Raw genomic sequence first — 144,179 nt, 5'->3', positions numbered from 1 at the left:
TTATTAGTTGTTGTAGAATGGGGTATACATTATCAGTCAGGTAACAGGAGAGATCCCTTTGTATTTCAATGCCCAGATACCGAAACTTAGTGACCGTTTGCAGGGGTATATGGTGGGGGGGGAGTAGGGGCGGTTGGGAGATCGGGAAAAGTATGGATTTGTTCCAATTTATGCGTATACCTGAGAAGGAACCAAATAAGTCTATGATTCTTAGGGTCTCCTCGAGGGAGTGGGAAGCATCTGGGAGATATAGAAGAGCATCATCCGCGTAGAGGGAGATCTGTTCCCGTAAAGGGCCCACCTCCATCCCCCCTGCCGCCACGGAGGACCTAATAAGGATAGCAAGAGGTTCAATAGCTAGGGCAAACAGACCCGGGGATAACGGACATCCCTGTCTAGTACCCCTTTGTAATTTGAAGGGGGGTGAGAGGGACCCATTGGTTTTGACTCTGGCGGTGGGGTTAGCATACATCTGTTTTATCCAAGAGATAAACCTAGGCCCAATATTGAATTTTTCCAAGACATGCCAAAGATATTCCCATTCGACTGAGTCGAACGCCTTTTCGGCGTCTAGGGAGGCTACCACTCCGGGGGTACCTCTGGCAAGGGCATGGGATATATTTGTATACAATCGTCGCAAATTGATGTCGGTTCCCTTTCCTGGCATGAAACCCGTCTGGTCACCATGAACCAGAGAAAGGATAACAGTATTAAGCCGATTCGCTAGAATTTTTGTGATGATCTTAGCGTCGACGTTTAATAGCGAAATGGGCCGGTATGACTCACATAGCTCGGGGTCCTTGCGGGGCTTAGGTATTACAACAATCACCGCCTCTGACATTGATGGAGGAAGGTTTTGACCCTCCAGTATGGACAGAAGAAGTTCGTGAAACTGAGGGGCCAGTGACTCACTATTAGTTTTATAAAACTCGGTCGGTAAACCGTCTGGGCCTGGGGACTTTGCAGATTGTAGTGAAGAGATTGCCGTCTGTACTTCTTTGAGGGTAATAGGTGCATCTAATTTAGTTTTATTTTCCTCCGAGAGGACTGGAAACTCTATTTGACCTAGGAAGTGTTGCAAGGTATCTAGGGTGTAGTCAGTTTTGGATGTGTATAAGTGTTCATAAAATTGTGCGAATCTGGCGTTAATCTTAGCGGGATCCGCCAAGAGGTTCCCCATGTCATCTTTAATATTGGCAATGTGTGCTATGGTGGAGCGCTCCCTAGCCAGCCACGCCAGCAGCCTCCCCGATCTCTCACCTTGTTCGAATATTCTCTGGGACTGTGAGAGCAGTAGCTTGCGGGTTGCAGTTGCTCGCAACAACGCAATCTCGCGGTGGAGAGCCTGAAGAGCGGTGTAAGTTCCCGTGTCTTTGGTGGTCACATAGCTGGATTCCAAATTCTGAGCCCGCCCCTCAGCCTCCTCCAGTGCGAGCCTATTAAGTTTCCTAACTTTATTTATAACCATGCGGTATTGACCTCGTGTATATGCCTTAAAGGCATCCCACACCATGGCAGGGGAGGCCGTTGCTTTATTTTCTAGCCAAAATGTGTTCATCTCTCCCTCCACCTCAGGGGCAACCCTCTCATCCGTTATCCAAAAACCCGAGACCCGCCATAGGCCGGAGCCCGTTGGCGAGTCCGTGTTTAGTTGCAATAGGAGGGGAGCGTGGTCAGAAATGCCACGCGGCAGAATCTTAACCTCCTGGACACGGGAGAGAATGGGTCCCCCGGCATAGAACAGATCTATTCTTGAAAAGGAGGCATACGTGGCAGAGTGACAAGTATATTGCCTATCCCTGGGGTGACGCCATCTCCATACATCACTAAGGCCATATCCCTCCGCCCATCTCTTCAGTGGGGAATCAGAAGCTCCATCGTCACCCAGCCTGTCCACACTGGGGTCCGGTGGCATATTAAAGTCTCCAGCCAGAAGAATGGCTGCAGCCGGGTATTGAGCCAATATAGGGGTCAATTTGTGTAAAATCGCCACGGAGGCTGGGGGTGGAATATATAAACCCACTATTACCATCTCAATCCTGTCGCACATGGCATGTACGAGCACATATCTCCCCTCGGGATCTAGATGGAGATCAAGCAGTGTAAAGGGCAGTGATTTATGGACCAGAACGCTGACTCCTCTGGAATAGGTAGAATATGAAGAGTGATAATATGAACCCACCCAGGGCTTTTTTAGAGCCAGCGTCCTGCTCCCGGTTAAATGGGTCTCCTGGAAAATGCAAATATGGGGGTTGTATTTTTTTACGTAGGTAAAAACCAAGGAGCGTTTTATCTTGGAATTTAGGCCCCGTACATTCCAGGACATAACATTAAGGAGATTCATTCTGGTGCCCTGATACATGTGCCACAGGATTGGTACAGCCTACGCTCCATACAGAGCTCCCATAACAATACAATACTCTTAGTGAGATGCACATTTTTGATAATACAGTGAACCGAATAACCCTCCCTCTCTAGTATTAACAGATTGATACTGCATGTCCTGCCTTGAGTAGAGCACTGTTTGTACAATCTGGAGCAGATAAATGCCAAATGTATAATAAGTAAACATAAAATAACATAACATAAAACTGATCTGGGGTGAGAACCCCGGCACCAACCTTCCCCACCCTCCCCCCCACCCTGCACCGCCCCCCAAACTTCGGGATGCTCGTTCCCCAAAACCAACTGTGGCAACTACCCATGGGGCTCGTGAACAGTGAGCCATTGGAGCGACTTAGTCTGTGTTCATAGAGAGCCGACAACAAGACCCAGAATTCCCGGATAACCGATCCCAGCATATTAAACTGTCTCCCAAAAGTCCGGGGGTACTATTCTTAAACTAGAACACGTTGCAAACTGAGGACTCCGATCCCCTCATCATATATTTAAACATGATCACAAACAGTTCTTCATCTCTTTTTGCATAAATGTTCTATGACTAGTGGGCATATATACTCACAGAACCGGATCTTAAGAAGAATATAGAGGTGACTTATTCTGATCTAATTGGACAGGTCGAGGTAAAGGGTTCAGGCTGGTAGTGTAGTCAGCAGATGAAGGTGATCCTTGTTGCAGCAAAACACATGCTATAAGGGGATTTGGTAAGAACGGTCGGGTCAGCCTCGTGGTACTGTTTCAAGCCACCTGGATGCCTCTTCTGGGGATGTAAAAAACCGCACTGACTCTCCATCCTGCACTCTCAGAAGGGCGGGAAATAGCATACTATATTTGATCTTGCGATTGCGGAGATCCAATTTGATCTGATCAAATGATCTTCTTGCCTTTTGTGTATCGATGGAAAAATCTGGGAAGATCATGAGCCTCGCTCCCTCATGGCGAAGCACCTCGATCTTTCTCGCCTCCCGCAAAACCAGATCCCGATCCCGAAAATTGAGGAGTTTTAGAATAAATGTGCGTGGAGGAGCTCCCGGGGGCCCCCGGGTAGCAGGCATTCTATGTGCCCTCTCCACCACAAAGACATCAGAGAACTTGGCATCTGGAAGAAGGGTGCACAGCAGGCGCTCAGTAAACGTCGTAGGATCTTTACCTTCTGCGCCCTCTGGCAATCCCACTATCCGGAGATTGTTCCTTCGATTTCTGTTTTCTGCGTCCTCCGCACGGGCCTCCAGGACTTTTATTTTGGTCTGCAGCGTGCGGAGTGAGACTCCCTGGTCGTGTATTATATCTTCTGCCTCCCCCACTCTTCTTTCAACTTCGGTGAGCCTGGAGCGGAAACAGTCCATGTCTCTGCGGATGAGGCTGATGTCTAGCTGCATGCACTCTATTTTCCCCGTCAGGGTAGTTTGGCAGGTAGTGATAGCCTGCATGAGGGCTTCAAAGTTAGTTTGTTCCCGTAGAGTTGTCTCTCCTTCCTCTGTCTGTGACGCCATGCTAGTCGCCGCGACGGGAGATAAGCGCACCTCAGAGGCCTGCTTCTTCGGAGTATTCCGGGGCTTGCGAGATGCCTGGGAGTGTCTCCCTCCGGTCATACCGGTCCTGGGAGTCTCCGGTGTCGTTTATATTTCACTTTCAGGTCAAATATTGCAGGGTGCAGAGCCCAGGGAGCAAGGAAATTATACTGGTGGGAAGGCTGAGAGCACCAATATGGCCGCCGGGACCAGGCCAGGTCCTCGATTCGGGTTTGAGACTGTCGCTGTGTGGGGGGGCACTATGGGATACAGTCCTCTCTCAGGGTCCCATGCAGGGGGGTCAGCTGGTGGCTGGGAAGCTAGTTGTCTCAGGGGCCAGATCACAGCACCCTCGGATAGGCCTGGAGGAGCAAGATGGCCGCCGGAGCTCCGGACTAGGCCGAAGCCGCGGCCTAAATTTTGGGATTACCGCCGTGCGGTCCCGTACCGCTCCGCCCGAGACTCCTTCAGAAGCCCTCAGGGTAGGGTCCGTGAGCGGGAGGAAGGTCAGGTGCCCGGGAGGCCTAGGAGGGTAGGATGGCCTCCGGATTTCAGTAGGCCCGAAGCCGCGGCCTATAGTTGCGGCCGCCGCCGCGGAGGAGCTCCGTATCGGTTCGGACGTCCGTCCGATCAAAGACCCTGCAGGATCCGGACAGTGTGCTTACAGGGGACTCAGGAGGTACCTTGGCTGGCTGAAAAATATTGCTGGGAAGCAGGATGGGGATGGATTGAAGAGTCTCGGACGGAGCTCCGGTCCCACACGTCCTACTCCATGCTGCAGCAGGCCACGCCCCCATATATATATATATTAACATCTAATAGGCATCTAATAGACATCTAATATTACCAAGATGTCAAGAGAAAATAGAAGCTATTCACGATGCATCAACCGTGAAAGCCCATCAGAAAGCGAGAGATACCCATATCCATATGGTAAGTCATGTGATCCATTTCAATATTATCATTTTCGCTTATCATAAATGTACTTTTAATTCATTTTCTAATAGTAGTTTTTAGATTTGATGACTCCCAAAATGAAAATATTTATTCTCATGAAAGAGAAAGTCAGTAATGAGTTTTCAATCAGATCTAATTTATAGGAAATAGGAGTGTAAATCTGTAAAACTAGTGGGAAGAATGGATTTCTTCAGAGGCTCATTTTGTTCGCTTTTAACACAAGCAGAAAGCGATCTATTTTTAGACATGTAACGGTTTTTATTTTCAAATCTCACTGGATGACTCAGCAGAAAATAACTGCCAATCCTTGGAAAACATCCTGGTGTGTTAGCTTTGTGAATAGAGCCTATGGCTAATGGAGCCACATATTATGGATGTAATCTTTCATATAAGATATGCATATCCTTATTACAGAGCAATCACATAGGTGAAATAATTATTTCATATTTTAAATTGACAATTCTCAACATTTTTACCCCATAGGAAGCCTTAAAATAACCTTTAGGTCTCAAGGAACCTCTGCTAACAATACAGATAAACACATCTTCCTAACATACCTCTCATATAGATAGAGCTTCATATGTATACATATTACTGGATCGTATTTATGATGGAAATCTGGTTAGAATTATAGAAGATTGGCACATCTGTGTCCTGTATTAGGTATTCTGCAGGAGAGTCCCTACACTAGAGCTCCTCCCTTCACACTTCTATGGCAGCAGTTACAGAGGGGTGTTTATTGGGGGGGGGTTATTCTCTGTTTTGGATATTAAATACATTGGGGGACATTTATCAAATAAATTATTAACACAATTAGTCACAAATCAGGCTACATCTCTTTCAGCAAAGTCTCTGCGACTGGTTTATTGACTTGTGTGACTATATTCCTGGGCAGCCAAGTGCAACAGTTTGCAAAGTTCACGGATAGATTTATTACTGAAGACAGGTTTTCACTAAAAACAGACATAGAATTAAGAAGTCATCAGGGTCAGGATTACTGCAGTCGCAAGTGCAGCCAAAGAAGGAGTTTAGGACTAATGCCGTGTACACACGGGTGGACTTTTCGACCGGACTAGTCTGACAGGACGAATCCATTGGACAATCCGACCATGTGTGGGCTTCATCGGACCTGCAGCAGACTTTTTCAGTCGAAAATCAGACGGACTTTAGATTTGGAACATGTTTCAAATCTTTCCGATGGACTCGAGTCCGGTCGAAAAATCCGCTCGTCTGTATGCTAGTCCGACGGACGAAAACCGACGCTAGGGCAACTATTGGCTACTGGCTATCAATTCCTTATTTTAGTCCGGTTGTACGTCATCATGTACGAATCCGTCCGACCTTGGTGTGATCGTGTGTAGGCAAGTCCGTTCGTTCGAAAGTCCACTGGAAGTCCTTCAAAAGTCTGTCGAAAGTCCGTTGGAAAGACCGTCGGACCTTTGAAAAGTCCGCCCATGTGTACAGGGCATTAGGCTGTAACCTTGTAATAAATCTCTTTCATGATTCATCTCATTGCTCCTGTTTAGCACTGCTTTACCTTGCAACAGGATTGAAAAAAAGAAGTTTAAAGAATATTATTTGGAATTTGTCTTTTAATTATTATTATCTTATTTGTTGTTATTGCAGGGCAATATTCTCCAATACCTCAAAGGAGAAGATCAAGATCCCCACTGCGGGACAGAGAGACTGAAAATCAGTTTCATCAGAGATGTCACAATCGCATCACCCAGAGATGCAGAACTCAGTCATCGAACATGACTGAAGATCAGCTGCGCCAGAGACATCAGGACCCTGACGTTCCAATGGAATTCACGCCTCCTGAGGTTGATAGGAACCAGCCAGATCCGGGGAGCATCCAGAGCCCCCATCTTCATGATCAGCAGAGGGAGGAGCATCCTACTTGCAGAATCTGCCAACAGCAATTGGAAGAGGGAGCAGAAATCCACAGACTATCCTGTTCCCACCAGTTTCATGCCCTTTGTGTCTTCAGATGGGCACAAGAGAGGGATTCCACCTGTCCCATCTGCCAGGAAAGGTTCCCTTGGTATATGACAGTAAGTGTCTTACATCTGTTTTTTTTTCTCCCACATTTTAAAGGTGATTGTTTTTATTAGCTGGATAAAATGATATAAACTTATTTAGTTGATTCAGAATTTTACCTTTGGGAAACTCTTAATAAATGTAATTTCTCTCTTTTCACATACAGCGTACAATTGTCATAGAGGATTATGGAACCCTGAAGTTAATGATCCCTGGCTCACTCTGGGCCAGCCGGGCCTCATTTTCCATCGGCTTTGACAACAGAGAGCCAACTATACAAGGACTGCCAGGTAAAATATTAATACAATTTTTGTTGAGTTAGCGGGAAAAAAAGCCTTCTGCTGTGTGAAGGAAGCTTGGGTTGGTTACAAAGTGAAGAACAGCTTTGTAATCATTCAGTAGGAATCGACCGACATTCGGTCAGTGTGTACAGCAGTCTGTCCTACAGATCATTAGACTGGCTTTTGTCAAAGGGACATTCTGGAAAACCAGCATCCAATAGCCCTCACAGCCAATCAGTGTATTCTGCCAGTGGGGGAGGTGGAGTCCTCATGTCAGAATACAATAGCACAGTGGGGGAGTGTCAGGACTAATACTCACCGAGGCCAAGATGCCAAGAGCGGCTCGCCCTTACGACCACGCGCACTCAGGCCCCCTGGAAATGATACAGGGAGCAGGGGGCACGCGGAGGCATGGGCCTCCAGCAGATGGGAGATCCGAAGGTAGGACTTGAAGGTCTGGTAGAAGTCTTCAGATGCTGACTGGAGGTGCAAGGGAAGGTGCCGTTGCAGGGTCAGGGGACTGAGTAGCAGGAAGTTCGTAAAACAAGCCAAGGATCAGAACCGGGTAGTCAGGCAGAGCAAGTCCGTTTAACAAGCCAGGGATCAGAACCGGGTAATCAGGCAGAGCAAGTCCGTTTAACAAGCTAGGGATCAGAACCGGGTAATCAGGCAGAGCAAGTCCGTTTAACAAGCAGAGGTCAGTGGGTATCAGGCAGGGAGCGGTATCCTTTATAACTAGCCAGGGGTCAGCACAGGTTTAAACAGGAGACAAGGAGCACAGAGGAGCAGGGAACCAGGAACAGCTGACGACAAACCAGCAACCCGACTGGGTGCTGGAGTCATCAGAAGTAGCCCCCACGGCGCGCGCGTCAGCGTGACGCACTACCAAGCACCCGCACGGGCGACGGCGCGCACACGGAGACCATTGTGCACCCGCCGCACCATTGGGCTGCGAACGGGTGTGCGGCGAAGCACCAGTCCACCGCGCATGCGTCCCGGAGCCCGGCGGACGGAGGCGACCAAAGTCCCCCTGACAGTGCCCCCCTCCTAAGGGCGGACACTGGACGCCCAGACTGGACATCAATTCCGAGTGGTCTCGATGGAAGGCTTGAATTAAGCGTGGTGCATGCAGATTCTTAGCAGGCTCCCAAGAATTGTCCTCAGGTGGTTATCCCTTCCACTGGATCAGGTATTGCAGCTGCCTGCCCTCCTTTCTAAAGTTTAGGATGGACTCCACTTTGAACTCATTCTCCCCATCCACCCTGATTGGCGGGGGAGGAGGTTCTCCTCTTCCAGGAAAAGGGCTGGGCACAACAGGCTTCATCAAGGATACATGGAAAACAGGATGGATTCTGTACGTTTTTGGTAGTGCTAGCTCAAAAGCCACAGGGTTAATTATTCTCTTGATTTGAAAGGTCCCATGAACCTGGGTCCAAATTTTTGTGATGGCAGAGGTAATTTAAAGTTAGTAGTGGATAACCAGATCTCCTCTCCTACATCAAAAATTGGATTCTCCCTCCTGCCCCGATCATACTGCTTTTTGTAATCCTCTTGTGCTTTATGTAGCATGTCTTGGATCTTCCGAAAGTTGGATTGCAAAGAGGTTATCCTGTCTTGAAATGCGGGAACTGCCATTTCGGGGATGTCATTAGATAGGAACGTAGGATGGAACCCGCAATTTGCCCAGAAGGGTGTTTGGTTGGTAGTGGCATGAACAGAATTGTTATAGGCAAATTTAGCGTACGGGAGCAGACTTGCCCAATCGTCCTGGGAGCCTAAGCAGAAACAACGGAGGTATTGCTCCAGGGTCTGGTTTTTTCTCTCCGTTTGGCCGTTGCTCTGAGGGTGATACGCTGAAGAGAGGCAGACTTTGATATCCAGGGTTTTGCAGAGTTCCCTCCAGAATTTAGACGTAAATTGCACACCCCTATCTGACGGGATGGGCAAAGGTTTGAGCAAACCCCAGGACTTGGTGTTTTGCCCCTTGTTCCGCTGGCACAGAGGACAGGAGGCCACATACTCCTTACAATCCCGTCTCCACTCAGGCCACCAGAAGGAGCGAGAGATCAGCTCAGACGTCTTCTTCGTCCCAAAATGACCTGCCAATTTATGGTCATGACACATTTTAAGGGTTAGAGGCCGTGTCTCCCGAGGTACAAAAATTTTTCCCCGAACCCAAAAGAGATCCTCACATTTCTTCAAGGAATGTACCTCCGGTTCAGCACACAAATTGGATGAGGACCTGATGGATGATATTAAGTCCGCCTGAGTCAGACCAAGGAAGTTTTGTGGAGAGAGAATAGTGCTCGGTTCAGTCGTTCGTGGATCTGCAGAAAACATCCGAGAGAGTGCGTCTGCCTTTCCATTTTTTGCACCAGGTCTGTAGGATATATGGAAATTAAAACGAGAAAAGAAGAGGGCCCAACGTGCTTGTCTGGGTTTTAGCCGTTTTGCTGTTCGGAGGTATTCCAGATTTTTGTGATTCGTAAAGATCATCACCGGGTGTAATGCGCCTTCCAGTAAATACCTCCATTCCTCTAGAGCAAACTTTATGGCCAGCAGCTCCCTGTCACCCACATCGTAATTAAGTTCTGGTGGGCTGAGTCTCCGGGATGCAAAGGCTACAGGATGTAGAATGGCTTTAGGTCCATGTCTTTGGGAAAGGATAGCTCCTGTTGCAATTTCTGATGCATCCACCTCTAGTACAAATGGCTGAGTTGGGTCAGGGTGACGGAGAATCGGGGCGGAACTGAACAAGGTCTTCAGTTTCAGAAAGGCTTCTTGTGTGGCTTGGGACCACTGAAAGGAACTGACGGGTTGCTGACGGGTTAACTGAGTGATAGGCGCCACAATAGCGGAGAATCCGACAATAAATTTTCTGTAAAAGTTGGCAAACCCTATAAACCGCTGTACCCCTCTTTTATCAGATGGGGCCGGCCATTCCTGAATTGCTTGTATCTTTTGTGGATCCACTGTGACCCCATTAGTTGAAATGATGAATCCTAGAAATTGTACGACTGATTTTTCAAATTCACATTTTTTCGGCTTTCAGGTATAGCTTGTGTTGTTTCAGTATGGTGAGAACCTTTTTTACATGCCCCCTGTGCAGTTCAATAGTGGAGGAGAAAATAAGAATGTCATCCAGGTAAGCAACAAGGAAATCATCAAGATATTCTTGGAATATATCATTCACCAGGTGTTGAAAGGTGGCCGGAGCATTACAGAGCCCGAATGGCATCACCAGGTATTCGAAATGTCCAAACCTGGACCTGAAAGCCGTTTTCCACTCGTCCCCAGCCATGATCCTGACAAGATTATAGGCACCTCGGAGGTCAAGTTTGGAAAAAACTTTGGCTGATCGGAACCGTTGAAACAACTCAGGGATGAGCGGCAGTGGATTCCTGTTTTTTATGGTGATATTATTAAGCTGCCGGTAGTCAACACATGGCCTAAGGGATCCATCCTTTTTCCCTACAAAAAATATGCCAGCTCTGGCAGGTGAGGACGAGGGACGAATGAAAGCCTTCTTGAGATTCTCATCAATATATTGTTTGAGAGCTTCCAGCTCAGTTTCTGAGAGTGGAAATATACGGCCGAACGGAACTTCCGATCCGGGCAGGAGATTGATCGGACAGTCGTAAGGCCGATGAGGTGGCAGGCAGTCAGCCATTTGTTTGTTAAAGACTTCTTGAAACTCAAGGTATTCGGAGGGAACATGTTGGAGACTGTCTGATGGAACTGTAATCGCTGAACAAACTTTCGGAGCCGTGGGAAGACAATGTTGAGAGCAGTACTGAGAGGAGAAAGATACCGCCTTAGTACTCCATTTGATCTGTGGGTCATGTGCCTGTAACCAGGGCAGGCCAAGTATCACAGGGAAAATAGGAGAGTGAATGAGGTCCAGCCGTAGAAATTCCTGATGACCGGAATCTGTGGTCACAAGGATAGGTTGGGTTTCCTGGGTGATGGGACCTGAACAGGGAAGTGACCCGTCGGCCAGATGTATTCGTAGACCTTGAGCTTTGGTTTGCAGAGGGATATGCAGGCTGTGGGCCAAGGCAGCATCTAAGAAGCAACTGCAAGCTCTGGAATCAATGATGGCCGGTAAGCGGGTCTCCCCTTCCCGTAGCTGTAGGGAAACAAACAACATCACGTAAGTTTTAGGAGCAGTGTTGGTTTGACAGTTCATCAGATTTGGCCGAAAGAACTTACTAGGTCTTATTGGGCAGTTGCGCAAGAAGTGTCTGGCACCCCCGCAATATAGGCACAAGTTAGATTGCCGTCTGTGTTGTCTCTCTTCAGAGGTCAGCGGAGCACGGACCAGGCCGAGCTGCATAGGCTCAGCCTCAGGGACTGGTGTTGCAGTAGCAGCCGTTGGAGATGGTGACTGAGCAGGCAGGGGTCTGGATGACGTCCAGGCAGGGCGCGGACTTTGAAAGCGCTCTGAGCGTCGCTCACGATTGAAAAAAAGAAGTTTAAAGAATATTATTTGGAATTTGTCTTTTAATTGTTATTATCTTATTTATTGTTATTGCAGGGCAATATTCTCCAATACCTCAAAGGAGAAGATCAAGATCCCCACTGCGGAACAGAGAGACTGAAAATCAGTTTCACCAGAGATGTCACAATCGCATCACCCAGAGATGCAGAACTCAGTCATCGAACATGACTGAAGATCAGCTGCGCCAGAGACATCAGGACCCTGACGTTCCAATGGAATTCACGCCTCCTGAGGTTGATAGGAACCAGCCAGATCCGGGGAGCATCCAGAGCCCCCATCTTCATGATCAGCAGAGGGAGGAGCATCCTACTTGCAGAATCTGCCAACAGCAATTGGAAGAGGGAGCAGAAATCCACAGACTATCCTGTTCCCATCAGTTTCATGCCCTTTGCGTCTTCAGATGGGCACAAGAGAGGGATTCCACCTGTCCCATCTGCCAGGAAAGGTTCCCTTGGTATATGACAGTAAGTGTCTTACATCTGTTTTTTTTTCTCCCACATTTTAAAGGTGATTGTTTTTATTAGCTGGATAAAATGATATAAACTTATTTAGTTGATTCAGAATTTTATCTTTGGGAAACTCTTAATAAATATAATTTCTCTCTTTTCACATACAGCGTACAATTGTCATAGAGGATTATGGAACCCTGAAGTTAATGATCCCTGGCTCACTCTGGGCCAGCCGGGCCTCATTTTCCATTGGCTTTGACAACAGAGAGCCAACTATACAAGGACTGCCAAATAAAATATTAATACAATTTTTGTTGGGTTAGCGGGAAAAAAAGCCTTCTGCTGTGTGAAGAAAGCTTGGGTTGGTTACAAAGTGAAGAACAGCTTTGTAATCATTCAGTAGGAATCGACCAACATTCGGTCAGTGTGTACAGCAGTCTGTCCTACAGATCATTAGACTGGCTTTTGTCAAAGGGACATTCTGGAAAACCAGCATCCAATAGCCCTCACAGCCAATCAGCTGATCAGTGTATTCTGCCAGTGGGGGAGGTGGAGTCCTCATGTCAGAATACAATAGCACAGTGGGGGAGTGTCACGACTAATACTCACCGAGGCCAAGATGCCAAGAGCGGCTCGTCCTTACGACCACGCGCACCCAGGCCCCCTGGAAATGATACAGGGAGCAGGGGGCACGCGGAGGCACGGGCCTCCAGCAGATGGGAGATCCAAAGGTAGGACTTGAAGGTCTGGTAGAAGTCTTCAGATGCTGACTGGAGGTGCAAGGGAAGGTGCCGTTGCAGGGTCAGGGGACTGAGTAGCAGGAAGTTCGTAAAACAAGCCAAGGATCAGAACCGGGTAATCAGGCAGAGCAAGTCCGTTTAACAAGCAGAGGTCAATGGGTATCAGGTATGGTCTTTATTGAAAAATAAATGGTATACAATGCAGAGTGAATCAGAACAGTAAAGTGGCCACATAATAATACACGCATGACATACAGAAGGATCGAGTACATATACTGTATAGTGCATATCATAAGTAGATTAACTGGTTTGTGTAATCAATAAAAAGGAGGAGGAGAAGGTGGGAAGGAGGGGGGGGGGGAGGGAAGCAGGAGGGTGGGGTGGAGGAGAGGGTTAAGGATCAATTAGGAAGAGAGGGGGAAGAGGAGGGGGGGAGCCAGCAATAACACCATACAATGCATATCCAAGAAAATGTTAACACCTATATAATGGAGACCTCATCCAGGGTCCTTCCAAGGCTGCCACACTCTCGTGAACTTCTGAGGGCATCCTCTATTTATATAGGTCAGTTTGTACATAGGTAAGACAGCATTAACTGAATTTTCCCACGCCCCTACCGTAGGAGATCTATGAGAATTCCATTTTAATAAAATCTCCTTCTTGGCATAAAAGAGCAGCAGTGAAACTAACGGCTTGGTATATCTAGGTCTCTGGTCATCATCATGTATGCCTAACAGAGCTAATTCTGGGGTCATAGGTATCTCAAGTTGTAGACGAGCGTTAATGCCTTCCATTATGGCAGACCAATAGAAGGATAGTCTGGGGCAAGACCAGAACATATGGAAATATCAGCTATCCGGAGACATACATCGGGGGCAATCCGGGGACCTCTCTGGGTATATTCTGTGCAGTCTCTGAGGCGTGAGATATGTCCTATGGAAGAACTTGGCCTGTATCAATTTGTCCCTAGAGGATATCACCAATTTAAAACTTTCTTCAAAACTTTCCTCACAAGACTCCCTAATCAGTGTAGGGATATCCGCCCCCCACCTAGACCAGAGTACATCCATCTTTGGAGAATCTTTCCTAATGAGAGTTAAGTACAGCGCAGACAGAGGCTTGGGTAGGGTCTCCTGGGCCAACAATTCCTCAACCGCATCAGATGTGAGATCGGGTGGAGTTGGGAATTGTGCACGGAAGGCGTGTCTCAATTGAAGGTACCGGAACAACATCCACCGAGGAAGACCATTCACCCTAACCAATTCTTGGAAAGATCGGAGAGATCCCGCTACTACAACATCTTTTAGTAATTTGATATTATACCGGGCCCAGAGCTTCGGGTCAGGGATTGTCCGGAAGTGTGGGAAGGACGGGTTTCCCCACACAGGGCAGAAGGGCGACCACCTACCCGGAGAAATAAACCTCTTCCTGGCCAGGCCCCACACCTTAAGAGTAGTTTTGGTAGGGATCGGTAAAGAAGGGTATGCTGAGGCTCCACGATAGATCAGGTTACCCAACTCCCAGAGAGAACCCACAACAGTCGCCTCAAGGCAGACTGCAGCGTTGGCTTTAGACTGTTCCAACCACCATCTGACCGTGACCAATATGGCCGCCCAATAGTAAATCAGCAGGTTGGGTAGCGCCAACCCACCACAGTCCACCGGGAGCTGTAGAGTTGATCTAGCCAATCGAGGGGAAGAGCCCCGCCACAAAAAGGAACCAATGCAGCTATCCAGCTCCCTAAAAAAGGAATCAGCACCGGGCAATTCCTGAACAGATAAATACATTTGGGAAGGTAAATCAGCTTTAGGACATTAATACGTCCTAGCAAGTTAAGGGGTAGATTAGCCCACCGAGAGCAGTGTTCCTTAAGGTGTGATACTACAGGTTGAATATTAAGGCGTTGAAAGGACTGGGGATCTCGTGCGACCCTAATTCCCAGATATACAAATTCACCTACCCATCTCAATGCTGACTGAGCCGCGGAATGTCTGGCCTGCGCATCAATAGGGAACAAAACAGATTTTTCCCAGCTGATTCGGATTCCACAAAATCTTCCGAATTCGTCAAAGGCCGCTAGCGCAGCTTGTAGGGAAGGACCCGCATCTTGCAGGTACAGCAAGGTGTCGTCTGCATATAACGATATTTTCTCCTCCAGAGGGCCAACCCTGAGCCCCTTAATATTATCAGATTCCCTGACTAGAACTGCCAGGGGTTCCAAGGCCAGCGTGAAGAGGCTTGGGGATAAAGGACAACCCTGGCGGGTCCCCCTCTGGAGGAGAAAGAAATCTGAAAGGGTATTATTAACCCTAATCCTTGCCCTAGGGGCTCTATATAGCAACTCTAACCAGTGTAGAAACCTAGGTCCCACTCCAAATCTCCTCAACACTTCCCATATGTACTCCCATTCTACGGAGTCAAAAGCCTTCTCCGCGTCAAGAGAGGCTATGACTCTTGTACCTTCATTATGATGGGGTGTAGTCAGATTTAGAAACAGACGCTGGATATTGATATCCGTGCCTTTACCCGGCATGAACCCGGTTTGATCTACATGAACAAGATCCTCTATCACCCTACCGAGCCTGAGTGCTAGAATCTTTGCTAACAGCTTGGCATCAGCGTTAATCAGGGAAATAGGTTGGTAGGAGGCACATTCTTCCGGGTCCTTACCAGGTTTGGGCACCAATACCACTATCTCCTCGGACCATGACTCCGGAAGGGAGTCCAGGCCAAGGGACTGGTGTAGTAATTAAGTGAATTTGGGGGCCAAAAATTCTTGGTATGTTGAATAGAATTCAATGGGAATTCCATCGGGCCCTGGTGATTTGCCAGACTGCATACATCCTAATGCTTCCTGTACTTCCTCAAGTGAGATATCTTTGTCCAAGTCCTCTCTTTTTACTGTTTCCAGGGAAGGGAGCGGGATCAGGTCAAGATATTCCACAAGTTCAGAGGTGTGGAAGGTTGCCCTAGAAGAGTATAATGTCTGGTAGAATTGCAGGAACCTAGCATTGATATCCTCTGAATCTGTCAAGGTGCGACCATCTAGATCCCTCACCCTGCCAATATGGGTCATGGCATGTTGTCCCTTAGCCAACCACGCCAACAGCCTCCCATTTTTGTCCCCAAATTCAAACACCCGCTGGGCGCTATCAAGCATAGCTTTTTTAGTGAGCTCTACTGAGTAGGGACAGTGAGTAGGGACAGTTCCCTCAAGGTATCCTGCCAGGGGACATAGGTTCCCTGATTAGGAGATCTTACATATTCGGCCTCCCTTAACCGTGCCTGTTCCTCCAGATGCCTCAGAGACTGCGCAGACCGCCTCCTCTTGGCAGCAATACGTGCCATATATGCTCCCCTAAGCCATGACTTGAGAGTGTCCCAAACCACTAAAGGTCCAGCTGAGCCTGCATTCCCATTCCAAAAGTTACACAGCTCCTCAGGCATCTCCTGTATATCTGGATCCATAATCCAATACTTGGACAGTCTCCAAGTTCTGACACCCACCTCCTCAGAGAGCCTAAATGTAACAGATACCGGAGCATGATCCGAGATTCCGCGTGAGAGGATCTCCGCGGAGACCACTCTACGCAGTAAAGCCGCTGAGGCAAAAATTAGGTCAATGCGGGACAATGTCAGGTATGTGGTGGATAGACACGTGTATTCCCTGTCAGAGGGGTGAAAATGACGCCAAACGTCTGTCATGTGGAATGTGGAGGCCCAGCAGGACAACCCCTGCTGCAGAGGGCCAGAAGCATGGAGTCTGTCCATAGCTGGAGAGGGAGCCATATTCACCAGTAAATGGTACATTCTCGACATTATAAAGTGTAACCTGCTGCATCAGCACATGAAGCACATCTATATCAGCTGGGGGGGGGGGGGCAGGTACAGACCCACAATCACCATGGGAACTTCCGAAATCAGGGTGTGAAGGATCACATACCTACCCCCCCCGAGTCGATTTTAACATCCAGGAGCTGAAAAGGCAGGGATCTGTGCACTAATACACTAACGCCTCTGGCGTAATTAGAGTAAGGTGCGTGGTAGTGTGCACCAACCCAGGCTCGTTTTGAGCTCAGAATGCGGGACCCCATCAGATGTGTCTCCAGGAGAACACACACCTGGGGGCGGAGCTTCTTCAGATAATTGAGTACCAGAGAGCGCTTTATAGCAGAGTTAAGACCCCGCACGTTCCACGTCACCACTAAGCATGTAGCCATGATGAGAGGAATGTAAATATCTGCAACAGGGCTGCGAACAGAGGCGACAAGCCGGATCGGCCAGGACAGGTCGCCCGAGATCGCAGCCATCTCACAGGCCTGCGACCGGCCATTTAGATGAGCAAAGCCATAAGGGCCGAAACCACATTTAACCCTCCTTAACAATGAAAGACCAACACTAAAGATGTAACTGAAATAGAACCATAACACCCAACAAATGTTAGCGAGTGCCAACTTCCCCCTCCCCCTACCCCGTGCACCTCGGAACAGTGAGGAACACTTAATTCCCAAAAAACGCATAGTCAAGGGACTATAGCTAACAAAATAGGGTCGTACAACAGATGTTACTCCATTACCGATAGCAGGAAGTCCAGGCGTGAGTATACGTAGGGAGACTCATGCCTGAGCAATGGAGTAGTATAATTGAAAAAAGAAAAAACTGATATTCTCCTGCCGGAGCAGGGGCTCACACTTATTGAGCTGCTGCAATGTACAACATAAATATGGAGGAGTATCAGCGCGTATACTTCCAGGAAGGGCAAAACAGGGGTAAATAGGGATCTCAACCACAGAGCCATAAAGCGGATTTGTAGCTCGGTGACAGTAACACTCCATATAAGTTTATGGGTATATGTATAAAGCAGTTCCGAGCCAGAGTGAATGAAGCTCACCCCATGCATCCCCTCAATGGCGATCCTCCACAACGGTGTCCGGGTATATAGTACAAAAATAGGATATATATGTATAAAGAACGTACATAGGCCACATACCCATCAGCAGCAGCACAAAAAAAAGGAAAAGGGGAAAAAACACGGCCAATCTCAGCGAGATAATATATAGACGACAAAAAGTCCTCCCAGCACCCTATGTCGGCAAGGTCTCCAACCAGGCAGCCGCATCTTTAGGATTGGTGAAGAAGCGGATCGTCTCGCCGTCAACCACCCGGAGCTTTGCAGGAAACAGGATACTATACTTCACTCCTCTCCTCCTCAGGCCAGCCTTGACTGTATCAAAGGAGCGGCACTGCCGCTGGGTCTCCATGGTGTAGTCCGGGAACAGGAAAAGTTTAACATTCCGGTAAGGTAATTCACCCGCAGCCTGCGAGGCCCTCAACAGCTCATCTCTATCAAGGAAGTTCAATAACCGGAGAATGAGAGTGCGGGGGGGCTCCTTCTGGTCCGGGTCTAGGCGGGACACGGTGCGCTCTCTCAACCGCAAAGTAGGAGGAGAGCTGAGCAGATGGTAGCAGGGTACGCAGCAAGTCCTCCGTGATAAGGGCCGGTGATCTCCCCTCCACACCCTCTGGGAGACCCACTGTACGTTGGTTATTCCGCCTGCTGCGGTTCTCAGCGTCCTCCACTCGGTATTCAAGAGCCTTAACCTTCGTTTGAAGGGTGCGGATAGAAGCTGCATAGTCTGTTACCATGTCCTCCACTGTTCCCACACGTCTCTCTGCCTCTGACACTCTGGATCTGATTTTATCAAAGTCCTGCCTCAGTAAGCCCACATCCAGCTGAACATCCTCTATTTTGGAGGCCAAAGCAGATTGGCAAGTGGTGACAGCCGCCTGACATGAAGTTATAGCTGCCATGATCTCTGGTATACCCGGGTTAGCAGCGAGGAGATCCGTCTCATGGTCTGTTTGCGTCGCCATATTAGAATGGCGCGCAGGGGAGCCCGGGGAGCAGGAGAGCGGGCTGCTGTCCTCAGGAATATTCGGGGGAAATTTAAGTTTCTTACCCCGCTTTTGTATGCCGGGAGTTCTGGAAGGCATCCAGACACCAGGGGACTCTCCAGTGAGCACAGTTTTTCAGTGTACGGATGAAAGTGTGAGCTATACTCCAGGAGCTCTCAGGGAACACGTCCACTCAGTCCATGCCGGCCACGCCCCCCGCTGATGAACATATTTATTATGAAAATTAGGTTAGAATTGCAGATAACTGTCCTGTGTTTGTCCTGCCCTGGAGTTCCTTGCTCTAAACATCTGTAGCAGCAGTTACAGAGGGGGGGTATATTCTCCATATTGGATACGAAATATATTTAATAACATACAGAAAATAATAGAAGGACATTCTGCCTGGACATTCTCCTGCTACTGAGGCCAATGTCCTAAGGTCACCGCTGTGACTTTACACAAATTAAAAAAAAAGGTTAAAAGTAAAGAAATAACATTTGGAATGTGTCTTTAGCATTAGACAGGAGGGAAGCATCTCCAGTTTACTAAACACCATTGTTTTTGCAGGCCAAGATTCTCCCATACATCATATCAGAGAATCCAAAAATTTAATATGGGCCCATTGGCCTGAAGAACAACTGCTCCAGAGTTCCAGAAGAGACCAGAACACTGACAGAAACGGCTCTACAGTGGACCAGAACCAGGCAGAACCGGGGAGTGCCTAGACTTCACCTCCTTGTAACCAGCACAGCGATGAGCTGCCTGAATGCAGCGTCTGTTTGTTGGAAATAGAAGAGGAAGACGAATCCTTTAAACTACCCTGTTCCCACCAATTCCACAACGACTGCATCACCAGGTGGATGGAACAGAGCAGAACATGTCCACTCTGCCGGGAAGGGGTCAATCATCATATATGGGCAAGTGTCCTACATCTGTTAATCTTTTCTATCACTTTTTCTATTTCTGAGTACAAGTGATTGTTTTTTAATATCTGGCAAAAACATTTAGAAATTATTTTGTTCATTAAGAACATTTTCTTTAAGAAACCCTTTGATAAATCTAACTTTTCTTCTCTCACCTACAGTCTGCGTTTGATCTACCAAATTATGGAAGGATGGCCGTTATCATCCCTGGACTATTATCATCTCTACAGCCACCAGTTAGGATGGACTTTGATCATGAAGCACTAACTTTACGAATCCATACACCCACCAGAGATGAATAAGGGAACAATTTCAGCAGCAGCGGGTAAGCCATGCCTGATAGGAGGATAGATTTCCCCCATTACAATAGTTTTCTTTCCAACTAACAAAATGATCACTTATTGGAAAATAGGGATCCTTATGCTCCTGATGCTTTTGTGATAGCTTTGTGAATAGAGCCTATTGACACCGAATCCCGTTATAGTGAATGTAATCTATGAGGTTTGCTATAATGCAGATCCTTGTTACAGAGCGATTAGATGGATAAAATCTATCAATAAATTAGTGAATCAGATAAATAAAGCCTTCTACTCTGTGAAGGAAGTTTGGGTAGTTACAAAATGAACATTAGCTTTGTATTTGCTCAGAATCATGTCCACCAACTGATTTGGATTGTCTGCTTAGCTGCCAAAGGCTATAAAGCTCTTACAGGGCTAATTCACTTAAATTTGATACCTCATTTGTTAGTAAATGGTGGAGGTACGAGTGAAGCTCCTGGTGTCACTGAGAAGGACATGTGTAGAACCCATTCGTTTCCCAGGAAGCAATAAAACCTAACAGAGCTTTCCCTGCTCTATGGAAAACAAAAAAAGAAAATATTTTATTGGATGATTCATTAGCTGCTGTGGCTGAATCAGAATATGAATGCAAGAGACGAGAACCTGTCCACTGGGACGGCAGAGGGTTACTTGGCTAATTCCGATTTGTGTCTTTTCTCCCAAAACAGCCTCCTTGACCATTGCTGGGGAGCAGTGATTGTTTTGTTAGCTGGTAGAATTATTTAGAACATTTCTTTTGCTGGTTATTTATACTTCTTTTATGAAATCCTTAATACATGTTTCTTCTCTCCCCACAGATACAACTGCTGAATTGTGGACAGATAATCATTATCACTGCGGACCAAGCCATTCGTTTTCATAAATAGATCGCTAGATAGATAGATAGTGTGTTTGTTGTGTGTGTGTTTGCGGTGTGTTTGCGGTGTGTGTGGTTTGCGGTGTGTGTGTTTGCGGTGTGTGTGTGGTTTGCGGTGTGTGTGTGGTTTGCGGTGTGTGTGTGTTTGCGGTGTGTGTGTGTGTGTGTGGTTTGCAGTGTGTGTGTGTTTGGTACTTATTAAATACGGGCAGCACAGTGGCATAGTGGTTAGCACTAATGCCATGCAGCACTGGGTCCTTGGTTTCCTATTCCAACCAGGATATTACCTGCATGGAATTTGCATGTTCTCCCTGTGCTTGAGGGGGTTTTTTGCCGGGCACACCGGTTTCCTCCTACACCCAAAGACATGTTTTAAATCGTATGGTGAATAATTAGATTAGAGTAGGGAATGGCCAGAGAGGGATTACTTTGACACAGTTGGCCAGCTTAAACATACATTGCAATGTGTGTGTGAACTAAAAATCCCTGTTTTTATGCAAAGTGTTAGAAAGGGTGTATAGCAGTGTGCAGAGTGTTCATTCAGAATTTTCAGTGTTAACATGTGGTTACACCCCTGTATCACCTAATATAAAAAAATATATATATATATATATATATATATATATATATATATATATATATTAGTGGAACCTTGGATTACGAGCATAATCCATTCCAGGAGTATGCTCGTAATCCAATGTACTCGAAGCGAGTTTTCCCATTGAAGTCAATGGAAACTAAAATAATTCGTTCCGCATTGTCTTTAATGGGATGCAATACCGCATGCGGCCAGAGGCGGGGGGCACCGGAGAGCCTTGGAAACGGTCGAAAAGGCCCGAGGGACACTTTGGCGGACCTCGGCAAACCTCGGAAAGACTCCATTCACTAGCCTTTCCGAGGCTTGCCGAGGTCAGCCGAACTGTCCTCGGGCCTTTCTGTGCATTTCCGAACAGCGCCGATTGTCAACTTTCGGCTCTGCTCGGCTCTGGCGCCCCCCACCTCAGGCCAAAAGCGGTACTGCACACCGCTTTTGGCCTGAATCCTGCTCATTTTGCGAGACAACACTTGCACACCGAGTTAGGAATTTTAGAAATACAGTGCTCGGTTTGCGAAATGCTCGTTAACCCCGTTACTCGCAAACCGAGGTTCCACTGTTTATAGTATCTCACAAAAGTGAGTACACCACTCACATTTTTGTAAATATTTTATTCTATCTTTTCATGTGACAACACTGAAGAGATGAGAATTTAATACAATGTAAGATAGTGAGTGTACAGATTGTATAACAGTGTAAATTTACTGTCCCCTCAAAATAACTCAACACACAGCCATTAATGTCTAATCCGCAGGCAACAAAAGTGAGTACATCCCTAAGTGAAAATGTCCATATTGTGCCCAAAGTGTCAATATTTTGTGTGGCCACCATTATTTTCCAGCACTGCCTTAACCCCCTTGGGCATGGAGTTCACCAGAGCTTGAAAAATATTTATTGGGTTTTATAGCATACAAAAGTATAAAAACTTAGTGTAACAAAAGTTACAGAGTATTAATTGTTACAATCTGTAGAGTTCAATGACTTCTCATAGTGGTTGAAATACAAGCTTGTCATATCAGTTAGAACAAGAGAGAAGTAACAGAAAACATAAAAAGAAAAAGAAAAATTAGGGGAAGGGGAAGACGGGGGAGTTCATGTTTGCCATCTTATCAACACTATGGAGCGTAACTTTGCTCGGCATATGAAATCTTAACATCTAGATACCTTCAGGAGTGGAGGCAGCGTCTGAATAAATGTGGGGGGGTGGATGCTAAGGGGCACAATGGATTTGTGGATATCCTACGGTGGGTTAAAAGTAAAGGAATCTGAGGTGGGGGGTATTTTGAGTCGGCCTAAGGAGGGTTGGTGAGATCTTTTGTCAAGTACCATTTTGTGTAGCGGAATGGGTGCATTATCTCCATCAGTGCCTGCGGAGCGAATGTAGCTTCAATGTATTTCCTCCATCTTTTGAAAAAACGGGAAGTCGATCGGAAATTAAGGGTAATGGTATCCAATCTCTCTAGATGGAAAAGTGATGCCAAGGCTTTTTTAAACATTGTTAGGGTAGGAGGAGTAGCTGATATCCAGTGAGACATAATAGTCCTGCGAGCCACTAGAAGACACAGGTGAGCCCAATGTGGAATATTTTGTGAGACCCTCGTTGGCGATGAGGGTGAAGGGGGTATGCCAAACAGGCATAATAGACGGTCCTTAGTGCACTGAATTTTGTGGACCTCGTTGATGTAGGTGATCACCTTAGTCCAGTAAGCATCAATCTTGTTACAGTCCCAGAGCCTATGTAGCAAAGTGGGGCGAGGTAGGTTACACCAGGAACATTGCGCTTGGGTGGGGTCCTTCTTGTTGAAGCGGAAAGGGAAATAAGCTCTATGAATGATCTTGAATTGTGTTTCCCTCCAAGATTCAGAAGCAGTAAGGTTGCGGACTGTCTTGTACCCCTCAAGGATTTTTTCTGGCAGAGATTCGTCTTCTAATACGTGCAACCACTTTCGAAAGGGTTTGAGGGCATACTTCCGTGTTTGATGTTGTATGAGACAGGAGTAAATATTGGAGATGGAGTAGTTATTGCTTTTGATGAGAGTATCAATGCAGGATGTTTCAAGTGGATTGGTATTGGGGCCAGAGCATGATTTGAGGTAGTTGATGAGTTGGTGATGGAAGAAAACATGAGTTGGTGGTAGGGAGTACTCCCGCATCAGGGTTTGAAATGGTTTGAATTTGCCCGGCTTGTTGAGATAGAAAGACGAGACATCCGTGAGGCCTTTAAGTTTCCATTGGCCAAAAGCTTTATGGATGATAGATGAAAGGAACATAGGGTTGCCTTGTATTTTGAGGTATTTGGAGATGCTGGATGGCACTTTGAGCAATTTTCTTACTTCTCTCCATGCAATGACCGTATCTTTAATTATTACACTTGTTTTGAGGTGGGGGGGTAATGTATTGGGATTAGAATGGAGGATGGCCGAGAGGTCATATGGGTGTACCATAGCCTCCTCTAAGGATAGGTTAGAATATTTAGAACCACCAGTTAGCCAGTCTAAGCCCTGTCTAAGTAAACATGCCAGGTTGTAAAAACGCATATTGGGCAGTCCCGCCCCGCCCTCGCCCTTCGGGAGACATAGTTTCTGCAGCGCTATGCGAGGTTTCTTGTGAGACCATATGAAGGCAGTTAGGGCCTTCTGGAATTTTTTGGATGTCTGAATGTTTAATTAGGAGAGGTATGGTCTGCATTGGGTAAAGCAAGCGTGCGAAAGACACCATTTTGAAAAGGTGGCATCTCCCAAAGAGCGAGAGAGGTAGGGTCCCCCAAGCCTCCAACTCCTTCACAATTTTGGTTATCAAAGGGGGGTAATTCAAAGAGTACAGAGAGGATGGTTCACGTCCTATTTTAATGCCCAGGTATGAAATATGTTGGTTGGCTATGGCCAGGGGAGATAGGTGTTTCCATTTACTGGAGAGATGGGGGTGCAATGGTAGGATCTCACTCTTATCAAAATTGATTCTGAATCCCGAGCAAAGTCTGAAGTCTGAAAAAAGTTGTTTGAGTCTGTCAAAGTCTGTTATAGGGTCAGTGGAGAACAATAGTATGTTGTCTGCAAATAGCGCCGAACGAAGAGTGTGGTTCTCTAGAGTGATGCCACTGATTCCATCAGCTGAATTTAGAATTCTGGACAGGGGTTCGATTGCTAGATTGAACAGGAGTGGAGACAGGGGGCAGCCCTGTCTCGTTCCTTTTGTTAATGGAATCGTGTCTGAGATAAAGTCAGGGGTGACAAGACGTGCGGTAGGGGATGCGTACATTTGTAGAAGGAATCGCATAATCGGTCCTGAGAATCCAAATTGTGTCATCACTCTAAAGAGCCAGGAGAAACTGATGTTGTCAAAGGACTTTTCCGCGTCTAAGGACATGATGGCAATGTCTTGGTTAGGGTGGGTTTTGGCATATTCCAGAGCCATTAACACTTTGCGGATGTTTAGGGTAGCCGATCTGCCCGAAACAAAGCCTGATTGGGCTGGGTGTAATAATGATGGCATCACTCTAAAGAGCCAGGAGAAACTGATGTTGTCAAAGGACTTTTCCGCGTCTAAGGACATGATGGCAATGTCTTGGTTAGGGTGGGTTTTGGCATATTCCAGAGCCATTAACACTTTGCGGATGTTTAGGGTAGCCGATCTGCCCGAAACAAAGCCTGATTGGGCTGGGTGTAATAATGATGGCAGTAGGGGAGCCAGTCGCGACGCAATTATTTTGGATAGGATATTGACATCGACATTGATTGATATCGGTCGGTATGAGCCCGGTAATAGGGGATCTTTCCCTTTCTTAGAGATTAGTTTGATGTGGGCCTGTGTTCCCGTAGGAAGATAGGGCCCTCCATCCCACATGGCTGCGTATACATGTTTTAAGGTGTCCGGAATAAATTCCCTGGTCATTTTATAGAATTCGGCGGTGTATCCTTCGGGTCCCGGCGCTTTGGCCGAGGCCATGTCTTTGATCGTAAATTGAATATCATCAACAGTAATGGGGGCATTAATCGTCTCCAATTGTGTGTGATGGAGTTTGGGTAGACGTATTTTGTCAAGCAGAAAGTCAGTAGTGGGCAAGTCCGTCGGGTCAGCTTTGTATAGATTAGTGTAGTATTCCACGAGTAGGTTGCTAATTTCAGCTGGGGAGGTGACCAGAGAACCTGTCTTAGCTCTAAGAGCAGAGATACGGGTAGGACGTCTAGGGCCTGAGCACATCTTGGCCAGGAGCCTGCCAGCCTTGTTGCCAAATCTATGAAAATGTAGCTGGGAGTATGACGTTTTGGCCGCTTCATGCTGTTCTGCCCAGAGGTCAAAGGTGCTTTTAGCCTGTCTCCATTTTTGTATGTTCTATATGGTGCAGTTTAATGTGAGCTGTTCATGTGCCAAGCGTAGGGCTTCGCTTGACTTACTATATTGTTGCTTGGCTCTTTTTTTAAACTGGGTTGTGTATGAAATTATTTTACCCCGTAAGAAGGCCTTGCCTGCTTCCCAGAATAGGTTAGGGTCTGTAATGTGAGCTCCATTAGTGGAGATGTATTCCTCCCAGGCGCAGTATAGTGTATGTTGAAAGTCCTCATTGTCAACTAAATAGGAGGGGAAGCGCCAAGTAGGGGAGGGAGATGAGTGAGCCGTTTGGGTTAGATGAACCACAATTGGGCTGTGATCTGAGATCACTGCGTCTTGTATGTCTGGTGCGCTGATTACGGAGTTTAGGGCCGGGGAGGCAAAAAAATAGTCTATACGTGAGAACGTATTGTGCGGTGGCGAAAAAAAGTGTATTCCCGATCCGTTGGGTGCATTAAGCGCCAGACATCCACAAATTGCATGGAGGCGACGGCTTGTGACAGTAGGGTGGATGCAGATGATAAGGGGGTACGGGTGTGTGTTCTATGTGTAGGGGGGCCTGTGCGATCAGCTAGGGAGGAAATGACTGAATTAAAATCCCCACCCAGTAGGTGTAACGTCTCTGGTGTAGTTAGCACCCATTTCACTAAATCTTGAAAGAAGGAGGTGTCAGGAGAATTGGGAGCATAGATGTTAGTAAGTGCTACAGATTTGTCATCTATAGTCAGATGTAGAGTCATTTTCCTTCCATCCGAGTCAACCTTGACGTCCCTAACAGTGTGCTGTAGATTCTTGTGCAGAAGGATAGCAACACCCGCTTTACGGCCTACTGCTGGTGAACCGTAAACAGAGCCCACCCACAATCTACGAAGATGTTGCAAGTCGTCTGCAGCCAGATGTATCTCCTGAAGTAGAGCCACATCAGCCCGGAGACGTCGCAGGTGTCTGAGGATGGACATGCGTTTGTTTGGGGAACGCAGCCCCTTAACATTCCACGAGACAAACCTTAGGTGATTCCCATCTGTGGACTGTGACATAATTGATAGTTAAAAGTGGTTTGGTTTAGGGGTTTGTATAAGAACCCCTTTGTAGATGTGCTATCTATCTTTTGGGAGCCACCAAAGCGCCTCAGAGCCCCTGAAGACATATGAACTAGATTGGCAAACATGAACTTAAACTTCTCTAAGCAACAATAAGTTATAAACATTAATAAGGCAGTATATCGTATAAGGAAATACATAACGTGACTTGTGGACTTCTCTTTTTTCCACATGAGGTCCCACCTATCTAGTTAGCATAGCTCCCATTGATTGCCAGCTCCTCACATAGGGGCAGGGTGGTAGCAACGGGGGGTGAGGCTAGGGATGGTAGGAGAAAGGAAGGGGAGATGGGGGGGGTACAGGATAGGAAGGGAGGGTAGTCTAGGGGGGGATCCCCTGAGGGGGCAGTGCAGGTTTAAATTAATCGATGGCGAGGTAGGCTAAACACAGGGGAGGGCCCCCCACTTTAAACTAGGCTTAAACAAACCAGAAAATAGAAAATACAAGTAATCACAACATTGTAAGTGTCCCTGAAAGGGAAGGTTTCCCAGGTAGTGGGGGGCTATCTCTGTTATTGAGTTACATAACCATAACATTATAACTGCATAACTTTTAGTTGCGTAGCTTTTAGCTACAGGTTGGTAGGGGTAGTGCTCCATAAAGAGCATGTACGGTAGTTTATAAAGGTATCAAAAGCATCCTCATCTTAAGGATAAAAAATGTAAGAAAAAAAAAAAAGCATAAGATGGGTTGATACTACCCGTTAGAAGATGGCGATGTGAAAAAGGTGGTGATGTAGAGTCCTTCAACGATTCCCAGAGCGATCTTCCTGGTTGGTGAAGTGGCTGCGCTTGTATGGAGGTTTGGTCGGGCTTCGGGGGTGTTTAGGGGGTCCATACGCATGCTGTGAAGATGACGATGGTGATCCCTCTGCCGCGGCGCTGTGTTCCATTTCGGAGCTTCTGTTGGTTAGGTAGGTTTCCGCCTCTTCAGGTGTATGGAAGGTGAGTTGCTCCCCTTCAGGTGTTTGAACGCGGAGGACAGCTGGATAAGCTAGGGAGAATCGGATTTGATTGTGGTGCAGAGTGGAGCATACCGAGGAGAATGCCTTACGTTGTTTCATTACCTCTATGGAATAGTCCGCGAAGAGCAGCAGTTTTGCGCCATCTACTACCAGTGAGCGCGTGCGACGAAATTTTTGCATTATGGCGTTTTTGTCGGCGTAGTTTAAATATTTCACTATCACATGCCGAGGTTTAGCGCGTGTGTCAGAATGTTGACCCATACGGTGCGCTCGTTCAACAGTGCAGGGTATGCGGAGGCCAAGTTGATCTGGGATGGTTTTCGCACATATGTTTGTAAGGTGGGAGGCTGGGATCGACTCTGGCAAGCCAATGATGCGCAGGTTGTTCCTTCTTGAGCGATTTTCTAAATCGTCCAGCTTGTCCCATATGTCTCTATGTGAAGCATTGATGCGTGCAAGTGCTGCAGATGAGGCTGTGCAGTCATCTTCAAGTATAGAAATTCTTTCCTCCACCTGAGTGATGCGCTGGGTCTGGGCCTGGAGCTCTATGTGCAGCTGTTCCAGCCCTCTGTGCACCGCTGCGTCCACAGTGGCTGTTAGGGATGGCCCCAGAAGTTGTACTACAGCCTGGGCAATGTTAGCAGGGGATGTGGGGTCAGTTTCTGCCATAACAGGGGCAGGGAGAGGTTGTGGCTGCTGCTGAGGCCGCTCTGCTATGTCCGGAGCGGCCGCCATCTTGGCTGTGTCGGCCACTATGTCTCCCGCCGGCGGAGCTGTGGAGGGGGCGATGACAGCGCCCGAGCGTATGATCGCTCCACGAAACGATCCATTCCTGCCTGGGATGGAGCAGAGGCAGTAGGGGTTCCCCCCGGCGCTGTGGCTGGTTTAGATGCCGGTTTTGTGAGGAGCTGTGCGGGAGCTGGAGCTGCTCACCTCCTCCTCATGTGGCGCCGGAACCGGAAGTTACACACTTGTCTTTGTACTCCTCACCTGGTTGCCGCCACACATGCTTGATACTATCTGAACCAAATAAGTTTATCTTGTTCTCATCAGACCACAGGACATGGTTCCAGTAATCCATGTCCTTAGTCTGCTTGTCTTCAGCAAACTGTTTGCAGACTTTCTTGTGCATCATCTTTGGAAGAGGCTTCCTTCTGGGACGATAGCCGTGCAGACCAATTTGATGCAGTGTGCAGCGTATGGTCTGAGCACTGACAGGCTGACCCCCCACCCCTTCAACCTCTGCAGCAATGCTGGCAGCACTCATACATCTATTTCCTAAAGACAACCTCTGGATATGATGCTGAGCACGGGCACTCAACTTCTTTGGTCGACCATGGCGAATCCTGTTCTGAATGGAACCTGTCCTGTTATGCCTCTGTATGGTCTTGGCCACCGTGCTGCAGCTCAGTTTCAGGGTCTTGGCAGTCTTCTTATAGCCTAGGTCATCTTTATGTAGAGCAACAATTCTTTTTTTTTCAGATCCTCAGAGAGTTCTTTGCCATGAGGTGCCATGTTGAACTTCCAGTGACCAGTATGAGAGAGTGAGAGCGATAACACCAAATTTAACACACCTGATCCCCATTCACACCTGTGACCTTGTAACACTAACGAGTCACATGACACCGGGGAGGGAAAATGGCTATTTGGGCCCAATTTGTACATTTTCACTTAGGGGTGTACTCACTTTTGTTGCCAGCAGTTTAGACATTAATTACTGTGTGTTGAATTATTTTGAGGGGACAGCAAATTTACACTGTTATACAAGCTGGTATAACCTGATATACAGGTGTATCTTATTTCCATTGAATAGTGCAGGCCAGTGACCAGACCTGAACCTGTAAGCTCTCCTACATCCAGGGCCAGCGCCAGCATAAGGCTTCTTAGGCAGCCACCTCAGGGTGCAATGGTAGGAAAAGGGGGGGCAGTACATTTTTCTGGGAATTCAGATTTTTAACTGTGCTGCAGACATGTGTTTTTTAACACACTCCCGGTCGGAAGTGTGTGTACTTTTGTAAAGCCAACTGTCAGCTTTCAAGTGATACAAGCGACTTTGAAGCTGCCGATCACTTTCACAACTGTCAATCTGCCGCTCCCCCATCATGTGGGAAAGGAAAGCAAGCAGGGACTTTATATGAGGCACGCCATGTCAAAATAGGATCAATACATGAATAAAATTACAATGCAAGATTTATTGTTGCATATACAAGTTCATACCGCATTCTAAAGAGAAACTTTATATCAAGTATATAGATAGTCACATGACTTACACTAAAAAATACTGCTCATAACATACAATACAATTGGCGAATAGGTATAAACAATATACATGAAAAAATATTAATATGAATAATATAACCAAATGTCGTTTGACATCTGGTAGCACTCAACGCGTTTATTGGCATTTCAGCCATTCATCAGGAGTGTAATGATGTAATATACTATAAAGAAAAATAGATATTGATAGTTAAAGATGTCCTCTGGAAAAAGAAGATTTCAGCAATATATATTTCAATGAAATAGGGACAATAGAATAAGTTAATAACTTACTGCACAGTCTCAAGGCTGGACCCGATATCTGCACAGGAGAGTGGGGATACTGGGTGGGATATCTCCTCCGGGGCTGAGACGGGGAACCCCCCCAAGGACCAGGAAAAGCAGACAAGGGACCACAAGGTGGTCATAGCGTGATCCAATGTGGTGTGTGTGCAGGTAACGTGCATCGTGATCTGTGAGAAATAAGTGGGAGAATATCAATGATAAGGTGTTGGTTAGTGAAGGTGTGGAAGTATAATGCCCCTTACACACGGTCGGATTTTCTGGTGGAAAATATTCAATGGGAGCTTGTTGTCGGAAATTACGACCGTGTGTAGGCTCCATTGGACATTTTCCATCGGAATTTCTGTCACACAAAATTTGAGATCTGGATCTCAAATTTTCCGACAACAAAATCCGTTCTCGTAAATTCCGATCGTGTGTACACAATTCCGACGAACAAAGTTCCACGCATGCTCGGAATCAAGCAGAAGAGCCGCACTGGCTATTGAACTTCATTTTTCTTGGCTTGTCATAAGTGTTGTACGTCACCGCGTTCTTGACGTTCAGAATTTCCGACAACATTTGTGTGACCGTGTGTATGCAAGACAAGTTTGAGCCAACATCCGTCGGAAAAAAAACATGGATTTTGTTGTCGGAATGTGCGATCGTGTGTACAGGGCATAAGAGTGTAAAAATGTCTCTATGTATTCCCACAGGGGGATAACGTGAGAGTGAATGTGTGATGAAACCGAAATAAAACGTGCCAAAAAACAGAACTCACAGTAGAATGTACATGGAGGAAGAAATAGTCCCACTGTGGTTCACATGTTATGTGTAAGCCAGCTCAGGTCTACATGTGCTGTCTTGTGAATGAAGTAAGCAAAGGAACCACCAAACATCCCAGGTCACCTTGTACTCCCCGTCCGAGAAGGGGCCCCATCAACGTCATGCCTGATTGGCCATACAGCACGAGGGAGGCGGAAAGAGAGAACCCCACTGCGCACGGCGGAGCTGCCATATAGCGTGCTGTCACCTGTTCCGCCCGCAGCCACAGATGGTAGTAGAGCGTTGGAGACGTCAGTGACACCTCGTGCGTGGCGTCGATGCATGACGTCGATGCGCAGGAGGCCGGACCCCGCCCCCACGTCAAGTGAGGGGGAGGAACGGACTGCCGCACATTGCAGCCCCAGAGATGGAGAAACACCCAGCCCCCATCAGACCACGTCATCTTTACTGCGTTCCGCTGTTCCACCTGCAGGCACCGGGCAGGATCCCCCCTCCTGTGCCCAGACCAGGAAGTGACATGTATTACATTCCTGGATCGGCGCTGTCTAGACATGTGCAAAAAATTAAACAAAAAATTTGTTTAATTTCGTTTCGATCCGTTATTTAACTAAATTAATTTAGTTAAATTTGTTACATTCGTTTAGTTTCGTATTAGAATTCGAAAAAATTCACCTGCATTCGAAAAACTATCAAATTCAAAAAAATTCTACCACATTCGAAAAAAATTTAACCGAATTTGAAAAAGAAAATTATATAAAACCATTTTGCGCATTTCGAAATTCGTATAGAATGAAATTCAATTCCAATAGAAAAGATTAGAATAGAATAGGAAATATAAAAGAATAGCATAGAAAAACAATAGAACAGAATAGAAAAAAATATAATATATTCTATTCTAATCTTTTCTATTCGAATTCGAATTCATTCTGTACCAAATTCCAATACCGGAAGATGGTTATATATATATTATATTTTTTTATATTCTGTTCCTTGTTTTTCTATGCTATTCTTTTCTACTCTATTCTAATCTTTATATATAAAACCATCTTCTGAAATTCGAATTTCATATAAAATTAATTCTAATTTGAATAGAAAAGATTAGAATAGAGTAGAAAAGAATAGACTAGAAAAACAATAGTACAGAATGGAATAAAATATAATATATATATTATATTTTATTCTGTTCTGTTCTATTGTTTTTCTAGTTTATTCTTTTCTATTATCTTCTATTCTAATCTTTTCTATTCAAATTCAAATTCATTCTATACGAAATTCGAATTTCAGAAGCCATCTTCCGAAATTCTAATTTTGTATAGAATGAATTCAAATTCGAATAGAAAAGTTTAGAATAGAATAGCATAGAAAAACAATGGAACAGATTCGAAAAAAATAATAAATATAAATATATATATATATATATATATATATATATATATATATATATATATATATCTCATCTTCCGAAATTCGAATTTCATATAGACTGAAATCAAATTTGAATAGAAAAGATTAGAATAGAATATAATAGAATAGAAAAGAATAGCATAGAAAAACAATAGAACAGAATAGAAAAAAATATAATATATATATTATATTTTATTCTATTCTGTTCTATTGTTTTTCTAGTCTATTCTTTTCTATTACTTTCTATTCTAATCTTTTTTATTCAAATTCCAATTCATTCTATATGAAATTCGAATTTCAGAAGCCATCTTCCGAAAAATCAAATATCGTATAGAATGAATTCAAATTAAAAATAGAAAAATTGGCTTCTGAAATTTGAATTTCGTATAGAATGAATTTGAATTTAAATAGAAAAGATTTTGGCAATGGCCGGGTAAGGACGTGTGCTGAAAGAGATCCCGGTCCGACCCGATCTCTACTGGCCGAACAAACAACTTCTACTACAGGCAGGCACGGCATGAGCACCGCTAAACGTTACAGAACAAGAGCGGCAACAAGAGGATCACGAACCCCGACTACACAGCTTGGTATCCAGCGGTATCTCAGAGGCAGGCAGGATCTGCAGCAGGGCGCCATTGTCTCAGCGCAGCGTGCGCCTCGCACGGAGAGAGGATCTATAATGTCACAGGCATCCCCCCCTACACTCCCTACGGATTCAGCTACACACATGAGGACCCTTGCTGCGTTCCGATGTGGGTCAGCGGGCCCCTCACAGAGCCAAACCCGTCTGGATGACGACCTCCGCACTATGCTGCAGGCCCTCCCCACGAGAGCAGACATTGAAGCCTTAATCCAGTAGGTGGAGGAAGCACACAGAAGGAACATGCAGGAGGTCAAAACAGAGCTGCACACGATCACTCACCGTGTCACTGCCAGTGAGAATCAGACCTCTGCCCTGGAGTCCCGGGTACAATCACTGGAGCAGGCACATGAAACTCACAACATGGAAATTCAAGAGATGCAGCTCCACCTAGAAGAAATGGAAGACCGTAGCCGCCGCAACAATCTGCGGCTGCGAGGGATCCCAGAGGCCACGGGATCTGAGGATCTGGCGGAGACGGTTACAGCTATATTTCATAGACTTCTAGAGACCCCACCGCCCACCCTGGAAATTGACAGGGTGCATCGTACTTTAGGCCCAAAGCCTACAGACCCTGCAAGACCTCGCGATGTATTATGTCGCCTGCACCGATATGCCCAAAAAGAGATCATCTTACGCAGTGCCTGGGAGAATGGCGACATTGAATTCGACGGAGCACACATACAGATACTCCCAGATATCTCGAGAGTCACATTGCAGCGCCGCGCTATGTTGAAACCGGCATTGGAAGCAGCTAGACGACAGGGCTGCACATACAGATGGGGGTACCCTCTGGCGGTAATATTCCGCTCCAATCAATCCTCATTCACACTGCGTACACCAGCGGACCTTCCTGCCTTTTTCACCTTTTTGGGATCAGACCCGATTCAAGTACCAAACTGGCTAACAAAGATACCGAGACCGACGGGACGTCCAGGCCCGCTTATGAACAGACCCAACCAGCCTGCCCTCTCAGAGAAATAGGGGACACTCTCGGGCCCCTACTGTTAACAGGTCACGTGAGCCATAACCATTTTACTTTTCAAGTTACTGGACATTGAACTGCAGGCATTGATATTATGTTACTTCCAGTGTTAACCCCCACAGACTGTTACCCTCCTGCTGTCTTTCAGTCCCGGAATGTCCACCTACTCCTCACATAGTCCAATGCCAGGATTCAGCGGCAGATGAGTGACCACATACTTTGTCCTGGCACGGAACACCCCGCCACCAAACCACAGTCTCCTAAGTCATCGTCCAGAAACCTTGGATACAGAGGGGCCTTGTTACGGTTCTTATCCGGTTAAGCAATGTTTTTTGTTGTTCAGTTGTCCTGTGCTGCATCCCGTGGAGAGACGTAGTTGGGAATGAGATGATGACTATATTCCTCCCACCCAGCGGGACATGGATGGCAGCGTCTCGGAGGCTCTCTCACCCCAGACACAGTGCCTACACATAACCCTGGAAGCTTGCTGATACCGCACCATAAGCTGCATGTCTGTATAGTCTTACCTAGCGATCACTGATGTGCCGGAAAAGGCCACCATATGACGCACAACAGACAGCTATAGAATGGGAACTTACATTTTATCCTCCCACAACCAGACTACTATTACAAGCATGGTCTGGGCAACAATCAGTTAGTTGGTAAGGATGCGGGGTCTTTGATACCACCGGATGAACACAGTCATGTGATTCCTATCATAAACACGTTCAAGTGTTATGTTTGACTGGGATATACAGTAGTATATTGAGAGGGGGGAACCTTGAACTTTTAACTTTTCAATAGGCAAGGTGAGGCCTCATCCCTAGGGGAGTCCCTGGCTGTGCGACCGCACGGTGTCTCCGAGGGGTGGGGGCGTGGAGGGGGAAGTTGGCCAGTAGGGACGCGGGCTGGGGATTGGGGGGTGGGGGGGGACGCAGGGGGCACATTCTTGGTGTTGGGTCCCTCCTCCCGCCGCCGGTCCCTGACCCGCAGATTGACCTTCGCCTTCTACTGAGGAGTAGTAGAGGAGAAATGCCTCTGGAGAGGTATTACTGGAAGCGGTAATTTATATGGGGGATGTTTCAGTTGATGTTCAACCTGCATACATACTATGTTGACTATAATGTCTGTGTTAGATAAGTAGTAAACTGTTATATAAGAACGTTGATTACCAGGGTTCCCTCACCTTCTCAAATTTTACCATCTGTATCATTAACAAACTATCACCTGCCTGATTTTCTATACATAGATGAGCCGGGGGAGACACGGGCGGTGTCCGGGGGTCTTCCGCGACCCTTGCTGAACACACTCCCACATAGGCCTACGCTCATTAATCAGGTCGCCCTGAAGAGCGTATAAGCAATATTTTGCTCATAATTTAGAATCTACACAACTAGAGGGCTACACACCCTCTTCTTTCTCTTTCTTCTACTCCCTTTTTCTTTCTCCCCTCTACCGTTCCTTTACCTACCCCCCCCCCCCCAACCACTCTCCTCCCCTCCCTCCGTTCCCCGCGATCATGGATGAGCTTCAAATTGTAACCTTTAATGCTAAAGGACTGAACGTCCCTGAAAAGCGACGAATGTTACAAAATGACATGAAACGCATGAAAGCAGACATCGTTCTGCTACAAGAGACACACTTTCGGAAGAATTCTTTTCCTATATTAAAAAATAGATATTAGCCGACAGTATACCATTCTACATATTCAGAGGCCAAATCTAGAGGTTTCTCTATCCAGATATCAGCTAAACTTCCATGGTCCCTGATTGCTCTAAAAACAGACCCGATGGGAAGGTATCTCTTCCTCAAGGGAATGATAGGAGACGTGAAGGTGACTATAGCCAACCTCTATGCCCCGAACTGCCATCAGGATGTTTTCATCAGAAAACATCTGAAACTACTCCAAGCCTTCTCAGAGGGCCAACTCATTGTGGGTGGTGACCTTAATATTCCCCTCATCCCTACAGAAGACACCTCAGAAGGAACCTCATCCACACCCGAGGAACGCGCAAAATAATTCATTCAACTCTGTATACCGCATAGTTGATAGATGTCTGGCGTCTCTTTCATCCCGGTGAAAGGGATTATACATTTTATTCCCGCCCACATGTTTCGTACTCACGCATAGATTACCTCCTGATACCACATGGACAGCTGCAGGCAGTCAGGAGCATCACAATAGGTTCCATTACATGGTCAGACCATGCCCCAGTCCAGATGCGTTATGCTCTGTCTGACTTTCACAGGGGACAAAGGAAACCTTGCAGACTCAACGAGAGCCTATTGCAGGACCCGGAGATACTGGCCGATGTAGCAAGGGAAATAACACATTATTTCCAAGTCAATCACACCCCAGAGAGTGATATGGGTCTAGTATGGGAGGCCCACAAGGCAGTGATACGGGGTACTCTCATAAAACATGAGGCAAGACTTAAAAGAATACAGACTGAACAAATTGTTTCACTGATCAACAAATTACAGACGCTAGAATCTACACACAAACAGACCCCGACAAGACAACTGGGAGTTGAGCTTGACATGGTCCGTACACAGATTACGGAACTACTTCACTTTAAGGCTAAAGCGGCACTGCAGGTCTCCTGGAAAAAAGTGTACAAATCTGGAAATAAATGTGGTAGACTTCTAGCACAATCCTTGCAAGCTCAAAAGTCAGCATCCTATATACCACATATAATCTTCCCTACAAGCCAAAAACTGACTCTACCCCAACAAATTACAAATGAATTTAAATTTTATTACGAGAAACTATATAACATTCCCACGACACAACCGACAGCAGAGCTTATGACAGAATACTTGACTAATTCCTTTATGCCCACCCTATCCACTGAGACACGTGACCTTTTAGAAGAACCTATAACATTGCCTGAAGTGCAAATGGCAATAGGCAACACCAAATCAGGGAAGGCCCCAGGCGCGGACGGCCTTAAAATTCAATACTAAAAAAAACTACTGCCATCCCTGGGAAGTCACCTGTTGAAGCTGTTTAACAGCCACACGGAGGGGGGTATGTTCCATAGCTCCACATTACAGGCCCAGATATCGGTCATTCCAAAAGAAGGGAAAGATCTGACCCAATGCGGAAGCTACCGCCCAATCTCCCTGCTCAATACGGATCTCAAATTGTTCACCAAAATAATAGCCTCCAGACTGCAATTACACCTCCCCCATTTAATACATTTGGATCAGGTAGGCTTCGTGACAACCAGGGAAGCAAGGGACAACACCATTAAGGTCCTGAACCTGCTTCACGCGGCCAACCTCACCAAAACACCGTGTGTCTTTTTTTTAGTACTGACGCGGAAAAGGCGTTCGACCGCGTAAACTGGTCGTTTATGTTTGAAACGCTTCGACACGTAGGAATAGGTAACAACATGCTAAGATGGATAATGGCAGTCTATACTACACCGACTGCTAGAGTCAGGGCAAACGGAGTGACCTCAGACCTGTTCCCAATCACTAATGGAACGAGGCAGGGGTGCCCTCTCTCACCCCTCCTCTTTGAACTTTCTCTCGAACCCTTTTTGTGTCACATTAGACTGAACCCCAACATCTCAGGAGTTGCGATAAACCAAACCCAATACAAGGTGTCGGCGTACGCAGACGACCTTATGTTCTCAATTACGAACCCAACAATATCCCTCCCGAACCTACTCAAAGAGTTTGATCTCTATGGTACCCTCTCCAATTTGAAGATTAACTTCACCAAATCAGAGGCCATGGGGGTGGGAATCCCAAACTCACAGCTACTACATCTCCAATCCAGCTTTAATTTGAAATGGACAAATACGGCTCTGAAGTACCTAGGTACACGAATTCCTCAAACACTATCACGGCTCTATGAATTAAATTTTCCACCACTACTAAAAACGGTCCAATCACTTCTAAACAACTCGGGCACGGGACTACACTCCTGGTTAGGACGTCGTAACATACTAAAAATGTCCATACTCCCAAAATTCCTCTACCCTATGCAGGCTTTGCCTGTAAACATACCGGCAACCTATTTTAGGAAAGTGCAGTCGACATTCACGGAATTCATATGGGCCAAACAGAGACCGCGACTCACAAACAAACTACTAGCCCTATCTGGTGGCCTGGCACTTCCAGATGTCCGAGCCTATTACCATGCAGTGCATCTGGGGAGATTAATAGACTGGTGCCGACATCAGGACACCAAACTGTGGACCCATCTAGAACAGAATCAAAGTACAGTTCCTCTTCAGAGGGCTCCATGGTGCTACTCGGCAATCCCGATAGAGATTAAACGACATCCACTAATAGGAAACACTATACAAATCTGTGCTCGGCTTCTATCTCGGGCAACCCTGTCCTCACCAAACTCTCCTCTATATCCCATATTGGGAAAACCACGGTTTACACCAGGCTTGCGGGATGTGGTCTTTGGGAATCTGCTTAAGTCGGGTCTTTACCAAGCCTCCCACTTTAGCACTGGAGGACGATGGAAAACAACCACAGAACTTACTGACCCCATAGACCCGTTCAGACTGGACTTCCTGAGGGCGCTTCAGTTGAGCCATTTCTTTAAAACCATCCAACCTCCCACGAATGTACAAATTCTTACCACATTTGAGGACCTATGTACGACCCCGGGGATACTACCACACACGCTCTCTCTGACTTATAGCCTCCTGAATACACCCCCACCAGATTTTGTCCCACCGGGCATACTTAAATGGGAAAAAGTACTAAATTGTAGTTTTAATATAACTAAGAAACAACAAATACTTAGATTTACACACAAATCCTCTATATGTGCCAAGACTCAGGAGACGAATTACAAAATTCTATCACACTGGTACAGAACCCCAGCACTGCTGCACAAATTCTTCCCGACGACATCTGACCTCTGTTGGCGATGCCAAACAGAAAAAGGGACACTATTACATGTTTTCTGGTCGTGCCCTAGACTAACGACTTTTTGGCAAACAATACGGAGGACAATACAGAAATTCACAGACTATAACATTAATGATGACCCAGCATTCTTCCTCTTACATACATCGAATATTCCCACAAGAACATACAAAAAGTCTGTGATCCGACATCTCCTGGACGCAGCTAAAGCCTGCATCCCATTACATTGGAAGTCCCCAATTCCACCAACCATAGATTTATGGATCAAAAAAGTAGAAGAAATTAAAAAAATGAAGACTTCATTCATACTGCACAAAACAGACAGGAAATATTCTCCAAAACATGGGGCCAGGCTCTACGTGAAACCTCATCAGCTCATTGAACATCCACATGGCAAATTCAATTCCTGAATTCTGCTTACAGGATAGACAGAATCACAGTTGTGCCTTAACACCTACTCTATTTACTCCATGATCGCGGGGAACATTCCCCTCACCCCCTTCCCCTTCATCCCACTATCCTCCTCCTTTCACTCTTTCTCTCTTCCTAATCTTAGGACACTCCTACAACTCTTGGAAAAAAGGAAAAAGAAGGGAGGGAGCCCATGGGACCGTACTAACTTAACTCACCAAGAATCAGGAAACACATGGGTCTTCCACCAAAGTAGAAAGCTGCAGGCCATTAGCATGCACACATTCCGATGGTTACCTCAGTAATGTTGCACAGTAAATAAGAATGTTCTTTGACAACTATATAATTGTGCATACCAACATGTACACGTTTACCTTTCAATAACTATGCTCATTGTAACATATAAGTGTGTTATGTAACTCTGTTTGATGAAGATCTACTGTATACTGTATTGTTTCGGTCCGTGTGGGCCCCCTTGCCTGTTATAAATGAAAAATTTAAATAGAAAAGATTAGAATAGAAAATAATAGAAAAGAATAGACTAGAAAAACAATAGAACAGAACAGAATAAAATATAATATATATATTATATTTTATTCTATTCTGTTCTATTGTTTTTCTAGTCTATTCTTTTCTATTATTTTCTATTCTAATCTTTTCTATTTAAATTTTTCATTTATAACAGGCACGGGGGCCCACACGGACCGAAACAATACAGTATACAGTAGATCTTCAGCAAACAGAGTTACATAACACACTTATATGTTACAATGAGCATAGTTATTCTTTTCTACTCTATTCTAATCTTTTCTATTCAAATTCAAATTCATTATATACGAAATTCGAATTTCGGAAGATGGTTTTATATTTATATATATATATATATATATATATATATATATATATATATATATATATATATATATTATTTTATATATATATATATATATAAAATATTTTTTCTATGCTGGTCTATTGTTTTTCTATGCTGTTCTTTTCTATTTTATTCTAATCTTTTCAATTTGAATGTGAAATCATCCTATACGAAATTCGAATTTCGGACAATGGTTGCATAGGAATAGAATGAAATAGAATGAAATCGAATTCTAATAGAAAAGACTAGAATAGAATAGAATAGAAAAAAATCTTCCAAAATTGGAATTTGATACAGAAAGAATTTGAATAGAAAGATTAGAATAGAATATATTATATTTTTTTCTATTCAGTTCTATTGTTTTTCTATGCTGTTCTTTTATATTATTTTCTATTCTATTCTATTTTTTTCTATTCGAATTTGAATTAATTCTGTACCAAATTCCAATTTCAGAAGATGGTTTTATATATATATATATATATATATATATATATATATATATATATATATATATATATATTCTATTCTGTTCTATTGTTTTTCTGTTCTAGTCTTTTCTATTAGAATTCGATTTCATTCTATTTCTGTATAACCATTTTCCGACATTCGAATTTCATATAGAATGATTTCGCATTCAAATAGAAAAGATTAGAATAGAATAGAAAATAATAGAAAAACAATAGAACAGAATAGAAAAAAATATAATATATACAGGGTTTTTTTTCTCAAACAATAGGTACTGGAACTTAACCACGGCCCCACAAAACCCCTCCCCCTACACACACCTTCCATATCACATCAAACAGTGGGTGTGTTCAGTCAAATTTCATGAAAACAGTAGGAGGGTCTTAAAGGGGCATTAAATACCAAGATTGCATTACATACAGTGTGCAGAGCTGTCACTTGTGAACACAGAAACCGGACTTCTGTGTTTACAAGTGATTGTGGTGAGCAGGCACCAAAGGGTCTGAGCCAGAGGTGGTGGAACTGAGTTCCACCAAGTTCCCCCTGAAAAAAACCCCTGAATATATATATATATATATATATATATATATATATATATATATATATATAAAACCATCTTCCGAAATTCGAATTTCGTATAAAATGAATTTGAATTTGAATAGAAAAGATTAGAATAGAGTAGAAAAGAATAGGCTAGAAAAACAATAGAACAGAATAGAGTAAAATATATATATTATATTATATTTTATTCTGTTCTGTTCTATTGTTTGTCTAGTCTATTCTTTTTTATTCTAATCTTTTCTATTCAAATTCATTCTATACGAAATACGAACTTCAGAAGCCATGTTCCGAAATTTGAATTTCGTATAGAATGAATTCGAATTTGAATAGAAAAGATTATTATAGAATAGAAAATAATAGAAAAGAAAAGCATAGAAAAATAGAACATAATAATAAAAAAAAAATTATATATATATATATATATATTCTATTGCTTTATTGTTTTATATTCTATTTTATTGTATTTTTAGAAAATCGTTTTCGGGTGTAAAAAACTGATGTAAAAAAGCATTGATTAGCAAGATTGGGAGCCTGATCCCCAGTCAGGCGACCAAGAAAGTCGGGGCGTATTGGACTATTGCGGTACGATACACATGACAAGATAAAGAATATACCAATAATATAAAAATAAAAAAGTATAATCGATTTTATTGATGCACAAGACAATTCATGGTAATACATTACAGCGAAGTAAAAAATGAATAAAAATCAAGAACATTGGGGTCATGATTTTACAGTAAGACAGATCATCTCAGATATCGAATTCCTCGACTAGTTTCGCGGACATAACCGCTTCGTCAGGAGGGGATCTGAAGATGGTAAATTCTGACTAAACAGTCTAAACCTAACAATTGGGAAAGAGTACAATAAGATTTAACAGAAAAAAATATAAAATAATGATAAAACTGTGTTACAGCATCAAGGTTAAACCATATAATAAGGATTGCTGGGGGAAGGGACAAATCTGCTTACCCATGTCCCAACAGACCCCAAGCGCAGGGGCTCCTCCACCAAGGGTAATCTCCCACGGCGACCCGGGGGAGCTGCAAAGATGACGAGGATGGTATGGATAAATATATTTGTCCAATTGGTAGGGTATGTTAAGTTGCCAAAAGGGGCCAGTGATAGGTAGGGAAGAAATGATGAAAGAGTGTAAGTGTAAAGAGTGATGGGATGAATGCATGGTGCACAAATAGGGTGAAAGTAGTGCATAGGAATGGTAAGAAAATAACCAAAGAATTGGGTGGGAAAGTGTAATAGTGTACAATAAGTGAGAGACGGTGAGTGAAAGCAAAAGATCAATTAAAAAAGAAAAGGTGGTGTGTGTGAGAAGGGAATAGAACCAAGGAAAGGGTAGAAGAAGGGAGGGAGGAAGAGGGGGGAAAAGGAAAAGAGGGGGGGAAGGGGAAGGGGGGGGGGAAGGGGGGAGGGGAGAGGAGGGAAAAGAAAAGGAAAAGGGGAAAGAATCAAGAGGGATAAAGGTGAAGGGGAAGGAAAGCAGAAAATAAAATGTGGGGTGTGAAGTAATTGGGGCAATAATACCTGGTGCTAGTATAGCCATATGGAGGTGCCAGGAAAAGCACCCTAAAACAAGCCGGTAACGTGCTGGGCCAGAAAAGAGGTAGTATACATAGCAGGTAGCGGGCGGAGGCATGATGCAGCGTATTCGCCCCTGCCTGGAGTATCTAGAGGGGAGAAGGCAAGGTTAGGGTAGAACCAATGCAGGTGCCCAGGGGTACGGGACTAGGTAAACAATTAAGATAAGCAAACCCCTCTTACTTACGATGAGCTGGCGATAGTGCACGGACCCCGGGACCAGGAACCGATCGTCAACTAACAGGCAGAGCCTGCTATATGTAGCTCCCAACCTAGTGACGCTGACCACACGCCGGACGGACGCCAACGCGTGACGTCACAAGGTCAGAGGTCCCACACAACGCGCGCGCGAGAAGATCGCGCGCACGCGCATGCGCACCTACCCTTAAGCGGCCGGGGGACGGAGTCCCTACCAGGACAGGTGCAAGCGGGGGGGGGCAGCCCTGTGTCGGAAACCAACCCCTCCGCCAGGGATCTCACCGGGTCGCCGCAGAGAAGCACAGGGGGAGGGGGCCGCGCACCGGCCTCCCGCTTGGGAACACAAAGGGGAAGCAGAAAGTCCCAGTAAAACAACACTTGTAAATAGTTGATAAAAACAAATAGTAATAAGGCATAATGAAATGAATAGGAATATAGTAATAAATGACATAATAAAACGTAAAGGGGTAAATTAGGGACTAGTTAAATACCCTAAGGCACTGATGCGGTCACCAACATGGCATAGACCCATTTAGACCTAACTACATAATACAATGTATATAAGTAACGGAGGGCCAAGACAACAACCACATGATTGGGTAAACCATGTGGAAAAATGGGGCGGGTAGCCAATAATTGGTGTCTAGCCGACCTTATGGGTGTCTGTCATGGAGGATTGCATCAGGGATAATTGTAAAAAGATAGTGATATAACGCAAGTAATAATATATACTGAAAGAGGCCCCCCCAAAAAGACATATAGTCAATGGGGGTGAATTAAAAATGAAGGGTGGGGTAATTGGGGCCAAAGAAGTGGAGGGCAAACCATTAGCCATATCCACTCCAATAGCTCACCAATCACTCCCACTCGACATAAGTGCCGGGTGTGTTATCCACCCAATGTATACAGATAAATGTATGGCCTCTGTGGTAAAATACTGAGGTAAACAAAAATACATGTACCATCATCCAAGAATCAATAATTAGCAAGATTGGGAGCCTGATCCCCAGTCAGGCGACCAAGAAAGTCGGGGCGTATTGGACTATTGCGGTACGATACACATGACAAGATAAAGAATATACCAATAATATAAAAATAAAAAAGTATAATCGATTTTATTGATGCACAAGACAATTCATGGTAATACATTACAGCGAAGTAAAAAATGAATAAAAATCAAGAACATTGGGGTCATGATTTTACAGTAAGACAGATCATCTCAGATATCGAATTCCTCGACTAGTTTCGCGGACATAACCGCTTCGTCAGGAGGGGATCTGAAGATGGTAAATTCTGACTAAACAGTCTAAACCTAACAATTGGGAAAGAGTACAATAAGATTTAACAGAAAAAAATATAGAAATAATGATAAAACTGTGTTACAGCATCAAGGTTAAACCATATAATAAGGATTGCTGGGGAAGGGACAAATCTGCTTACCCATGTCCCAACAGACCCCAAGCGCAGGGCTCCTCCACCAAGGGTAATCTCCATGACAGACACCCATAAGGTCGGCTAGACACCAATTATTGGCTACCCGCCCCATTTTTCCACATGGTTTACCCAATCATGTGGTTGTTTTCTTGGCCCTCCGTTACTTATATACATTGTATTATGTAGTTAGGTCTAAATGGGTCTATGCCATGTTGGTGACCGCATCAGTGCCTTAGGGTATTTAACTAGTCCCTAATTTACCCCTTTACGTTTTATTATGTCATTTATTACTATATTCCTATTCATTTCATTATGCCTTATTACTATTTGTTTTTATCAACTATTTACAAGTGTTGTTTTACTGGGACTTTCTGCTTCCCCTTTGTGTTCCCAAGCGGGAGGCCGGTGCGCGGCCCCCTCCCCCTGTGCTTCTCTGCGGCGACCCGGTGAGATCCCTGGCGGGGGGGTTGGTTTCCGACACAGGGCTGCCCCCCCCCGCTTGCACCTGTCCTGGTAGGGACTCCGTCCCCGGCCGCTTAAGGGTAGGTGCGCATGCGCGTGCGCGCGATCTTCTCGCGCGCGCGCGCGTTGTGTGGGACCTCTGACCTTGTGACGTCACGCGTTGGCGTCCGTCCGGCGTGTGGTCAGCGTCACTAGGTTGGGAGCTACATATAGCAGGCTCTGCCTGTTAGTTGACGATCGGTTCCTGGTCCCGGGGTCCGTGCACTATCGCCAGCTCATCGTAAGTAAGAGGGGTTTGCTTATCTTAATTGTTTACCTAGTCCCGTACCCCTGGGCACCTGCATTGGTTCTACCCTAACCTTGCCTTCTCCCCTCTAGATACTCCAGGCAGGGGCGAATACGCTGCATCATGCCTCCGCCCGCTACCTGCTATGTATACTACCTCTTTTCTGGCCCAGCACGTTACCGGCTTGTTTTAGGGTGCTTTTCCTGGCACCTCCATATGGCTATACTAGCACCAGGTATTATTGCCCCAATTACTTCACACCCCACATTTTATTTTCTGCTTTCCTTCCCCTTCACCTTTATCCCTCTTGATTCTTTCCCCTTTTCCTTTTCTTCCCTCCTCCCCTCCCCCCCTTCCCCCCCCCCTTCCCCCTTCCCCCCCTCTTTTCCTTTTCCCCCCTCTTCCTCCCTCCCTTCTTCTACCCTTTCCTTGGTTCTATTCCCTTCTCACACACCACCTTTTCTTTTTTAATTGATCTTTTGCTTTCACTCACCGTCTCTCACTTATTGTACACTATTACACTTTCCCACCCAATTCTTTGGTTATTTTCTTACCATTCCTATGCACTACTTTCACCCTATTTGTGCACCATGCATTCATCCCATCACTCTTTACACTTACACTCTTTCATCATTTCTTCCCTACCTATCACTGGCCCCTTTTGGCAACTTAACATACCCTACCAATTGACAAATATATTTATCCATACCATCCTCGTCATCTTTGCAGCTCCCCCGGGTCGCCGTGGGAGATTACCCTTGGTGGAGGAGCCCTGCGCTTGGGGTCTGTTGGGACATGGGTAAGCAGATTTGTCCCTTCCCCCAGCAATCCTTATTATATGGTTTAACCTTGATGCTGTAACACAGTTTTATCATTATTTCTATATTTTTTTCTGTTAAATCTTATTGTACTCTTTCCCAATTGTTAGGTTTAGACTGTTTAGTCAGAATTTACCATCTTCAGATCCCCTCCTGACGAAGCGGTTATGTCCGCGAAACTAGTCGAGGAATTCGATATCTGAGATGATCTGTCTTACTGTAAAATCATGACCCCAATGTTCTTGATTTTTATTCATTTTTTACTTCGCTGTAATGTATTACCATGAATTGTCTTGTGCATCAATAAAATCGATTATACTTTTTTATTTTTATATTATTGGTATATTCTTTATCTTGTCATGTGTATCGTACCGCAATAGTCCAATACGCCCCGACTTTCTTGGTCGCCTGACTGGGGATCAGGCTCCCAATCTTGCTAATTATTGATTCTTGGATGATGGTACATGTATTTTTGTTTACCTCAGTATTTTACCACAGAGGCCATACATTTATCTAAAAAAGCATTGAGATGAACTTTTGATATTGACAAAATACTTATTTTCCACCATAATTTCAAATAAATTCTTTCAAAAATCAGACAATGTGATTGTCTGGATTTGTTTCCACAATTTGTCTCTCATAGTTGAGGTATACCTATGATGACAATTACAGGCCTCTCTCATCTGTTTAAGTGGGAGAACTTGCACAATTGGTGGCTGACTAAATACTTTTTTGCCCCACTGTATATATTCTTCTACATATTTTAGGTTAAAAAAAATCGCAATAGGCATATATTGATTGACTTGCGCAAAAATTATCGCGTCTACAAACTATAGGATAGATTTAGGGACTTTTTTTTATTGTTTTTACTAGTAATGGCTGCGACCTGCGATTTTTAGCGGGGCATTGACATTGCGGCAGACAAATCTGACCCCAAATGACACTTTTTGGGGACCAGTGACAATATTACGTGGACCAGTGCTATAAAACTGCACTGACCACTGTAAAAATTACACTGGCAGGGAAGGAGTTAACACTAGGAGGCGATCAAGGAGTTAAGTGTGTTTCCTCAGCATCTTCTAACTGTAGGGGGGATGGGCTACCAGGAACATGGCAGAGATCACTGTTCTCGAACACTGGGAACAGTAAAACTGTCATGTTATCTGGCAGAACGGGGATCCACCTGTTTACACTGGCAGATCCCTATTCTGCCTCTGTACTAGGCGTTTGCGGGTCGTCGGCAGACATCGAGTCCGCCCGACCTATGGGCACGCTCGTGCAGCAGGAGCGAGAGCGTGCCGCCAGTGGCGCGCGCCCGCAACTACGTCTGCGTGAGCGGCCGCAGAGGTACAGTGATTTGTGCAGGAGAGCCGACCTGCCGCCGTATAACGACAGCGGCTGCTCAGCAAGTGGTTAAACTCTGTAATCCAGGCTTTTCTCCAGAAAACATATCCTGACAAAAGAAACCAGTGTTGATTTGCTGCAATACATTACTCTGCTACTACAGGTTAGATCTTGTGCCAACACCATCCCATCCCCTTCCATCAGCTTCCAAGAGTTCTTTTTTTGACAAAGCTTAATTGAACAAGCTGAAGTTAGAAGCTGATTGTCTACCATGCACACCTGCACCAGATTTTGCACTCTTCAGTTTTATGACGCGTACACACACGAGCGGACTTTTCGACCCGACTGGTCCGACGGACCGAGTCCGGCAGACAATTCGTGTGTGGGCTTCATCGGACCTGCAGCGGACTTTTTCGGTCGAAAATCTGACGGACTTTAGATTTAGAACACGTTTCAAATCTTTACGTCGGAACTCCGCCGGACCCAGTTCCTATCGAAAAGTCCGCTCGTCTGTATGCTAGTCCGACGGACAAAAAACAACGCTAGGGCAGCTATTGGCTACTGGCTATCAACTTCCTTATTTTAGTCCGGTCGTACGTCATCACGTACGAATCCGTCGGACTTTGGTGTGATCTTGTATAGCCAAGTCCGTTCGTTGGGAAAGTCCGTTGGAAGTCCGCCGAAAGTCCGTCGGATAGTCCGTCGAAAAGTCCGCTCGTGTGTACGTGGCATTAGTAAATCAACCCTAGCGTGTCCTTGCTTCTACAGCCTCTTTGGATATTCCACCTTCATCAGGGGAACAGATATCTCCTGATCACCTTCATCAGGGGTATATACATCCCCGACCACCTCCTTCATCAGGGGTTCAGACATCCCCGACCACCATGTTCATCAGGGTTATAGACATTCCCGACCACCCTTTTCATCAGGGGTATAGACATCCCCGACCACCATCTTCATCAGGGGCACAGATATCCCTGATCACCTCCTTCATCAGGGGTATAGACATCCCTGACCACCTCCTTCATCAGAGCTGTAGACATCCTCGACCACCATCTTAACCAGGGGTATAGACATTCCCAACCACCCCTTTCATCAGGGATATAGACATCTCCGACCACCTACTTCATCAGGGGCACAGATAACATGTCAAATTGCATCAATGTGAACCTAGGCTGAGTGTCTCAGTTCCACATCATGCTTTGCCCACCTCTGATTTAAAACTCTTTAGCCATGCGCCTGTCCGTGTGGCTGAACAGAATCTGGGGATGGAGGGAGCACCGTAAGGTTACGTCTCCATCAAGGGGAGTGCAAGTACCATCACTTTTGGTGTTGCACCCCAACAGCATTCTAAAGGGTGTCGTAGACACCCTTTATGAATTCCCCAGCATACAGCGTCTCACAAAAGTGTGTACACCCCTTACATTTTTGTAAATATTTATTATTTCTTTTCATGTGACAACACTGAAGAAATTACACTTTGCTACAATGTAAAGTAGTGAGTGTACAGCTCAGGTGTGAATGGGGAGCAGGTGTGTTACATTTGGTGTTATCGCTCTCACTTTCTCATACTGGTCACTGGAAGTTCAACATGGCACCTCATGGCAAGATGGCCTAGGCTATAAGAAGATTGCCAAGACCCTGAAACTGAGCTGCAGCACGGTGGCCAAGACCATACAGCGGTTTAACAGAACAGGCCTCGCCATGGTCGACCAAAGAAGTCGAGTGCACATGCTCAGCGTCATATCCAGAGGTTGTCTTTGGAAAATAGACATATGAGTGCTGCCAGCATTGCTGCAGAGGTTAAAGGGGTGGGGGTTAACCTATCAGTGCTCAGACCATACGCCCCACACTGCATCAAATTGGTCTGCATGGCTGTCATCCCAGAAGGAAGCCTCTTCTAAAGATGATGCACAAGAAAGCCAGCAAACAGTTTGCTGAAGATAAGTAGACTAAGGACATGGATTACTGGAACCATTTCCTGCGGTCTGATGAGACCAAGATAAATGTATTTGGTTCAGATGGTGTCAAGTGTGTGTGGAGGCAACCAGGTGGGGAGTACAAAGACAAGTGTGTCTTGCCTACAGTCAAGAATGGTGGTGGGAGTGTCATGGTCTGGCTCTGCATGAGTGCTGCCGACACTGGGGAGCTACAGTTCATTGAGGGAACCATGAATGCCAAAGTGTACTTTGACATACTGAACCAGAACATGTTCCCCTCTCTTTGGAGACTGGGCCGCAGGGCAGTATTCCAACATAACGACCCCAAACACACCTCCAAGACGACCACTGCCTTGCTAAAGAAGCTGAGGGTAAAGGTGATGGACTGGCCAAGCATGTCTCCAGACCTAAACCCTATTGAGCATCTGTAGGGCATCCTCAAATGGAAGATGGAGGAGTGCAAGGTCTCTAACATCACCAGCTCCGTGATGTTGTCATGGAGGAGTGGAAGAGGACTCCAGTGGCAATCTATGAAGTTCTGGTGAACTCCATGTCCAAGAGGGTTAAGGCAGTGCTGGAAAATAATGGTGGCCAAACAAAATATTGACAATTTGGGCCCAATTTGGACACTTTTACTTAGAGATGTACTCACTTTGTTGCCAGCGGTTTAGACATTAATGGCGGTGTGTTGAGTTATTTTGAGGGGACAGCAAATGTGCACTGTTATACAAGCTGTACACTAACTACTTTACATTGTAGCAAAGTGTAATTTCTTCAGTGTTGTCACATGAAAAGATATAATAAAATATTTACAAAAATGTGAGGGGTGTACTCACTTTTGTGAGATACTGTATATTTCAACTATTGCAAAAAGAAACTGTCAAGAAGCATTCAAACTGATTTAAAAGGGTTGAGATGAAAATATGGACAACACCATGAGGTTATCTATCTTTTTTTTATTTTGAGCTTCCTTCAGTGGTACCAAGAAGACAGCAGCTAGTAATTTGCGGCAGAGATAGTCAGTTTCCTGCACAGCTGCTACAGGGGATGTAGCTTGCTTAGATGCTGCATGAGGCGTGGGTGAGATGGAATAATATTAGTCTTCACACCAGGAATCAACAAGGCTTTTCACAGCTGTGCTCACAACAGGAATCAACATCAAATACATTGCAGGGATAAAATGTAGGGCTTAGCTGTACAGATGGAAGTGCAGTGAGCTTTTCATGCCTGCAGTCATAATTATATAAACAGAAGGGGTTAAAAATCCCAGAGACACCAAGCACCCACATTATTTAAGCTAAGCCCTGGCTTTTCCTCTTCGGTCCCTTGTGGTTAAAGGTAGCTTGGGCTGAGATTTTACAAAAGGTTAGAAAAACAAGTGATTTCCACGTTAAAAGTTATTCTTTTCACCCTTAAATTATAAGGCTACATTCACACATCCGAACAGGGGCAGCCGGGGACAGTATTTTCATGGCAATGGGCTTTTCAGATCTTGGGTTGGAAATCAAGGACCTTACTGCCTGACCGTAACCAATTAAACAGCAATTTGCCAACCTGTGCCCTACAGTTAAGGGGAACTCAGATTATTATGCATGTGCACAAATGTGCATTTTAGTTGGTAGAATTTTGGCATACCTCCATTCTCCATTTTCAGCAGCCCTGGGAGAGGCTATTTTTTAAAACATTTCAATGATGCATGAGAACATACACCGATCAGCCAGGGACGGCCCTACCATGGGTCCCGGTGGGTCCATTGTTCCCAGGCGGTACTTTAAGAAGGGTGGCAAATTGGCGCCCACATTTTTTTTTTCAGCAGGTTTGTGTGCTGGGGCGCTGCTACCAGCACACATCAGTCAGGGGCGCCAGAGGTGCTCCCTCCTCATTGGCCAACTGTGCGGGTTAGGGGCAGCCTGAGAAGGAAAGGGGACTTCCGGACGCGAGCGGCTCCGCGTCTCCCCCCGTCCAAGTGGGCAGATGGTGCATCCCAGCAGTGAGCAGGGCTGCATGTGGGACACAAAGAAGCAGAGTTGTCCCTGGCGGCCGCCCACTCAGCCTCTTTGCAGCCGCCTATTCAGCTCACGGAATGGCCGGGGGCGGAGACTAGAAGTCAGCTGACTCGTGAGGCCTGAAGTGGGAGGGGCTGGAGGAGACTCCATCTCCTGATCCTCGGCATATGTGTCACTGCTGCCGCAGACACCATGGAACCAGAGACAAAGTGAGTACCACTACCTGTGATCCTATCCTCCCTGCACTGCCACTGACCCCCCCTGCACTGCCACTGATCCCCATCCCTCCCCAGCACTGCCACTGATCCCCATCCCCCACCAGCACTGCCACTGATCCCATCCCTCCCCAGCACTGCCACTGATACCACTGTCATATAGTACCCTAGCCTGCCCCTGTACTATCCTAGCCCATCCATGTACTACCCTAGCCTTTCCCTATACTACCCTAGCCCGTCCCTTGGAATTGAACATAATGGTATGTCATAACATTTTGCATATAGACAAAATGCTGTTTCCTGTAAATCTGACTTCCTAATAAATTTGATTTTAGTTTTAATTATCATGGTTTAAAAAAATGGATGTGGAGGCCTTTTGATGGGCATGATTTTTTTTTTTTGGTGGGGGCAGCATTTTATTCTTGGACCCAGGCAGCACAATGTCTTGGGCCAGCCCTGCAATCAGCCATGTCAAAAAAACAACTAATAAAAATTCCCAGCTCACTTACCAGCCAGCCTGCAACAAACCAAATTGTCTTAACAGTTCACATTGAAACAAGGGGGTTTAGTTTGCACATATTTGCAAATACAGTGGGGACGGAAAGTATTCAGACCCCCTTAAATTTTTCACTCTTTGTTATATTGCAGCCATTTGCTAAAATCATTTAAGTTAATTTTTTCCTCATTAATGTACACACAGCACCCCATATTGGCAGAAAAACACAGAATTGTTGACATTTTTTGCAGATTTATTAAAAAAGAAAAACTGAAATATCACATAGTCCTAAGTATTCAGACCCTTTGCTGTGACACTCATATATTTAACTCAGGTGCTGTCCATTTCTTCTGAACATCCTTGAGATGGTTCTACACCTTCATTTGAGTCCAGCTGTGTTTGATTATACTGATTGGACTTGATTAGGAAAGCCACACATCTGTCTATATAAGATCTTACAGCTCACAGTGCATGTCAGAGCAAATGAGAATCATGAGGTCAAAAGGAACTGCCTGAAGAGCTCAGAGACAGAATTGTGACAAGGCATAGATCTGGCCAAGGTTACAAAAAATTTCTGCTGCACTTAAGGTTCCTAAGAGCACAGTGGCCTCCATAATCCTTAAATGGAAGACGTTTGGGACGACCAGAACCCTTCCTAGAGCTGGCTGTCCAGCCAAACTGAGCTATCGGGGGAGAAGAGTCTTGGTGAGAGAGGTAAAGAAGAACCTAAAGATCACTGTGGCTGAGCTCCAGAGATGCAGTCGGGAGATGGGAGAAAGTTGTAGAAAGTCAACCATCACTGCAGCCCTCCACCAGCCGGGGCTTTATGGCAGAGTGGCCCGACGGAAGCCTCTCCTCAGTGCAAGACACATGAAAGCCCGCAAGGGGTTTGCTAAACAAACACCTGAAGGACTCCAAGATGGTGAGAAATAAGATTCTTTGGTCTGATGAGACCAAGATAGAACTTTTTGGCCTTAATTCTAAGCGGTATGTGTGGAGAAAACCAGGCACTGCTCTTCACCTGTCCAATACAGTCCCAACAGTGAAGCATGGTGGTGGCAGCATTATGCTGTGGGGGTGTTTTTCAGCTGCAGGGATTGGACCATTGGTTGCAATCGAGGGAAAGATAAATGCAGCCAACTACAGGGATATCCTGTACGAAAACCTTCTCTAGAGTGCTCAGGACCTCAGACTGGGCTGAAGGTTTACCTTCCAACAAGACAATGACCCTAAGCACACAGCTAAAATAACGAAGGAGTGGCTTCACAACAACTCCGTGACTGTTCTTGAATGGCCCAGCCAGAGCCCTGACTTAAACCCAATTGAGCATCTCTGGAGAGACCTAAAAATGGCTGTCCACCAACGTTTACCATCCAACCTGACAGAACTGGAGAGGATCTGCAAGGAGAAATGGCAGAGGATCCCCAAATCCAGGTGTGAAAAACTTGTTGCATCTTTCCCAAAAAGACTCATGGCTGTATTAGATCAAAAGGGTGCTTCTACCAAATACTGAACAAAGGGTCTGAATACTTAGGACCATGTGATATTTCAGTTTTTCTTTTTTTAATAAATCTGCAAAAATGTCAACAATTCTGTGTTTTTCTGTCAATATGGGGTGCTGTGTGTACATTAATAAGGAAAAAAAATGAACTTAAATGATTTTAGCAAATGGCTGCAATATAACAGAGTGAAAAATTTAAGGGGGTCTGAATACTTTCCGTAGCCACAGACCAATCAGGGTGCCCACAGCCAAAAGCACCTTCAATGGGCACGTGAGCATCAGAACTGGACCATGGCGCAATTAAATACAGTGGCCTGGTCTGATGAATTAAAGAATGGTTTGAGAAACACAAGTTTAAGGTGTTGACTAGGCCTCCAAATTCTCTAGATCTCAAATCAATCAAGTATCTGTGGGATGTGCTGGAAAAACAAGTTCACCATGGAGGCCCCATGTCGCAACTTATAGGACTCAAAGGATCTGCTACTGACGGCTTGCTGCCAGATACCACAGCATACCTTCAGAGGTCTAGTCTAGTGAATGCCTTGATTGGTTATAGTCGGTAGTAGTGTTGCCAACCGTCAGTATTTTTACTGACAGTCAGTAAAAAAAGGGCACTTTTCTCCTGCTAGTAAATGCCAGTGACGGGAAAGGTTGCCAGTAAAAAATAGTGGAGTTCTGAGCACCCCCCCCCCACCAAAAAAATCCAAAGTCAGCAGCTACAAATATTGTAGCTGCTGTCTTTTAATATTAGGACACTTACCTGTCCATCGATCCCACAATGTCGGCACCCCAGTCGATTTTCCGATCGCCTCTCGGGTGCTGCCGCCGCCATTCGTGGTAAGGGAAACCGGCAATGAAGTCTTTCAGCTTCACAGCCGATTCCCTACTGTGCATGCACGAAGCACGCTGCACCAACTGGCCTGGCGGCGGAGGAAGGAGGGCCAAGGTTACCGCAGTGCAGTCTCCCAAAAGTGGGTGACAGGTACCTGTCAAAAACAGGTATCTGCTCCCCCCAAAAGATGCCAAATGTGGCACCGGAGGGGGGGAAGAGGCAGATAAGCGGAACTTCCACTTTTGGGTGGAACTCCTCTTTAATATCTACCTTAAATCACAAAATTTTGGGTGTCGTGTCAGTAAATTATTTCTGTTAGGTTGGCAACACTGGTGGGTAGTTATACTTTTAAGGCTGATCAGTGCATGAGTCCCACTGAGATACCTTATATATGTAGCAATAACTCTCTGTGGAGTTGCTGGTTTAAATCAGGCTTGTTACCTTCACTCTCCCTCCCTCTGTTTCACCGGCACCTGATCTAGGGTTCCGTTAAGTTTACCTCCGGACAATACAAGCACCAACACTTGAGTACGTTTTCAATGCTTTATTGAACAATTAATAAAGGAAGTAGCAGGAAAGAGGCAGAAGGGAAACTGCAGGGAAAGCTCAAATACCTTTCTGTAGGATTCTTGACAAATGTCCTTCAGAGTTGAATATTACAATAGAATGCGCTCCCCTCGTGGGACACTCTTTGCTCGCCTGGATAGGCCTCTCTCACTTACCTAGCAGTCAGTACATAGCACAAACAAAAGTCTCTGCCACAGACTTGTTTGGGATGAACCCGTACGATCCTCTGCCACAGGATGTATTGGTTTTGTGGTGAATGTCAGTCACAGTGCTTGAACCTTTAAGCCAAACCCGGCAACACTATGCTGTGAAGTTATTTTAGGATACGTCCTCCAACCGAGTCACCAGGCCCCTCTCCAGACCAGCACTCTGCGTGATCCTTCCACGACGGGTCCTCCCCTGGGATCTCCTCGGTTGTCCAGCTTCCTCATTCTGGATAGACAGCTCAGGACCATGCCTCGGCTGCTGTGGTAGGCCCCAGACAAGCTTCTGGGCCTACCCATGCGCCGCAGCGACGCGGGCCTCCGGAACAGAGGACCACGAGGTAGCACTCTAACGCATACCTGTCGGCCAGGAGGGCCAGCAGCTGGCTGTAAAACGAACCCCAAAATATGGTGTCTATCCCATAAATACCCTCTCCCAGAATGCAACTCGGAGGACCACCTGCACCGAGTCATCTCCGGGACAGAGGAGCATCCATACGCTTTGACACGTTGCCTTTCCAACACTAGCCAGTGGTAACAGCGACACCCACCGGCTCAGTATGGAAACACACACAATGTCAGCCAAGCTGGAACAGAGGCAAATCTAACTTCCCTAACGAACAAGTTACTAAATTTACCTATCAGATGGTAGATCGCAAATCTACCAGCACTACATATAATTAAAAGTATTTTACATTTAGAGTGGTGTCAAAAGAAGATGTAATCGCCAAGTTTGCCAGGTACCAAAAATAAGCTAAAAAGCTTTTTCTTTAACTAGTAAAACCAGTAATTAGGGACTGAGTCATTTAGCAATATATACTTCTAATGGCAGGAATTTAGATAGAAATGAAGGCTTAATGATTACGAACATACTCAACGAAGGTAAGAAAAAAAGTCATGTTTAAAATAGCTTCCTAAAATTCAGGAATCAAAAAAGGGACAGCAGAAAACATATTCTTCTCTACAAAGATGTGCATGTTACATGGTACAGTATAAAATAACAAGACAGAATAAGGTAACGTCTGCACTTACACTATTATTACTTGTAATTATGCTTGTCTGTCATTGCAGCCAATTGCACGTGTGGGAAAACATTTCCTAGTGTTCTGAAGTGATTGCCTAAAAATGAATGAGAGCAAAATTTATAGTGTGATTAACATAATGGAGTATTTTACTACAGATGTGCATTTTAGATGAGGTGGTCTGCAATAAGAGCAGAATGCCAGAGTACTGACTTAGCAGCCCCCATATTGATCAGTTGTGTAAACCTCTGCACTGCAGCAACAATGCAGTTCTATATTCAGTTGAAGAATATACTGTATGCTGTACATCAGTCAAAGTTCCTGATGTGCTTGCAAATTGGTACTCTGAAGAATTACACTTTGATGTGGTCATAATTTGTGATGGGCAAGCATCTGGATTATACTCCAAAGACATGCTGGTAGGTTAATTGGATCCTGTCTAAATTGGCCCTAGTATGTATGAATGTGAGTTAGGGACCTTAGATTGTAAGCTCCTTGAGGGTAGGGACTGATGTGAATGTAAAATGTATATGTAAAGCGCTGCGTAAATTGACGGCGATATATAAGTACCTTAAATAAATAAATAAAAATGAATAAATACCCATGCATGTGTGTACTGACAGTTTGTGCAGGATTCATCAGGATTTTTTTCCCCCCAATATCCATGTAGCTCACACAAGCAAAACACCCCAGGTTCTCACTGGGGACTGAAATCGTGCGAGTTCAGCTGAACTCGTACGATTTAATTCCCGCATGTCAGTTCAACTTCGGGGGCGATTTCAGAGACACCTGTGTGGGATCCTGCACAGATGTCTTAAAATCGCACCCGAAGTCACCCAAAGGCCCCTTATGCCGTCACAGTCCCGGGGCATGCTGGGACTGTGCCGTCATAAGGGTGTGTGTTCAACATCACCCAATGACCACGCCCCCTTATGACGGCACAGTCCCAGCATGCCCAGGGACTGTGACCTCATAAGGGGGCGGGGTCACCGCCTATATAAGTCCTTTGCGGAGCGCTCAGAGAGCATTCCAGCTGGAGAGAGCGTTGTGTCAACATCGGAGGAAGATCAGAGGGGACAAGACAGTGCAGAAGACCAGGCCCCCACTAGCAAAAGAGCGGGAGAAGATAGCGGAGGGGCTCGGCAGAAGAACTGGACACCGGGAGAAGAGGCCCGGAGAGAGCGGAGAAGTCGGAAGAAGACCCCCGGAGCTGCCTAAAAAATTACTTTTAAAACCTGTGTAGTGTGTTTTTTTATTGACACTTTTTTTCCCTAGGTGAATGGGTACCATGTACCCCATACTCATTCACATAGGGTAGGGGGCCGGGATCTGGGGGCCCCCTTATTAAAGGGGGCTCCAGGATTCCAATAAGCCCTCCGCCCACAGACCCCAACAACCAACGGCCAGGGTTGTCGGGAAGAGGCCCTTGTCCTCATCAACATGGGGACAAGGCCCCAAAGCACCCACCCCCCATGCTGAGGGCATGCGGCCTGGTACGGTTCAGGAGGGGGGGGGCCTTGCTCGTCCCCACCCCCCTTTCCTGACCGTCCGGGCTGCGTGCTCGGATAAGGGTCTGGTATGGATTTTGGGGGGACCCCCACGCCGATTTTTCGGCGTAGGGGGTTCCCCTTAAAATCCATACCAGACCTAAGGGCCTGGTATACCCCTGAGGGGGAACCCACACCGGTTTCTTATTTAAAATTTGGCGCGGAGTTCCCCCTCATGATTCATACCAGACAGCTGTCAGCACTGCCTGTTGCTCATCGCGAAAGGAAAAAAAAAAGTTTTCCTTTCCCGATCAGCGAGCCAGGTGTCAAATCTCGCCGATAACAGCAGCGAGATTGACACAATATCGCGGTCACCTACTGTATGTTTTCATTTGTTAATGCCAAAGTTGTGGCAAAGTCGTACAAAGTAGTACTGCTCCCAAATCGCAGTGAAATCGCGGTAAAGTCGCGCGACTTTGAAGTCGTATAAGTGTGAAAGGGGCCTAAGTAGTATAGAAACTACTTTTAGTAATCGGTGTGGCGCCGCAAAGTTGGCATTGCACCAATTCGGACGGTGACATGTCAAATCACATCAATGTGAACCTAGGCTCAATGTAATTGTAAACCTCAGACATGAAATATGAACAAAGCATATCCCTCTATTGTGTGTACTTGTCTCAATTAAAATCACTAAAGGCTAGTTTACACTTGCTTCAAAACAAGGCTTCAGGCTTTGTTAAAGCTCTCTGAACACCAGTCAAAGCTCCTGTCACTAAATAAAATGGTTAGCTTACAGTCCTGTTTACACCTCGCTTTTGCTTGGTGCTTCGATGAGGCTTTGGTAGGGCTTCAGTGAAGCTTCAAGCGAGCTTTTCCATAGACTTCTATGAAGGCTTTAAAGACACTTTGAAGCAGCACTAAAGCTGTATGGGGTATAATTTTTGAAGCAAAGCAATAGCAAGGTGTAAACAGGACTGTAAGCTAACTATTTTATTTAGTGACGGGGCTTTTACTGGCGTTCAGAGAGCTTTAACAAAGCCTGTACAAAGCCTTGTTTTGAAACAAGTGTAAACTAGCCGTTGTGTTTGAAGCCGAAGCAAGTGTAAGTGAACCCAAAGTGTCACTTTTGTCTGCTGCTTTGTTCCTCTGCTGTCACTTGCCATCACCTCAGTATGAATCACTTCGAACAAATTTTCCTGACACCAAGAGAAAAATGGTGGCAGGGGAGGGATCTCCAGTTGATTGACAGCCTCAGCTTTGTTTCTGTGTGAAGGAGGGGTGTGTCCCTTCCCTCCAATCAGCCCTCAGAGATCTCACTGAGCTCTGCAGAGTGCAACTTCAGCTATCTGCCCCCTTTCTGCACTCTCAGACAAACTTTATAAATCAGCACTTTGAACAGATTTAGAGAAGAGAGGGCTGCTGATAAACAGGTATAGCTTATGTAGGAGGATTTGTTTAATCTCTGTGTATCACCTGAGGCCAGTCACTTCACTGGGTATATGTGAGGGTTTACAACCATTTTAAAGTAGACTCCTTAGCTTTGCTTGCTACTGCAGCCTTCATGCAGCCCCAGGTGCTGTTAACAAAAGGCTAGAAGTCACAAATGAGCACAGAACATACCTCCAGATATGACAGGCAATATACAAGCGGGCAACTTTGTTCTTATAACGCACCTACCATCTTTAGGTTACAACATCCAGAACCCTACTATATGCTGTGGAGTCTGACCAGTGCTAGTAATCTGGCCGGAACATGTTCCAAAATAAACACAATAAGAGGTGTATTTAAAAAATAAATAAAATGCATCCATCAAAACTGCATGCAAGTTCGTTCAGTGCAAATGGGGCAAAGTCCCCGTCTGAGGTTTACAATTACTTTTAGCCTGTTCTCAGGCTACTATATAATTCTCTGCAGTTTGAGTGTGTGAAGTAACACATTATGGCCACTAGATGGATCTGAAAAGCATTACTATATCCTATATGACAGTCAGCGCAAAACCTAGTGGCCAGAATCAGGTTTTTTCCCGAATCACACACACTATCAATCAGCAGAAAAAATAGCCTGAGAAAATTGGATTTTTCCTCATTCGCACAGAATAAAATTACACGCAGTTTTGATGGACAAACAGCTATAAATTTTTTCTTTTATAAATACACCACTAACATTTATAAGTTCTCCGTAAATCCTAAGGTATTTTGAGACTGTAACCTTAAAACAAAAATATGTCATGCTGTCATAACCAGCTACTGATCAATACGTTTTCCAGGATGTCCTTTCAACAGAAGTCAATCAAGCTAATCGATTTCTGCCAACAGAGACTGCCACACGATCAAAATTTGGCTGGTCTCTCCTGAACCAGATTAGGCACTGTGTGGAGTGTCTTTTTTTACTCCATACCTGGAAATACTGGGTCTTTGACGAGCTGCGGAAGTATACTGCGTCAGCAGAGTAAAACACTTAAAAATTTTTTTGTGGTGTCTGCCATCTAGCAAACCTGTTACTTCGTCAAGTGCAAGCCGATTATAGGTTTACAGGTATACATCTCTGATAGCCATTACAAGAAACCCTACAGGATATTTTATATTTTGCTGAATGCAAGAGAAATGCAAACGTCCAATGGTGGGAATACGAACAAACTGGATGACAGAGAAAAGTCATCAATGGAGTCCCTGGGAAGTATAACCACAGACCACAAACGTACCCATACGTCCCTGGACTGCAAGTGGTTATACCGGGGTGATGTCTGCAGCTGTACTTTTTTTTTTTTTTTTTTTTTTAAAGAGACGGTGGTCAGCTGTCTGGACCAGAATGACCGGCTGGTGCTTCTGCCAGCTGATCAAAAAAGAGGTGAACAAAGCTTGGATCAGCTCTCGGCTATGGTAACCCGAAAGTGATGACCTGACATCACTTTTGGTTTACCCAGATGTCAACGGTGCCATTTTAAAAAATCAAAAGCATTTACAAACACAGATCTTGAATGCTTTTAAGGGCAGAGGAGGGATTTGGGGTCCTAAAGAACCCAGATCTTGCCATAAAGAGTACCTATCACATGCCTATTTCTGTCACAAGGATGTCTACATTCCTTGTGACAGCAATAAAAGTGATTCTTATTTTTTTTTTTAAAGCAACAATAATGTAAAGTGCCCTCGTCCCCCTGTGCTCGCATGCAAAGGCAAACGTGTGCGTCGGTCCAGCACGCAAACAGCGATCGTGCCACACAAGTGGGGTATCACTGCGAACGTCAGAACATGGGCAGTAATTCTAGCATTAGACCTCCTCTGTAAATCTAAAGTGGTAACCTATAAAGGTTTCTAAAGTGTTGCCAATGGATAGTACAATTTATATCGTTTGTGGCCGTTACACAAAAGCGAGTGTGTGCAATTTTAAAGCATGTCATGTTTGGGATCTATTTACTCAGCGTTACATCATCTTTTACACAGTACAAAAAATTGGATTACGTATTGTGTTTTTTTGCAATAAAACTCAAAAGAAAAAAAAGTTGTTGTTTTTTTTTTAAAATTGCGTTTGAAAAATCGATGTGCAAATACCATGTGACATAAAAAATGTATTCCGAAAGAATGAGCACGGCAGACAGTAGCATTGTTAGTCTGGGGGGAGGGTTAGTGTTAAATGCTTAAATTACTAGCAAATGTACAGTAAATACACTAACAAACTGAAGCCAAACTCCAGCTCACGCTTAATATTTGCTATAATCAGTTACAGCAAACATTACTATTCCTTTTGGGATAAAGGCTTTACATAAATAAAAGCTGATTATAAGCACCCCTGTCAGTAGTAAATGGTTTGTCATATCCCTGTAACTGATGCATCTGGAAGAGAGCTTGTTCTTTTGAAAAACAACACTTATTGGCTGGATCCCCAGATGAAAATAGAAGAAAGAATGCCTAAAAATGAAAAACTAATGCAGCCATCACATTGTGTGGGTAGCACTTCCTACCTGACAGTGTGTGTACAGCAAAGCAGAGATCAAGAGTCAGCATAGTGCTGGATAGAAGGCGGCGCTGGGAGCCGCAGGAGTTAAAGGGGTTGTAAAACCTTGTGTTTTTTTTTCATCTTAATGCATGCTATGCATTAAGGTGAAAAAACTTCTGGCAGTGACCGGCCCCCCAGCCCCCCCGTTTTACTTAGCTGAGCCCCATAATTCCCTCTGCGGAGACGTGCTCTCCCTCTCTGCACGGGGTCCTGGCTCTTGATTGGATAGATTGATAGCAGTGCAGACATTGGCTCCCTGCTGCTGTCAATCAAAATGCTGGACTCGGGAGCGCGCCTGCACGGTAACCCCCCTGGGAGAGCGCTTCTCCTAGGGGGTTATCTGATGCGAGGAGGAGCCGCGAGAGCCGCTGAGGGACCCCAGAAGAGGAAGATCGGGGCCACTCTGTGCAAAACGAGCTGCACAGTGGAGGTAAGTATGACGTTTGTTATTTAAAAAAAATAAAATAAAAAAAAAAAAACCCAGGAAGGTTTACAATCACTTTAACTTTTCATAATAAGAAGCTGCCAATTGGTTGCTAGGACCACCTAGCAACCAATCACCTGCTGGATAACTCAAATGTTAACTGAGACAGCTCCCGCTCTGCCCTCCATCCAGCACTATGCTGTCTCCTGCTCTCCGCTCTGCAGCGAACATGAGAACACCAGAGGCTGGGGGGAGGCAGAGCCGTGTTTGCGATCTACCGGTTGACTGCAGGTAGATAGCGATCGATGGCTTGCCGACCCCTGCTTTAGATGTACTGTACCTTTCAACATTAGATTAAAGTATAAATAAAGTTTACACCTTTTCTTTCATTTTGGATAGACTGTAGAGGGATCAGAACACCTGTCAGTGCCCCTATTAGGGAGATTCACCCTCTGTATTTGTCCCGTTTACCATTATCATTGAAAGTGAAAGTAAAAGAAAATCCCACATTTTCGGTTGTTCCCAAAAACATAATAGGAGGGCAAATCTTCCAATGGGGACACTAGTTCTGATGGCCTGTGGGTCCCCAAGGGATTCCCTTAATTTTCGGGGATTTCCCTTCACTTCCTGTTTTGGCTATAGGACAAGAAGTGAAGGCAAATCTCCCAAATGGGGCACAGATGGCAAAAAATAAACCAACAGGGATTATAACCCTCCCTTACTCTATCCACAATGAAAAAAAAAATAAAGTTTTGCCCGTGCTTACTACTTCTACATTAATTTGTGTTAATAAATTTTGTTTTGCGTGCAAGTAGGTATATAATGCTGAAAATGTAGAAAAAAAGCAATATGACTTGTATTAAAACTCTAAAAATCAGCTTATAAACCCTGTGCATATCTTTACACTCACAACTAAAGTTGTATCTATCCTAGTTTTATACTGTTACTCCATGCCGATAGTATAAATCACACTTCAATGGCTGATATAAAAAGGTGACCAAAATAATTTATTATAAAACAATCTTCTGGTGTAACAAAATAGACATTAACAATGTAATACAATATATGCATTCAAAAATAAATTACAGTGAAATATTACAAGTGGTAGTGTTTCAGAGGATAACACTTAGTAAATAGGTTTATGTTACAAGACAGAGCGATATTTACATGCAAACATAATCCATACAGCACACGCCGATTCTGGGTATGTGAAAATTCGCGCTCGAACTGCAGTTCGCATCTGATCCCCACGACAGCTAATTATTTCTTCACAAAATGGAGAACTGCAAGCAAATATACAAGATTAGTTCAGAGACAAAAGACAGTGCTAGAGAGTTAGTAGCAGCTAGCAGCAGAAGGTCAATATACAAAACCGCTAAAACAATAGTATAAACAGTGTGCAGCGCCAAAGAAGAAAAATTAATGTGCAGACACTTAGTACAATGACAAAACAAACAGAAATAGTAAAAAGATGATTTCTCAAATCCAATGTAAAGAGTCCACTTAACAAGAACACGTCCAATTTCTATCTTCCACCAATGTGAAAAATTGCATGTGAATAAACCACAAAAAAATACACTTTAAGTCAGAAGTTGTGTCCTGTTTTTTTTTCTTCCTCCATCATAAGTTATGTAGCATCATGTGTCCTCAACCTTCCCCACTATACACTCTCCAGTTCCCAAGCTGCATAAAAGAAGCAGCAGTCGACACGTGTGTGAGGATAAACACTCAAATTCCACCACTCCGCAAATGTCTCCAGGCCACGGCACTTCTCATCACCAAGGGGCAATCAATCTAGCCACCATGGACATTCACCAAGTCTACAATCTCTTCCACCCACAATTATTTCTTGATGTAATAAAAGTCCAGAGTAAAATCTGGAGAAGCAGTTGATACAACTTCTTTTTGATTGCTGATGTTTGTTGTTGCAAAATTAAAAAATAAATAAAAAATACACCCACACCAAAGGCCTCCCTTACTATTCAGTTGCTAAATGCGCTAGGGTATGTAAAGCTTTATGCTGGAGGGATGCTACTCCACCTTCAATGTCATTGTGGTTTTCAAAAATGTATATATGTTAGGTACATGGAAGACCTCACAGCCACCTTGTGAAACAAGAAAGAAGTCTTCCCACAGACCTGGCGGCCTTGGCAATACTTCATATGCACTGATGCCTATCTCAATGAGTTCCCTGCTTCTGAGTAATGTTCCCTGGTTCGTAGGTGCCCCTTCCCAGCAGACCTCTCTTCCATTTTCTCCCCCCCTTCTTTTATTTCCGCCTCCCCCCTCATAATGTATCCTTCAAGCCAGATGTGCAATCTCCAGCCCACTACCAAGAACAGGGTGCTTGGATTCCTTTTGCGACGATTGGACTCAGGTTCTAGTTGTTATTATATCACGATTCATATCCTCTGTTGGGGGGGGGGGGGGGCAGGGGGAAGTACTACGAGATTGTCTCTCCCATTTACTGCTAGCTCATGTTGGCGTTACCCCTTTTTCATATATAATCTTAATAGCAGCTTTGCACTAATATATTGGCATTTCTGTAAGCCGACAAACTCAATTGGTATGCTTTGTTGTTTTCTTCAATATCCTATATATGACGCATATTGTATCTTGGCTCGTTTTATATCTACTGCCTTATGCTTTGTATATTTCTTTTTTTGTCTGCCAAACAAGGGAATAAAAAAAAAAATAAAAACATTTTTTATACTTACCCGCAATATTGCACAGAGCAGCCCCTTACCTCCTCTTTTGGAGTCCCCCCCTCCCCAAAACCCTGCCAGGACAGGAGGGGAGAAAAATCCCTCATCCCCCATCCCTCCCAGTTGTGATTGGCTTCACTTCCGTCGTGGCGGATGGCCACTTCTGGCGACGTCATTGCGCAACTCTGGCATCACCATTGGCCCTCCCCTGCTCCTCCTGAATGAGGAGATTTAGGCCAAAGCCACAGAAACATCGTTGACCGCCCAACAGTAAACAGCCTGCCCACTTCACTGAAGCAACAACTTCATATGAGTCCCCCGGGACAAATTGCTCGAGGGGCCTCTTGGCGTCAGGCATGGACCACACCAACCCCAGGATAATGGCAACATTCACCTAGAGACTGACAAAGCATTACCATCTTAAATAAATATCAAATGCATTATTAGATACCTATAGAGAATAATTAATAAAATAAGCATACAATAACAAAAGACTGCATATAAATACGAGTGCAAACAATGGCAGCGAAAAGAGAAAATATATAGACTTTTTACTGTAAATTTCATTTTACCTGACACAAAGTTTTCCAAAAAAAGTAGTAAAGCTAGTCATCTCATTTAAACCTGGGGGAATAGTGGCGGAGAGTTTATGGATCCATTTTAATTCACATTGCAATATCCTCTTTTTCTAAACACTCCCACGTGTGTCTTGGTGGATCCTATCCAAAGCAACAAATTTTACTTTCCGAATAATCTACTTATGTATCTCTGCAACATGTCTGCCAATGGAGGAATAGATATCCCCATTTTCCATTGCACATACCTGACCATAAATACGCCTCCACCACTCTCTTTTTGCTTTACCTACATAAAATGCTTTACAGGGGCATTGGAGTAGATACAGTATATAACTCCCTATGTGTCACAATTAAAGAAGTGTTTTGGGGATATACTGATGACCATTAGGTAAAATCAAGTCTCTGTGTATCTACAATTGCCACATCTGTAGGTTTCTTGTTCTACATCTCCTCTTGTTTCCCCCTTATATACACACACATATACACTTTGTGACAATTTATCTCTTAAAGATGGAGCTTTTCTGAAGGTGATTTGTGGAGAATCCGCAACAAATTTACCTACTCTGGGATCAGCTGTGAGGAGGTGCCAGTGCTTTGACAAAATATTACAGATCTTAATGTGTTTATCCGTATATCTCGTAATAACCCTAGTAGTTTGTCTGACATCATCACGTCTTTTTATATGGTATGATAATTCTAAGCATTTGTGAAAGACAGCCCTATAATATGCCATTCTAGGGCACAAACTGCTATAGCCCCCCTGTAAGAGACATGCTCTTAAGGCTGCAGGCTCAGTTTTAAATCTATAATCATTGAACACTTATGTTTCACACAGAGGTATTGACTATACGGGATTGAAGTGATCAGTGACCAGGAAACCATCTGCTCTCAAAATTGTATTGCCAACAATAGGCTTGCGATAATGGGTAAGCTCTAGTAACCCAGATGGTGCAACCATTACCTCTACAAATCTTTATGAAGTTTAACTTGTAAGTATTCTGGTTCATACATCTAAGAAATTCCTGCAGTAATGTTCCTGATGCATCCCAAATTGCAAATACGTCATCTATAAATCTATACCATATTAGAACATGACACGCATATCTCGAAAAACTCATCACCCAAAAGTAGGTTTCGCTTCCACTTTCCCAGGTACAGATTGGCATAGAATGGGCGCGACATGTCCCCATCGCTACGCCCTGCACCTGGAGGTAGTGGGAGCCATTAAAAAAAAACAAACACAGTATTGTAAGAATAATTCCTAAAAGCTCTATGCCATCTGACTCTAGGCTCACATCTCAGGTAAAAAGGATCATTAAGTTAGTGGGCTATGAGGTCATTATATGGGGTTACCTTTGATCACACTTTAACCAATGCTTTTTAATACTTTACATTAAAACACCAGCTTGCAGTGTAAAAAGATTCCCCCCCCCCCTCCAGCTTTTTAATCCTCCCTTGGAGTGAGCCCATACTAAAGTGCGACTTTTGTCCAGGTAGTATGGCCAGTTGGCTGTAATTGAAGTCATATCTGTTATTCTTTAGCAGGGGTCTCCAAACTTTCTAAACAAAAGGCCAGTTTACTGTCCTTCAGACTTTAGGGCAGGGTGGATATACAGTGGGGACGGAAAGTATTCAGATCCCCTTACATTTTTCAGTCTGTTATATTGCAGCCATTTGCTAAAATCATTTAAGTTCATTTTTTTTCCTCATTATTGTACACACAGCACCCCATATTGACAGAAAAACACAGAATTGTTTACATTTTTGCAGATTTATTAAAAAAGAAAAACTGAAATATCACATGGTCCTAAGTATTCAGACCCTTTGCTCAGTATTTAGTAGAAGCACCCTTTTGATCTAATACAGCCATGAGTCTTTTTGGGAAAGATGCAACAAGTTTTTCACACCTGGATTTGGGGTCCTCTGCCATTCCTGCTTGCAGATCCTCTCCAGTTCTGTCAGGTTGGATGGTAAAAGTTGGTGGACAGCCAGTTTTAGGTCTCTCCAGAGAAGCTCAATTGGGTTTAAGTCAGGGCTCTGGGTGGGCCATTCAAGAACAGTCACGGAGTTGTTGTGAAGCCACTCCTTCGTTATTTTAGCTGTGTGCTTAGGGTCATTGTCTTGTTGGAAGGTAAACCTTCGACCCAGTCTGAGGTCCTGAGCACTCTGGAGAAGGTTTTTGTCCAGGATATCCCTGTACTTGGCTGAATTCATCTTTCCCTCGATTGCAGCCAGTCGTCCTGTCCCTGCAGCTGAAAAACACCTCCACAGCATAATGCTGCCACCACCATGCTTCACTGTTGGGACTGTATTGGACAGGTTATGAGCAGTGCCTGGCTTTCTCCACACATATCGCTTAGAATTAAAGCCAAAAAGTTCTATCTTGGTCTCATCAGACCAGAGAATCTTATTTCTCATCATATTGGAGTCCTTTAGGTGTTTCATGTGTCTTGCACTGAGGAGAGGCTTTCATCTGGCCACTCTGCCATAAAGCCCCAACTGGTGGAGGGCTGCAGTGATGGCTGACTTTCTACAACTTTCTCCCATCTCCCGACTGCATCTCTGGAACTCAGTCTCAGTGATCTTTGGGTTCTTCTTTACCTCTCTTACCAAGGCTCTTCTCCCCCAACAGCTCAGTTTGGCCGGACGGCCAGCTCTTGGAAGGGTTCTGGTCGTCCCAAACATCTTCCATTTAAGGATTATGGAAGCCACTGTGCTCTTAGGAATCTTAAGTGCAGCAGAATTTTTTTGTAACCTTGGCCACATCTGTGCCTTGCCACAATTCTGTCTGTGAGCTCTTCAGGCAGTTCCTTTGACCTCATGATTCTCATTTGCTCTGACATGCACTGTGAGCCGTAAGGTCTTATATAGACAGGTGTGTGGCTTTCCTAATCAAGTCCAATCAGTATAATCAAATACAGCTGGACTCAAATGAAGGTGTAGAACCATCTCAAGGATGATCAGAAGAAATGGACAGCACCTGAGTTAAATATAGGAGTGTCACAGCAAAGGGTCTGAATACTTAGGACCATGTAATATTTCAGTTTTTCTTTTTTAATAAATCTGTAAAAATGTCAACAATTCTGTATTTTTCTGTCAATATGGGGTGCTGTGTGTACATTAATGAGGAAAAAAATGAACTTAAATGATTTTAGCAAATGGCTGCAATAGAGTGAAAAATTTAAGGGGGTCTGAATACTTTCCGTCCCCACTGTAAATCAATGATAAAAAAAAGATTTTTTTTGGATTTAAAATCGGTTTATTTAATTTTTATCAAATTTTAACAAAATGTTTTTGGAGTAAAAATATACCTAAAGAGAGTTTTCTATACATTAATAATTTAGTTTATTCAGCATGAAATGGAGCTTAGTTGTAGCAGGAGACTGTATATTCTGCATTATTTGCATTTTTTGGTAAACACATTCAATGAATCCAAGCTCTGCAAGTTGAGATGACATGCACTGCATTGATGCATTCACACAATTTCACTGTAACCATGAGATAAAACAAAATTCAGGAATATTCCTTTATCCCACTGTTTTGCAAATCTATGTACACTTCAAACTGTATGATTGAATCTGTTCTGATATTGCTGTTTTACTAACTTGACAGCTTATTAGTCTAAATAGGAAACCTTAATTTTTTTTGCAACTATTAAAGATTCTAACTACCAGCAAGAATAAGGCCTTACATTTAAAGAGCACCTGTCATTTCAGATCAATCATGTCAGTGCTTGCTAGCGGGCATCCACTCACCTGCTGCCGACACATCCCTCACCTTGTTGTGTCACTGCCACATCACCAAACACCCCATTAAAGTGAATGGGACGGTCAGTGAGTCAACAGCGGGTCAGAGGAGGAGTCGCTGCAGGACAGAGATGACAGTTGTTATGATTTAAATTGAGTTGATTTAAATCAAGCCTTTTTACTGCTGATTTAAATCAAATCCACCCTGCTTTAAGGGGGCCGGACTGTGGCCAGGGGGAATAGAACATTTTCAGTGGGAGTAAACAGTGCCCCATTTTTGGTACTAGGGGGAAAAATATTGCCCCATTGTTGATGTCAGTGGCAGGAATTATGCTCTATTTCTGGCATCAGAGGGCAGAATAGTGAGTCATATCAGTGGGAAGTATAGGGCCCCAAGGACCGGATAAAGGCAAGCAAAGGGCCACAGTTTGGAGATCCCTTTTCTATAGGAATAAAGTGTAGATGTACCATCTGACTATGCCCTACAGCAGGGATATGCAATTAGCGGACCTCCAGCTGTTGCAGAACTACAAGTCCCATGATGCATAGCAAAACTCTGACAGCCACAAGCATGACACCCAGAGGCAGAGGCATGATGGGACTTGTAGTTTTGCAACAGCTGGAGGTCCGCTAATTGCATATCCCTGCCCTACAGTGACTTATGGGACTCTCTAGACATCGCTTTGCATGTACCCCCACTGCTTTGGACAAAGGTGGCTTCCACAGAAGAGATTGATATGGCATTAAATGTTTTATACATATAAGGCTGACCAAACTTGAAACCGCATGTTTCCTATGTACGTGTTTTTCTTATTAGAGATTGATTTATACAAATGTATTATATTCAGAATAAATTGGGTGTAACATTTTTTTTGTTCTTTTTGTCTATATATTTAGTTAGAAAAGTGCTTGCAAGACAATATCCTCAAAGAAAAGCCTTGTTTGTCCCGAAAAAATAATATGTGAATTTCTTTTTCTGACATAAATAAAGTTATTGCTGCATAATCCACTCAGTTTAATTTCTATCCCCCTGCTTCCTGAAAGCAGCCCACCAATCTCATGTGCCCTTTGGAACGCCCGCTCCATCTGTAACAAGCTAACATCTGTACATGACCTCTTCATCTCTCATGGCTTGAACATACTCGTCATAACAGAAACCTGGCTTCAAAATTTTGACTCAGCTTCTCCCGCTGCCCTCTCCCATGGTGGTCTCCATTGGACTCACTCCTCCAGACCCAACAGACAGAAAGGAGGTGGAGTTGGCTTCCTTCTGTCCCCACAAAGCACCTTCCAAGTCCTTCCTGTCCCTCCCTCTCTATCCCTCTCTTCTTTCGAGATGCACTGCATTCGTCTGTTTTCTCCCATTTCTCTGAGAATTGCAGCAATTTATAGGCCTCCAGGACCGGTATCGCGCTTTCTTGATGTCTTTGCTGCCTGGCTACCCTACTTTCTCTCCTCTGAAATACCCACCATTATTCTTGGTGACTTTAACATTCCTGTCAATGTTAACAGCCCAACTACAGCTAAACTTCTCGACTTAACCTCATCTTTTGACCTAACCCAATGGACACATACTTCCACTCACTCCAATGGTAATACCCTTGACCTTGTATTCTCCCATCTCTGCAACCCTGGCAACCTCACCAACACCCCCTTTCCTCTATCTGATCACAACCTCATTACTTTCACTGTATCCTTGCCTCCAACCACCCATCCCTCCAAGCAGCAAACAATTACTTGTAGAAACCTTCGCCACTTTAACCCTTCTCTTCTCTATTCTGCTACTGACCACCTATATGACATAATCTCTCCCCTGTCCTGTCCTGACCTGGCCACCTCTGTCTACAACAGTTCACTCTCATCATCACTAGATGCACTTGCTCCTCTAACCACACGCAGAATCAGGCCCAGACCGTTACAACCCTGGCAAACTGACAACGCTAGAAATCCAAAGAGACATTGCCGTGCTCTTGAACGACTGTGGCGTAAAACCAAATGCCTGCAAGACTTCACCCTATATAAATCTGCCCTTCTAAAATACAATTCATGCCTCCATGTTGCCAAACAAGCCTACTTTGTCTCTCTTATTAATTCCTTGTCATCCAGTCCCCTTCGGCTCTTCTCAACCTTTAACTCTCTGCTTCGTCCACCACCCCCTCTACCCACTAACTCACTCACTGCCCAAGAGATTGCCAATCACTTCAAAGACAAGATCAATGCAATTCGTGAGGACATCTCCACTGTGCGTACGTCTTCCCCACCCAACATACCTTGCCTAGCAGCACAATCAACACTCTCCTCTTTTGAATTGGCTACTACGGAAGAGGTTACAAAAATTTTCTCGGATGCCGACCTAACCAATTGTCCCTTGGATCCTGTTCCCTCACAACTACTACGGTCACCCTCTTCTTCTATCCTATGCTCCCTCACCCACATCTTCAATCTCTCCCTCTCTAGTGGCATTTTCCCCTCCCCTCTAAAACATGCGCAGATCACTCCCATTCTTAAAAAGCCCTCACTGGACCCTACCGACCTGAACAACTTAAGACCCATCTCATTGCTCCCATTCACCTCTAAACTTCTAGAACGCTTAGTCTACAACCGTCTTAGCTCCTACCTCAATGAAAATAACCTTCTTGACCCCTTACAGTCTGGCTTTCGTTCGCAGCACTCCACGGAAACTGCCTTACTAAAACTCACTAATGATTTACTAACTGCTAAAACCAACAGCCAGTACTCCATACTCCTACTACTTGACCTCTCTGCGGCCTTTGATACTGTTGACCACCCGCTCCTTCTCAATAAACTACATTCCCTTCGCCTCTGAGATTCTGCTCTATCCTGGTTCTCTGACTATTTATCACAGCGCTCCTTCAGTGTCACCTACAACTCTGTCTCCTCCTCTCCATTGCCCCTTTCTGTGGGGGTCCCCCAAGGCTCGGTTCTTGGACCCCTTCTCTTCTCTATCTACACCTCCTCCCTTGGTCACTTAATAACTGCCCACGGCTTCCAATACCACTTATACGCTGATGACACCCAAATCTATCTGTCTACTCCTCACCTCACTCCTTCAGTCTCCTCTCGCATTACTAACTTACTGACATATCAGCATGGATGTCGCACCACTTCCTTAAACTAAATCTCTCTAAAACTGAGCTATTAATATTCCCCCCCGCCCGTGCCCCCCTCCATGACTTTTCCATCAAAATCAACAATGCAACCATCAGTCCCTCCCCTCATGCCAGGGTACTAGGTGTAATCCTAGACTCTGACTTGTCATTTCAGCCTCAAATCTAATCGTTGTCAAAACTTTGTAGAATTCACCTCCGCAACATCTCTAAAATTCGCCCTTTTTTAACAAATGAAACTACCAAGCTCCTCATTCACTCCCTTGTTATCTCTCGCCTTGACTATTGCAACTCCCTTCTCATTGGCTTACCTCTCCATAGGCTATCCCCTCTTCAGTCTATCATGAATGCTGCTGCCAGACTTATCCACCTTACCAACCGCTCAGTGTCTGCCAACCCTCTCCTCCAATCCCTACACTGGCTCCCTATCACCCAGCGAATTAAATTCAAAATTCTAACCACAACATACAAAGCCATTCACAACTCTGCTCCAAGCTACATCACTAATCTTGTCTCCAAATATCACCCAAATCGACCTCTCCGCTCTTCTCAAGACCTCCTGCTTTCAAGTTCTCTCATCTCCTCCTCCCATGCTCGTCTCCAGGATTTCTCCAGAGCCTCCCCCATCCTCTGGAACTCGCTACCTCCATCTATCCGGCTATCCCCTACTCTTGCTACCTTCAGGCAATCCCTGAAAACTCATCTCTTCAGGAAAGCCTATCACGTCTCCAACTAATCTCCTACCACTTCCACCAGCTCATTCCCCACAGTTACAACCTTTTGTACCACCTGCCCCACCCTATTAGATTGTAAGCTCTTCTGAGCAGGGCCCTCTTAATCCTATTGTATTGTATTATAACTGTATTGTCTCCCTTTTATATTGTAAAGCGTTGCGTAAACTGTTGGCGCTATATAAATCCTGAATAATAATAATAATAAACAGGAGAAAGGCATTTGGTTTTGACTGGCCATCAAGATAAAATGTAAAATGACAAAGAATGAATACAAAGCATTGGTTTTAGTTTGTGTAATCTGTTTAAATAATTATATACAGCTACTTTATTTCGATTTTATTGTATTACTTCTTTTTTTTTTTCTATTACAAAGCTAGTATAAAAACACAAATGGACATATTTAATTTTCTTAAAATTAAGAAAAATTCTTACCGCATACATGTAGCAAATACCCTCCTTGCATTTCGATGCAAAAAATAAATGGGGAACCCTTTATAAGTATGACCATCAGGTACTGCTCTTCTTATAGCATCTTGAAATTCTTCATTGCCTGCTGAGATGCCTGTGCTACGCTCTATCTCATATGCTGCCAGGGCAGGTGATAACAGATAGGATAGCTGGTCATCCCAAACTGTTGAGAGGCCTAGATCCTGTAGAAGAAAAAAGTGATGGATAAACTATAAAAGAGGTTTAAATCAACAAAACTAACACTGGTTGAAATGGTTATCCTCTTGGGTAAGCAAAACCAGCAGCAACTGCCTTTGCATCCCCCAGATAAGAATAAACAAATACTTTGCAGAGTTATGTGTACATGCTTATGAGACACTCAGCATTTTGAGATGCTGGAGTGCAATCATACTGTGGTAGTAAACTCTTTTCTAGTACTTTTATCTACAAGTAAGCTTATAATAATCGCACACGTTTAGAAGATATTCCAGTGGGCAGCAGCTGGTGACATCATGGGCGCATGCCCTATGAAGGAACAGCATACTCATGCTGTCCCTTCAGAGCTCTGTGCCATGGCTGCGACTCCTGCTTGTGTGCAGGAGTGACATCGCAGCTTGGCCATTCAAGCGGAAGCAGCTCGCGAACATAGAAGGAAGACCGGGTTAAGATGGAAGCCCTGTCAGCGGTGACAGCACTCCGTTGGAGGGCTTTGTTTTAAGGCAAGTCTTTCATAATGTGCTAGTAGTCGATGCCTACTAGAACATTATAAAAGTGCCTTGCAGTGGGTAATCCTTTTTTTTTTTTTTTTAGGTTCTGCACTTTACTATTGTTTTAATGTAAAAACGTCTCTCCTGTCTATGGGTCATCAGAGATTTTAAGTTTTAATGAATAAGAATGACAATGCTGGTCAGTCATAGATAGCTAAACCAAAATAAGTGGAATTTTGACTTGCCTGTAAATTCCATATCTTGGAGTACAGTACAGGACACAGGCAAAGTATTCAATACCCTGGGCTATAGGCTTAGAACTTCAGGTTACCGGACACTGGCAAGCTTTTGGAGGACATGCTCCCTGGGTTCCTCCCCTTTAACCCTACCACTCCTTTAGTCCTCACGTTTTGTAGCAAGCAATGCAGAGTAACCAAGGAATAAAAGGGAGGGTGTCCTGTACTATAGTTCATGATATGGAATTTACAGGTAAGTCAAAATTCCTCTTCTCCCAATCATACAGTTCAGGACACAGGCAAAGTGTTCAGAGAGCCTGGATGCCCCCAGCACTGAATGAGAACGGTGGACAGCAACTAGATCAGAGATGGCGAACCTTGGCACCCCAGATGTTTTGGAACTACATTTCCCATGATGCTCAGCCAAACCTTGGCACCCCAGATGTTTTGGAACTACATTTCCCATGATGCTCAACTACAATGCAGAGTGCATGAACATTATGGAAAATGTAATTCGAAAACATCTGGGGTGCCAAGGTTTGCCATCACTGAACTAGACAAACAGAACTGTGGCAACAACAAGGGTCAACAGACCCAACCTCATAGTGCCGCTTTAAGGTTGAAAGATGTAACTACAGAAGAATCAACATCCACCTAGTAGAAAATTGAAAAAGTATGAAGAGGACCAGGTGGCAGTCTTTCACAGCTGGGCAACATAGGACTCATGCCACAATGCCCAGGATCCTTCCACCGATCTGGTAAAATGGGGGCATAAAAGCACAGGAGGAGATTTGTCTCTACAAATGAGTGTAAGCGTTAGCAATCAGATTTCATATCCATTTTGTAATAGTTGACCTGGAAGGAGGGTTTCCCTTACAAGGTCCAGATCACAGGACAAATAGGAAATCCGCCTGACTGATCGATGCTGTAGCTTTGGAGGTACAATAATGGCTTAAACTACATCCAGACAATTAAGAGAGGATTTCCTTTGGATATTGTGAAGGGCTTAAGGATGGTAGGTCTATGTCCCTGCTGAGGTAAAAGACTGATACCACCTTTGGTAGAAAGCATGGTCTTGGGCATAAAACAACTTGTCTTTGAGACGTATGAGGAACAGCTTTTAACAGAAGCTGCTGACGGAGGTGATAGCAACCAAAAATGCTACTTTGCAGGAGAGGTCATCTATGCAAATATTCCTGATGGGTTCAAAGGGGGGTTTCTGCAGGGCAGAAAGAGCCAAGTTGATATCCCAAGGAAGCTTTGTGATACAATAAGGGCTTATTGCGAGATATACCTTGAAGAAAAGTATTTACAATGCAGCCTAGACCTCTCATAGAGATTCTCATTGTGGGATGTCTCTTTGATCTCAGATCTCAAGCGTAGGCGCTAAAAAAAAAAAAAAAAGATATTCTGGAAGGAAAACCTTTGCTTGGGATGTGTCCAAGACTTGACCCAAGCGTTCCAATTCCAGGTGAAGAGAAGGCTGCAGAGTAGATTGTTTGAAATTGATCACCCAATCGAAAGCCTGGAGCATCTGAACTGTCCCGTGGACATTTGTGGAAAGCTGGATGAAGAGGAGTCCTTCAGGAGAAGGTTGTCTAGATAGTGATCTAAAAGCTCTAAGTTCTGATAAGGGCAAGAAGCGGTAGTAGGACCTTTCGTGAATAATTCAGGAGCAGGTGATAGGCCAAATGGCAGTGTGGCAAACTGGAAATGATTGTCTGCCACTGCAAATCACTGAACATAAGATGGATAAATATAAACATGTAGATGGGCATCTTGGATGTTTACGGATGCTACATATTACCTTTGGTTGGGGGATCTTCTGCTGTGGGGGTAAAACCTTCCCTGTCATCTTTGATGAATTGGTCAAATGCCTCTACAAATATTCATCTTCCTTAAAAAGGCAAACAAGCTAGGCACTTTCCACAGGTAGCTTCAGCTGTCCAGGCTTTCAGCCACAAGATTCTGTTCATGTGAATGGAGATTAGAGTAGTTCTGGAAATTTGTCTGAGGACATATGTTAGGGCAGTGTTTCTTAACCGGGGGTTCAGCGAGAAGTCCCCAGGAGTTCTGCCGCGATTCAACATGGTGGTGGATGTATATATGTTGTTACTAATTGACAGTGAGTACTATCATTATAGGACTATTATTATCTCTCATTGATACCCGATGCCTTCTCTGTAGTTCCGGCTCAGGGTGAAGCAGGGAGGAATGCAGACTAATAGCTTTATGTTATGCCATAATTGTACATAATGCTATTATGATCCCACCTCCTGCTACATTCAGCCTGATCCAGCTGTTCACCCCTCTGCAGTCTGCATTCAGCCGCTACCATACACAGAGTCTCACTTCCTACAACATTCAGGAATGTGCTCCAACTCTGTGTTCCTCCTGACACCACCCTCCGAGTTCACTGGAGCTGCAACTATAGAGCAGGCACCAGGTATCATTGTGCACTGACAGTACTCGCTGTTAGTGTGCATTGAAAACAACGTTGGTATCATGTGCGTATTTTTTCTGCACAGAAATATGTAACATGTATGCATTTTTCAGCATACATGCAGAGACCTATGTTAGGTAAATGCATGTCACTGCACATGGTGTGAACAGGACCAAAGTATACTATGCAAATCAAATCTGCACCATTTTCCCTCAATTCTTATCTATATATGTTGTGAACAAGGCCCAACTGTTCCCGTCCCCCACAATATTTGGCAATTTTGTTTAAGTTCAGTAAGGCCTCGTTCACAGCATATGTGCAAAAATGCTGGGAGTGGGAGGGATTTTACTAGACAATTCTAGTTTAGCAGCATAACCCAATGTACCTGAATACTAATCCTATGTCTTGTTCATTGAAGAAAGTAAGTATGCAAATTAGGCATTTAACTTGACTTGTTTCTGATCAGCTGATAAGCATAAAAAAGGTGCTCATTTGCAGACTGTAGATATCAGTGCCTGTCTGAATGAGGCCTAAATTTAAACAGATCTCAAACTCTAACTTATTACAATAAAATGAAAAAATATAAAACATTTTCCTAAAACCATTAAGATTTGCCTTTAGTTACTTTAAAAATCAGTTATAACCTTTTAACACTGGTATAAGAAAGAAAGATTTAGAAACGCAAAAAGCTCTGCCAAAACACTACATTTTTATGCCTGTATGGCCTACCAAAATAGCACTACTAAATACACAGTTGTACACACAAATTCACAGAGCCATTAAAGAAATATTGGATGTTACCTTTCTGTGCTCAGACACAAGAACTCGCAGCTGCAGCTCAATTTCATTACTTTCTGTAGCAGCATCAATCAGGGAGCTGCAGAGTGGAGGGAATGGAGGAAGAGAGGTAATGGACCCTGGCGAACAAACTGACTTAATTGCCTCTACACTCATTGGCTTCCACCTGGATTCATCATGCAGATCACATACACACAGATCAACAGAATCTGATGGCTGACAGTTGGCAAAAAAGTGCTGGTGGTTAAAAATGCAACCAATGGTTCGGTATGGATAGAGAGGCTTAGGCTGTACCACTGAAGGAGGATCATCTGGGTTGATGGGTTTATGAATGTATCTGTATGATTAGAAAACCAAGATTATAAAATGCAGATAAATGTACTGTGAACATGAACAAAAATGTAGAAGAATTGACTCACTATAAAAAAAAAAAAAAAAAAAAAAAGAAAAAAAAAAAATCACGGATCACATCTATCCTAAATACAGGGTTTATCGGGTACTTAGCTGAGCTAAGCTCTTACAGCTTTTGTTATTATAGCAAGACAGGACTCTACTCACATGTAGCATTTAAAATGACTGCCTATTTTCCAAAAGTTAAAGTTAAAAAGAAAAAAACGATGAATAGAATAAATTCTTTTGATTTTTTTTTTTTAGATCAGCTGTCTGTGTGATGGAGCCCACGCACGGTCGGAATTTCCGACAACAAGGTCCTATCATACATTTTCCGTCGGAAAATCCGATCGTGTGTACGGGGCATTAGTCTGGCAGCAGACCGAGCAGACACATCTTTGGGTCTAGGGTAGCGGGAGAGCCCATCTGACCGTGCAGGAAGCGTATCACTTGTATCCAGTATGCTTGGATAACTGGGCAGGACCATATAAGGTGATAGAAGGAGCCTGGGGTGTGGTCACAGATGGCATCCTGGATTATACGTGGGTTTGAAACGCGCTATCCACCGGGGGGTCAGATATGTCCTATGTATAATATACAGCTGCGTGAGGCGGTCCAACAGCTTGGGGGAGACCTTTTTCACATGTTCCAAGATTGCATCCCAATCCTCATCCTCAATTATTCCAACGTCCGCCTCCCATCTAGTCTTAGCAGTATAGGCCAAGGCTATGGTATTGGGAAGCCGGATGGCGGAGTGGAGGGTGGAGATTAGTTTAGCAGGCTCAGCACCTGTGATTGTGTCAACTATAGGAGGGGACTGTCAGATGGGTTGGAGCCAGCAAACTGAGTTTGTATAGCGTGGCGGAGTTGTAAATACCTGAAAAAGAGGTGATTGGGAAGTGAGAATTCATCTTTTAGCCTTTGGAATGTTTTAAGTCCTGCAGTGGTCATGATCTGATGTATGTACAGGATCCCATTATGTATCCAAACCGCAGGGTCTGGGATGGACAATAATTCAGGAAGGCGTGTATTGAAGCATAGAGGGGTGTGAGAATGAACCTGTGGAGTCCCAAGTTTTTGTAATGCCATCCGCCATACCCTACGGTGATGTGTCAGCATGTCTGCTTTGTGTTGGGGGGGTACGTCCTGTCATTGAGGCCCTTAGGACTGATTGAAGTGGGGTATGGGCTGGGTTATCAGGGTGTTCACAGAGTAGTAGCTGGTATCTTGGTAGCTCGTCTTTGTCAAAATGATAGAAGTGGGACAATTGGGAGGTAAGATAATGGTCCTGAAAATCTGGAAGAGCAGTTCCTCCCAATGTTGCTGGGTTCTTCAGTATTCTCCAAGATAATGTGTCTGCTGTGTCCTCATATAAATGAATTAAGAATAGATTCAATTGTTTTGAAAAATGTTTGTGGTATATATATATATATATATATATATATATATATATATATATATATATATATATATATATATATATATATATATATATATATATATATATGGGGGCATGCCACACTAAATAGAGTATCTTTGGCAGGAGTATCATTTTGACTAGACTGATGCATCCCATAATCCCCAGGGGTAGTCTAGCCCAATTTTGTGTCTTAGTCTTTATCAGGGTATACAGGGGTTCAATATTTAAGAGTGTGTAGTCTGTGAGCTATCTAGTAACTTGCACTCCAAGGTATTTGATCAAGGAGACCCTGGGGAGAGCCAGAGGAGAGGATGTGTGTGTGTGTGTGTGGGGGGGGGGAATGCTCAGGCCCGAGTGGCTACCAATATGTTCTATGGCGTGTAGGACTGCAACGAGGGAGGGACCCGAGTCGGCCAGATATAGGAGCATGTCGTCTGCATACATCCCAATCTTTTCTTCCAGGTTCCCTATCTTAAGGCCTCGGATAGTGGTGTCTGCGCGGACCATGATGGCTAATGGCTCCACAGCCAGTGCATACAGCAGTGGGGAAAGGGGGTAGCCTTGTCGGGTCCCTCTCTCCAGCGGGAATTGGTCGGAGAGCCAGCCGTTTACCAATACCTTGGCCTTCAGGGATTGATACAGGAGCTGAACCCAGCGAATAAAATTGGGGCCAATTCCAAATCTCGAGAGGCACTCCCATAGGTAGCTCCACTCCACGGAGTCGAAGGCCTTGGCGGCATCTAGAGCCACCACAACCCTCGAGCCGATTTCATCATGGGATCCCTGAATGTTCATAAATAGGCGGTGAATATTCATAGCAGTGTTTTTCCCTGGCATAAAGCCTGTCTGATCAGGGTGGATCAGGGAAAGAATGACCTGGTTAAGGCGGGAGGCTAGGATCTTGGCCAGTATTTTAATATCGATCTGTAGTAAGGAAATGGGTCTGTACGATTCTGGGTATTTGGGGTCCTTTCCAGGCTTAGGGATTACTATAATTTGGGCTTCTCTCATAGAGGGGGGTAGGATTCCCGAGTCAAATATGGATTTGTATAGGTCATGAAGTTTAGGTGTTAAAATTTCAGAGTAGGTGGCATAAAATTCAAGTGGTAGGACATCTGATCCTGGGGCCTTAGATGTGGCCAGACAGGAGATAGCCTCGAAAATATCTTCCCTAGTAATGGGGGCCTCTAATAGTTCACGATGGGCATCAGTTAATCTAGGGAATTTAATTCTCTCCAAGTAATCTCTAGTGTCTTGGGGAGTGTTAGTAACCCTGGAGGTGTAGAGTGCGCGATAGAATCTTGCAAATGCCTCCGCTACTTGTTGCGGATCAGTGACATCGTTTCCCCGGGAGTCGGTCAAGGACACCACCACTGGGGGACGTGAATCTAAGTGAGCAAGATATGCAAGTAGTTTGCCCGATCTTTCTCCATACTCAAATATCCTTTGCCTACAGAAAAAGATGCGTTGCTTGGCCCTCTCAATATGTAACAGGGAGACCTGTCGCGTCTGAGTCCTGAGATTGTTGGCGGTGCTGGGCGAGGGGTCCAGGTGGAACGCCTCCTCCAACACCTGTAGGTGTTCTGCAGCCTGTTGGAAAACGAGTCTCGACGATCGTTTAAGTCCAATACGTGCGGAGAGCAGGGAGCGGCATGGAGCTTAAACATCTCCCACACTATGTCGTACGTGGCTGAGTCCCTGTTGGCTGTAAAAAAGTATTGCAATTCCGTGGGGATGTCCTCCTGGACCTGCAAAGCAGTCAGCCAGAACGGGTTCAGCCGCCAAGGAGGTGGGTGGCTTGGTATGCCCAACCTATCCAAGGATTTTTGAGAGAGGATTGTAGGTGGCCGTAACGTGGGTCTCAACTAGCGTGATGATGTCAGCATGCTGGGCCTTAAGGAATGTCAGGGCGGCAGTGCGTTTAATCTTATTGCGCAAGCCCCTAACATTCCACGTGAGGAACTTTAGAGAACTCATGGCGGGTGTAGGGTGTGCATGAGAAACCGCAGCTGGACCAGGACCGGCAGAGCAGACATACTCACATCGGATAGCATAAAATACAATTGTAACCAATAACGGTAGTACATGTATGACAGAGACTTAGTAGCCTTAGCACAAATAAACAGTTGCAAACATAGTGGTGTGAGGGAAAACAGTGACCACAACATTTCCCTTCCCTCCCAGTCCAATGCCACCCCAACTTGGCACAGACATAGTACCCCATAACCAGGTATCAACAGGGAACATCCAACGTGTAGGACCCGTTGGAGGCAAGGAACTTAATTGCAGAGGAGCATAGATACCCAAGATAAAAAGAAAAAAAACAAAGGGGAATAGAAAACTGTCAAGCAAACGGGGGGTGGAAAGATTCGCAAAGTTACTAGGTGGGCGACTTCTTCTCTGAGAAGTGCATGGGGTGTAGGAGCCACAAAGGTGCAACGCCATTACGGCTGTGCAGGGAGGGGGCTCCGCTTGCCATCAGGGTGGTAGATAAAGTGAGGTAACAGAGTTTTTAATGACAGTCGATCTACTGTCCTCTACAGGCATCTCTCAGGAGTAGGGAAAATGGAGATCATAAATCGATAAGGACACCCGGAGACAGTAGATACGCTGTGAGGTCCAGTATAGAACAGAAAAGGATTTCCAAGTCAGTCCCCCAGTTCCGGCAGAGGACATGTACATGCAATGCGCCCACTAAGGGGCTCATCAGCAGAGCTGTGGATGGTATTGCGAGCACAGGGGGAAGCCAGGGGGGAAAAGCAAAGTACTCACAGCGTAGAGGCAGGGTGGCATGCTCAGTCTCGGCGATCCCTCTGATCAATCCAAGTGGATGCTAGCTCGGGGTCTTCAAAAAAGTGGGTTTGGCCCTCACACTCCACACAAAGTTTTGCAGGGTACAGCATAGCGTATTTGAGGTGTAATACACGGAGGCGTCGCTTAACTACCTGAAACCTGGATCTTTGTCGCTGCACCTCATTGGAGAAGTCCGGGAACGCGGCCACATGCGTGTGGGTGTAGGGGATATTTCCCTTCTCTCTGGTTAGGCGGAGGATCTTGTCGCGGTCCCTGAAGTTAAGGAATTTCGCTATCAGGGTATGAGGTGGAGCCCCTGGAGGTGGAGGGTGAGCAGGGATTCGATAAGCTCTTTCCACCGCGAACATTACGGAGAATGCGTCTCTGCCGAAGGTGGATGTCGGGAGGTTTTCAGGGAAGCTTGCCGCGTCGTTGCCCTCAGCAGTCTCAGGGAGGCCGATGAATCGGAGATTACATCTCCGGAGGCGATTCTCCATGTCGTCCTGTTTCGCATTAATCTGCTGTAGCTGGCGGCGCACCTCCTCAGTAGTATGTTGCAGGGGGTGCAAGATGTCTTCCGCTCTGCTAATACGGGTCTCTGCCACGTGGTCCCGCAGGGTAGAAAGATCTTGCCGGACAAGGGACACATCAATTTTGACCTCCTCAATTTTGGTGGTGAGCGTGCTCTGGCAAAGGGCAATAGCTTTGAGTACTTTGTGGCCGCAGCAGATTGTTCTGCGACTGAAGCGGAACCAGCACCGTCTGTGGCCTGTTGATCCCCCTCAAGACGGCGGTACCTGGCAAGCTTGTCGGCAGTCTTGGGAGCCTTTTTCGATGGAGACATAGTCCAGAGATGTTCAGGGGAGTCCTGGGGTATACAAAAATGGCCACAGCTTACCATGCCGGATCTTCGATAACCCCCCTCTTGTCGCAGTTTCAGAGTTGCACAGTAGGGGCTACAAGCTGTGGCCGAATAGCTGAGAGGGGGGGTGGTTGTAGCAGGGAAAAACCAGGCTCATGGGGGTCAGGGAGTCTTATAGTACCTTCAAAGGCCCACTGTGGGTGAAGCAAGATGGCCGCCGGTCTGGGGACCAGGCCGAGGCCTCAGACCGTCCTGCCAGCTGCCATAGGATGAGGATGCACTGGACCAGCTATTGCAGAGGATCCAGTGGCCGTGGCAGGCAAAAAGCAATCTCTGGGGAGTCAGGCAGGCCAGGGAGAGCTGTAAGGCCGCTGTCGGGTGTAGCAAGATGGCCGCCACTCCTGGGACCAGGCCGGAGCCGCCGGCTACTGCAGGGTGTCAAGGCGCTGTACTTGTGGCCACAAGCGATCCGGAGGTAGTGGCAGGCAGGGATGGGTCCCGGGGGAGTCAGGTCGGCCCGGGAGATCTGTAGGAGCCGCCGCCGAGTGGAGCAAGATGGCCGCCGTTCCACGATCTAGGCCGAAGCCGCGGTCTGTCCTAAAAAGGCAGCCCCAGGGCAGGGAGGGCTGGTGATTGCGGCCAAGGGCGGCGTTCTTTTCAGCTGGACAGCTCCAAGGATCTTGCAGAGGACCAGGCAGGCTTGTTGGGGTGCAGATGCTGGGTAGGATCGGCAGGATGGTTGTTGCAGGAGTATGGGCAAGCGGAGCACTCACTGCAAACGTCCTACTCCATTGCTCTCCAGGCAACGCCCCCTACTACTCTCTCTTCAGTACATCTCCACCCCCCACCCCGTGGACTCCCCCCTCCTCTTACCCATCTCTCTCCGTTTCTTCCCCTTCTTCCCTATTCTACACACCTATTTTAATCTTCTTCTGATCTTCTCCCCTCTCATATCTCCTGTCTCTTTTCTTTTTTTTTTTTTTTTTTTTTTATACAAAAGTTTTATTTGGAAGTTTGGATAAACAGACAAAAGGTATAAAATGACATCAAAATATTGCATTAAAGTGATTGGTTGTATACAATGAAGGATGATATTTAACATCGTATAACAGATGTGGTTATATATAAAATGAACGAATGTTAATATATATATAAATAAAGAAAAAAAAAAAAAGGGTATAACATAGCATTCTCACAGGGAAATGAGAGGAGATGATAATATTATGTTAAAGACAGTTAGGTTGGGTTCCAATAGGCCCATTTCTTTTTGTGAATATGGATAGTATCATTAAGGGTGTGATAAATCCACTCAGATAGTCTAAGGAGTTCCGTTCTATTTATTACTTGTTGCCATGACAAATTAGTGGATTTCCAATTATAGGCCGTCATCCAGTGTATGGAACTGCACAGGGAGTGGAACAGTCTCAGACAGGGGGTAGGTATGTCTGGTATATTAGCATACAGCAAGCATATCTGAGGGGAAAGGGTGATTTTTTTTCTTGAGGATTGTTCTATTAAATCAGATGCTTTGTGCCATATACTGTTTATATGGCTGCAGCTCCAAAAAATGTGTAAGAGGGTACCGGAATCCGAGCATCCCCTAAAACAATTGGGGGAGATGGATGGGTAGAAAGTGTGAAGTTTTGAGGGGGTAAGGTACCATCTAGAAAAAATTTTTATTGGAGTTTCTCTAAAGGTGATAGCTCTATTACATTTGCGTAAATTTTCTGACATGGAGTGCCAATCTTCAACATTGATCGAGACATCCATATCCTCTTCCCATTTGAGCATTTGAGTAGATTTATCTGGTATTCCAACACAATTAATATAATTATACAACCTGGAGATAAGGCCTCTGTCTCTAGAGGATAAAATACATATATGTTCAAAGGTTGTGTATGAAGGGTGTGTTTTTAGTGCAAAATATTTAGCATAGAAGGATTTGATTTGCTGGTATCTTGGGAATTCATCAGCAGGTAAATTGTGTGTGGCTTGAAGTTCGGGAATGAGATAAATTCCCATTTTTGCTGAAGAGATCTCAATGTAATTAAATTTTTGTCAATCCAGTTAGAGAAAGATTGTCTGTTATTTTAGGCACATATGAATCTAGGATCACCTAAAAAGGAGGCTAAAGGTGGTGTGTCTGAGGAGAGTTTGTAAATGTCTTTATATTTAGTCCATAACTGATAAAATTGAGCTATTATAATGTTTTGTTTCATAAGTCTACTATATGAGATAGAGTTGGACCATAGAATTCCCTGTAAATGGAATGGGAGGATTGAGATGGATTCAAACAACTTCCATGGGGTGTTTATTGAGGGGGTGAACCATTGAGTAAGTTGTGTAAGTCTTGAGGCTAGATAATAAAGCCACAAATTTGGAAGGCCTAAGCCACCCATAGTATGTGGTCTATGCATTAATGCATAACTGCATCTTGGTTTTTTATCTGCCCATATGAATTTGTTGATTTCTCTTTGAAGGGAAGTCAGTTTAGATTTGGGAACATTGATAGGTAGGGCACGAAAATAGTACAGAAGTTTAGGAAGAATCGTCATCTTGATAGCACATATTCTACCAAGGAAGGAGATATGAAAGGAAGACCATGATTTTAGGAGGGATGTGATGTGTGAAAACAATGGAATATAATTAGACTTATACAAAAGGTTGTGAGATGAGGAAATTGTGACACCTAGGTATTTGAATGAGCTGGAACACCAATCAAATGGAAAATTTTTTAATAATATGGATTGGAGATTTTGGGAATAATTAATTGGTAAGGCAGAACATTTATTGGAATTGATTTTGAGGCCTGAGATGGATTGGAAAGATTTAAGTTCTTTTAGGAGGGATGGAATAGAAGTGAGGGGGTCTGTGAGGAATAGAAGAGCATCATCTGCGTATAGGCTGAGTTTGAATTCTCTATCACCTTTAGTGTAACCTTTTATATCAATGCTATTCCTAATCTTGTGGGCTAAAGGTTCAATTGCCAAAGCGAACAATAGAGGTGAAAGGGGGCATCCCTGTCTGGTGCCTCTACTGAGGGGGAAGAAATCAGAGTTATGTCCTGGGAGTCTAATTCTAGTTTGAGGGTTGTGGTAGAGTGCATTAAAACCTTGTAAGAATTTTTCTGAAATTCCGTATTTGGGTAATAGATAATTTAGATATGACCAGCTAACGCTGTCAAACGCCTTATGGATATCCAGACTGAGAAGGCATAATTTGTGGGAGGTTAGGTTGGCATCTTGGATAATATTGGTAACTAGTCTAGTATTATCGACTATCTGTCGGCCGGGGATAAAACCGGTTTGGTCTATATGTATTAGATTAGTAATAACTGCTGCTAGTCTGTCTGAGAGCAATCTACCAAAAATTTTAAGGTCATTGTTAAGGACTGATATAGGTCGGTAGTTTTGGGGTAGAGAATGGTCTTTAAGTGGTTTGGGAATAAGGTTAAGGTTTGCTAGAAGCATTTCATCTGGGAAATGATTACCATTGAGAATATGGTTAAAGAGTTTGGATAGATATGGGGTTAGGAGGGAGGAATATTTTTTATAGTATGAAGATGAGAAGCCATCTGGGCCAGGGGCAGTAGATGTTTTAAGAGATTTAATAATTTTGCTTATTTCTGCTTCTGTGCATGGTGCGTTAAGGGATTCTATTTGAGGAGCATTAAGAGTAGGTAGTTGAATGTTGTCTAGCCATGATTTAGAATGTTGGTCAAGAGATGGTTGTGGGCTACAAAGTAAGTCTTTATAGAAGGAGGAAAAGATTTCCAGTACCCCTTGCGGATGAGTGATCATATTTCCAGAATGATCTCTAAGCTTATATGTATGAGGGGGTTTATGATCATGGTTGAGTTTTTTGGCGAACATGGCAGAAGGGGAGTTACTGTGTAGTAAGAATTTAGCTTTTGAGAATCTTAAGGATTTTTCTGTGTTTGCGGATAATATTTGATCTAGAGCTTTGCGTTTATCTTGAATTTGTTTTGTGATTTCTTGGGTGGAGTTTTGTTGTAACTTATTGTAGAGAAGGTTTAGATCTCTGGTAAGATTTTTTATGTTTGTAAGTTTTTCTCTGTTTCTTTTGGCAGCTATGCTGATTAAATGGCCGCGTAGAACTGCTTTGTGTGCTGTCCAGAGAGTTGTGGGGGAGATATCATCAATAGCGTTTTCAGTGAAACAGTTTTCAATGTGTGAAGAGATAGTTTGTGTTATTAAAGGATCAGTTAGAATAGAATCGTTTAGTCGCCAATTGTAGGGGGAAGGAGAGAGACCTATGTGAGATGTTTCAAAGTAGGTAATATCATGGTCAGACCAGGGGCAGGGATGGATTAGGGCATTGGAAGAATTAGCCAATAATATGGGTGTACAAAAGATATAATCCAGTCTAGCATAGACGTCGTGGGGACAAGAGTAGTGTGTATAGGCTCTAAGCCCCACATTGTGGGATCTCCATGAGTCTATAAGTTGAAAATTATTTAAATAACGGTTTATAGACTTGGAGAATGCTTTAGAGGAGGGGGAAGTTTTACTTCTGTCTAGGGTTGGGTGTGCAGTTAGGTTAAAATCGCCCCCTTAGGATTATATGAGGAGAGCTGTATTGGTCAAGCTTATCAAAGAAATTTGTGAAAAAGGTAGATTGAGATTCGTTTGGAGCATAGACTGAAGCTAATGTTATTGCTTTATTATCAACAAGACCTTTGATGATGATATATCTACTATCAACATCTTTATATATGTTTTGTATGTCTAGGATAATGGTGTTGTGTATAAATATGGCTACACCTCGAGTTTTATTGTGGAAGGTGGTGTAATAAAACTGATTGTATGTCTTGTCAAAATAATTGGGGTGGTTATTGGATGAAAAGAGGGTTTCCTGCATGAGGATAATATCTACTCCCAATCTTTTATAGTGTTGGAAGGCTTTTTTACGTTTGTGGGGTGAGTTAAAGCCCTGGACGTTATGTGATATTACTCTAAGGACCATTATATGTGAGTGGGGTAATAAGCTTATGAATAGAATCCAACTTGAGAGTGAGATGTGCTATATACCAAAATATTTTTGGTGTGTGTTTGGTAAGTGAAATATTAATGTTTCTGGAATAGGGGGGAGAGAAGCAATGTGAGAATACAAGGAATATTATGTATAGTAAAACATACCATGAGAGTGATGTGCCATAATAAGAGCATTTATACCAACATTCAGATCTTTGTGGTCGTAAGAAGTCATGAAAACTTCCATTTTTTAACAAAAATATGTTTTTTGCCTTAAGGGCAATAAAATTGTGAAAGAACAAAATATAAAATAGTAACAAAGGGACAAGAAACATCCTGTCACTAATAAATTAATTAACTTCGAGAGGACAATACAGTCCTAGTCCTGCGAGTGCAATCAGGCGCCACAACAAAAATCAGTGGCGTCGCAACTGATAACACAAGCAGGATGGGGGACAATCCAGCGGCAGCGGATGTCACAGGCCTTAATACTGAGATAATTTAAAGTTTTAAATACAAAACCATATAAAGTAACCAGAGGGGGAAATGAAAATTGCAAAGAATGGGGGGGGGGGGGGGGGGGGGGGAGGGGGGGGAAGGGGTAAGGTACCAGATGGAAGGCAATGTTGTCACCTCCCGTCTCAATGATGTGTATGAGAGATATCAAATAACTTATAACTCTAAACGAGGGAGGAGGTTTAAAGTGGAAGTCTGTTTAGACAAACAAAATGAAAAAATAAAGAAAGTCCCTCTCTCTTCTTCCCTTTTCCTCTTCTTTCCTTTATCCCAAATTCTGAGGGGGATATGTGTTGCTGGGGATTTCTTGACATCGTCCGGGAGGAAAAGAAATAAAAAAATTTTTCTTGTGGGAAGAGGAAGGGTCATGGGATTCCGATTCAAGAGGAAGAGTAATTCAAGATTCCAATTGGACAAGGACAAACTTGGTGGCAGTCAATTGGATCATGTCGCGTGAGCGTGAAAATCCATCCTCAAAATAGGAGAGGAAAAAAAAAAAAAAATCTTTTTCTTCCCCCTTCTTCCTCCCTCTCCCCCCATACAACAGAAAGTTGTAAATGTGTTGCATGTGGTCATGAGGGGTCCTCTTGAAATGGTTGACGCCATCTTCTTTGGTTGTTTGCGATTCGTCTGGAGGAAGGAGTGGACCAGATCGGGGAAGGTCTAGGAGATGATGGGAATCTGTTGGGTGGTTCTGGGTCTAGAAAGCCCAACTTTACAAGCAGTTCCTTGCCTTCAATAATATTGTAGACTGTGTATGTGGATCCGTTGTATGGGATAGTGAGCTTGAATGGAAAGCCCCATCTATATTTTATTCTTGCTGCTTGTAAGATGCTAGTGACATCTTTCATCCTGCGTCTTCTATCTAGTGTAGCAGGGGAGATATCTGGGTATATCTGCAGCTTTTTACCATCAAGAGAAATATCAGGAGAGTTTCTTGCAGCACGCATGATGTCCTCTTTAACCAGGAAGTCCTTCATGCACATGATAACATCTCTGGGTGGCTTGTCAGGGGTGGGTTTGGGGCGTAGAGCCCTGTGGATCCTATCACAGACAAATGCTGATAAAGGTTTATCTGGTAGAAGGTTATGAAATATTTTAGAACCTGTAGGCATAAGATCAGTGACTGATTCTGGAACGCCGCGTAATCTGATGTTATGGCGCCTATTTCGGTTATCAAGATCTTCAACTTGGGCTTGCATAAATGCAAAGCTGTCTGCTAATGTTCATCATGTTTCAGTTCATCATGTTTTGTTTCTAGTATGTCGGTACGAGTGCCAATACTAGCAATCTCTTGTGACAGGGCTGTAGTGGATTTATGGACCTCACTTTCAATCTTGTCCACCAATTTCTCAAAAATGGTAGTCAAACTAGCATCTAAGTCAGCTTTGGAGAGGGGAGATGTGTACTCACTGATCCCAGCGTTAGATGAGAGACTGGATGGGATGGATGCAGATTTCCTTGAGGCCGCCTGTGTGCTGGCGCCGGCGCCATCTTGGGACATTCTCCTGTGCTTTCTGTCTGCAGTGTCCAGCAGAAAGTTAGTTAAGTGGTGTTTTGAGCGATTAAAATGTCCCGATTCTCTTCCAGGCATGGACCGCTGTGTATTCTAGCAGATGATGTCACTTTCGCCTGGGTATGAGCGATGTAGCCCTGGTGTTTTAGGCCTGTGATAACCGGGACCGACGGAGCTGTGATCACCCACGTCCGTTCCGCATCGCGCCGCGCATGCGCCCCCTCCTGTCTCTTTTCTATGTCCTTCTGGCCCGCAGGCTTAGCCCTGCTGGGGCAGGACGCATGATGACAAAATATTTATGAATATATATTGCCTTTCTAGAGGTACGTTTATTACTGTAAGGTTACGTAGCACATTTTCCCTCAACACATACGCTATATAAAGCTCTGCAATAGCACATACACGCAAATGAGACCTAGCGTGTAATCACACCACAAAATTCGCTAACCTTACAAGATCGCCTCAGATCACTCAGGAGCTTCTGCAAATCTTTGTGTCTCGGATTAATATTATTGTTACTTAACCACTTCAATACAGGGCACTTATACACCTTCCTGCCCAGACCAATTTTCAGCTTTCAGTGCTGTCGCAGTTTGAATGACAATTGTGCGGTCATACAACACTGTACCCAAACTAAATTTTTATCATTTTGTTCCCACAAATAGAGCTTTCTTTTGGTGGTATTTCATCACCTCTGCGGTTTTTATTTTTTGCGAAACAAATAAAAAAAGACCGAAAATCTGGAAAAAAATAAAAGTTTTGCTTTTGTTTCTGTTTAAAAATTTTGTAAATAAGTAAGTTTTCTCTTTCACTGATGGGCACTGATAAGGTGGCACTGACAGGCACTGATAAGGCGGCAGTGATGAGGTGGCACCAATGAGTGGGCACTGACAATGGGCACTGATATTCGGCACTGATGGGCACTGGTAGGCGGCACTGATATGCAGCACTGATGGGCATTCATGGGTGGCACTGATAGGCGACACTGATGGGCACTGAAAGGCTGAAAAGATGGGTTCTTATGGGTGGCACTGATGGGCACTGATAGGTGGCACTGATGGGCACTGATACGCATCCCTGGTGACACTGGCAGTGGTAGGCATTGGAGTGGGCACTGATTGGCAGCTGCCTAGGCATTGATTGGCAGCTGCCTTTGCACTGATTAGTATTTCCCTGGGGGTCTAGGGGGCATACCTGGTGGTCCAGTGTAGCTGATTTCCCTGGTGGTCCTGGGCGGCTTCCCTGGTGGTCCTGGGCAGGATCCAAGGGGGGCTGTGCTGATAAACAATCAGCACAGACTCCCCTGTCAGGAGAGCAGCCGATCGGCTCTCCTCTACTGAGTGAGGAAAAGCCGATCACCGGCTCTTCCTAGTTACATCGTGATCAGCCGTGATTGGACACGGCTGATCACGTGGTAAAGAGTCTCCGTCAGAGACTCTTTACCTAGATCGGTGTTGCGGGGTGTCAGACTGACACCCCGCAACAACGATCGCCGCGATGCGCGCCCCCAGGGGCGAGCAGCGGCTCAATATCCTGCGGACGTCATATGACACCCAGTCAGGATATTGAAACCACTTTGTCGCCGTCATTCTGCTATATGGTGGGCGGCAAGTGGTTAAAGTCTATGTAAACATATATACATGGTGTGTCCATCAATGTTTTCCTTTTTCTGAATTATTGATGATCTTTATGTTCAATAAAACCCTTTGTACAAGAACACAGAGAGGGAACACAGTTAACCCCTTGATCGCCCCCTAGTGTTAACCCCTTCCCTGCCAGTGACATTTTTACAGTAATCAGTGCATTTTTATAGCACTGATCGCTGTATAATTGTCAATGGTCCCAAAAATGTGTCAAAAGTGTCCAATTTGTCCGCCACAATTTTGCAGTGCCAATCAAGATAGCAGCTCGCCGCCATTACTAGTAGAAAAATAAATAAAAATGCCATAAATCCATCCCCTATTTTGTAGACGCTATAACTTTTGTGCAAACCAATCAATATACGCTTATTGTGATTTTTTTTTTTACCATGTAGAAGAATACATAAATCGGCCTAAACTAAAGAAGAAATTATTTTTTTTGAAAAAAAAAAATGTGGGATATTATAGCAAAAAGTAAAAGATAGTGTTTTTTTCAAAATTGTCGCGCAATTGTCAGTTAAAGTGACGCAGTGCCAAATTGTAAAAAGTGCTCTAGTCAGGAAGGGGGTAAAATCTTCTGAGGCTGAAGCGCTCATAGCTATGACTAAGCACCAACCCACGGTGTGAAACGCGTAAGCTGTTTGCCCCTTCCTCTGTACAGTATGGACTGACTGTTTTCGGATTTTTAATCTAGAAATAAAGGTGTTGTATCAGTGTGCGGCCATCCAGGACAATTTTCTTGCTCTTTAGTTGCAAAGATATGTACAGTTTTACTAACACGTGCCAAAGTTGCAAAATCAAGTTCAGCCTTTAAGGTTTATTTTACCTTCATCACAAAAGGAGTTAAAACCAACATTTCATATTCCTGATATGTGCCTGCTGTACCATGCACTTGTATTAGAATGTATCCTGTTCTCTTTGTTGCTTCCTTTATGTGAAATTACTGATGCTCCTACCAGTCCCTCTGCTTTCCTATTAAAAACTGACCACACTAAGCAGGAGAATACACTTTGAACAGTTCTCTAGCTGTGTTGCGAACTTAGCCTTTTCTCCTCAAAATGATCAGACTTGTCCTGACACGCACCCCCTGCACAGCCTTTCACTGGGAAGCGCAGTATGCTGCGGTTTCTCCTCCCCCCAGCTCTTATGCAGCTGAAAACAGAGGAAATGTGATCACCTAAAAAGGAAATAAGCCATTTAACTTTTTTTTATATCTATATACAAATATTTGCCTCTCATTTCTATGTTAACCCCTTCACTACCGCGCTAATTCCAAATGACGGCTACAGCGTGGTCGCACATTGCTGGGAGGGCGTCCTATGACGTCCTTCCGTGATCACACTTACCGTGCGCCCAACATCAGCAGTAATCTGCGATTGCTGTGTCCTTTGGACACAGCCAGAGATTGGAGTAAAGAGCCAATCACTGCAGCTCTTTACCATGTGACCAGCTGTGTCCAATCACAGTGTAAACAGGATTTTTCAGTTATCGGCAATCCTCTCCTCACTATGAAAGAGCATGAGGAGAGCCAATAAGTGGAAATCCACACAGGGGACATCTACACTGATAATCAGGGCACTGATCATACGTGTCCCGATTGTCAGTGGAGCCCCGTCAGTGCCCATCTGTGGCGCCTGCCAGGGCCCATCTGTGAAGGAGAAAAATTACTTAGTTTCGGTTTCAAAATTTTGTAAATAAGAAAATGTTTGGTCTGTTTTCATTTGTTTAGCAAAAAATAAAAAAAACCCAATGGTGACTAAATACCACCAAAATAAAGCTCTATCTCAAACTTTGTTTGAGTACAGTGTTGCATGACTGAGTAATTGTCAAAGTGCGACGGCACTGAAAGGTGAAAATTGGCCTGGGCAGGAAGGGGGGGTGAAAGTGCCCAGTGAGCAAGTGGTTAAACTGAATGGGTTGTTTTACACGGTGAGGGTTTACAATCATTTTAAATACACGTCTGAAATTTACCTTTGTCCTGTCAAACTTTCCCAGAAGGTGATCGCTCCATCTGTAGCACAAGTCATCACCCATGTGTGAGCTACTCCTTTCCCTTTAGTACCAACACACACATAAGCTTCCAGACCAAAGCCGAGGAGAAGACTGCACAGGAGATTGCAATGGTCCTCACAATCACCCTTTAAAGAAGGAGATGCTACAGTTACCTAAATGGCTAAACAAAGTCCTACTATTTTATACATATGTATTCAAGAGCATAATAGATATATCAACGATAGAGCACAACTTATCAAATATCTGAATGGAAAATGTTGTTTCCCTAGTAACCAGTTTTTCTTCTATGGAAAATAAAATTACTTTTAGAAGCTGTCGGACCAGATGCTATACACAACAAACTTTTCCCAAGTCGTGTGACTTTGTATCACCAATAGTCACAAAACAAAGAAACGGAAATAAAACACACTCACTTTATTTCTAGCAAGAAATGGCAACAGGGTGCACCATTGCTCTTGTTTGCTACCTCCACCAACAACTGTGGCCTTTTCATAGCCCAGAACATTTACAAAGCGTGCAGCTTGTCGAGGGGTGTCCAGAAGACGTCCAGCTCTCAGAGGGCGGACGTAGCAACAGACGGGTCGATTTACCCAGTTTTCATCCTAGGAAGAATAAAACCAAACATGACTGTTTAACATTTTCGTATACATGAAAACAGACATGCCAAACTGAAAAAAAAAAATTCAGCTTAAAACTAATTAGAACAAGCACACAAGTGCTGCATTTCTTTTATGGAAGCGTTTGGTAGTGCATTCTTATTCAGTTTAGATTCTTGCACTGGCTGAAGCTTGTACAGTAAGAAGAGTGAGGAGTTTGTCTGCTATAGACACAGCTGTGATACACCTTTTGTCTAAGGGTCCATATAAGAAAATAAAAAAGTGTGCCCAATGGGGATGGGGGAGGTCACAGCGTATTTGGCACAAGTTTATATTTATATTTTATTTGTCACATTGCACCAGGATATAATGAACATGCAATTTATGGACACTGTTAGTTGTAACATTAATATTATTATCATCATTATAATACAGGATTTTTATAGTGCTAACGGTTCACGCAGAGCTTTACAAAATGAGGGCAGACAGTACAATTACAATACAATTCAATGCAGGAGGAATCAGAGGGCCCTGCTCGTTAGAGCTTACAATCCAAGAGTATAGTTATCTGCTACTGCCTGCTGTGATTTATGTGAATATATATATATATATATATATATATATATATATATATATATATATATATATTATATATATATATATATATATATATATATATATACACATATACATACACATATATATACACACACATATACATATACATACATACACACACACCTGTAGTTATCATATATCATTTTTTTCAGTTTGACCTGGTCTATTAATGTGGTATACTTTTTGAATAGGTTACTGCATTTGGTGTCATAGCTGTATGGGTATGCACTGTATGATTTGACGCACTAGATGATTCTAATTTGCACTAAGCACAGCATAATTTACATATATAAGAAAATATTACATTCTTTGATTTCCCCAGTGGAATGAGATGAATAAATTAGAGGAAGAAATCTTGCACCGATCAGCGTATAATCAGGATTCTGTATATAGGAACTAGTGGAGTTTTATACTTTCTGCTGATTTTATCCTGTGGATGCAAACATACCACAAACCTGTGCAAAGATCTTAACAAGCCTTGAACTGTGGGAAGGTCGAATCTGTAAATATTCTCTCCACCATTGTTTTGTATATACCAAGAACAACCGTTCCTTCTCTGCTGTCCTCTGACGTTCTAACGTAAGCTAAAAAAAAAAAAGAAAAAAGAAGGGAAAAAAAAGCTAAAAAAGCTAATAAATGAAAACTATATAAAAGGGCCATACAGGAAAATGAATTATGGAAATAATATACTGTATATATTTGATTAATAAAAGTGCATTAAAAAGAAGGTTTTTTTGCCCACACAACAAAACAAATACCAGCGCCAAGGAAAAAAAAGACGGAAGAAGAAAAAAAAAAATAGAATAAATAAAAAATGTGAACCACGGCTGCTGCACTTCTTTCTGCCCATGGCAACTAGTTTCTCCCTTTCACTTTTTGTTTACAGCAACAGAAACCAAAAGGGACTTTCACGGAGTATTATGACCCCTAAGAAGAAAACAAATCAATTGTGATCAACTGGTAAATTTAAAGTTGTAAAGGCGAATTTGTTTTTGCTCCATTTGCATTATTCTTTGTAGATTGGCTAAAGCATTAATATGTATGTGTTCGGATATTAGCATATGACTGTTTAAGTTTGTGACCATTCATCTCCACTTTTGTCTCCTTAGGGCATGAGAATTATAGGTCCAAGTGACCATCAAAAGTGAAGAGTGAAGAACAACTACAGAAAGTCATGTGCTGTTTAGTCTATTCAAGAATGCATCAGAGAGAAAATTTCCAAACTTTATTTAACAGGCTCAGCTGAAAGAACACTAAAACCATTTTACTTATATAAAAAGTACTATAGCTTCAACTGTTGGACAAAAGAAAATTTAAGTATAGTAAAGACCGGAATAGAGAAACTCATAATCAACACCAGGTAATTTCTCCATTCACATATCTGTGAGATAAAGCACATTGATGTCAAAGATCTTAAACCATACCCTCAACTGCTGTGCAAACATAAATACCTGAATAATATTTTCATGAGTACTATGAACATTCCACTATTAAAAGGGAGGAGTGAGCTTAGAAGTCATATAAAGCTGTTGACCACATCATTATTGGTATATTGTGTAGTGAAAATTTTAGTCCAGAAGATGTTGACCGAAGGGCATCTACAACGTTAAAGCAGAGCTCACACCCCTCCGCCACTGTCACATTTGGCACTTTGTGGGGAGGAGCGGGTGCCTAGCTTTGATAGGTACTCGCTCCCACTTCTGGGTAAGATCGCTCATCTGCGATTTAGGACATTTTTTTTTTTTAAACCTCTCCTCCTTCTCCTCGCTGCCTTCTGGGACACACACAGGTCCCAGAAGACGGTGGGACCATTCAGAAGGTGGAGCACGACTCGCACATGCGCAGTAGAAAACCCACTGTGAAGCCTGAAGCCAGTTTCCCTTAACTAAAATGCTGGCGCCTGCACCAGAAGCTGATAGATGAATTGGCTTGGGGTGCCGACATCACGGGATCCCTGGACAGGTAAGTGTCCTTATATTAAAAGTCAGCAGCTACAGTATATGTAGCTGTCGACTTTTATTTATTTTTTTTTTTTTTACAGATTGGAGCTCCTCTTTAACAAACACTTCACAGTGACACCATCATTAACTTGTCAATTGCAATTCTCTAAGCAAGTCTTGTGTACATACATCTCTGAGCACCACTTAATGGGATAGATGATTTCACTGTGTCCTGGTTCAATCTAAAGCCAACCATAAATAAATCGAAATTTGGCAGGTTTAGCAGGGAACCGCTGGGATTCGATCCATGTATGCGCAGACTGATTTACCTAAGTCAATCCACAGATCAGTTTGGGTACAATCAGCCTGTCAGTTTTTTTTTTACATACGAATATTGCCGGTGGCTATAGCCGATAGCAGTAATCATTGTGTTCTGCTGACAGGCAAGGTTTCAAACCCCCCCCCGCCACCCCCTGGTAGAAGTTAATAAATCAAATCATCTATGGGCTGCCTAAGAGATTCCTGTGCGATTTGTCTGGTTCCAGGTCATGGATTAGCAGTGCTGGCTCCACCAGCAATCTGTTGTAGAAGATTGGACACAAGAAGCTATGAAGTTGAGCTAAAAGTCAAAGTGTCAAAGAAATGTCCCTACAGTCCTTTGGCGGGTAAAACAGTTCAGCTACATTAGAATACATATTATGTTTTTAGTAATTTCCCTGAAGATTATTAGTGAGACGTATATAGAAAAAGTACCTGAGCACTGACAATCTCTGGAGATAGTGCTTCCTGTAGATGTGGATACAGCTCCAGTTTGACATTTAAAATTCCCACAGAAACTTTACACTCCGCTCCTGATGTGCAAAAATAAAATATATACATTTTTAATTTAGGTTTTTAAAATCAAACACACAAACAGGCACCCTGGCATGCAACATCAATTATTGACCTGGAGTCTATGTAAAACAGTATTTTTACAGAAAGGCAAAATGTAATGGGGCATACACACGGTCGGATTTTTCGGCTAAAAAAGTCCGACAGCCCGTCCAGCAAACTTTCAACGGACTTTAGGCGGACTTTCTAACGAACGGACTTGCCTACATACGATCACACAAAAGTCCGACGGATTCGTACGTGATGACGTATACCGGACTAAAATAAGGAAGTTGATAGCCAGTAGCCAATAGCTGCCCTAGCGTGGGTTTTTGTCCGTCGGATTAGCATACAGACGAGCGGATTTCTGGGTCCAGTGGAGTTACGACGTAAAGACTTTTGTAGCCGAACAGTCCGACCGTGTGTACGCCCCATAAGACTAAGTTCACATTAGAGCTGCACGATTCTGGCCAAAATGAGAATCACGATTTTTTTGCTTAGAATAAAATGATCACGATTCTCTCATGATGATTCTCGCGACGTAAAATCTTTCACATTATACAAAAAAAAAAAAAAAAAAATGAGCTAACTTTACTGGTTAGATTTTGTTTTGTTTTTTTAATTCATTAAAGTAATTTTTTCAAAAAAAATTGCATTTGAAAGACCGCTGCGCAAATACAGTGTGACATAAAATATTGCAACAACCACCATTTTATTCTCTAGCGTGTCTACTAAAAAAATATATATATGTTTGGGGGTTCTAAGTAATTTTCTAGTAAAAAAAATTATTTTAACTTGAAACCAACAAATGTCAGAAAAAGGTTTAGTGTTTAAGTGGGTAAACTTTTTTCACTTACACAGGAAGTCTATTCCATTGTCAAATTGTTACAATGTTTATACTTAAGTTCAACTGATAAAGAATGTTTTGTTTGTTGGCAGACTGCCCTCTTCCTTTTTTTTGAGGGCTGTGGCTTCAGAAGAGCAGAGAGAATTCTTTGCATAGAAAGAATCGTGAAACACTTTATTCAAGATGGCGATAACGATTCTTGATGATTAATCACGATAACGATTCTTGACGATTAGTTGTGCAGCTCTAGTTCACATCTGAACTGTTTTGTATGGCCACGCTTGAGTGGGGACAGCAGCCCATCTATCCCTGCACCTTTTTAAAAGCGCAGCCACACAGAAACTGCATGCTGTTTTGGCACAGAGTGTTTCCTTGTACGGCAAATTGCATGGGGGTGCCGTTAAGAGTTAATTGCACTGCGTGGGTTTACTAAATAATAGCGCATTTTTAGTGTAGCTGTAGGGATGTGTGAGATTTACACACATTCCCGTACCAGCACAAACCTGAAACTAGCCTAAGGTAATTTATTGCATATTGTAATCTAATATATAAAAAAAAATTGATTTTGTTTAAACATAGGAAAATACAGGGGGGCAAAAAAGTATTTAGTCAGCCACCAATTGTGCAAGTTCTCCCACTTAAAAAGATGAGAGGCCTGTAATTGTCATCATAGGTATACCTCAACTATGAGAGACAACATGTGGAAACAAATCCAGACAATCATTGTCTGATTTTTGAAAGAATTTATTTGCAAATTATGGTGGAAAATAAGTATTTTGTCAATATCAAAAGTTCATCTCAATACTTTATTATATATCCTTTGTTGGCAATGACAGAGGTCAAACATTTTCTATAAGTCTTCACAAGGTTGTCACACACTGTTGCTGGTATGTTGGCCAATTCCTCCATGCAGATCTCCTCTAGAGCAGTGATGTTTTGGGGCTGTCGCTGGGCAACACAAACTTTCAACTCCCTCCAAAGGTTTTCTATGGGTTTGAGATCTGGAGAATGGCTAGGCCACTCCAGGACTTTGAAATGCTTCTTACGAAGCCACTCCTTCATTGCCCGTGCAGTGTGTTTGGGATCATTGTCATGCTGAAAGACTCAGCCACGTTTCATCTTTAATGCCTTTGCTGTTGGGAGGAGGTTTGCATTCAAAATCTCATGATACATGGCCCCATTCATTCTTTCATGTACACGCATCAGTCGTCCTGTTCCCTTTGCAGAGAAACAGTCCCAAAGCATGATCTTGCCAGCCCCATGCACTGTTCTTTGGTTGCAACTCAGCATTCTCTCTCCTCCAAACATGACGAGTTGTGTTTCTACCAAACAGTTCTACTTTGGTTTCATCTGACCATATGACATTCTCCCAATCCTCTGGATCATCCAAATGCTCTCTAGCAAACCTCAGACGGGCCCGGACATGTACTGGCTTAAGCAGGGGGACACGTCTGGCACTGCAGGATCTGAGTCCCTGGCAGTGTAGTGTTACTGATGGTAGCCTTTGTTACGTTGGTCCCAGCTATCTGCAGGTCATTCACTGTGCCCCCCCTGTGTGGTTCTGGGACTTTTGCTTGTGATCATTTTGACCCCACGGGGTGAGATCTTGCGTGGAGCCTCAGATCGAGGGAGATTATCAGTGGTCGCGTATGTCTTCCATTTTCTAATTATTGCTCCCACAGTTGATTTCTTCACACCAAGCTGCTTGCCTATTGCAAATTCAGTCTTCACAGCCTGGTGCAGGTCTACAATTTTGTTTCTGGTGTCCTTCGACAGCTCTTTGGTCTTCACCATAGTGGAGTTTGAAGTGTGACTGTGTAAGGTTGTGGACAGGTGTCTTTTATACTGATAACAAGTTCAAACAGGTGCCATTAATACAGGTAATGAGTGGAGGACAGAGGAGCCTCTTAAAGAAGATGATACAGGTCTGTGAGAGCCAGAAATCTTGCTTGTTTGTAGGTGACCAAATACTTATTTTTCACCATAATTTGCAAATAAATTTATTCAAAAATCAGACAATGTGATTGTCTGGATTTGTTTCCACATTTTGTCTCTCATAGTTGAGGTATACCTATGATGACAATTACAGGCCTCTTTCATCTTTTTAAGTTGGAGAACTTGCACAATTGGTGGCTGACTAAATACTTTTTTGCCCCACTGTATGTAAAGAAGATACATGGTATAGTAATTATTATTTGAGACGTACAAAACATTCTGGAAGTAAGCAGCAAGGTATTCTAAAATCGCATAAAGAATCTTACCAACACCCTGGAGCTCCACAGCAAGATTCGTCGCTCCTCTATACACACCCAATACTGAACGCCACTCCATAAAATGAGAGGCCACAAGAGTGGTTTCTCCAGAAATGTCAGTCTTGATTAATACTATCTGCACAGGATCGCTGATTGACAGAAGCGTGGTACCATCAGCCATTCTGCTACCCTCTCCTGAAAATAAGCAATGAATATGAATATTTATGAAGAATCAAGAAAAAGCTTTAACTAGCCATTTTAGGTACCGGTAAGGCATTACGTTCAGGTCATTGCTGTCTCTCTCTTTATAATATTATATATATATATATATATATATATATATATATATATATATATATATATATATATATATATATATATATATATATATATATATATATATATATATATATATATATAAAAAACACAGTGGGAATGGAAAGTATTCAGACCCCCTTAAATTTTTCACTCTTTGTTATATTGCAGCCATTTGCTAAAATCATTTAAGTTCATTGTTTTCCTCATTAATGTACACACAGCACCCCATATTGACAGAAAAACACAGAATTGTTGACATTTTTGCAGATTTATTAAAAAAGAAAAACTGAAATATCACATGGTCCTAAGTATTCAGACCCTTTACTCAGTATTTAGTAGAAGCTCCCTTTTGATCTAATACAGCCATGAGTCTTTTTGGGAAAGATGCAACAAGTTTTTCACACCTGGATTTGGGGATCCTCTGCCATTCCTCCTTGCAGATCCTCTCCAGTTCTGTCAGGTTGGATGGTAAACGTTGGTGGACAGCCATTTTTAGGTCTCACCAGAGATGCTCAATTGGGTTTAAGTCAGGGCTCTGGCTGGGCCATTCAAGAACAGTCACGGAGTTATTGTGAAGCCACTCCTTCGTTATTTTAGCTGTGTGCTTAGGGTCATTGTCTTGTTGGAAGGTAAACCTTCGGCCCAGTCTGAGGTCCTGAGCACTCTGGAGAAGTTTTTCGTCCAGGATATCCCTGTACTTGGCCGCATTCATCTTTCCCTCGATTGCAACCAGTCGTCCTGTCCCTGCAGCTGAAAAACACCCCCACAGCATGATGCTGCCACCACCATGCTTCACTGTTGGGACTGTATTGGACAGGTGATGGGCAGTGCCTGGTTTTCTCCACACATACAGCTTAGAATTAAGGCCAAAAAGCTCTATCTTGGTCTCATCAGACCAGAGAATCTTATTTCTCACCATCTTGGAGTCCTTTGGGTGTTTTTTAGCAAACTCCATGCAGGCTTTCATGTGCCTTGCACGGAGGAGAGGCTTCCGTCGGGCCACTCTGCCATAAAGCCCTGACTGGTGGAGGGCTGCAGTGATGGTTGACTTTCTACAACTTTCTCCCATCTCCCGACTGCATCTCTGGAGCTCAGCCACAGCGATCTTTGGGTTCTTCTTTACCTCTCTCACCAAGGCTCTTCTCCCCGGATGGCCAACTCTAGGAAGGGTTCTGGTCGTCCCAAACGTCTTCCATTTAAGAATTATGGAGGCCGCTGTGCTCTTAGGAACCTTAAGTGCAGCAGACATTTTTTGTAACCTTGGCCAAATCTGTGCCTTGCCACAATTCTGTCTCTGAGCTCTTCAGGCAGTTCCTTTGACCTCATGATTCTCATTTGCTCTGACATGCACTGTGAGCTGTAAGGTCTTATATAGATAGGTGTGTGGCTTTCCCAATCAAGTCCAATCAGTATAATCAAACAAAGCTGGACTCAAATGAAGGTGTAGAACCATCTCAAGGATGACCAGAAGAAATGGACAGCACCTGAGTTAAATATATGAGTGTCACAGCACAGGGTCTGAATACTTAGGGCCATGTGATATTTCAGTTTTTCTTTTTTAATAAATCTGCAAAAATGTCAACAATTCTGTGTTTCTCTGTCAATATGGGGTGCTGTGTGTACATTAATGTGGAAAAAAATGAACTTAAAATGATTTTAGCAAATGGCTGCAATATAACAGAGTGTAAAATTTAAGGGGGTCTGAATACTTTTACAGCAAGGTCTAAATAAATAAAATAAAATCAGGACAAACACAATTTAATGGGACATTATAGGTATCAAGATCACAATCACTCAATACAATTTAAAAAAAAAAAAAAAAATTGTTAGCAAGGTTTTTTTTTTTTTTTTACAAGAACTAATCATGCTAATGTTTTCTTGTGCAGATCACTCCATGTTCATCATGGGTGTGAGTTTTTATTATAGTTATATCATTTTATTTTTGAATGCTTTTAAGAATTTTGGCCTTATTGGTGCATTTCAAATGCACTGCCTCTCCCTTGCTGAAATCTCCCTCTAGTGGGCATCCTGAAGTTTCTAAATATCCCCTACATAGGCTATCATTATTTTATATACGTTTCAATTGTTTTTTTTCCCCAAATCAACAACATTTTTTTCATTTTGTATCTTTTGTAACCCTGATGAATGGGGATTATGGGGACCCCCCCCCCCCAAACACATTGGCTGTTGTTATTTTCAGATTTAATAAAATAGTTATGGACATCAAAAATGTCCTTTGGTGCTTCTCTTGGTTCAGCTTTACATACAGGGAATTCAGTATAGCTCCACCACTTTCCTGGCTATGCTGCCCTTTAAAAAAGGTCGATAATGTGATGCTACATCCGATTTCTATGTTGCTGTTTTCGTCTTAAAACTCAATAAAAGTTACCCTTAGAATAAAAAAAAAAAAAAAAATCCTATGCCAAATTCAAAAAGTCCTGCCCCCAGTTTCTGCAGCTTTATCAAAATATGTAGCAGCTTCAGGTAGTTCTTAAAGTGATTGTAAAGGAACTTTTTTTTTTCACATATTATAACGTAAATATGCAATACTTACCTGCTCTGTGCAATGGGTTTGCACAGAGCAGTCCCAATCCTCTCTTATGGAGACCACCAGCAGAGCTCCTGCCTTCTCCTGCCATCCGAGTACCCCCTTCAACCCCCAGCAAACTACTTGCTGGGGGAGGAACTCCCTTGGGCTCGATCTTAAGCTGCACTGGATTGACAAACAGTGCTTTGATTGACAGCAGCAGGAGCTTTTGGCTCCCTCTATGTTAATTGAGGAGTGAAAGAGAAAGCAGCACCACTGGTCTCGGGCACAGGTAAGTATTTGGAGGGGGCAGGGAGCAGAGCTAAAAGATTTTTCACCTTAATGCAGAGAATGCATTTAAAAGGTAAAAAAAAAAATCCTTTAGTCTTTACAACCACTTTAACAGTGCCAATGTTATAAAATGGCACCATTATTGCACCAAATTAAAAAATAATAGGCTTCCAGTTTACAGATAACAAATCTGAAGTTAATTAAGACCAACTTTAAGCTAGAATACAGAGACAGGCATAGACCACTAGCCACCAGGTTGTGATAGGCTCTCTTTATTGAGACACCAAGGATCCTTTAGATGCCTCCATGTCTCCCCTGCAGCTAATGGAGCACAGATCATGCTCCATTAGCTGCTCACCCCAGCCAGTGCTGCCAGTGAATGGCATAAAGTGACATGATGCACTTTGCTTCTGATTGATTCACTGGAAGGAGCATCAGCGAACACAGATTTGCCAAGTTCCCTCTGCCCTACCCAGAATCACCCACCACATGGCACTGGGTCTGCAAGTGGGACAGTGGAGCACACGGCAGGTTTGGGCGGTCTGTTCTGCAGCCTGAGGAAGTGATTGGGTGGCTTTACATCCACCAGAATCACTTACACGAGGAAGCCAACAGTCAGCTGAGAAAGTAGACACACATTTCTGGTGGCTGTGTGTCAGTAAATGCGGCTGCTGGCGTATAGCCTGGTACACTTTTGGTCCCTGTGTACAGCTGTCTGTTTAACAGAGGGCGGTCTAACAACCGGCTTCAGTCAAATGGTCATGCTGGAAAACCAGCCAATTGCTGCGAGCGCTAATCTGTGTATTCTGAAGACAGAGGGGAGTGCCCACTGTCAGAACACATCTCAGAGGGAGAGATCCCTGCATCAACATCATTTGTGTTCATGCGGGTATCTGTCAGTTTTTTATTGTTCAACACCCTGGTTGAATGAAAAAAACACTGTGTGTTGCTTGTGCATGTGTCCAGCTTAAGCTTTACATTGGTGGCAGTGAAAAGGTTAAACACAAGGGAACAAAGGCACTGTATAGGAATCCACCACGTATCTGTGCAAGCTCTGGACACAGAGCATCATACTAACAGTTTATACCTGCCAGGCTCCTACTACACCTTAGCATCAAGTTGGGGCAATGGTGTGAGAAATGGTATGGAAAAAGTTATCTATCTATATATCTCCAATATACTACATAACAAGTGAGAAAATAACAAACCTAAGCTATCTTTGTGCAGTTCTAGCAGAATTTCATCTTGAAAGTCAGGCTCACAGGCACACGGGACTGGTTTAAAGCGGAAACGTTGGTTTCGGAAGTGCAAGTGAAGCGTAAAGGTAGAGCAGACCTGACCAGGAAGAGGCACAGCTTCCTGAAGGTGTTCTAGGAAAGCTTTTCCACCCAAGACCTGGAGATGAAGATATCTACGGGATGGGTCAATATTAGCTGGGGAAGACATCAAAAAACAAATGATCAATAAAAATATGTTTTGTATGCACTTTTACACAAACATGTGAAATATATTATACCGCATCTTAAAATTAGCTTCTTAAGGAATAACAACATTTTAGAAGAAAAGGGGATTGTAACACTTGATTCAAAAAGCCTTTCACTTAGAGAAAAAGCATAAATCTGCGTGAAAAAGTATTACACAGATGACAGCGTTCCTATCATATCATAAAACGCACTACTTAACTTGACCCACTCTGACAGAAATACATAGGCTGTCATTGTCGCCCTCTATTTTTAAAAATATAAGTTGTCTGCCTGCCATACTGATCCAGTAGCTTCAAATAGCTTTTGCCGCTAACCTGGCACAAAGTTACGGATTCAGGCTTTACTTGTTCCGGCTCAGGGACTCAAAGTGCTGAAGCCAGAGAGCATTTTCAAAAGTATGTCAACAACAGCAGCCATAATCTGTCTAAATTGAGTAAACAAACCTCCCCCTCTCACTCGCATTGCCCCAATGCCGCAGAACCCCGCGGGAAATGGATGGGAAGTTGGTGTTACCTTACCCAAAAGTGGAACTTACGCTCATCGGACCCCCCCCCCCCCCCCCCCGGTGTCACAATTGGCACCTTTCAGGGGGGGTGCAGATTCCTGTATAATACAGGTATCTGCATCCACTTCTGGCATAGATATCCGCCGAATCTGCGGGTATTTACGACACTTCCCTTGCTGGGAAACACACGGGTCCCAGAGACAGCAGGGAGCATCCGTATTGCGCTGCGTGACTCGCGCATGCGCAGTAGGGAACCAGGAAGTGAAGCCGCAAGCCTTCACTTCCTGATTCCCTTACCGAAGATGGAGGCGGGAGCACCCGAGGACCGAGAGACGGTTCGTCCTCGGGTAGCCGACATCGCGGGCGCCCTGGACAGGTGAGTGTCCATGTTTTAAAAGTCAGGAGCTGCAGTATTTGTAGCTGCTGACTTTTTAAAAAAAAATAAATACATTTTGGTGGAGCTCTGCTTTAGGAGATGATGAGTACCATCAAGGACGAGGGGTAGGGCTGCTGCACCCCGAGCCCACCCTTTTTTGAGGCCAATAAGAGCCTCAGGCTCTAATCATGAGCTTCCAAAAAAAATAAATAATAAAAACCCATTGAAATCCATGCGTCCAACGCCCCGCATGGAGATTAGGGGGCCGGACGCAAGGATTAGGGGGGCGGCGTCCCTGTGCCCTGCATTAAGGGCCGCCACTGGTAAGACCACTAACCGCCTTTGAGAATCTTTGCTCAGTCAGCAAATATGTGCCACATTTGTTGTCAGTCTTATATAAACAGCTGAATGTGCCTCCAGAAGATTATATCCCTCCTTATATTCATCGCTGCGAGTCGCATTTACAAATCTCTTTTTTGAAACAGCAAATCAATAGGATCATCGTTCAGAAATCTTCCATTGCCAACCGTTTTCAGAAATGAGTCCAGTAACACATTTTTCACGTGCGATTACTGGGTTCTCTGTGCTTTGGGGGGGTGTAGTGTCAAAGGCACATTCAAATACATCTGATTGGATGTTTTTGGTCTTACACCTATGAGTCTATACATCTTATTAATCTTATTATAGGCTTACCTATAGGTAAATGTCTGCAGAGGAAGTTTACTTCCTATTTAAGTCATGGCACAGAAATAAAGGGGGGATGCATAAGAATCCTAAAAGGTGTGCACACAAAATATCTGTTACTCTCTCCAGTCAATTTAAGCAAAAGCACACTGACTGTACACATAGGGGGTTATTTACGAAAGGCAAATACACTTTTGCTCTACAAGTGCACTTGGAAGTGCAGTCGCTCTAAATCTAAGGGGTAGATCTGAAATGAGTGGAAGCTCTGCTGATTTTATCATCCAATCATGTGCAAGCTAAAATGCTGTTTTTTTAAAATTTTCCTTGCATGTCCCCCCCAGATCTACTGCGACTTTACTTCCAAGTGCACTTGCAGTGCAAAGTGGATTTTCCTTTAGTAAATAACCCCCATAAAATGTGACAAATGGTTTTGATTGTAAGCATCACAAAAAAAAAAAAAAAAAAGAAGAAGAAGAGGAGGAATTAAAAAGCTCTTCTATTCAACTGAATTTGTCCTACTTTTCTTATATGTCCGTGGCCGTTTATCCATAAAAGATGTTGTTGGTTTCGGTGTTGAAGTTAGGTCTCTTGAATGACCATCCTACAAAATAAAGAAGACACAGACACACTTATACACCAGGTGTATTGTTGCCGATCCAATTGGTCAGTGTTACTAGCAGCAGAGAATTTTGAGGACATGGGGTATATCACATCAGAAATAACTACCACAGTGGGCCTTATATTCTCTTCAGAAAAGCGCACAGAACACTTCAAAAGCATATTTATAGAAAAATCTTCAGATAGATAGATTTTCTTATCTTCACATACAGTACATATTATCAGCCTGATGAATAGTGACCTCGTAATATAAACCGCAACATCCCCTTGACATTTACCTCCAAGAAACGCAGCTCTTTCATGACATCATCTACGATTCCTCTCCTCCTCAAGGCTTCCATTAGATCTTCTTCTGATAAATAATGGCTTTCATGGCCAAATTCATCTCCTATTGTCTCAGCCAGGACTTCCCTGACTTTACCATGAACATCCATCTAAATGCAGGAAAAAGAACAGCTGAAAATAATAATATTATGCACACTTCCTATTAAACCAGGTAAAATATCCTATATATGACAAACTACATACTTACCAAGAGCTATTTAAGTAAAATTAGTCAGTGAACTGTAAATGCTAGCATGGAAGTATTGGAATTATGTTAAGCAGCCCAAACATTGATCTTTTTTTTTTTTTTTTTTTTTTTTTTTTGTTCAACCAGTGGGTTGAAAAAACAAAAAGATCCGATTCCCCCAATCACACACTTAATGGTTAAATCCTTTCTGCTGTGCTATTGTATTCTCTGCCATCAGAATACAATGATCATTGTTGCCGGTGTTCTGTCGAGAAAAGTTCCCCTCGGCGGATAAGGACCCCCCTCTAATGCGCAGGCGCAGCGCTTGCGCAGTACGAGCCAGCGGAAATAGCCGAAGCGGAATAGTTGTAAATCAGCTGTACACGGCGCCTGTAAGAGGGCCTCTCGCGGGCTCGCTTTGCTCACCACGCTCGCCATGCTTCGGGCACGGCCTCGCTTCGCTCGCCACGCTTCGGCACAGCCTCGCTTCGCTCGGCACTTTTTTATTCGCCCTCTAGGTCCATTTGGATGGTGGGGCTTGAACCTGGACAAAGGGCGCAGGCGCCGTGTACAGCTGATTGAAGGTTTTCAGCTTCAGTAAATTGACTTGTGTACAACCAGCCTGCCCATAAATAGATCGCAATTCAGCCGGTCCCTGCTGAACTGGCCGAATTTCAATCCATATATGGCCCGGCCTTAGTGTCAGTCACTACACTCAATTTACATTATTATGTATTCTATGCAATCCACTACAACCAGATTCCAGAGAGCTCCCTACATGCAGAGTGAATATGCCTACTATTTAATCTTTGTGGATGTGTCATCAATCAGGTTCACACTTTCAAGGTGGGTTTGAATTTAAAATGCTGGATGTCTTGTCTGTATTGACATGTTATTATATCAAAAAATTCTGTATGTAAGAAACTGAGAGAAGTCTACAGTAGGTGTGAGTGGCTATTAGGGAATATATTAAAAAAAAAAAGTTTTTCTGCCCACAGTTCAGCTTTAAGGCTTAAAGCGGAGTTCCACACATTTTTGTGTTTATTAAAAGTCAGCAGCTACAAAAAATGTAGCTGCTGACTTAATTAACAGCCACTTACCTGTCCCACTATCCAGTGGTGCACTAACCCTAGCCGTTTTCACCCTCAACTTTACTTTACACCTCCTCAAACAATGTTTTGGTATCTGTGGAGGGGATGATATAGTGCTGCTGAAAGAAATGGCGAATTTGTAGGAACCGGTAAAACTCTCTATCCGGTATATGAAAACGGGACTTTATAGCTGAGAAAGTGATGAATTTTGAGTCAACCAGAAAGTCCCCCAACTTGGTCAAATTGTGTTCAGTCCACGCCAAGAAGGACTTCGGGTGATCATAAGCGGAGGGGAATCTAGGATCCCCGAGATATGAGGCACCCAAGGGTGTTTGAGAAATTAGGTTATATTTAGTCTTATATTGATTCCAAAGCTTCAAGCCTATTGCTACTACTTGGTTTTTAGTGGTCAATTCTGGGAAAGAGGGGTTAGAGGACCACATTAACCCAGGGAGGTAAAGGGGGAGGATAGAATCCTGTTCAAATTTGACCCAGGGGACCTTGGAGTCTCTAATGTTCCATTGGGCTTGTTGCGAATATCTACTGGCTAAGTAGTATAGCCATATTTGAGGGATCCCTTTGAGAAAGTCACGTGGTGTGACGCAACGCGTCAGGGTAGGAGGAGCCAGGTGCCGACGCTTCACGGGGACGGCCGAACCCGGAAGCTACAACACTGTTTTTTACTGCTAGTTTTAATTTGCTCTGTAAGTTACTACATTTTTTTAATAAATATTATCTTAAACTACTACACTATGGGAGTTTCTCCTTTCGTTTTAACTACCGCTGTGGGAGTGTTGCGAGAGGTGAGACGGATAGACAGATCCACGGACATCTCCCAGGAAAGGACTACCACTGCAGGAACCCCTCCACCAGAGCATTATCCATCTGCCTTACTCGGCCCATTTGGGGGCCGCTACTAGAGGCGAGAGGCTGGGGGGAACAATTGGTGTGTGCACCAGAAGAATTTAAGAAGAACAGCACTAAGCACTGCTATCTGCACTTTATACATTGACTTTCCTTTTTGTGTGAACACCAGAAATCACAGTTTGCATGACAATAGCATCGGTGCGGACTGTTATTGCACTATTGTCACTTTTTTGGACTTTTATATAGTTATTATTCATTATTGTTGCACTCTTGTCACTTTTTTATTATCATATATGTGTTGCTGCGGAAAGTTATTTTCCACATCTCCAGTTGCAGTATATCACTCATGACACTTCTTTGCACCTTTATGTTTATCGCTGGGTTTGAGGTGCTGTGGTCACTTTTTTTTTTTTGATCTTTTTATGATTTTTACACGTATATTGTTCATACACTCAGTACTGTATTTTAATTTAGTTAGTGGTGTGGGCTGTATTGACAGCCTTTTCCTGATGTCATATATTTGGAAATTTTCTTTGTGACACATGCCATTTATTTGAAGATATTTTTTGCACTAGAGAATTTATTGTGCACTAGCCACTTTATTATTCATCTACATCATGCTATTCATTTGGAAATTATTTTTGTGACACATGTCATTTATTTTATTTTGTCTTTTGCATTAGAGAATCCATTGTGCACTAGTCACTTTATTATTTATTTATATCAGGTGGTGTGTTAGGTCTTAATATTAGCACGTATTGTCATTAATACGCGGTCTTTATTTTGCTATTATTATTTAGATAGCAACTTGAGTTGCTTCCTAGATATACATTGCATTACATCTGCTATCTGGATTAGAAGGATTTCAGACACACTGATTGTCATTTCCAGTAGTTATTTACTTTCTACAGTGTGGTACAGGAGGGTAGAATAGCGCCACATATTTTTCACATTTTAATTTCTTGTATTTAGGTGTTGAGTGCACCCACCTATGTTGGCAGCTTCTTTATCTGGTATCGCATTTTGTTATTTAGGTTATATTTGTATATGAGGTTGTGGTTTTGCGCATTAGTTCTTGTATTTTACTTTTGTATAAAGCCAGATTGATAGGGCGATATAAGAGAGGAGATTATGGCTGCCAATCTGTCTGCTAGTATTCTGCTAAAGATTTTTAAGTCATTATTCATGACGGAGATTGGTCTATAATTTTGAGGGAGTGTGTGATTTTTATTAGGTTTTGGGATCAGGGACATATTTGCCATCAACATCTCCTCAGGAAAATTACCACCTTGCAAAACCCAGTTGAAGAGTTGAACTAAATTAGGGGATAGAAGATTGGAGAATTTCTTGTAGTATAAGGAGAAAAAACCATCGGGACACGGGGCCGAGCTCGACTTCAGGGCTTTAATTACATTAAGTACTTCGGCAAGAGTGATAAGGACATTAAGCTTCTCTAATTGTGTGGGAGAAAGAGTGGGTAAAGGTATGTCTTGGAGCCAACTTTCCTCCACCCGTGTAGATTTCGTTTGATCTGGTGCCAATAGGGATGAATAAAATTGCTCAAAAATTCAAAGCACCTCTTTAGGATGGGAGGTGGTTAAGCCTGACTTAGCAGTTAATTTATAGATGTGAGGAGGGCGAATGGACTGGTTAAGCTTTCTGGCGAATAGGGTCGAGGAGGTGTTGTTGTGAAGCAGAATTTTGGCTTTGGACAATCAGAGCTTTTTCAATTTTAGAGGATAAGAGCGAGTCTAATTCTAAACGTTTTTGGTTAATAGATTCTCTGGTGAAATCCAAATGCAATGCGTTGGTGTTTTTATATAGGCGGTCTAGATCCCTTGTGAGGTCCAATATTTTTTGTCTATTAATTTTGTTGTGGGATGCCGCAATGCTGATCAGTTTGCCCCTCAAAACCGCCTTGTGGGCCGCCCATACAACTGAGGGTGGTGTTTCGGGAATGTCATTAAAAGAAAAATATTCCTCGATGGACTTAGCTATCTCATACTCTACTGCCAAGTCCGAGAGCAGTGCCTCATTTAGCCTCCAGGTAAGTGAGGTGGGAGCTAATCTGATAAATTCAGTTGTGAAGGAGGTCACTTGATGATCAGACCACACACAGGGATGGATCAGTGCCTTAGTGGAGTTAGCTAAAATGATGGGGGAAGTGTAAATGTAGTCCAATCTAGCATAGCTATTATGGGGGTGCGAGTAAATTCCTTGAGCCCCATGTTATGCATTCTCCAAGTGTCAACCAGTTGGTGGTCGCATAAGCCACAGGTTAGAGACTTGGGGAAGGCTTTGGATGAGGCAGTAGGAGGATCTGTCAAGTGTATGGTTAGCTACCAAATTAAAATCACCACCTACGATCAGATGGGTCGAGTGAAAAGAAGCAAGTTTGTCAAAGAAAGATTTAAAAAAGGATGCAGGTGTGTCATTTGGGGCGTATATACTAGCTATTGTTATTTCTCTATTATGTACCACCCCATTGATAATGACATATCTGCTGTCTTTGTCTCTATAAATTTGCTTGACTTCCATAGGAAGGGAGGTATGCAAAAGTATGGCAGCACCCCTGCTTTTGGATGAATGGAGTGAATAAAAAGCTTTAGGAAAATTCCTGTGAAAAAAATTTGGGTGGGAAGAGTGGGAGAAGCGAGTTTCCTGAATCAGGAGAATCTTGGCGCCAATTTGGTTATATAGTTCGAAAGCTTTGCGTCTCTTCGAGGGGGAATTGAATCCTTTATGTGAAATACATGCAATCGTCATGATGGGTGTAATGATCAACTATAAACCAGAAGAGGGACAAATATAGTTTAGTAGAGCGGGTAATTAGAGGGAGCATTCCCACACTCACCCGACTAGTCAGGGGAGCCGCCAACAATCCACATATATTGATATTAAATCTATATAAACTAGTTATATAAAACAGATCATAAGGATATAGCATAAACTTTTCCTGAATATATTTCTGAAAGGGGGTATATTCCAGACTGTAAACTGACTGACCAAGAAAAAAAAGCACTAAATAAAAATATAACCAAAAAAAGAAAAAAGTTTGAAGTCTCTGAAAAAGACAAAAAGTCTAGCATCAGTACTGGATCAGGTAAAGAGAAATCGGGAAAGAGAACTTTACCTGATAAAAAAAAGAAACTCTTTCAAGCGAGACAGCTTGGTCTCGTACCCAGCGGTACCGCAAACCCCCACTTGAGGGTTTGCAGGAGATGGAACCTGTAGAGCTAACCGAAAAATAAAAAAAAAAACAATAGGGGAGTTCACAGCCCTAAAGCAACTGAAACAAGAATTTGCTGGGTGGGGAGGACATGCAACGGCTCAGATGGACAGACGCCCGGTAAGGCATGTCAGAAGATTAGATGTAAACCATCATGAGGATAAACCAGAGAATAAGCAGCAAGACTGTCAACGAGGAAGTTCAGCAATTCCGTCTCCAATGTCTTAACGGATCCTCCTTCTGTCTCTCCTAGGTGGCGGGGATTGCCAAATTGGAGCAGGTCGAGGTGTAGAGGGCGGTCGGCGAACAGCAGCGGCATCAAGGAGGCCCAGCTTTACCAGTATTTCCCGGTCTTCTGACAGAGATGAGGCAGAGAAGGTGGTGCCGTTGTGGGGGACCAGCAAATTAAATGGAAAGCCCCATCTGTAACGGATATGGGCAGATTGGAGGGCAGCGGTGATTTCTTTCAATCCTCTTCTTCTGTCCAAGGTGGCTGGGGAAATATCTGGGTATATATGGATGGGATGGTCATCAAGGGTGATCCGTTGCTTGTTGCGGGCTGCTCTGAGAATTTCCTCCTTAGTAAGGAAGTCCTTCATACAAAGTACCACATCTCTGGGGGGCTTATCATCCGGGGGTTTTGGGCGGAGAGCCCTATGAATACGATCACATTTGAATGCAGCGGAATCGTACTCAGGGAGAAGAGATTTAAAGAAAGGAATCATCGTAGGGATTAATTCTGTCTCAGACTCTGGGATACCTCGTACACGTAAATTACTCCGTCTGTTTCTGTTATCGAGGTCCTCGACTTGAGCTTGAATTGCGGTGAAAGTAGACGCTAAGGATTCATGCTCCCTGCAGAGATCATTATAAACCAGGGCGAATTCGTCATGCTTCGTTTCAAGCCTCTCGGTTCTCGAGCCCAAGGCCGCAATCTCCTGCGATAACGTATGGGAAGTTTTGTGGAGTTCCGTTTGAAATTTAGTAGCCAATCTGGCATACATGGTTTCTAGGCTAATATCTAGATCCACCTTAGAGAGGGTTGTAGGGTACTCACAAGTGCGGTTGGGGTAGGAGAAGGAGCCGGCCATGACGGAGGAGTCGGAGCGGGAGAAGCAGCTCTCCCCTCAGCGCCATCTTGGAACATGCTGTAACTTTCCCGTGTGCAGAGGAGATAGTGAGTTAGAGTGTTCTGAGCAGAGCCTCGGGATTTCTTCTTCTTCGACAGCATGCACCAATGTTATGCGGCTTGAGGGGTGTTAAAATAGCTGTGGATCAGGCTGTATATGGCCCTTGGGATGCCGTTAGAGTCCCGGGTGGAGCGGAGCTACAGGTTCAGGCGTCCATTCCTATCAGCGCATGCGCCCCCCCCCCAAACTAAATTTTTATCATTTTGTTCCCACAAATAGAGCTTTCTTTTGGTGGTATTTGATCACCTCTGGGATTTTTATTTTCTGCTAAACAAATAAAAAAAGACTGAAAATGTTAAAAAAAAAAAAAAAAAAATGTTGAAAAAAAAAATGTTTTTTTTTGTTTCTGTTACAAAACTTTGTGAATAAGTAAGTTTTCTCCTTCACTGATGGGGCTGCACTGACGGGCACTAATATGCGGCACTGACATGCAGCACTGATGGGTACACATAGGTGGCACAGATGGGCACTGAAAGGCAGCACGGATGTACACTACTGGATGGTACTGATTGATGCCAATCAGTGCCAGACAATAATGCCTGCCAATCAGTGATGGGGGGGGGGGCTGCGCTGATAATCAATCAGCACAGCCCCCCCGTTAGAGGAGTAGCCGATCGGCTCTCCTCTACTTGCGTCTCACAGCCAATCAATGGCTCTTCCTGTTTACATCGTGATCAGCCGTGATTAAGGATGAGCTCCGGCTTGTTCACACAGCCCACGTGCAGAGCCCGCCAGGAAGTTGGCACTGCACTGTGCTGCGCTAATCACAGGCGGTGAGACATTTCCCGATCTCTGCAGCTGCGTATCGGAACAATGTCTCACTGCCTGTGATTAGCGCAGAGCAGTGCCGACTTCTTGGCGGGCTCTGCACGTGGGCTGTGTGAACAAACCGGAGCTCATCCTTATCCGTGATTACCATGTGATCAGCCGTGTCCAAAGAGTCTCTAATTGAGAATGTTTACCTAGATCAGAGTTGCGGTGTGTCCGACTGACACACCTCAACAACGATCGCCATGATGCACGCAGCGACTTGATATCCTGGCGGCGTCATATGACATCCGGTCAGGATATCGCAACCACTTTGCCGACGTCATATTGCTATATGGCGAGCGGCAGGTGGTTAAGGCAGAGGTAGGCAACCTGGGGCCCTCCAGCTGTTGTGGAACTACATTTCCCATGAGGCATTGCAAGGCTGGCAGTTACAATTACTCCCAGAGCATGATGGAGCTCGTAGTTCTGCAAAAGCTGGAGGGCCCCAGGTTGCCTACCCCTGGTTTAGACCCATTTCACACTGAGGCGTTTTTCAGGCGCTACAGTGCTAAAAACAGAGTCTGAAAAAAGCCTCAGCTGCAAACCCAGTGTGAAAGCACGAGTGCCTTCACACTGGGGTGCTGCGCTGGCAGGCCTTCACAAAAAGTCCTGTCAGCAGCTTCTTTGCAGCGGTGGAGGAGCAGTGAATACACCTCTCCTCCACCACTCCTCCCCATTGAAAACGGGGCAGCGGTGCTATACCGCCGGCAAAGCGCTGTTGCAGTGGCGTTTCGCGGGTGGATATAACCCCTTTTCGGCCACCAGCAGAGGGGGGGGGGGTGGGGGTGTAAAACCGCCCTGATAGCAGCCGAATGGCGCTGGTAAAGTGGCGCCACTTTACAGCTGACAGCCGGGGCGGCTCAGTGTGAAAGGGGTCTTAAGGAATAGAGCTCTTTGAGGATAGCCGTGATGCTCATTCCTGACAAGAGATCCATCACCTAACATTGCTATGGTGGGACATCTGAGCTGATCTTGCATTTTCCTGCAATACTCATTGCCTGTTCACAAGTACACTAACCATACAAAGCAGGCAGTGTCATACTGGACTGTGTGATAACATGTGAGGCTCCTGGCTCTGGTACTTACCTTGTGGAACTGCTCCTGGATGATGTGTTTGAGCTCAGTGACTTTCTCAGGTACAGCCATGGTGAAGGTAGAGGTGCTGACAATCGGAGGATCCTATTCATCTGCACAGAGCGGCAAAACTCCCGGGAAGGTGCCTGTCACTGCCTGAGTAATTTCTGTCAGGCATCAGCGGGACTACTATAACCACGAGGACCCTGACAAGCCCCCGTGGTGACGTGTATTGTGTGCGCCTATCCTTGTACACAGAGCTCAGTCATGTTCGTGTCGGCTGTTTCGGATTGGTGTCTCCCTGCAGACAGCACCCTGCTGATGGTAAGGTTGTAGTATAGGGTGACTGCACAGGGCAGCGCCATTTCACTGTCGCTTAGGAAGAACCATTCCTAGCACTCTAGAGTCTGTAGGTTGTGTACTTTATGCAGTGTAGCATGCTCTGTGAAGGTTTCCTGTAAAGGAACCAGTCATAGGATTTGTTTTACTGAAGGCAAATAGACTGTGCACTTTGTAAGTGCAGTTGCTCCAGAGCTTAGTAAATAAGACGAAGCTCCATTTTGCAAACCCAACCACATGCAAGGAAAATAAAAAGCATATTTGCTTGCACTTGATTGGATGATGTAAGGCAGTGGAGCTTCCCCTCATTTATTAAGCTCTGGAGCAACTGCACTTACAAACTGAACAGTCTATTTGCCATTAGTAAATCCACCCCATAGTGTCCTGTTTTGCCAGCCATCATCCTCTTCCCGATTTCTCTGCTCGCTTCTCTCCTCTGTGACCCTGGATGTTCACTATTAAGGATGAGCTCTGGCGTGTTCGCACAGCCCACGTGCAGAGCCCGCCAGGAAGTCGGCACTCCGCTGCGCTAATCGCAGGCAATGAAACATTTCCCTATCTGTGCAGCCGCACATCGGGAAAATGTCTCACTGCCTGTAATTAACGCATCGCCGTGCCGACTTCCTGGCGGGCTCTGCACGTGGGGTGTGCGAACACGCCGGAGCTCATCCTTATTCACTATACCCTCTGAGCCATCGGTGTTGAATTGAAGTGATAATAAAAGGTTTGTTAAAAAAAATGTAACAAACATGTTATACTTACCTGCTCTGTGTAGTGTTTTTTTCACAGAGCAGCCCAGATCCTCCTCTTCTCGGGTCCCCCACCAGCGCTCCTGGCTCCCCGCCCTGACCAATTCCCCCTAATAGCATGCCGCTTGCTCCCAAGCCCCATCTCTATGCGTCCATAAGACACATAGGGGTTGATTTACTAAAGGAAAATCCACTGTGCATTACATGTGCATTCGGAAGTGCAGTCGCTGTAGATCTGAGGGCAAGATCTGCTGTTTTCTATGATTTTTTTCTCCTTACATATCCCCCTCAGATCTACAGCAAGTGCACAGTGGAGTTGCCTTTAGTAAATAAACCCCACAGAGTTGCAGGTCCACCCCTTACTGTCATCTTATTGTCTTACTGGCTGTGATTGACAGAGGTGGGAGTTGATGGCTCCCTCTGCTGTCTCAGCCAATCAAGAGGGAGAGAGAGACCAACCAGGGACAGCCGAGGCTCCCGTCACATCCCTGGATTGAGAGGGGGCTCAGGTGAGTAATGGGGGAGCAGCACAATGAATGCATTAAGGTAAAAGCCTTCACCCTTTCCAACCATTTTAAGTGGAACTAAGGATAAAGGGGTTGATTTACTAAAAATTGGAGAGTGCAAAATCTGGTGCAGCTCTGCATCAGCTTCCAAATTTTATTGTTAAAGCTTAACTGAACAAGCTAAAGTTAGAAGCTGATTGGCTACCATGCACAGCTGCACCAGATTTTGCTCTCTCCAGTTCTAGTAACTCAACCCGAAAGCTTTATTTTTCATTTTGGATGGAGTAAAGCTGGATACACACCATTCCTGCTGAACCGGCTGACATTTAAACACAGTGTGTACAGCTGCCTGTCTGACAGAAGCCTGTGTCACGATTGGCTTCTGTCGAACGATCTTGCTGAAAAACCAGCAGCTGATCAAAATGTGTCAAAATAAAAAAAAATAAAAAGTAAAATAAATAAGAAAAAAAAACATTATTTTTAAAGCGCCCCGTCCTGACAAGCTTGTGCACAGAAGCGAACGCATACATGAGCAGAGCCCGCATATAAAAACGGTGTTCAAACCACACATGTGAGGTATCACCACGATCGGTAGAGCCCTAAACCTCCTCTGTAACTCAAAACTGGTAACCTGTAGAAGTTTTTAAACATGGCCTATAGAGATTTTTAAGGGTAAAAGTTCGTCGCCATTCAACGAGCGGGCGCAATTTTGAAGCGTGACATGTTGGGTATCAATTCAATCGGCGTAACATTTCACAATTTAAAAAAAATTGGGTTAACTTTACTGTTGTCTTATTTTTTAATTAAAAAAGGTGTTTTTTTTTCCAAAAAAAGTGGGCTTGTAAGACTGCTGCGCAAATACGGTGTGACAGAAAGTATTGCAATGACCGTCATTTCTCTAGGGTGTTAGAAAAAATATATATAATGTTTGGGGGTTCCTAAGTCATTTTCTAGCAAAAAAAAAATATTTTAACAAGTGTAAAAAAGAGGCTCAGTCCTTAAGTGGTTAATCTTTATGGAAGCAAGTCTATGACATGTTAGCCATTTTGTTAGGCACCCCTATCCCTATGTTGCCAGGTGAAGCACTAGTTTATCACAAACCAGATGGCCTCTCAAAACATCAGTTTAAACTTATGACCTGTTTTGACAGCAACCAAACTATTGCAAAAGTCGGGCTATCTGGCTAACTTGCGTTATCTGAGGTTTTAACTAGACCTTATGGTACCTTACCTTTCTTATGCTGATCTTCATTGTTGCCACCCCAATGTAATTGGATAGTATGCTGCATTCCTGTACCATGTGATATCAGTATTGTGAATATCCAACCACCTGTATGCTTTGATTTCATTTTTCAATAAAACTTTTGTGGGAGAAAAATCTGACAAGGTTTCCAACTCTTCCATATTCTTTTCAAACTAAAGACAAAAAAGTCTTGACTCACTTTTTAATCATGAGTGAAAACAGGAATAAGTAGCAAAATGTGTGAAAGTGAATATATTTTTGCCTGTGTGAATGCAGATATTGTAAGTGTTCTGTAGCCATCTTTTTTTTTTTTTTTTAAACTGTGATTGTATCTGTCCCGATTTATAAAACTTAATAATGTGAATATTTTTTTTATAATATTTTAGCCTGCAGTATCAGTGGGGAATGTTGGCCAGCTAGCTATTGATTTGATTATTTCAACCTTGAATATGACAAGGGTTGGATACTTCTACACAGACTGTCTGGTACCAATGGTAGGAAACAACCCTTATGCCACCAGTGAAGACAATGCAAAGGAACTGAGCACAAATGCAGAAGGTAAGTCCTGAACGGGACTGGAACATCTGATTCTAACCTGTGTGAAAAATAAACCTCTTCACTGTGTAGTGGATGTTGGGATAAGGATGGATATCCATACAGCCTGCATGACGTCATTTTGACGATAAAAATTCTAGCATATTGGCCAAATTAGAATACGCCATCAGGATTCATTGCAGATACCTCATATAGAGATGATCAGTAGAATTAATCTGGTTGAAAAGCGAGTCACTTCATCTGTAATTATGCATTTTCATGGACCGTGTTTTCTCTTTTAGTGTATTCACTGCCCTCCAGGCATCTAACAGTTCTCCAGATCCGATCACCATTAATAAAGGTATATGTCCTCCAATGTTTTCAAACTGAATAAAATGTATTCTTTCTCTTTTACACATTTTAAGACAAATAAAGTAGGTATTGAATAGTATCAAAGTCTGAAGCCTAAAGCCTCGTACACACAATCGGATTTTCCGACGGGAAATGTGTGATGACAGGCTGTTGGTGGAAAATCCGACCGTTTGTATGCTCCATCGGACAGTTGTTGTCGGATTTTCCGTGGACAAATGTTGGATGGCAGGTTTTAAAATTTTCCACAGACAAATGTCTGTTGTCGGATTTTCCGAGCGTGTGTACACAAGTCCGTCAGAAAAAGACCAAAGTACAAACATGCATGCTCGGAAGCAAGGATGAGCCAGAAGCAGTTGGTCTTGCAAACTAGCGTTCGTAATGGAGAATTAACATTCGTTACGTGGCAAATTATGAAATCTCGAAATGCAGCGCACAATTCTCTTCTTTAATGGGGTAATAATGAAGCTGCTTTGCTGGTGATACTGATGGAGTTATTGCAAACTAATTTTCAAAGGCTTTTTTTTTTTCTAGTGATATCAAGAATAATATTATGCTTTTTTTTTTTAATTATTTGGGCAAGTTACCACAACACCATTATCCCGTAGATTTTAAGATCAAAGATACAACCATGTTGGTGTCCCTTGTCAATTTTACATTGTATTTTTTTAAATGTAACTGCCTACTCCCAAACTGTCATTTGAAGTAAAACACATAGCCAAGTATTATTCTACACAATTTTTTTATTGTGCAATAAAAAAAGAAAACAAAATTAGACATGCTATCTGCAAATAGAACTTAACCAAAGTGCATTCTATGCATCCAAAAATATAGAAAATTTACCAAATCAAATCATTATTCAACCAAAAAAATAATGTCAAAGCAATAACTCCAAGGCCAATAATAAAGAACATGTTATCTCCTCCGAATCTGCAAGATGGCTGGTTGACGAATGGCCGTTCAGAAACAAACTGAAAAGCTCAAAATGAAAAGTGCGAATCAACACTTACCAAACTTCTACTAACACAAAATTAGCAGAAGGAGCCCAAAGGGTGGCGCTAAAGAGCTGAAAAACAACGTAGTACGTCACTACGTTCGTCTTTGTTGGCCAACAATTCCTTGCCGTTTGTATGCAAGACAAGTTTGGGCCAACACCCTTCGGACAAAAGTCCACGGTTTTGTTGGCCAACAATCCGATCGTGTATACGAGGCTTTACTTTCAGAGGTAATCCGTGATCTCACTGGCCAGTCAGTGTACCATCATTAATGAGGGGAAACTGACAAATCTAATCGGTGATAGCAGTGAAGACATCCTAAACTAACATAGGGTCTAGCAAGTAAAAGCAGAGGAAGATGCTATGTCTTGTGTGCATGTAGTTTTGGAAGAAGTTTTCCACCTCGTTATGAAAACAGACCTTTTCTTTTCATCATAGTAGGTGAATCTACAATTAAAATGTATCTTATTTCTCTTTTAAACTTGGAAAGAAAAAATCGAAGTGTTTCCGCCAAGCCTTAACATCCTGGATTAAAAAGTGTGGATTTTCCAAAGTAGTGCTCCTTTCAAGCAGCCATGCCTATCGGCGAGATGACCAACAACTTTTTGGGTATGTAAGTGGCTGCAAGTGAAGACTGTTTCTTGTCTCATATCTCTTATCTTGCACAGATTGATGACTATAGTGGGGGTAGATTTACTAAAACTGGTTCACTCAGAATTTGGTGCAGCTGTGCATGATGGCCAATCGACTTATAACTTCAGCTTCTTCAATTAAGCTTTGGTAATAAAACCTGGAAACTGATCGGTTACTATGCAGAGTTTCACCACAGTTTTAACTCTTTAGTTTCAGTAAATAAACCCCAGTGTTTTTAATGCAGAAGGTCCTCTTTAACCAGAAGCAATCTGTCATTTCTAGGACTCCATACCGATATTTAGTCACTCCAGCTTTGCAACCATCTGTGACAGATGTGATGAAAGAACTTGAATGGAAGGAAATGGAGAACATTTCTTTATATCCAGGCATTAATGATGAAGAGAAAAAGCTGTCTATCCCAGGAGGAGGCTTTACCAAACAGATGTTTGAAGACTGGTAAACCAACCCTTTGTTTGCCTGGGGGGGGGGGTTTGCCCCCCCCGATAAAATAATGAAATATAAGAATGTAACATCACTACACAACAGAAATAAGGCCAGTAAAGTAGTCGCAGGACAAGCTCTTGTATTTGTTTCTCTTAACATCATTACACATTTTCCATCCAATGAAAGAGGAAATTCATAGTATAGCTTATGTAGAACATCTAATACAATACAAGGACCTCTGCGCTACTAAAAAGTAAGAATGAAGAGATGCTGCAAAATCTAGTGGTGTTCACAAATCAACCAGTAATTAAAGTGCATGTAAAAAATGATTTTGTACAAAAAGCAATCCGTGAAAATAAATCACAGTATGATCAAAAAGTGAGAGCATCAAGACATAAATAAAAAAAATTCATAAAAAATGGTGAAGATCAAAAAATGAAGGTAACAAAAAGTCCCAGTGCTTCACTATTTTGTGGACTTAGATTAATATATATATATATATATATATATATATATATATATATACACACACATTTTTTTAGTCACGACTGCACATTGTTATTTTGTCCACTGTACTTTTTATATTTATTTTTTTTTATACACATTGCTATCGTGTTTCTTGATTGTTCATTAATTTGTTTCAAGAGCCAATACTTAGCTATTCAGCACTGGGACTTTTTGTTACCTTCATTTTTTGATCTTCACCATTTTAAATGAATTTTTTTATTTATGTCTTGATGTACTCACTTTTGATCATACTGTGATTTATTTTCACGGATTGCTTTTTGCGCGAAATCATTTTTTACATGCACTTTATGTAGAACATCATCGCATTGTGAAGGCTTTCTTTTCTCCTCAGACCCGATCCCCTAAGGTACAGTTGTAGCCAAAAACAATTTCTGTGTATTTTTTATAATTATTATAACTATATAATGAATGTGATGACTTGTGGACACCCTGCCATCAGTACAAATAAATGGCCATTGCCCCCACCTATAACCGGCCATTGCAGCAAGGAGCATTGGAAGGGCGATGTATGTTAAACAAAACAAGGAAATTTCCAAGCTCAACTTACCGACCAGCCAGTGACCAACTGAATTGTCCTGTCTAACAATATACGTTAAAAACCGGGTTTTAGATTGCACACGTTTGCAAATACATACATAAGCTACATGCCCCATCAAGGCACCCCATTTTTTGTAGCCCCAACTCTAAATTTTGAGAGCCTCCACAGTGGAAGCACATGCATTATAATGAATAGGCAGAGAGCAGGTGGACAAACTGACAGGACAATTCGGTTGGTCGCAGGCTGGTAGGTAAGTTGAGCTTGAAAATTTCCTTGTTTTTGTTTGACCCCGTCATCAGTGTTTACTTTCTAATTTTGCAGAGCTTAGGTTTCCATAATACAATAAATCCCCTAAGCACATTTTATGACAGAAGTTTAGTTGTAGCATTTATTGAAATTTATATGTATGCATATATCTATTGATCCATCTTGTCTATTGCAGCTCCTCAGAAGACCTAAAAATGGCTGTTGTTTTAAAATTCTGTTCAGAAGGTGATAACATTCCTGATGCTTTCGGTCTTCTCAATCACCTTAACAAATGGCTACATCTGATAGAACTTCCAGTAAGTAACAGATGGGATACAATAAGCCATTCTATTTTGTTACCATCTATTTGCAAAATATCCAGATTATGGATCTCATCATTTGTTTTGTCAAACCTGATCCATTCATTTGGGGGTCAGCAACCTGTAGATCGCGATCTACCAGTAGATGGCAGACAGGTGACTGGTAGATCACTGTCTGGGCTTGCTGACCCTCCATTCCGGAGCATCAGAGTGCAATGCAGAGGGACTATTTGTAAAGTTTGGGCTGTAGTAGGGAGCAGGAGCCGTATAAGCCGCTGATTCCTGTCCCATGCGGAGTAATACCAACTCTACTTCTTATCCCAGCTAGTGGTCTCCAGAGTGGTGCCAGCAGCAGGAAAGAGGAGATCTTTAGGTCAGTGTGAAGCAATACACTGGGCATAATAGCAGCGTTGTGTTGCTTTCTCCCCCCCTGCTTTAACCCCTTGGACCCCGCAGAAGCATGCAGTTGTGAGTTGTGGGGCACTTGCAGAGTGGCCCCATTTTCTTAAATGGGTCATGATTGGCACCCACTAAAAGCAAAAGGAGGCTTAATTTCTGCTGTGGCATGTATACACGGGTCCTACTGCTGAATGCAACTAAGGGCTCATTGACAAGTGCAGCAGGCACTTCTGCGCCTCTGGAAAGCGATACGCGTGTGTTTGACATGTGGTGAGGAAGCAATATGTTGCCTTCTCACTACCTGATTTAAACCCATGATTGCCGTGTAATGCACGTGATTACGACAGGGTAGTACAGCAATTAGAGATTTAAATCCGATGTGAGGAGGCGACACTGTGCCCGGTGATTTTTGACGTCTCCCATGTTGTTCAGGTAGATCTCCGCCTCTTTAACCACTCCTGGACCGCCCACCATCGTTATACGTCGGTACTTTGAAGCGGATTATCGTTGTTATGGCAGCAGCTAGCTGCCATAACCCCGGTATCCTCTTCTTTAGCGGGCGGTCTGCTTCAAGATTAAGTGGTCTCTGCGGCGGATTCGCCGCAAGATCACTTTTATCGGCGCGGGAGAGGGGGCCTCCTGCTGCCCTCCGCCGCTTACCACGGAGGCGATCGGCTGTTGTCCCTTGTGTGACATGGAGACGAGTGAGGGGAAGATGGCCTCCACCCGTCTCCATATCATTGCAGGGCGGAAGCAACGTCAAAACGTCACTTCCGCCCATATATCTTAAAGGGCCATTTTTTTTTTTTTTTTTTTTTATTGCATTTTAGTGTAAATATGAGATCTGAGGTCTTTTTGTTTTCTATTACAAGGGATGTTTACATTCCCTGTAATAGGAATAAAAGTAAAAAATTCCCTATGTGATGGGAAAAAAATAAAGTTAACTACTTTAAATTTACCTCCCCTTCATGACCAGGCCATTTTTTGTGATACGGCACTGTATTATGTTAACTGACAGTTGCACGGTCGTGCGACGATGTACCCAAATAATATGTATGCCCTTTTTTTTCCCACAAATAGACCTTTCTTTTGGTGGTATTTGATCACCTGGGATTTTTATTTTTTGTGCTATAAACAAAAAAAAACCCACAAATTTTGAAAAAAAAAAAAAACAAGATTTTTTACTTTCTACTGTAAAACATTACAATAAAAAAATGTAAATCTGGTTTCTTCTTAAATTTAGGTCAATATGTATTCTGCTACATATGTTTGGTACTAAAAACTATGGGATATAGTTTTGGATGTTTTTTTTTTTTTTTTTTTAATTTTTTTCTAGTAATGGCAGCGATCAGCGACTTATAGCGGGACTGAGATTAATGCGGCAGACATATCGGACACTGACACTTTTTGGGGACCAGTGACACTAATACAGTGATCGTGATAAAATTACGCACGGTCACTGTACTAATGATAATGGCTGGGAATGGGTTAACAGGGGCAATCAAAGGGTTAACTGTGTGCCTAGCCTGTGCTTTCTCACTGTGGGGGAGGTGCTTAAACTATGGGAAGGCACTGATCCATGTTCCTGCTTTGCCTTCCCTACTGACAGAGCAGAAATCTGCCTTGTTTACATAGGCAGATCACTGCTCTGGCTCTCTGCCTAATGATCGGTGGGTGCCAGGCGGACATCGAGTATCCGCCGTACCCGTACATCAGCCCCCGCTGTGATTAGACATGCAGGATCACGTACCTTTTGCCGCTGTATATATACGGTCAGTAAGCGGGTAACAATAAAAAATAATTTGAGGCCCCCCACCTCCACATATATGCACGTATAAACATAAACACATGCAACGGGGGAGCCTACGCACGAAAACGTTGTTTGCAATACATATCGTCGTGCACGCTGGAGTGAGAGCAATAGTTCTAGCACCAGACCTCCTCCGTAACACTAAACTGATGGGGCTTTTGAAGTGTCGCCTATGGAAAATATAGGGTCATGAAGTTTGCCATTTCACGGGCGCACACAAATTTAAGGTTTCACATGTTGGGTATCTATTTATAACCTCATTTATATTTTACCATAAATTTAGCATTTTTCTGGACCTTCAGTAATCTTGTGTGACATAAAAAATTGCAACTATCACTATTTTATTCTCTAGGGCAGGGGTAGGCAACCTTAAAGAGGCAGAGATCTACCTGAACAACATGGGAGACGTGAAAAATCACCAGGCAGAGTGTCGTCTCCTCACTCCGGATTTAAACCTCTAATTGCTGTACCACCATGTCGTAATCGCATGCATTGCACAGAAATCATGGGTTTTAATCTGGTAGTGAGGAAGCAACATATTGCTTCCTCACCACCTGTCAAACACTTGTATCGCTTTCCAGAGGCGCAGGAGTGCCTGCTGCTCTTGTAAATGAGCCCTTAGTTGCATTCAGCAGTAGGACCCTTAGGTGTACACATGCTGCAGCAGAAATGAAGTCCCCTGTTGCTTTTGATGGGTGCTACCGCCTGCCAATCATGACCCATTCAAGTAAATGGGGCCACTCTGCAAGTACCCCACAACTGCATGCTTCTGCGGGGTCCAAGGGGTTAAAAGCGGGGGGGGGGGGAGAGAAAGCAACACAACACTGCTATTATGCCCAGTGTATTGCTTCACAGTGACCTTAAGATCTCCTCTTTCCTGCTGCTGGCACCACTCTGGAGACCACTAGCCAGGATAAGAGTTGGAGTTGGTATCACTCTGCATGCAACGGAAGTCAGCACTACGGAGGAGGCATCGGCTTATACGGCTCCTGCTCCCTCTTACAGCTCCAAATTTACAAGTAGTCCCTCTGCATTGCACTCTAATGCTCTGGAATGGCGGGTCAGCAAACCCAGACAGTGATCTACCAGTCACCTGTCCGTGATCTACAGGTTGTTGATCACGCTCTAGGGTGTCTGCTTGGGGGTTTTATGTAATCTTCAGGGCTAAAAAAAATTTTTTTAAACGTGTTCAAAAAATGCAAAAACAGCTCTGGCTGCGAAAAGGTTCATAGCGACCAGGTTTGGCAGAACAGACAGATATAGTTCTTCTATTCAAATTACTTGCAATAAGAGAGTGCAAAATTGTCAAATGATCTGTGAAGCACTACAAAATAATTTCAAAGTAAATGGTGAACATTCATCACATTTAGTGATTATTGAAGAAGTTGGCGTCAATAGCGTTTCTTTATTTAATACATCATCCCTGTTGTAATATATAAAATTATGATGTTTTTATTTGACACTGTTCGCGAAGTACCATAATAAACAGGCATGTGTAATGGTGTTTAGACTCTAATGCCAACTAACAGAAGTGAATTGTTTGTTTGCAGAATGACAGTGTCACCACTCACTGGAAGATGCCAAGTTCCTGGAGATTACTGTTTGGTAGCGGCCTGCCTCCTGCTCTTTTCTGACCTGGAGTGCGCTCTGGAGTTATGTTTCTATTCAATAAGCACTTTCAAGATGCAGCACATTTTTTATTGAAACTTTCAACTTTTTTGTTTTCTGTACAAAATAAACACATTTTTCTGGCTATCCCTGCTGAACTTTCATTTCCAATGGTATCCAGCTTTGAAAACGTATGAATTATTTATCACAGCTGGACTGGAACAAGTGGGATGAAAGGCCCAATTTCCCTTCTGTGCTTATAATGTCATTTCTTTTTAACCACTTTAGCCCCAGAAGATTTGGCTGCTCAATGACCAGGCCATTATTTGCGATACGGCACTACATCGGTTTAACTGACAATTCGCAGTCGCGCGACGCTGTTACCCAAAAAAAATTAACGTCCTTCTTTTTTTCCCCACAAATTGAGCTTTCTTTTGGTGGTATTTGATAATCTCTGCAGTTTTTATTTTTTGCGCTATAAACAAAAAAGGAACGTCAATTTTGAAAAAAACACATTTTGTAATAAATATCCCCCCTAACAAAAATCACAATAAGCGTATATTGATTGGTTTGCACAAAAGTTATAGCGTCTACAAAATAGGGGATAGATTTATGGCATTTTTATTATTATTTGTTTTTTTTTACTAGTAATGGCGGCGATCTGCGATTTTATCGAGACTGCGCCATTATGGCGGACACATGGGACATTTTTGACACGTTTTTGGGACGATTGACAATTATACATGCTATAAAAATGCACTGATTAGTGTATAAATGTCACTGGCAGGGAAGGGGTTAACACTAGGGGGTGATCAAGGGGTTAACTGTGTTCCCTAGTGTGTGTTCTAACTGTAGGGGGAGGGGACTGACTATAGGAGATGACAGATTGTGGTTCCTAGCTATTACACACACACACACACACACCTGTTCTGCCTCTCGTGCCCGTCGGTTATTGTGACCACTGGCACCCCCGTAGTGCAGCGCGCCTGCTATCCCACTTAAAGGAGCTGACGTACAGCTACCACGGTTCACAGGATCGTGACAACCTGCCGCAGTCTAATAACAATGGCTGGTCGACAAGTGGTTAATACTTGCTTTTTAAAATGATTACTAAACTCAAGAACAAAAATCCAATATTTTTCAGCTTACAGTCTTTATATGTGGTGACTGCATCCATTGATTTTTTTTTTTTTTCTTTTTTTTTTTTTCTTTTTTTTTTTTCTATTCCAAGCATTTTCAGCAAATATCTGTTAGGCTAGGTTCACACTTTGCATGTACAGTAATGCACAGCAACAGCACAGCAATGTGCTGCCCTTTAGCAGACACGCAGTGGTGCCACTATTTTATAATACGCGCGTCCTGATGCACACCATGCAGCACCATGTGGTTTTCTGCATTTCTCGCATGTAGGGCAGCCCTTTGAAATAAATGGGCTGCCCTACATGTGACGCACGGAAAATGTGCGTGCACTCAGTCTTACCTGTAGGTGTGAACCCAGCCTTAATCTTGTCAAAAATCCAGTTCCCTTGTCACTTTCTGTAAGCTGCACCAAAGAATATCTTTCTTCCTAGCTAATGCTATCTCCTGTAAACTACCAGTTGCCCTGCATGTGATGAAGAGCTAAAACATGTTTGGGGTCAATATCAGGAGAGCGGCCTAGAGTGACAACCATATTCAATTGAATATATTCAATTTTTAGTTTTTGGTTTAGATACACAAGGTTTGTTGCATAAGACTTTGCTGTGTATTCTAACATGTATTCTCTAGGGTGAAGTAATTTCCCCATGCAGCTTTACGCATGTGTTTGTTTACATGCACTACAATCTGACATTTGAAAGGGGCACTTTCTAGCAACTGAAGCAAGAATTATCTAAGATTGTATATGTGAAAATTATGTAAATGTTCTTTTAGGTTGATTTAAAAAAAAAAAAAAAAAAACCCTAACCCACAGAACAGTACATGGGCCCTAAAAGTGAATTTATTAACTAATTCATAAAATGGTTTTAGTCAGGCATCAAATGGCCTCAATTAAATTATATTTAGCTTTCTGGCTTTGTTTGATGGTTCTGTATTTTTCGGTAAAATGGCAGGTAAAAGTATGTGAACCAATTGATATTAACTGGTTTTCTGCAGTAATTTGTCATACAATGTGAACTGATATTCATCCAAGTCACTGGATGAAAAAGTAAGTGAACATATACACTAAATACTTCAACAAAAGCTAATTGGAGTCGGTAGTTTGCACACCTGGAGTCCAATTAATGAGTTTGGAGGTGTGATTTAGAGCTATTTTGTTTGATAAGACACTCAAACATTTTAAGATTGCTGTTCATAAGAAGCATCAGCTGATGTGAACCATGCTGGAAAGGGATAAAAATCTCAAAGTGTTTTGGGATCCAGCAGTCAACAGTTTGACAAATTTGTCTATAAATGGAGACCGTTTAGCACTGTGACTACTCTTGCTAGAAGTAGGAGCCCGGTGACTTCCAAGGCATAATGCAGAATCTTCAAATGAGGGCAAGGAGAGCCCAGACCCCCCCTGTCAGAGGAGCAGCCGATCGGCTCTCCTCTACTTATGTCTGACAGACGCGAGTGAGGAAAATCTGATCACCGGCTCTTCCTGTCTACACTGTGATCAGCCATGATTGGACACGGCTGATCATGTGGTAAAGAGTCTCTGTTAGAGACTCTTTACCTAGATCGGTGTTGCGGGGTGTCAACAATCGCTGCGATGCGTGCCCCCAGGGGTGCACATCGGCTTGATATCCTGCTGGACGTCATATGAGGTCCGGTCAGGATATTGAAACCACTTTGCCGCCGTCATTTTGAATGCATGGCGGGCAGCAAGTGGTTAAAACTAATACACTGTAATGGTTGCCTCTATAGGAGTAGTCGGGGAATAGCTAAGTGTAGCATCACCTATAGCAATTCTTATAAGCCAAGCTAGCTTAGCCTATACTGGTACATGGCTACCCCTAGGAATGTCATGTTCACTCACCAGGAAGTACAGGAGGCTGAAAGGAAGAACATAAGAGTTTGTGTGGTTCCAGGACTGCATTGGCCGCAGGGAATAGTTGGAACTGGTGTCTTGCAGGAACATAGTTAATCAGACATGCAGATGGGTCAGTTCAAGCCGCATGCAGAGACAGGGTCAACAAACAGGGAAAGAATTGGTCCAGTCAACAGGCAAAAATGTGGTCAATAAACAGCCCAGGCGGTAGGCAGAGGCAACACTGCACTTGTGTGGCAGAGATCAGAAACATTGTTGCTAGCTGCATTGGTCCAGTGACACTGGAGACTAGTGTGGCAGCAATCAGGAACGCTGTTGTTGACTTATACTGGTCAGGTAACACTGCGACTGGTGTGGCAACAAGCAGGGATACCATTGCTAGCTTACACTAGTGTAGTAACACAGCAACTGGTGTAGCGATGACCAGGGACAATAACTTCTGTTACGACGATTAGAGAGAATGACTGGTGTGGTGGTGATTAGGGACACTGTGAGTATCAGCGATTGGGGACAAAGACTGGCAGCACTGGTCTGGTGACATTGTACTGCTGTGGCAGTGATCAGAGATAATGGCTAGTGACACTGACATTGCCATTATCACTGCCGCAGTGGTACGATATAACCATAATGTAAAAAAATAAATAAAAAATGTCTCCATTATATCCGGACAGCAGAGTATTGTTCATATTAACACTGCACTACTGTAGGGAAATTTTGGTATTTGTTTTTTATGCATTATGATTGCTTATACAGCCATGGCTATATAATCAATCATTTCTGACAGTTCTCAGCTGCATCCCTGCAGCCATTGAGAATACGTGATAAGCTGCGATTGGCTACAACTATCACATGGTACAGGGATAATCTGTGCTTGGCCCTGTACCATGTGATCACTGTGGCCAATCACAGAGCTCACAGTAGTTCTGAATGGCAGCCTTCTTTACTACTGAACATGTGATCACTGTGATTGGTCACAGCAATCACATGGTACCAAAACGGAGCACTGCAGCTTGGTACTCGGATCAGTGATCCATTGTGTCTGGTGAATACAATGGTCACAGGATCATGTTGATGAACATCCCCTGGGGCATGCAGAAGGCACAGATCTGGGAGGACGTACGGGTACATTCCCCAGATCAACACTTGTTCTGCCCAGCCATTTATATGCAATGGCCAGGCAGGAAGCGGTTAAGCACATCGTGTGTTGTATATTGTGACTTAGATGAGGATCAGATCACATTTCATGGCAAATTACTATAGAAAACCATTTGATGCAAATTGGTTCATATACTTTTTCTTGCCACTGTGTAAGTTATATAACTTTGCTCTGAAGTTATTTGGTTGTGTAGTTAAAATGTAGTATGATTACAGAGGTGTAAAACCTGGATTCTTTGTATGCTGATTGGCAGTTTATTGGCAGTGGTTAGAGCAAATCCTATGACTATAAAACGCTTGTACGGTACAGTTGCTAACCAGACAGGATCGGTCTTTTATTAGACTTATATTATTAAAGTGAACTCTGATGGGCTGTTAAGGGTAACAGCACTTTAGTAACTCTATTTTGAACATGTACACTAACCGCTTACAGCTAGACACACCCATAGAAGAATGCCATGTAACTATCAAATCTACCTGAACCAGTAAGGGGAATTTTAATAAAACATATACTGTTTTTTTTTTTTTTTTTTTTTAATAGACTTTTCTACAAGGTCTGTTTAGACCATTTTTACATTTTGTTTTTTTTTTTTTTGTTTTGTTTGTAGATGTTTAACGTGGTGGCTTTGCCAATTAATACAAACAATTGAGACAGTATTACGCCTTTTATTCAAATTCCTTTTCAGCCAGGGTTCTCTTTTATTGTTTGTTTTTTTGTTTTTTTATGGTCATAAAATGTTTAGGCTCGGTTCACACAGGGGCAACCCGACTTACAGCGCGACTTTGCAAGGCGATTTGGAGGCCACTTCAGCATGACTTTGCGCAACTTCAAGTTGCCTCCAGGACAGGAGACTTTGGCTGTGGCCAATCACAGAATAATCAGCTCTGTGGGAGGGAGGGGGTTGCCTGGGTAGACGTTTGAAGTACCTGGGTAAATTATTTTCTTTTCCTGTAAAGTTGCTTCAATATAGATGGAGATCCGACTTGGAGGCGACTTCCATTGAAATCTATAGGTACAAATTGCCGAGAAGTCGCCTTAAAGTAGTACAGGAACCTTTTCTGAAGTCAGAGCAACTTCAGTAGTGTACATTAAGACGGCTCTCATTCACTTCAATGGAATTTCTTATGTCGAGCAACTTGAGGTCTGATAAGTCGGATCCCAAGTTGCTGTAGTGTGAGCCGGCCCTTAGTATTTTTTTTCTTCGCCGTTTCCCTGCCAAGACCAAAGAATCTAAGGTATTAAAATGGAGTTGCTGGATTTTAATTTTCCTGGTGCCTTCCATGTCAGCATACCCATGGTTGGTTGCTCCGCCCTCTACCAACCCACAGGACCATTTTAACTCTATAAAAAAAGAGTTCCTCCCCTTAGTCAGTATTCTTTACTTTGTCCTCATGCCTGCAGGATCATTATCAGCCTTACCTCACTGCTTTATGGTGTAACCGTTGCAGGTTCATGCTCTCCTGCAGTATGCAGTCCCATCGCTTGGGCTGCTAAAGGCGCCAGTGAAGTATGGGAGGCCGTTTTTTTCTGTGGATCTTTTTTGGGCCATATTGGAAGATTAACAGGAGCTTAGCCTCTCCTCTATGCTCTTCCCTGATGGTATGTCTCCTATCCGTATGTGAGCAGCCTGTTACTTGCACATGTGACAGTACGGTGCATGCCCAGTAGCAAACTGAAGCTGACGGCGGCCATCTTGGTACTCTCAAAGTGCTCTCAGCATAAATGGAGAGCCTGGGATTCATTACAGGGCCAGCTATCAAGGTAAAGACATCTCCCTTGAGTGTCTTCCCTATTTTTTGCAATGGAGCCTGGCCAAGGTATTTAGGGGCTTGCAGATGGGTACTTTTGTTTAATGTTATGTATATGTATTGTGTAGATTTGTGTATCTGTGTGTGTGTGTGTAGATGTGTGTATGTGTATATATATATATATATATGTGTGTGTGTATGTATGTATGTATATGTGTATATATATATATATGTATATATATATATATATATATATATATATATATAATTATTATTATACAGTATTTATATAGCGCCAACAGTTTACGTAGCGCTTTACAACTTGAGGGTAGACAGTACAAATACAATACAATTTGATACAGTAGGAATCAGGGGGCCCTGCTCCTTAGAGCTTACAATCTAAGAGGGAAGGTCAAGAGATACAAGAGGTAATAACTGTGGGTGATGTGCTGATTGAGAAGATAAATCTACAGTTGTTAGGTGGGGGCCAGATAGGCTTCTCTGAAGAGGTGAGTTTTCAGGGATCGTCTGAAAGTGGATAAAGTAGGGGAAAATCGGACAGATTGGGGTAGAGCATTCCAGAGGATGGGGGAGGCTCTGGAGAAGTCCTGAAGGCGAGCATGGGATGAGGTGACAAGGGAGTTTGAGAGCAGGAGGTCTTGGGAGGAGCGAAGAGAACGATTAGGTTGGTATTTTGTGACTAGGTTAGAGATGTAGCTGGGGGCCAGGTTGTGGATGGCTTTGTAAGTTATAGTTAGTATCTTGAATTTAATTCGGTGACTGAGTGGCAGCCAATGGAGGGATTGGCAGAGGGGTGTAGCAGACGCTGAGCGGTTTGTGTGGTGGATGAGCCTGGCAGCAGCGTTCATGATGGACTGAAGTGGGGATAGCCTATTTAGAGGTAAACCAATGAGGAGGGAGTTGCAGTAGTCAAGGCGGGAGATGACCAGGGAGTGGATTAGAAGCTTTGTGGTGTAATTGGTTAGGAAGGGGCGTATCTTGGAGATGTTGCGAAGACTGAGGCGGCAAGCTTTGGATAGTGATAGAATGTGGGGTCGAAAGGTTAGTTCAGAGTCCAGGATTACACCTAGGACCTTGGCGTGGGGAGATGGGTTGATAGTTGAGCCGTTGATCTTGACAGGGAGATCAGGGGAAGTGGCACCTGAGGGAGGAAATATCATGAGCTCGGTTTTGGATAGGTTGAGTTTGAGAAAGTGATGTGACATCCAGGCTGATATGTCTGCTAGTAAGTTGGTAATGCGTGAGGAGACAGATGGAGAGAGCTGGGGGGTGGAGAGATAGATTTGGGTGTCATCAGTGTAGAGATGATATTTGAAGCCGTGGGAGGCAATCAACTGACCCAAGGAGGTGGTGTAGATTGAGAAAAGGAGAGGTCCAAGAACAGAACCTTGGGGGACCCCAACGGAAAAAGGAAGAGGAGAGGAGGAAGTAGAGTTGCAAGTGACACTGAAGGAGCGGTGGGATAGGTAGGATGAGAACCAGCGAAGAGCGCAGTCACGGAGACCAAAGGAGTGGAGTTTTTTGAGGAGGAGGGGGTGGTCCACTGTGTCAAAGGCAGCAGAGAGATCCAGGAGAAGTAGTACAGAATAGTGTCCATTGGCTTTAGCCATTAGTAGGTCATTTGAGAGTTTAAGGAGAGCAGTTTCCGTGGAGTGTTGAGGGCGAAAACCGGACTGAAGGGGATCAAGAAGTTTATTCATGGTCAGATGGTCGCTTAGTCGGTTGTAGACCAGTCTTTCAAGAAGTTTGGAGGAGAAGGAGAGTAAGGAGATGGGACGTAAATTGTTGAGATTGGTGGGATCCAGTGAGGGCTTGTTTAGTATGGGGGTGACTAGCGCATGTTTTAGAGAGTTTGGGAAGATGCCACAGGAGAGGGAGAGGTTGAAAATGTGAGTTAGAGAGCGTAGAATCGAGTCAGAGGGTGAGCGTAGCATTTGCGAGGGAACAGGATCCAGGGGGCAAGTGGTTAGATAAGTGCTAGATAAAAGTTTAGCAACCTCATTAATAGTAGCAGGGTTGAATGAGGGAAGTAATGATTGTGTCTGTGGACATGGGGTGTTGCATGGGGGAGATTTTTGCGCATTGGCGATCTCCTCGTGAATTGTATCAATCTTAGTTTTGAAGTGATTGGCAATCTCCTGGGCAGTGAGTGAGTTGGTGGGTGGAGGCAGTGGAGGACAGAGTAGAGTGTTGAAGGTAGAGAAGAGTTGACGTGGACTGGATGAGAAGGTGTTAATGAGTGTGATAAAGTAGGTCTGTTTGGCAGTGTGAAGGCAGGAGTAGTATTTTAGGAGGGCAGATTTATATTGTGTGAAGTCTTCCTGGGTCTTAGTCTTATGCCACAGGCGCTCAAGAGCGCGGCTACGTTTTCTGAGACTCCTGGTGTCATCTGTTTGCCAGGGTTGTAGCAGTCGGGGCCTAATTCTGCGTGTAGTGAGGGGGGCCAGCTTGTCTAGGGAGGAAGACAGTGAGCTGTTGTAGATGAAAGTAGCTAGGTTGGGGCAGGACAGGGGGAAGATTTTGTCATAGAGGTGATCAGTAGCAGAGTAGAGAAGAGAAGGGTTGAGGTGGCGAAGGTTTCTACGTGTAACTGTTAGGCGGTTGGAGGGAGAAGAGGTGGAAGACAAGGAGAGAGCAAAACTAATAAGGTGGTGATCAGAGAGTGGGAGTGGATTGTTGGAAAGGTTGCACGGAGTGCACAGATAGGAGAAGGCAAGGTCAAGGGTGTTGCCATTGGAGTGGGTAGGAGCCTGTATCCATTGCTTCAGGTCAAGCGATGAGGTTAGACTGAGAAGTTTAGAAGTAATAGTAGTGTTAGTGTTGACAGGGATGTTGAAGTCCCCAAGAATAATTGTGGGGATTTCAGAAGAGAGAAAGTAGGGAAGCCAGGCAGAGAAGTCATCAAGAAAGGCTGATGCTGGTCCAGGGGGCCAGTAGATGACAGCAATTCTTAGAGAAATGGGAGAGAAAAGACGAATGCAATGTGCCTCAAAAGAGGAGAGTGTCAGAGAGGGAGGTGGGTGAAGAACCTGATAGGTGCTGCATGGGGCTAGAAGGATTCCCACTCCACCTCCCTTCCGTCCACTTGGTCTGGGGGAGCGAGTCCAGAGAAGGCCCCCATGGGAGAGGGAAGCAGGAGAAATAGTATCCGATTCATGAAGCCAGGTTTCAGTAATGGCAAGTAGGTTGAAGGAATTTGTGATGAAGAGGTCGTGGAGGGCGGTGAGTTTGTTGCAGACAGAACGTGCATTCCACAGGGCACAGGAAAAGCGGGGGCTGGTTATGGAAAGAGGAATAGAGACCAAGTTCTGTGGGTTGCGGCTCCTGCCAGAGGGTGTAGGGGGATGGGAGCGATGGGCAATGACAGATGATGGTGGCCCAGGGTTTGGAGATATGTCACCAGAGATTAGGAGAAGCAGGAGGGTGAGGGAGGTAATGTGGGACTGTGATTTATGTGAAGGGGCATGTCTCAGAGTACTGGAGGTTTTATCAGTGTATGGATGTAGAATGAGCGAGAGTTGGTAAGAGCAGTAGTAGGGGGAAGACAGAAGGCAGGGTGATATGTATAAGCAGGCGGGTGGAGAGGGGGGGGTGAAGGTAAGAGAGTTTGAGGAGAGAGGAGAGGAATGTCAGTGGTAGAGAGTGCATGCTACAGAGTGGAAGTAGAGCTTATTAGAGAGACGGGTCACCTGCAGTCTGTTAGCTGCTTTCCAGTGCAGATTGCCGTATTTGTTTGCTTCGTGCAATCGCTGAAGTGCAGAGAATGAAGTGCATATCACTTGTAGAAAGAATCACTTAGAGATAGAAGCCTTAAGGATGGAAGCCCCATGCAATGTGCTCCCCCCAGCAATGTGCTGACCCCTTAAGGATGCTCAAATTTATACTGTTATAAGGGAGGGGTTGAAGTTCGTTAATTAATCATGAGTGACTATAAGAGTGCCTGGCAATCAAAGTGGACTTTTTGCTTCAAAAGTCAGAATAGCAAGAGGCCAAGATAAGATCAACACATAAAACTTAGGTAAGACAGTCAGAGCAACAAATAATGTCATGGTTGTTCGCACAGGGCAACAGATAGAGAAGGCCACATACCAGAGACACACACACACACAGACAGCAGGCAGATCCCAATTTCAGTTAACGGTGGAAGATGTGGATGAGCTGACACATACCAGAGACACACACACAGAGACAGCAGGCAGATCCCAATTTCAGTTAACGGTGGAAGATGTGGATGAGCTGACACATACCAGAGACACACACACACAGAGACAGCAGGCAGATCCCAATTTCAGTTAACGGTGGAAGATGTGGACGAGCTGACACATACCTGTAAAGAGACAGAAGGAATGATCAGGTGAGACATATATATATATATATATATATATATATATATATATATATGTGTGTATATATGTGTGTGTGTATATATATATATATATATATATATGTGTGTGTGTGTGTGTGTGTGTGTGTGTGTGTGTGTGTGTGTGTGTGTGTGTGTATGTATGTATATATATATATATAGTTAAAAAGGAAAGCAGAAAGAAATCTATCCTTTTTTTGTTTTTCTCTAGCCCAGCTGCCCCTAGTAATGTGATACCGCAACAAAAAGATCCTCATCATACCGATAGGTAAGGGCTGCAACAATCAGGTAAGTTTTAAAGGAAAATAAAAAAAAAGAGCACTACGGGCAAATTAGAACATATTTTTTGTTTCTACAGCCCGCACCGGGGATCATCCCGCAGATCATCTCACCGTAGCTCCTCAGATAGGAGATCCAAAGGTCATAGGAGCTCAGGACACTCACTCATCCTCAGCTCATGCCTCCCGCAGTGGCCAGAGGTCACCCCGACATACCCCTAGCAGACACGAATCCCACAGACCGGTGTATCCAAAAGAGAAGACCTGTTGGGTATGTGGAAGACAAGCGCTGCCGGAAAAATTGGTATGCGAGAAGTGTCTACGAGAGGCTACAGGGGATAAAGAGAAAGATAAGCAGCAGTCTCTGGAATCAATTAAGAGCTTGATCAAGGATTCAATCAGGGAGTTGGCCCTCTCCCAAGACCAAATTAACCCACCCTCGCCTGAAGCAGCAGTAAGCGCGTCCACTCCTCATTCGAACGCAGAGGTGGATTCTGAAGATGAGGCGGAAGGGGTGGATAGCAATATTTCAGCTTTTGACTTCGCTCTAGTTGAGCCTTTCATAACCGTGGTCAAGGATGCAATCCAGTGGGAGGAAAATCCGGAGCCACCTTCTAAAACAAAGAAATATTTCCCACATCTGAAAAAGAAGGTATCAACTTTTCCTTTGATGGAAGAAATCAAGGAGGTGGTAACTGAATGGCAGAAGGTAGACAGAAGACCTATGGCGTATAATCGTTTTCTTAAGTTATATCCGCTGGCAGAAGCAGATGCGCAACTTTTTGATGCTCTACCAACTGTGGACACCTCAGTTATGAGGTTGGCTAGAAACTCGACCTTGCCAAAAGAAGATGTCCTTGACCAAAGGATTGACTCAGACCTGAAAAAAAAACATATCAGGCGGCTGGGGGAGCATGCAAGCCGGTGGTAGCTCTGACTTCGATCTCAAGGGCCACCAGAGTATGGTCAGACAACGTGGAAACGGCCCTCAGACAAGGGGTAGGTTCAGAAGAAATCATTAAGGCACTGGATGAATTAAAGCTGGCCTCAGATTTCATATCAGAAGCGGCTATTGACATCCTAAGATGCTCTTCCAGGGCCATGCTGTATTCCATAACGGCCAGAAGAGCGTTGTGGCTAAAACCATGGTCGGCCGACCCAACTTCTAAGCAATCATGGTGTCGTATTCCATACGATGGGAAAGCCCTGTTTGGCGAAAAAATGGATACGGCAATTACCAGAGTCACAGGGGGGAAAAGTGGGCTAATTCCCCAGGATAGAAGCAGGAGGAAGAGATTTGCAAACCGCCCAGCAGGTCAGTTAAGAGGGAAGGACTCCAGATCCTACCGTCCAGGAAGGGAGTATAGAAGGGGTTGGAAAGGTTCACAAGCTACCTTTCTGAGGTCGGCTAAACCAAAAGCCTCTACATCCACAGTTGATGGCCAGAAGTCCTTTTGACGCCCTCTCCATCCAAACCGGTCCGGTAGGAGCCCGTCTAAAGGCGTTTGCCTGGGTTTGGGTGGAAGGTTGCGTAGACCAGTGGGCAGTGTTCACGGTCTGTCAAGGTCATTTCTGGGGATTCAAAAGGCAGCCTCCCCTCTATTCCTTTCAGGCCATCAAGATTCCAACCTCCAGAGAGAAGAAGGAGGCCCTTCTTCAATATGTCAAAATGCTTGTTCTCCAGCAGGCAGTAGTACCAGTTCCAGACTTGGAGAAGCACTTAGGCTTTTATTCCCCAGTCTTCTTGGTCCCCAAAAAAATCTTAAACACGGTCATTCTATCTGTTCAGCCAGGAGATTGGATGGCGTCCATAGACCTTCAGGATGCGTATCTGCACATACCTATCCGCCCTCAGTTTCAACCTTTTCTTCGGTTCAGAATAGGCGACTTACATCTTCAATTCCAATGCCTTCCTTTCGGGATTTCAACAGAGCCCAGAACTTTCACCAAAGTGCTAGTAGCGATCTTGGCTCCTCTTCGAGAGAAGGGGATTCGAGTACTACACTATTTGCACGATATTCTAGTTCTTTCTCAGCACAGGCAGACCTTGGTGATACATGTACAGTTGGTCCTAAACACACTGATAAAGTTTGGTTGGCTAATCAACTACGCCAAAAGTCAACTTACGCCCACACAGGAGATAATTTACCTAGGGGCATTCTTCAACAATCCAGGAAGAGCAGTTTCACTCCCGGCAGAAAAAATCCCTTCATTGTTAGGGAAAGTGAAAAGGGCGCTAGTGAGCCATTCTATGGCAGCATCAGACTGTCTAAGCCTGCTAGGTTCCCTCTCTTCATGCATACCTATGGTGAAATGGGCCAGATGGCATCTACGGACTTTCCAGGTAGGCTTCTTATCACAGTGGAAGAAAGATCGCCTAGAGCAGAGGATATTGATTACACCTACAATGAAATCCAGCCTTTGGTGGTGGACAAGACCATCCAACCTTCTGCTTCACTGTCCCCTTGGCCCCATCCCATGGACTGTTCTGACGACAGACGCAAGTCAGTTAGGATGGGGGGCACATTACCAAGACCAGTTGGTACAGGGCAGATGGCAATTCAATGCGACAGAGGTAGTATCAAACACCTTGGAGCTAAGGGCGGCTTGGTTAGCAATCCTGTCTCTGGCTACCTTCCTCAGGGGAAAATCCATCCTTCTCCAGATGGGCAACAAAGCGGCAGTAGCTTATGTTCAGAATCAAGGAGGAACGCACAGCAGGTCCCTTCTGAACGAAGTGACACCGATTCTGACATGGGCCGAGAGGAATTTAGTCAACCTACGAGCCTCATATATCCCAGGGCCATAGAACCAGTTAGCCGATCAGCTTTCAAGATCTTTCAGCCACAACAACGAGTGGTCTCTGAATCCGAGGGTCTTCTCCTGGATATGCCAACAATGGGGCACTCCCCAAATAGACCTATTTGCCTCCCCGCTCAATGCGAAGACACCGCTTTTCTTTTCAAGGTTCCCATCTTCGAAATCAGCAGGGGTGGATGCCCTAACCCAGCCATGGAACTTTCAGATGGCATACGCATACCCACCAACACCACTGATACTGAGGTTTCTCCAACGTCTAACCACAGAAGCGATCACAGTTTTAGCAGTGATTCCATACTGGCCCAAGAGACCGTGGTTCACGTTGCTAATCAAGATGACCTTGTGCAAACCGCTTCACCTTCCACGCATAGACAACCTTCTGTCTCAAGGCAAGTTCTGTCACCCGCACCCAGAGATCCTAGACTTGAGGGTTTGGAAGTTGAGCGGAAAAGGTTGGGCGAGTTAGGATGTTCACATAATGTCATTCAAACACTACTACAGGCCAGAAAAGCATCTACGAATTCCACATACTATAGAGTTTGGAGAAAGTTTACGGAATTGGCAGAAACGAACCATTTCGATCCTCTAAACCCCGGAATCCAGAACATACTCCTCTTTTTACAGAGTGGATTGGACTTCAGGTTTGGGCCTGAATACGCTTAAGGTCCAGGTTTCAGCCCTTTCAGCTCTAACAGACACCCAGTGGGCGCTAGATCCTCTGGTGGATCGTTTCTTGAAAGCAGTTCTAAGATTGAGACCGCCTAGAAAGACGCTATACCCCAAATGGGATTTGACTATCGTGCTTAATATCCTTTCAAAACCTCCGTTTGCTCCCACAGAAGAAAGCACCTTGGAGGATATTTCTCTGAAGGCAATCTTTCTAGTCACCATCACTTCGGGTCGCAGGGTATCAGAGATCCAAGCATTAGGGTCACAAGAACCCTACATTACCTTCTTCCCGGACAGGGTGGTGTTGCAACCTATTCATCAGTTCATCCCTAAAGTACCTTCAGTCTTCCATCTGAACCAAGAGTGGGTTCTTCCAGCATTCGGGGAGGATCCAGCCTCCTCAAAACTGCATGATTTGGATATAGCCAGATCCCTAAGTCACTACCTAAATTTGACGCAGCAGTTCAGGAAAGATCAACGGCTATTTGTCATCCCCAAGGGTGCCAGAAAGGGAATGGCAGCATCTAAGATGACCTTGGCAAGCTGGATTGTAAGGTTAATCCAAAGAGCATATCGGGCTAGTGGTCTCCCAGTTCCAGATGCGGTCAATGCGCACTCAACGCGTGGAATAGCCTCCTCCTGGGCAGCTTTGGCGCGGGTCTCCCCTGAGACAATTTGTCGAGCGGCCAGCTGGTCGTCCTTCAGCACGTTCATGTCCCACTATAGTGTGGACCCAGCAGTCCTTACTTCCCGAGAGTTTGGGGAAAGAACTTTGCAGTCATCTGTACTGTAGCTTTTTTTGTTTAATTAAATTGCTTTATTGCAGTACCCTCCCTGTAAGCGAGTTATTTACCATGCTGTATGCTGACATGGGAGGCACCAGGAAAACGGAAAATTGAATACTTACCTTTCAGTAATTTTCCTTTCCTGGTGCCTGCCCATGGCAGCATACACCCTCCCTTCAATTATCCTTAGTGTTATGAGATCTAGTTACAAGAATACCGACTATGGGGAGGAACTCTTTTTTTATAGAGTTAAAATGGTCCTGTCAGTTGGCAGAGCAACCAACCATGGGTATGCTGCCATGGGCAGGCACCAGGAAAGGAAAATTACGGAAAGGTAAGTATTCAATTTTCCGTTATCTCTCAGGGACTATGCTGCTGAAAAATCCCCATTTATGCTGATGTGAACATTATACTGCTCTAAGGACATAGGTATAAAATGCCGGTACATGATTTAACCCATTGGGGATAATATAAAACTGCACCAGATGCATTTAGAATATATACAAGGATGTTCTGCTTAACAAGATTGTGTTTAACCACTTCAATACCAGGCACTTAAACAATTTTCAGCGCTGTCGCAATTTGAATGACAATTGCGTGGTCATGCTACACTGTACCCAAACAAATTTTTTATCATTTTGTTCCCACAAATAGAGCTTTATTTTGGTGGTATTTGATCACCTCTGCGATTTTTATTTTTGCGCAACAAATAAAAAAAGACCGAAAATTTTGAAAAAAAAAACAAGTTTTTTTTTTGTTTGTTACATTTTTTTGTAAATAAGTACATTTTCTTCTTCATTGATGGGCACCGATGAGTTGGCACTCGTAGGTGGCACTGATAGACACTGATGGGTGGCACTGCTGGGCATCCCTGTTTTGTAATGTGCCACAGAGGTGCCAGTCAGTGCCCATTTGTGGGCACTGACTGGCATATTTTTTTCACATGTGGATGGCCATGGGGGATGTACCTGGCCATTCACATGCTGGGGGCTTCGCTGGTGGTCTAGTGTGGGCATCTGAGGGGGAGGGGGGGCTGCGCTGATAAACAATCAGCACATCCCCCCATCAGGAGAGCCGCCAATCGGCTCTCCTCTACTCGCGTCTGTCAGACGCGAGTGAGGAAAAGCCGATCAACGGCTCTTCCTCTTTACATCATGATCAGCCGTGATTGGACACGGCTGATCACGTGGTAAAGAGCCTCCCCTGGAGCCTCTTGAGACTGACACACCACACCACCGATCGCTGCAATGCGCACCCCCACTGGCACGCAGCGGCTGTTATCCTGAAGGACGTCTTATGACGCCCAGTCAGGATAACTGAACCACCGCCTGGCCGTCATTCTGCTATAGGCCGGGCGGAAAGTGGTTAAGGCTGGGTTCACACCATCGCCGCATGCGGCTCCCGGCAGGGGTCCTGTGCATCCTGGTTCACAGTTT

At 44.0% G+C, this 144,179-nt stretch overlaps 2 protein-coding genes across 4 annotated transcripts; one reads left to right on the top strand and one right to left on the bottom strand.

The window, feature by feature from the left end:
- Positions 1-63,255: 63,255 nt before the first annotated feature.
- CEP76 (centrosomal protein 76) lies at positions 63,256-116,835 on the bottom strand. Of its 3 annotated transcripts, none has more exons than XM_073631299.1 (12): positions 116,646-116,835; positions 108,140-108,295; positions 107,763-107,844; positions 105,403-105,627; positions 101,068-101,253; positions 97,843-97,940; positions 95,605-95,733; positions 94,349-94,537; positions 93,894-94,060; positions 77,795-78,128; positions 73,593-73,810; positions 63,256-63,552 (listed from the first exon to the last, which is right to left on the bottom strand). In XM_073631299.1, exons 1-12 carry the CDS (start codon positions 116,703-116,705, stop codon positions 63,414-63,416), a joined length of 1,983 nt encoding a protein of 660 aa, XP_073487400.1. In that variant the 5' UTR covers positions 116,706-116,835; the 3' UTR covers positions 63,256-63,413. The 3 variants fall into 3 exon arrangements, with proteins under 3 accessions (XP_073487400.1, XP_073487401.1, XP_073487402.1); XM_073631300.1 differs by having other exon boundaries at positions 77,795-77,870; XM_073631301.1 differs by lacking the exons at positions 63,256-63,552; positions 77,795-78,128 and having other exon boundaries at positions 73,671-73,810.
- Positions 116,808-128,040, top strand: PSMG2 (proteasome assembly chaperone 2). The gene is made up of 7 exons (XM_073631302.1): positions 116,808-116,957; positions 119,856-120,027; positions 120,306-120,364; positions 121,858-121,976; positions 122,283-122,456; positions 123,953-124,073; positions 127,836-128,040. The coding sequence occupies exons 1-7, from the start codon at positions 116,901-116,903 to the stop codon at positions 127,917-127,919; spliced, it is 786 nt and encodes a 261-aa protein (XP_073487403.1). The 5' UTR covers positions 116,808-116,900; the 3' UTR covers positions 127,920-128,040.
- The last annotated feature ends 16,139 nt before the right edge of the window (positions 128,041-144,179 follow it).

This window comes from Aquarana catesbeiana, linkage group LG05 (assembly GCF_042186555.1).
Source record: "Aquarana catesbeiana isolate 2022-GZ linkage group LG05, ASM4218655v1, whole genome shotgun sequence".
Classification (NCBI taxonomy): domain Eukaryota; kingdom Metazoa; phylum Chordata; class Amphibia; order Anura; family Ranidae; genus Aquarana; species Aquarana catesbeiana.
This window is presented reverse-complemented; position numbering and strand designations above follow the sequence as displayed.

Excerpts from the sequence above, each read along its gene's own strand:
- CEP76 (XM_073631299.1), bottom strand. The coding sequence starts at position 116,705 with ATGGCTGTACCTGAGAAAGTCACTGAGCTCAAACACATCATCCAGGAG. Across the intron at positions 105,628-107,762 it reads GCCACGGACATATAAGAAAA|CTAATATTGACCCATCCCGT; the intron begins GTAGGACAAATT and ends TGTCTTCCCCAG. Across the intron at positions 95,734-97,842 it reads CAGAGATTGTCAGTGCTCAG|CTTACGTTAGAACGTCAGAG; the intron begins GTACTTTTTCTA and ends TTTTTTTTTTAG.
- PSMG2 (XM_073631302.1), top strand. The coding sequence starts at position 116,901 with ATGTTCGTGTCGGCTGTTTCGGATTGGTGTCTCCCTGCAGACAGCACC. Across the intron at positions 116,958-119,855 it reads CAGACAGCACCCTGCTGATG|CCTGCAGTATCAGTGGGGAA; the intron begins GTAAGGTTGTAG and ends ATAATATTTTAG. Across the intron at positions 122,457-123,952 it reads AAACAGATGTTTGAAGACTG|CTCCTCAGAAGACCTAAAAA; the intron begins GTAAACCAACCC and ends TGTCTATTGCAG.